The sequence below is a fragment of the Microcaecilia unicolor genome, chromosome 1, assembly GCF_901765095.1.
Source record: "Microcaecilia unicolor chromosome 1, aMicUni1.1, whole genome shotgun sequence".
Lineage (NCBI taxonomy): Eukaryota > Metazoa > Chordata > Amphibia > Gymnophiona > Siphonopidae > Microcaecilia > Microcaecilia unicolor.
This window is the reverse complement of record NC_044031.1, coordinates 314,228,836-314,373,014: the sequence shown is the minus strand read 5'-3', so window position 1 is coordinate 314,373,014 and position 144,179 is coordinate 314,228,836. Positions and strand designations below refer to the sequence as shown.

The 144,179-nt window shown below is 44.6% G+C and overlaps 1 protein-coding gene and 1 non-coding gene across 3 annotated transcripts; one reads left to right on the top strand and one right to left on the bottom strand.

Annotated features, from left to right (window-relative positions):
- Window positions 1-2,145: 2,145 nt before the first annotated feature.
- Window positions 2,146-2,336, bottom strand: LOC115460785. Its single transcript, XR_003940576.1, has one exon. It is a non-coding gene; the product is annotated as a U2 spliceosomal RNA (small nuclear RNA).
- A 57,442-nt stretch (window positions 2,337-59,778) lies between these two features.
- SYNGR1 (synaptogyrin 1) lies at window positions 59,779-142,438 on the top strand. Of its 2 annotated transcripts, none has more exons than XM_030208477.1 (4): window positions 59,779-60,371; window positions 110,965-111,202; window positions 126,697-126,836; window positions 137,210-142,438. In XM_030208477.1, exons 1-4 carry the CDS (start codon window positions 60,273-60,275, stop codon window positions 137,423-137,425), a joined length of 693 nt encoding a protein of 230 aa, XP_030064337.1. In that variant the 5' UTR covers window positions 59,779-60,272; the 3' UTR covers window positions 137,426-142,438. The 2 variants fall into 2 exon arrangements, with proteins under 2 accessions (XP_030064337.1, XP_030064345.1); XM_030208485.1 differs by lacking the exon at window positions 137,210-142,438 and adding an exon at window positions 135,343-136,231 and having other exon boundaries at window positions 59,781-60,371.
- The last annotated feature ends 1,741 nt before the right edge of the window (window positions 142,439-144,179 follow it).

Here is a 144,179-nt window from a genome sequence, read left to right as displayed (position 1 = left end):
ATGCAGTGGTGGATGGGGGGGGGGGGGGGCGCCGAGGTGGACCGGGGAGAGAGCCTGTTGTTAAAAATTTACCAGCACACCACTGCCCCTCTTATTGTCCGAGCCAGTTCTCTGTCTGTCGACTGAGATCTATCTAGCCTAGGGTCTGCCACATCATTTAAATCGCCCCCCAATATAATCGGTATCTCTCCAAAATCTAGAATCTTACGAATTACCCTCTCATAAAATCCACGATCAAATACACTGGGGGCATAGTTGTTGCATAATAATAGCGACTGATGTTCTAGGATCAAGGAGGCCAACACAAATCTACCATCCGGGTCTGCCTCCACCTTCTTAACTTCAAGCTGTATCCCCTTCTTGAGCAAGATCAGCACACCTCCTCTCCTGCCCACCGCTGGGGCCTCGAGATAGTCACCCACCCACCACGTTTTTAGTTTGGCATGTTCTTCTGCCGGCAGATGGGTCTCCTGTAAGAAAGCAACAGAGGTCTCCCTGTCCCTGAGCATCTTTAATATTTTATGTTGTTTAATTGGAGAATGGACATCCATTATCCTTGTTAAGTGCATATTTCTTTCAATTATTGCTCACTTACTTCCCTTGCTTTCCTGCTCACTTACTCGAGGGATGGTTCCCTCTACCTGGAAGCATGCATCCGTTTGTCCTGTGCTCAAAAAGTCCAACGTGGACCTGTCCAGTCCCTCAAACTTTCGTCCCATCTCTAGCCTACCCTTTTTCTTGAAGGTCCTCGAAAGATTGTTTCATACACAACTGATTCAGCACATCAAATCTGGTAATATAGTGCACCCATTTCAGGCAGGTTTCTGACCCAACCACAGCACAGAAACCCTATTGCTCTCCCTCTACGATCTCAATGGATCAACGTTTCTCAGTGATCCTGGTATCTTTTTAGATTATCCTTTCTTTCAACCTTGTCAACCACGCTTTTCTGCTTATATGCCTTCATTCTATTGGTAAATCTGGTACTGTCTTCTCTTGGTTATCTATCTCTCTGACTGTTCTTACCATCTCTCACAATCTATGTGAGGTTTGAAGGTAAAGAAGGAATCAAATGTGACCCCTAGGATCTTTACAGAATCCTTGAATGATAGAACCCATCTAGAATAGGGGCAGGGAGGACATTTGACATGAGGAGGAAAAAAAAAAAAGATTGCTTCACAGTTGGAGGTTTTGAGAAACAGGAGTTTGGACATAAGCCAGGCGGAAACCTTGGAGAGACAGTTATTAAGGGTAGTGACTGAGGATTAATCTGAGACACTGAAGTAGATCTGAATGTCATCAGCATAGGAAAAGAAGCACAGGTGTGATTCTGGATGACAGTAAGGAGTGGGGCTAGAAAAGTATTAAACAATGCAGCTGCAAGTATGGAACACTGAGGAACTTCTGAATAAAGGAAAGAGAGTGAGATGATTGAATGAGAGATGGTAAGAACGGTTAGTGTCTCCTGGATGAAGCCAGGTTTCGGTGGCAAATAGAAAATCTAATGAGTACAGAGAAATGATTAGAAACTGAAGGCGATTTGTGGCAAAGTAAGCAAACATTAAGTAAACCTACCTTCAGAGAACTAAGTGAAGGCAAAGCACAGAAGGTGGTGACATGGGAGTGAATAAGGCGAAGGTGCGGGTGTACATTAGGGAGAAGTTGAACTGGAATTGGAAGAGGGGGGAGGAGAGCGCAGAGGAGGCACTGGATAAAAGAAAGAGGTACGTGTGGGAAAGAGCCAGCAAGCACCCTAGTGGCGCCCAAGGATCACGACCTCTGCTCAGCTTTGATAAGAGACTGCTGAGGGGAGACATGATAGAGGTATATAAAATGAGTGGAGTGGAACAGGTGGATGTGAAGCGTCTGTTCACGCTCTCCAAAAATACTAGAACTAGGGTTTAAAACAAACTGGAGATTTCTTCACCCAAAAACTCTGGAATTCGTTGTGGGAAGCTCTGCAGGTGCCCCTTGGGCTGGATTGGTGCTGTCCTGGACAAAACGCTGGGCTTGATAGAACTCCAGTATGATATTACTTATGTACTTTCTGAAGCACATATACACCAAAGAACGAAAGCAATGCTCGAAAAAACACATACTACTAACATAGCTCTATTTTTAAATACCCATAATGTTCTCCCCAAAGGGGAGTGCACCATTCCTGGAGATACTGCAATACCAGGTTGATGCGTGGAGTGGATGAAGCAAGCTCCTATTCCATCTCCCTGTTCCAAAAATCAATTTAATATATGGTCCCTAGATAAGGGACGTATCAGATATTAAACTGATAAGAACAGATACTACACTTGATCTTAGCCAAAAGGCCGAGAAGCGATACTGCAAAGCGTTCGGTGACGAGCAGCCCTCTGTTCCTCTTCTCTTTCTTACTCAGGGTGAGACAGTTCTTACTCTTTAATCCTAATCCCATAATGCCACAGGTTTTCTGGTCAATAAGCACAGTATTGGTTTTCAAAACAATTCCTAAGTAAACTGGCTTATTTTCTTTCCAGAGAGATTTTTTTCTCATTCCTTTCCTTTCTCCGGGTGTCAGGTGACTCGTTGATATTTGCATTGGCCTGCCCACTTCTCTGACGCTTTCACCTCTCTCGCTTCCCTTCCGTTGCTGCTGTAGCAGCAGCAGCAGCGAGCGAGCGATCGTACTTGGCTTCTATCTGGACAATGTGATCCTTTCGGGGAGCTGAATTTGAAGACAATTCCGCGAAGCTGGTAAACAGCATTTGAAAAACGAAATCTAATGTGAACGGAATGAAAGTGCCCGTTCCTGCTCTGCAGTGGCACCACCTGCAGGCCACACTTTGTAAACACATCACTTCGGTCTCTGATCTGTTAGATGGTAATGTATCGCCGAGTTCACTCATATCCTGTACACAAATCAAAGTTCAGTTGTTGTTAACTTGGGGAGCAACACCCAGTACCGCAGCCTGATGTCTTGGATACAGAGCTCTCAAACCTGTCGGTATTCCTTCAGATTTTTGCTTTAATTTATGGAACACACAAAACGTATCTGAGTACTGGTAAAATCAGTACAAAAAATTATAGGTGTATATTGGATCAACACTGCAAAAACACCTCTTCTCCTAGTACTCTCACCATCTTGTGCCTTTCCTGAGGACTCCAAAGTCGCACAAAGTATATGGTTGGATAAGAGAAGTTAGCAAACACAGATCGTGTTGTACCCTGAAACCATTACCGAGCTGGAAAACATACACCTAGGAATAAAAGCACTAGCTGTGAGATAGTTCACTTTAGTACTCAGACACGGCTGGGTTTAATAATACGACAACTACAGAGACACAGCCGCTTACCTGGAGACTCTCTGAGCTTTTCACTATATTGCTGGCACCTGTAATGTACCCAAGTGGCTCAGATGAACCGAATGTTCTCTTAGCTCAGCAGCAACCAGAGCCTTCTCTGACACGCTGTTCCCTGAGATTCCTGCTCTCCCAGCTAGAGGGCTCACTTCTCCCTGGGACACACCTCCCCAAAGAATTAAACTTTGCTGTGTAGCACGCATGCTTTTACTAAAAACACATGGCTGAATCAGTTCTGATGCTACTCATCTCTGTCGGAGAGCCTGCATCTGGAAGTGAGGAGGTCGGCCAACGCAAGGAAGACAGGAAGATAAGTTTTGGGCATTTTTATTTGCGTGCACACATTTTTTTTTCTACGTTTTCCCTAATTTTCCTTGGACATTAATAATTTGGGCATAGTACTCAGGCCTGGGGAAAAGGAGGTTTTAAAGGTGAAAGACATACTTACCTGATGCTGTAGTGATGAATCACCTTATCCTTTCAGAATAGTGCTGTCTTCTTCTGTAGTAGCTACAGAGACAAAAAGGGGAGAGAATATTTAAACAAAGGAACACATTCTTGGGGTAAAATTATGCAAAATATTGAAAAAGAATATTTAAGTGCACTTATCTATGTGATGAGTTAGTAGTGACAAAGTTCAAGTGGTTAACTCCAGGATCTGTCTCAGGAGCTGACAAGGGAAAAAGAAAGTGATTAAGAATCTGATGTCTTAGTAGTTTTTAAATGATTTTAATTGTTCACTGATTTTAACTACATTTGTATATTTTAATTGATTTTAAACATTTTAATATTGAAGCACTTTACACACAGCTGAGCTGTAAGTTAGCTTTAATAATTCTAATTTATTACTTGTCTGTGCAATAAGAAGATAACTTTGCTTGATTTAGCTTTTGAGAGAGTCTCTTCCTTTTCAGTGGCTGCTGTGGGAAACACACACCTAGAATATTAAAACGGTTCATTTGTTCAGACGGAAGTGTACTCAGTCTTAGGGGAGACTATCTTACCCTTCACCACTGTGACCAACAGCCATACCAGCTGCTGTAATAGAGACTGAGTAGCACTGAAGCTAAGGTTGGGTTACATACTCATACCTATTGAACCGGATCTACCCACAGCTCTGAGTAATCTGACTTCCTGCCTAACCGCAAATCAGGAATGGGCGAACAACAACAAACTCTGCCTGAACCCAAATAAAATAGCTTCTTTGGATATCAAACACAAGTGGACAAATACCCGACTTCAAAATACCTTTTGGGAAGTATGAACTCCCCCTAAAATCATAGGTCAGGAATCTTGGGATACCGCTGGACTCATCACTTACTCTGATCCCACAAATTCAAACAACCTTCAAAAATTGTCTCCGTCACCTATGGCAGCTATGAAATCTCTCTCCATATATTGAAAAGACGAGTCTGACCATAGTGGTCCATGCCATGATAACATTATGACTACACTACTGTAATGCCCTGTACACTGTCCAAACCAAAAAACGAGTTTATATCAGCTTCAACTAATTCAGAATGCTGCAGCACGACTGATAGAAGGCTGCAAGTGGTGTGAACACATTACATCCTTCTTGCAAAAGCTACACTGGCTACCAGTACCTTACAGGGCTAAATTTAAAATTGTCCTCAGACAAAATGGGCCAGAGTACTTAAAGAATAAGTTAGCCCTGTACACATCTTTGAGACCTCTAAGGTCCTGTCAAGGATCATCACTATCTGTATCCTCATCAAAAGAAATTGTATGATGTGATACCCACCAGTGAGCCTTCTCAGGAGTAGCCCCCATGCTCTGGAATTTACTCCCAGAGGGGCTACGTGTAACTCGAGAGTCAGACTACCTCTACTTCAGGAAGCGGGTGAAAGCCTGGCTCTTCTCTCAAGCCTTTAATACATAAGATAACTGACTATACATGCATTCTACACCTGGACCAGCTTGTTACACACACTGTAACTTAGATCAGTTCCTTATCTCTTTCTTAACTATACAAAGAACTTGCCTTGAGTTTAGGTAACCATCAAATTATCCCAGCTGACTCTGTACAATGAATCTTGTTCCCATCATATATCTACTCTTGCTCCCTCAGCTATATGGTAAGATGTATTGTAGAAAATCTTTAGCATTATATCTTTGTTAGTTGAATGTTCTAATGCATTAGGTGTATCTCCGATATTTTAATTTCAGTGCTGTTAAATGTGCATATTTTTTTATATTGTTTCACGGTAGTTCTATTATTAGGTTTCAGTTTACTGTTTTCAAGTTTACCTCATTTATTGTATTTATGTTTATTCTTGGTTATTTTACTATTGTTATGCTGTCTGTACCTGCTGTACATTGCCTTGGGTGAATCTCTTCATAAAGGCGGTTAATAAATCCCAATAAATAAGTAAATAAATTCCAACACTTTGAATAGCCTATGTCAATGGAGTGGACACCGATGCATGACCTGGGCAGGCACCCACGACCTTGTCAACCACAATAAGGACCAGGACAGCATCATAGCACATCCAGAGAGGACAGATTTGAGGAACAGAGCAAGGACTCCAGCAGAGGAATCTAAGACTCACAGACTGGAAGCTACACCAAGCTGACTTTTGGCCATATCTCCTTACCAGGACAGAACCGTATCCACCGTTACTCCACGAGCACACCAAGAGCAGCGAAATTTAGCTGAATAATATCCCACAGAAGAACATAAAAAAATGACCAGAATCCAGCTTTTCCAAACACATTGATTTGTTGTAAAAACTTTTTGTGCAGTTGCAAATACAGATCCCTCCTGCACCCAAACACATACACATAATCACCATAGTATACCCAAGACAACAAAACTAGTAAAGACATCCTCTAAGCACACCTGATTCAGGAAAACAAAACTCACAGTCCCCACTCACATCCACCCCCCTCAAAAAAAAACTCCTTTATGCCCGTAGAATCTGAAAACAAGCTTCAAAGCAACCCTCTACCCCCCACAACCTGATACTAGCAAAATGAACACCACAAGACTCCTAGTAGGCATTTTTATCCTAACCCTATTACCCAACACAGGAGCCTTTACACCAGGAGTCAATAACATAAGTACATAAGTAATGCCACACTGGGAAAAGACCAAGGGTCCATCGAGCCCAGCATCCTGTCCATGACGGCGGCCAATCCAGGCCAAGGGCACCTGGCAAGCTTCCCAAACGTACAAACATTCTATACATGTTATTCCTGGAATTGTGGATTTTTCCCAAGTCCATTTAGTAGCGGTTTATGGACTTGTCCTTTAGGAAACCGTCTAACCCCTTTTTAAACTCTGCCAAGCTAACTGCTTTCACTACGTTCTCCGGCAACGAATACCAGAGTTTAATAACGCGTTGGGTGAAGAAAGATTTTCTCCGATTTGTTTTAAATTTACTACACTGTAGTTTCATCACATTCCCCTTAGTCCTAGTATTTTTGGAAAGCGTGAACAGACGTTTCACATCCACCTGTACTCTGCATTTCAACTCACACAACAAAAAGCATCACTCCTCACCAAAATAGAACACCTACAAACAGACAGAACAGCTTAAACACAAACATAGCTGAAGAGACACACCAATAACAATCCAAACACAATGAGCAGCAAAGAAGAGAACCAACCAAGCCAGAAATCTAATCAAGCATCACCTCATGAAAATTACTAAAACCACAACAGCAGAAAATTCCTATCTTCCAATACCGGTGGGATACATCAATGCCAGATCAGTGGTCAACAAGATCGAATTGATCAAAGATTGGATATCAGATGAAGACCTCGGACTGGTATTTCTGAATGAAACATGGATTCATGACAAAGAAGACCCTGTAATCCTAGACCTCTGCCCCCCAGGTTACAAAATCCTACACCTGACCAGAAATGAGAAAAAAGGAGGGGGCATTTCATTAATTTACAAATCCTTTTTCACAGTGGAACCCACCGAAGAATCCATAACACTGCAGCTGGAAATAGCTTCAATCAGAATAAGAGACAATACCTTGCTCAACCACCTGTGCTGCATACTATTATACAGGCCACCAGGAAATTGGAAAGCTGCCCAATCCAACTACATGGACTTCTCAAACACCTGCTTAGTTAATCCTAACACACTAATAATAGGAGACATCAATCTACACCTAGAAGACCAAAGTAAGATAAACACTAAAGATTGCACTGACTTCCTTAAACTTTGGGACTTCGAGAAACCATCAGTGTCCTCAACACATGCTAAGAGCCATGCACTTGACCTACTAGCATATAGATTTTCACCAAAACAAGAATTCACAATACACAATCTGAGATGCACAGAAATTTCCTGGTCTGATCACTTCAGATTAGATGTCTTCCTCTGACACAAACCCCAGACAAATCACGAGGGAAAGTTGATGCAACTAAATTCTGGTCCACGATGTATGAAAATCAATGGTCCCCACATACGGACTCCACAGATTTCCTAAAAGAGTGGGTCAACAGATGCACTATCGTACTAGATGACATAGCACCTTATCAACCAAATTAAGACAAAAAGAAAAGCAATACCATGGTACAAAGAGGAACTGAAAGAACTCAATGTCCACTGCAGAAGTCAAGAAAGAGCATGGAACAAAAACAAAAATGAACACACCAGAAACACAAAGGCGGAAGTGCAGAATAAATATAAGAACAAAATAAGACAGGTAAAAAAAGAACTTTTACAAAGAACACATAAGGTTAGACTATAAGGACACGAAGAAACTCTACAAGCTTATAGACAATCTCCTAACCACTAAACCTTTGATAATAGCGAACGATGAGCCCCAACAACAAATTATACTCCTTAACATATGGAATAGTTTACTACAGGAAGACATCAACTTAGAAACCTTAGTAAACGAACTAGATAATCCCCAAGATGAACTATCAGTAGACAGGATGTGGACAGCATTCATGCAAATCACCAACGCAACAGTAGCACAAGTGATAAGAAAATCTTCCACTGCATACTGCAAGCTGGACACATACCCCAACTACATCATGAGAACACCCTATACTTGCTTCATCGACCAACTCACCACACACCTAAACTTCATGTTCCGAGAAGGTAGATTCCCAACAGAAAAGGGCAATATATTGCTCACGCCAATCCCAAAGGACATCAGGAAAAACATTAAGAACATAAGAGTAGCCATACTGGGTCAGACCAGTGTTCCATCTAGCCCAGTATCCTGTTTTCCAAACAGTGGCCAAGACAGGTCACAAGTATCTGGCAGAAATCCAAATTGTGGCAACACTCCATACTACAAATCCCAGGGCAAGCAGTTGCTTCCCATGTCTGCCTCAGTAGTCAGACATGGGAAGCTACAGACCAATAGCATCCATACTGCTAATGACCAAAATAATGGAAAGCATTGTAGCCAATCAATTAACAGACAACATAAACAAATTTTCACACTACATGAATCACAATCAAGATTTAGATCCCATCACAGCATGGAAATGGTACTGACTACACTCTTAGCTAAATTCAAACAGCAAATCTTGACTAGTAAGAACATCCTCTTACTACAGTGCATTCAACATGGTTGATCACATCATTCTACAAAGAATAATGGACAAAACAAACATCAGCGGAAAGGTGCTAGAATGGTTCAGGGGATCTCTGACCTCCAGATCCTATTAAGTAAAGACAAATTCAATGATCTTTCCCCCATGGATATCAGAATGTGGGATCCCCCAAGGCTCCTCAGTCTCAACAATACTCTTCAACCTACTGAAGGTCTCACTAACACGGTCACTATCGACAGGATTTCAACCCCTTCATCTACACCGATGATGCAACAATATTTATTTTCTTCAAAAACAATCCATCCAAAATCACTGCCAAAATTGTGGACAACTTACATCTCAGCGACATATCATCATTGGAGGACTGAAAAGAAACTCTGCCTGCCACACTTCAACTGTCCAGGGCTTTCCCAGTGATCACTGCTCAGCCCAGGTTTCCTTTTAAGAGGCCTCTCTTCCCAGAGCTCAGTCCTACCACCCCTAGCTGTGCACTAAATAAGACCCCCACTAGCCCAGCTGGCTTAATGGCACAAGAACCTTTCTCTTAAGGGGATTGCCAATTAGACTCAGAAACATCTTTCATCACATTCAGAAACCTTTCACCAAAGTGTCTTCTCTTAGGCTATTTCTTTATTCAAGCCCTGGCTTTATTATAGGCCTGCACTTAAACCTGTCCCACCATTTTTATATTTACCCCTATCCTAAACCAAAGTTATCCCTTTGTTCAACCCCTGGCTTTATTACAAGCCAGCATTCTTAAGCCTGTTTTAAAATAAAATATTTTTTCTCAATTTCTTAGGATTTGTAACCCACTTAATCAGGGCTATCCCTTAACCTGGGCCCACGCAACCCAAAATGTACTAGCAGAATCCACATATTAAAATTTCCTCATCCACCCTTTCTCAGAACCTTTTTAAAGGAACTCTTTATGCCTTTTTGGTGCATGGGCGTAGTTTGGTCATTTGATGGGGGGAGGGTATAGCGTAGCTTATTAGCATATTAATTTGCATGCATACATATTCATTATGGTTCTTCAACCCCCCCCCCCCCCCCCCAAGACTACAACACTGAATATGAAGCCAGTATTTTTTTTGTTACATTTGTACCCCGCGCTTTCCCACACATGGCAGGCTCAATGCGGCTTACATGGGGCAATGGAGGGTTAAGTGACTTGCCCAGAGTCACAAGGAAGCCAGTATATAAAAGCAATTAAGTTTTTTGTTTGTTTATTTTTTTAAATGAAATTAGCCAGCACCAAGGGAAATTTCTCTCATTATGCCCCTCACATTCATACAAATTAGCAAGGAGAGAGTGCACTTTACCTAGGCCCAACACAGCACCATCTCTGTTTGCTTTCTCCAAATCCCAGCTTTCTCCTTCCTTATTAGCAACTCTCCATACCATGCCGCGTAGATAGAAAAAATACCCCCCCCCCATACACCAATATACCTGCTGCTGGGAAACTGGAACAATCTGGACTGTTACACATTCCTATACAGACATTACATGGTAGCAGAATCCTTCACCTAATGCAGAACATGGACAGACCCCTCACATGATACAAAATAGGGAAAAGAGGGAAAGTAGTGGAAGTATCTTCCAACATAGGATATTATCATTGCAGGTAATTGCCAATAAAACCTCTTGAACAAAGGCAGTGTGCTTACGTTGCTAATGCTGCTGGTGGCCCGGAAGATGGAAAGGCTGCTGCAGGAGCACAGCGGAGAGGAGGAGGATTGACCACAGCCTCCAGGAAGGAGCTGGAAGGAGAGAGAGATGCCACTATGCAAGCCGTTTGGGGGGGGGCAATGCCCCCCCCTCGCCCCACCCAAACTACGCCCATGTTTTGGTGCCTGCTCTCATAACAGCATCCTACCTGCTCCAAAGCCAACTCCTAAATGAACTCAGCCTTCCCCAAGCCATAGCTATGGTAACGTGGAACTGGGTGCGTGGGATAAACATAAAGGAATCCTGTTCAGAAGGAATGGATCCTCAGAAGCTTAGCGGAGATTGGGTGGTAGAGCTGGTGGTAGGGGGCGGGACTAGTGGTTAGGAGGCGGGGCTAGTGCTGGGCAGACTTCTATGGTCTGTGCCCTGAAAATGGCAGATACAAATCAAGGTCAGGTATACACAAAAAGTAGCACATATGAGTTTATCTTGTTGGGCAGACTGGATGGACCGTGCAGGTCTTTCTCTGCCGTCATCTACTATGTTACTATCAGGCTTATTTTCGAAAGTGATCGCCAGCGATCTTCTGACATAAATCAGGAGATGGCCGGCGATCTCAGAAAAGCGGAGAAATCGGTATAATCGAAAGCTGCTTTTTTTACACCATCGCTGCTTTCCTGTCACTGCGCCGGCGAAAGTTCAAGGGGGCATGTTGGCGGCGAAGTGAAGGCAGGACATGGGCGGGCATGGGCATGGCTACCAGATGGCCGGCTTTTGCGCATAATGGAAAAAAAAGTGGCGTTAATCAGTATTTCACCAGGTTTACTTGGTCCTTTAATTTTCACGACCAAGCCTCAAAAAGGTGCCCCAATTGACCAGATGACCACCGGAGGGAATGGGGGATGACCTCCCCATACTCCCCCAGTGGTCACCAACCCCCTTCCACACTAAAAAAAATAAAAATAAAAACCTTTTTTGTCAGCCTCTATGCCAGCCTCAAATGTCATACCCAGCTCCCTGACAGCGGTATGCAAGTCCCTGGAGCAGTTTTTAATGGGTGCAGTGCACTTCAGGCAGGCAGACCGAGGTCCATCCCCCCTCCCCTCCCACCTGTTACACTTGTGGTGCTAAGTGTTGAGCCCTCCAAACCCCCCCAAAACCCACTGTACCCAAATGTAGGTGCCCCTTCACCCATAAGGACTATGGTAGTGGTGTAGAGTTGTGGGGAGTGGGTTTGGTGGGGATTTGGGGGGCTCAGCACCCAAGGTAAGGGAGCTATGCACCTGGAAGCTATTTGTATATTTTTCAAACATTTTTAGAAGTGCTCCCTAGGGTGCCCGGTTGGTGTCCTGGCATGTCAGGGGGACCAGTACAGTACAAATGCTGGCTCCTCCCATGACCAAATGCCTTGGATTTCACCGGGTTTGAGATTGCCGGCATTTTTTTTCCATTATTGCTGAAAAACCAGCCATCTCAAACCCGGCAAACTCTGGCATTTGGCCGGGCTACACCGTATGATCGAAAAAAAAGATGGCCGGCCATCTTTTTTGATAATACGGTTCCGGCCAGCTGTAGCACCGCTGCCAAAATAGATTGCTGGCGACCTATTTCGCTGGCGACGTTTGATTATGCCCCTCCACGTTACCTGACCCCTGCTAGCCAATCAGTGCCCAGTATCTGAACTTTGCAGTTTCCACCAGAATATGGAATCCTTACTTTTTGGAACCATTTTTTCCCATAGAATATAATGGGCAAAATACAGTTTTGTCAATATTTCAGTAACACAAAGTGAAAAATACTTCCCCATCGCTGCCCAGGTCATGCACATCTGTGGTAACATCCCTATGTTTTTATATTTTAAAACTACGCATTTTTCATGCTTCCACACATTTTCCTCAATAAAACATCTGAAACAATTCACAAAATTTCCCCATTAATACATGAAATTTTTATTAAAATTTCCTTTTATCAAGTATAGCCATTAAAATTCCCTGCCACGCAACCCAAAGTGCACTAGCCCCCTAAAAATCGAATTCTTACCCCATGGGCACCAATTAATTTTTCTCAAGTCATGACCCCCATAACTCATCCTAGGGATACCCCTAAAGTCTCCCACCATAAAAAAATAATTTTCTAAAAATTTTCCCTGGAGCCCTAGCAAATGCGGACTGAAAATCACATTTTAAAATTTAAATAAAAGTATTTTGGGCCCAAGGGACCCTTTACCTGGCTCCCCTCACATGCAGAAGGCCACTCCACCTTCTGATTTGGTCCAGTTGCCCCATTGCAGCTCTGTTTGGAATTCGTGAAAAACTGCGATTTTATATGGAGCTCCAGCTGGGCAGGCCAAAAATTGAGGTCCCAGCTTCACTTTGGACCTATCTGAAGCTCCAGAGACAAACTGAGCATGCGCAAAAGTTTGTAGATGCTCAGTTGTGCTCCATCCAGCAAGCTAGGCCCAAAGCCGGCCATTTTCCTGCAGAGCTAGTGCCTTCCTCTTCTCATTTGCAGCCAGTGAACCTTCACATTTGGTCACGATTTTTGCCGGCTTCTGCCCCATACCCCTCCGGAGCACAACGCTGGCCACTGATGACCAATGCTGAGTCAGACTGGGCCAGAAATGACCCAAAAGGGAATCGGGTCACCCAGCCAGCCTCTGGATCTCCTTGGACCCTGGAAATGGGTTCAAGGAAAAAAAAACCTGGGTTGCCACTGTACCCCATAGAGCCCAGCTGCAGCCCAATGGAGCCACAAAAAGTCCCCCCAGAAAGGTACAAAAAAACATTTTCCATATCATCAAGCTGATCAATCCATAGACTGGTGGGTTGTGTCCATCTACCAGCAGGTGGAGATAGAGAGCAAACTTTTGCCTCCCTATATGTGGTCATGTGCTGCCGGAAACTCCTCAGTATGTTCTCTATCTCAGCAGGTGGTGGTCACACACAGCAGCAGCTCTGGCTAGGCCTCCAAGCCTAATTTTTAGGTTTTGTTGAGTGCCTGGGGTTGAGGGCTCTTTTGAGCAAGTGCAAACCTGGTGGTGCCAGGTCCCTCCTTTTCTCCCCCCTCCCGCTGGCTCCGTTAAAAAAAAAAAAAAAAAAATTTAAACGTCCTTAAAGGCGTTTATTTCGACGTTTATTTAAACGTTCATTGCCCAGGGCGTGCCTGACTATGGTGCAGCGGGCTTCCCCCTCGGATCATTCCTTGAGGGCTGATTGGCCGGCCCTGGAATCGGGCTTAGCCTATTTGGCAGACTTGCTGTATGATGTCTTGAGGGCCTCAGCGAAAGGCATGGCTCAGACAATCTCTGCGCGGCGGTGGCTTTGGCTGAAACATTGGTCTGCTGACCACGCCTCTAAATCCCGCCTGGCTAGGTTGCCTTTTAAAGGCAAGCTGCTCTTTGGGGTCGAGCTGGACAAAATCGTGACCGATCTCGGCACGTCTAAGGGCAAGAAATTACCAGAGGTCAGGGCTCGGGCTAGTACTCGTCCCGGTACCTCCAGAGGACGGTTGCAGGAAGCCCGTCGGTACCGCCCGGGCAAGTCGGGTTCCTCTGCCCCCTCTTCCTTCAAGAGGAATTTCTCCCCCAAGCAGCATTCCTTTCGCAGAGACCGCCGTCCCGGAGGTGCTCCCTCCGGTCCTCCCCCAGGGTCTCGTACCCAATGACGGGGTCTTGGTCCACGCCCCAGTGCAGATTGGAGGACGGCTGTCCTCGTTTCTGGGCGAGTGGACCACAATAACTTCAGACGCGTGGGTGCTGGAAGTCATCAGAGACGGCTACAAACTAGAGTTCTGCCGACCCTTAAAAGACGGGTTTGTACTCTCTCCCTGCAAGTCTCCGGTCAAAGCTGTGGCAGTGCAGCAGACCTTGGACAATCTGATCCGCCTGGGCGCGGTCGTTCCGGTGCCAGAAAGTCAGCTTGGCAAGGGACGTTACTCCATTTACTTTGTGGTACCAAAGAAAGGAGGTTCTGTCCGGCCTATCCTCGACCTCAAAGGGGTCAATCGGGCCTTGAAAGTGCGGCACTTTCGCATGGAGACTCTCCACTCTGTTATAGCGGCAGTGAAGGCAGGAGAGTTCCTGGCATCCTTGGACATCAAGGAAGCGTACCTGCATATTCCCATCTGGCCTCCTCATCAACGCTTTCTGCGTTTTGCAGTCCTGGGACGACACTTCCAGTTCAGAGCCCTCCCTTTCGGGTTGGCTACTGCTCCGCGGACCTTTTCCAAAGTAATGGTGGTCATCGCGGCCTTCCTACGAAAGGAAGGGGTACAAGTCCATCCTTATCTGGACGACTGGTTGATCCGAGCCCCCTCTTATGCAGAGTGCGGCAAAGCTGTGGACCGGGTAGTTGCTCTTTTGAGCTCCCTGGGATGGATCATCAACTGGGAGAAGAGCCAGCTGCGCCCGACTCAGTCCCTGGAGTACCTGGGAGTTCGATTCGACACCCAAGTGGGCAGAGTGTTCCTGCCAGACAATCGGATTGTCAAACTTCAGGCTCAGGTGGACCAGTTCCTAGTAGCCTCTCCCCTTCGGGCTTGGGACTATGTGCAGCTGTTGGGCTCTATGACGGCCACGATGGAAGTTGTGCCCTGGGCCAGGGCTCATATGAGACCACTTCAACACTCTTTGCTGCAGCGCTGGACTCCGATGTCGGAGGATTATGCTGTGCGCCTTCCCTTGGACCCAGCAGTGCGCAAGGCGCTGAGCTGGTGGATGCAGACAGACAAGTTGTCTGCGGGAATGCCTCTGGTGACCCCAGAGTGGATTGTCGTCACGACGGACGCCTCGTTGTCGGGCTGGGGAGCCCACTGCTTGGGAAGGACAGCGCAGGGGCTCTGGTCTCCTGCAGAGGCAAAGTGGTCTATCAACCTCCTGGAACTCAGAGCCATTCGGTTGGCGCTTTTGGAGTTCATCCCGGTACTGGTGTTGAAGCCTGTACGGGTCCTGTCGGACAATGCCACGGCTGTGGCCTATGTCAACCGCCAGGGAGGTACCAAGAGCGCCCCTCTAGCCAAGGAGGCTATGAATCTTTGCCAGTGGGCGGAAGCGAACCTGGAGCAGCTTTCAGCGGCCCACATTGCCGGAGTCATGAATGTCAAGGCGGACTTTCTCAGTCGCCATACCTTGGAGCCCGGAGAGTGGCAGCTATCTGCTCAGGCGTTCTTGGACATCACGAAGCGCTGGGGCCAGCCGAGCCTAGATCTGATGGCGTCATCGGCCAATTGCCAAGTGCCGCGCTTTTCAGCAGAGGACGGGACCCTCGATCCCTGGAGTAGATGCTCTTCTCCAACAGTGGCCGACACAAGAGCTTCTCTATGTGTTCCCGCCCTGGCCCATGTTGGGCAGGGTGCTAGACCGGGTGGCAAAGCATCCCGGCAGGGTAATCCTGGTGAGTCCGGATTGGCCCAGGCGTCCCTGGTATGCGGACTTGATCAGGCTCTCAGTCGACGATCCTCTGCGGCTGCCAGTGGAGCAGGGCCTGTTACATCAGGGTCCCGTGGTGATGGAGGATCCCTCCCCCTTTGGTCTTACGGCCTGGCTATTGAGCGGCAGCGTCTGAGGAAGAAGGGCTTCTCAGACAAGGTCATCGCCACTATGCTGAGAGCGAGGAAGCGCTCTACTTCTACTGCTTACGCCAGGGTTTGGCGTATCTTTGCAGCGTGGTGTGAAGCAGGCTCACTTTCTCCCTTCACTGCTCCAATTTCTTCAGTGTTGGCGTTCCTGCAAGAAGGTCTGGAGAAAGGCCTGTCGCTCAGTTCCCTTAAAGTCCAGTTAGCGGCTCTGGCTTGCTTCAGGGGCCGCCTGAAGGGTGCTTCCCTGGCTTCGCAGCCAGATGTGGTGCGCTTTCTCAAGGGAGTTAATCACCTGCGCCCTCCTCTGCACTCAGTGGTGCCTGCGTGGAATCTCAACCTGGTACTAAGAGCATTGCAGAAGCCGCCTTTTGAACCCTTGTCGAGGGCATCTCTGAAAGACCTGACGTTGAAAGCAGTCTTTTGGTGGCTATCACTTCAGCCAGAAGAGTTTCCGAGCTCCAGGCGCTCTCATGTCGAGAGCCTTTGCTGCAGTTCACTGAGGCAGGAGTGACTATTCGCACAGTGCCTTCCTTCCTGCCCAAGATTGTTTCTCGCTTCCATGTGAATCAGCAGCTCTGTCTCCCTTCCTTTCGTAGGGAGGACTACCCAGAGGAGTACTCTGCTCTTAAATATCTGGATGTGAGACGAGTCATCATCAGATACTTGGAAGTGACCAATGATTTCCGGAAATCGGATCATCTGTTTGTCCTGTTTGCAGGTCCTCGTAAGGGTCTGCAGGCTGCTAAGCCTACAGTGGCAAGATGGGTCAAGGAAGCCATTGCAGCGGCTTATGTGGCCGCGGGGAAGGTGCCGCCTATCCAGCTGAAGGCTCACTCCACGAGAGCTCAGGCGGCCTCGATGGCAGAGGCCGGATCCGTCTCCTTGGAAGAGATATGCAAGGCGGCAACTTGGGCTTCGGCTCATACATTCTCCAAGCATTACTGTTTGACTGTGGCTGCACGGGCGGAGGCCCGGTTTGGAGCTTCAGTGTTGAGGTCAGGGATTTCAATGTCCCGCCCTGGGTGAGTACTGCTTCGGTACATCCCACCAGTCTATGGATTGATCAGCTTGATGATATGGAAGGTAAAATTATGTATAATCATACCTGATAATTTTCTTTCCATTAATCATAGCTGATCAATCCATAGCCCCTCCCAGATATCTGTACTGTTTTTATTCTGGTTGCATTTCAGGTTCAAGTTTAGTCTTCAGTTACTTCAGAAAGACTTCGTGTTCAAGTTTTTTCACTTGGATTCTTCAAGAGTTAAGAACGACTTTGTGTTACAGTGAGCTGCTGCATTCCTCTCCCTCCATTTTACGGGGCTGGATTGAGACTTAAATTCTGCCGGCACTCCCTCCCGCTTCGTGCGGCTGTAGGGCAGCTTTGTACCCCTCCCGCTTCGGCGGTGTTAGGGTCAGTCAGCTCCTCCCGCGGTTGCGGTTGCAGGATAAGCCAGATCCCCCCGCATCGGCGGGTGTGGTGTCCCTCCCCGCTCCGCGGGGATGAGCTGACGGATTCCCCTCCCCCACTTGTGTGGGGATGAGCTGGGTTAATTCCCCTCCCCCGTTTCGGCGGTGGTGAGCTGGGCAGAGTGTCCCTTCTGGGTGTAATTCTCTAAGTGCTGAGTCCTGCGGATGGAGCCTTGATATCGACATACTGAGGAGTTTCCGGCAGCACATGACCACATATAGGGAGGCAAAAGTTTGCTCTCTATCTCCACCTGCTGGTAGATGGACACAACCCACCAGTCTATGGATTGATCAGCTATGATTAATGGAAAGAAAATTATCAGGTATGATTATACATAATTTTACCTTATTCATTTAAAAAATTTTTTAATCCTTTACAACAGGGGCATAGCCAGACTCTGGCGGGAGGGGGGTCCAGAGCCCGAGGTAATGGGACACATTTTAGCCCCCCACCACCGCCGCCCCCCCCGCCATTGCCGCCCCCCCCCCCCGCCGCCGTCACCACCACCACCACCACAAACTTTGACCCCCCCCTCCCGCCGCCGACCCTCTTGACCCCCTCCCGCTGCCAACCCTCCCCCGCCGCCGCCTACCTTTGCTGGTGGGGGACCCCAACTCCTGCTAGCTGAGGTCCTCTTCTTCCGGCACAAGACAGGATGTCAGACTCACAGAAACAGAATGAAACCTTGCGCCGGAAGAAGAGGACCTCGGCTGGCAGGGGTTGGGGGTCCCCCGCCAGCAAAGGTAGGCGACGGCGGGGGAGGGTTGGTGGCGGGAGGGGGGTCGAGAAGGTTGTCGGCAGGGGGGTCCAGGGCCAAATCTATGGGGGCCCAAGCCCCCGTGGCCCCACGTAGCTACGCCACTGCTTTACAAGCAGTTGCACATCATCACCATAGATGTAGAATTTTGTGTCCATTCACCAAAGCAGCTCAGCCAAAGACTTGATGTAGATATTAAATAAAATGGGAGACATTATGGAACCCTATAGCACTCTACAGTTCTGTGCCCAAGATAATGATGTGCTGTTGCTGAACAGAACTGATTGTTGTCTATCTGACAAACAGGATTTGAACCAAGTAAATACTTTGCCACTGATACCTGTTTCTGCCAGTCTTGTAAGCATGATATTATTTATTTATTTATTTATTGTGCTTGTAGCCCACATTTTCCCACCTCTTTGCAGGCTCAATGTGGCTTACAGTACATCATGAATAGTGGAAATACATTAGAAATAGACATTTAGTGTTACAGAAGGATCTTGGGCAACATGATAATGATAAAACATGATAGTAGTATAACAAGCAGATATAGTAGGGCAGTTCTGAGTATATGTGGAGGAGTTGTGTATATTAACATTGGTTGATCTTTGTGGTATGCCTTGTTAAAGAGATGGGTCTTCAGTAGTTTGCGAAAGTTCGTTCATAAATCGTTTTTAAGTTGTGCGGCAATGCGTTCCATAACTGTGTGCTCAAGTAGGTAAAGTTTGATGCGTGCATTAGTTTCTATTTCAGACGTTTGCAGTTAGGGAAGTGCAGTTTAAGGAATGTGCGGGATGATCTTTTGGCATTCCTGGGTGGTAGGTCTATCAGGTCTGACATGTAGGCTGGTGCATCTCCGTGTCGAAGGCCTGCCAAGGAACACTAGTATTAAGACAGATCCCCTGTCACGGTTTCTGTGCAGATCATCATGAAGGAATACAAGAATTGTCTCTGTTCTGCACTCAGGTCTGAAAATTGCTTTCAATTAGCCAGTCATTGAGTTGAATGCAGAATGTCCATTCTATAAGTTTTGCCAGGAAAGGAATGTTAGAGACTAGTTGGTAGTTTTCAAGCTTGTCTTGGTCCAGTGAGCTCTGTTTCAGTAGGGGACACACCACGACTCTTTTTAGTGTTGTTGGCAGCTGCTTTTCCATAAGAGAGGAGTTAACAATTTTAGTGGCCCCTTCAATGAGGCCTGTGCTTGCTCGTTGTACAATCCTTGTTGGACAGGGATCAAGAGGGCAGGTTGTAGGACATAGACCTTTCAGGATATTTTTAAGAGCGTCCTCTGTGACCTGCTTGAAAGAGTCCCAGATAGCTGTGCATGGTAGGGAAGAAGGAGTGTTCTCTTCATTTACTGGTAGGGGCTTTGATGGGACTGTCTGTAGGTCCTGATGGGGACCTTTAATTTTGTTGGCAAAGTAAGTGGCAAAATCATTGCTAGTTAGTTGTGACTGGGAAGGCTGGTTCTGTTGTGGGGTTTGCAGTGAGCTGTTTACTATTTTAAATAGCTGCTTGGTTGAATTGCAGCTTGTTCTATGTGTTGAGAAAAATATTGTTTTTTGGCTGTAGTTATAGCCTGGCGGTACATTGCCGTGTGTTTCTTACAGTTGAGCCTGTCTTCATCTAGGTGAGATTTTTTTCTATTTTCTTTCAAGTTAATGCCCTTGACGCTTATGAATCTGTAGTTCTGGTGAGAACCATGGGGAACGTTTGTTTGTGGAGAATAGGACCTTCTTTAGAGGGGTCATTTTTTTCTAATGCCATTGCTAAGCATGCTTTCCAGATATCAACCTGTTCTGACACTGTTATCACCTTTTCATCCACATGGGGGTAGGACAAGGCCTCTAGGAAGTTTTCAGCAGTCAGATTTCTCATGTCTCAGATTTCCTTCCATACTTTGATTGAGCCCATCTGTTTTATGTAGTCCTTAATAGAAATTTTGATCAGGAAATAATCAGTCCGTGATAGGGGTGTTATCTCTATGCCACCAGCCTTATGTTCCACGATGTCAACCCCTTTGCACAACACTAAGTCTAGCATATGGCCCTTTTCGTGGGTTGGATATTTGGTCACCTGGATAAATCCTAGAGCTACCATCGTATCAAGGAAGGCAGCAGTACTGGTGTCTGTAGTTTCAAGGCGTAGGTTTGTCTCCCGTGATCAGTAACCTAGGGTAGCTCAGGGTTACCTCAACCACCAGATTCAGCAGTTCTTACACAGATGATGTGGTGTTGCGAGGTGCTCTGTAGATCACAAGCAGCCACACTGGTTCCTTGTCTCCCAGCTGGATTAGCAGGCATTCTGACAGGTGGGGAATGGAGACTCTGCACAGTATGATTGTCTCTCAGATCAAGACTGCTACCCCTCCACCCTGCTGTGGTTGGTGCAGGATAGTGAATCCTGTGAGGCATAGTTCAGGTACTCCTCCGCTTTCATCCATCCATGCAGGTCAAAGTTATTCCCAAGATGTCTAAGTGGTATTCATTTATGACATCATGGATCATAGGAAATATTTTGCTGGCTGATCTGGCATTTACTAGGCCCAAGTTTTGAAGTACTGGTCTGCTTGTGGTTGTAGTTTTAGGGGTTACTTGATGGTGTTAGGTAGGTATTCATGTGGGTTTAGCTGGATAAGAGTTTTGCCTCTTGAGTTTGCGTCATCCAGGAGGATGGGGGAATCTATTGTTTCTTCATCCCCAGATTACTGGGATGTCCGAAGATTTTTGGTTTACTAGACCAAAGCACATTCTTGTTTAAAGTAAGTAAGATTACACAGCTCTCTAGCTATTCAGTATAAAAGAAGGACAGTTTGTCTTTGGCAGCAGTTAACAGTAGAGTGTTAATTACACAGATGCTTGATGAGGGTCTGAGTTCCTTTGAAGTATCAGCTGCCAAGCAAGAGGAGCTCTATTGTTTGCTTCAATAAAGACTTCTTGTTTAACATGAGATATGCAGTCAGTCAGCAAATTCTACCTATATGTTGTGCTTTTAAATCTTGAAACAAGGTAAAATTGTTTTTAAAGTCCAGTATCTAATATTTAACAGGTACTTCTGTTCACTAGAGACATAGTGTGTGTGTGTGGGTGGGGGGGGGGGGGGGGGGTAAATTAGCAGTCGAGAGAAATTAAAGGGTGATTGTCTATCACAGAGTATGGGACACATATATAACTTGGAGAAATTTATAATAATCTAAGACAGTATTTCCCAAAACTGATCCTGGAGGCACCCCAGTCAGTCAGGTTTTTGGAATATCCACAATGAATATTCATCACCTACTATCTCAGGATCACCACCTGCTAACAATTAGGTAGTTATATACTTTACCCTAACAATCATTGTACAATTGTAATATTAACATTACTTTTTATTATCTTTGCTAGAAAAACACATATAACAAATACATTTAAAATAAAAATAATTAATTTGAGTCACAGTTAAGGTACTCTTCCCCATATAACACAATTGCCTTACCTAACAAAATTTCACAATATAATAGTCTAGACTTCCTAATGATGCCCAAAAACTCTCAAAGTTGTCATGATCACTTTGAGGCCTATTGGATATCTTATTGGCCCTTCTCTCCAGAACTCTTTGGACTTACTACAAATACCAGTTCCTTTTTTTTTAATTGTTTATTTATAAATTTAACATTTACATTTATGCAATAACACAAATATATGGAATTCAGGAAAATTCAATATTTAAAATAAAAATTAAAAAAGATCAATTAAATCTTTGACCACAATAAATGATCCAAGTACTAGGAAATATAATTAACAATAATATCCAACTCACGTAATAATCAAAGAGTAGAAGGAGTTCAGGAATACACAGCCAAGTAGCGTAATGCAATCTGGTACATCCCCAAATTATTCTGTAGTATTTATAAATTCCAATAATTTCCAACATAATTAATGGAATTCACTGAGACAATATATCTACAAGGAAATTTAAGGAGGAAAATTCCTCCTAAGTTAAGAATTCTTGGTTTTAATGCCAAGAACTCTTTTTTTTTTTTTTTTTTTTTTAGTGTCCCTGGACAAATCCGGAAAAATCTGTATTTTCGAACCTAGGAAAAGAGCATTTACATGACGGAAATATAATCTAAGAGTATTGTTCCGGTCAGATTCTAAAGCAAATGATACCAGCATTGTAGTTCTTTCAGAAAAAACTTCCATAGAGTTTTCCAGAAAATCGTAAGATTTAAATCTAGTTGTGGAGATTCAATCAATTTCTTAGTTCCTGTAATATATTGAGCCTTTATAACTAGAGGAAAAGCTTCAGATGGAATGCCCAAAATTTCCTTAAAATATTTTTTTCAACACTTCTAAAGCTGAGATAATAGGGGACTTAGGAAAATTCAATAAATGCAAATTGTTTCTCCTGGCTTGATTTTCTAAATATTGAATCTTGCGAATTTGGTAGTTATTGTCTTTTATTATTGCCACAATCGAGTCTTTAGAAGATTTTACCTCATGTTCTAGAGCTTCAACCCTGGTAGCCTGCTCTTCTATCTTCCCGGATAGTTGATCTTGAGTTTGTTTGATTCCTGTCATCTCTTCCCTAAGGGAGTTAGAAATTTGTTGTAGAGTTATATTTATTCCCTGGATTGCGTTCCATAATACTTCTAGGGTAATTACAGCTGTGTAATTTTTCCACCATTCCCTCCGGTAGGACTATTCTGTGATATTGCTGGTAAACAGGGTAAACACACCTGTTTTCCAGCACAAGCTGTTTCCACAGTGGTCGAGATGGCTGCAGGTCCTCCACGCTCAGCTGCTGAACTTTTCCCACTTTCAGGCGACTCAGCTTGCTGTAACACCATTCCCACCAGTTCTGTTCCCGGTCTCAGAGGTGCTGTAAACGAGGGAGGAGAAAGCGTCACTCCCTCCATGCTATGGTCCTGGTCTTCCGTTGGTCCCCTCGTGTTGTTTCCCTGGGCTCCCGGCATCTGCATTCCCAGCTCCTCAAGCGTCGTCTGGCGCATGGGGGGGGGGGGGGAATCGCCCAACTTGTGGAGGTGAGCATACTCACCTTCCCCTTCCTATTCCCCATTTCTGGTCAGAGGAACTACCCAGTTGCCAGAAGTTCCGCTGGGAGTCTGAAGCTAGCAAAGATGCGCTTGTACTCCAGGCGCCATCTTGGATCCGATGTCCAAATACCAGTTCCACTTCCAAAAAAATGTTGAGATTCACAATGCCATTAAAGTTCACAATGGCATCACTGCAGGCAAAAAGTCCTCACTACTGGATACCAATCAGCATTTTTTATATTCCAGAGTGGACTGCTTAAGTCTATACACAACAGCGTGTTTCGCAATATGCGTCATCAGGAGACTAAATTTAAAATAAATAATAATCAGTAGCTTGTCATCTTCAATATTATTACATCTGGCAAGTTACATTTAAATACTTTATCGGTAACACTCACCACTGCTGTTGAAACTGCTTTCACTGCCATCTCCATTAGGCAATTCAACCAGTACGTCTGCCCTAGACCGAAACTCACCACCAGAAGCTAGATTGTCATAGAGCGAGCATCTCCCCTTTTAAAGAACAGTTAATTAAGTACCTGATCATACTATTGTCCAATCGACCGCCTTATTGAGGCCATAGGGTTCTACTGTGTTCCACTCATATATCAAACACTGCTCTCTTCTCACCAAAATAGTAGAAACATCACCGCCTTTAGCTAACAATATCAGATGCAACACTACAAATCAAGTAGCTAAAGAAAAGAGTCAACCAACTGCCATCACATTAAGGGGCTCATTTTCAAAACAGAAAAACATCCAAAAAGTGGCACAAGGACCTTTTTTTTTTTTTTTTGCCAAAATGTCCAAATCACTATTTTCAAAACCAGTTTTTAAGATGTTTCTCTATACAGTTTGTTTGCAGTTTGGCCAAATCATAAGGGGGCATGTTGGGGGCATGCTGAGGTAGGATTTGGGCATTCCCAAAACTTGGGCATTTTTCTGCCATAATAGAACAATGCAAAAACGTCCAGAGACAAAAGTTAGACATTTTGGTCTAGACCTGTTTCAATCACAACTAAGTCTCAAAAAGGTCCCCTAAATGGCTACTGGAGGGATTGAGGCATGACCCCATCCCCCAAAGATATGAAAGAAACAGTACATACCAGCAGTGGCTTTCCTAGGGGGGCTGACACCTGGGGCGGATCGCCGATGCGCCCTGCCCCCCGGGTGCAGCCCCCCCCCCCGATGCAGCGCGGACCCCCCCCCCCAGTGAAAGGACACCCCCCCCGTGAAGGACCTCCCCCCTGGGTTCATGCCGCTGGGGGGGGGTGCCGCGCGCCTGTCCTCCGTTGTTCCATGCAGAGAAGAAGCATGGAACAACGGAGGACAGGCGCGCGGCACCCCCCAGCGGCGTGCACCCGGGGCGGACCACACCCACTGCCCCCCCTAGGAACGCCACTGCATACCAGCCTCGCCTCTGTGACAGCTTCAGATGTTATGGCCAGTCCTATTTGAGTAGCAATCATGGTCCCTGGAGTAGCTTAGTGGTCAGTGCAATGAACTGTAGAGAAGGGAACCCAGGACCATATCCCACACTTGTGGTGGAAAGTGTGAGCCCACCAAAAACCTACTGTACCCACATACAGGTGACACTTGCAGCCATAAGGGCTATTGTAGTGGTGTAGTTGGTTTTTGATGGGTTTTGGAGGGCTCATCATACAATATAAGGGGGTAACAGTGAGATGTGTACCTGATACCTTTTATATGAATCCCACTGCAGTGCCCCCAAGGGTTCCCCACCACTCTACTGAGATTAGGGTTACCATATGTCCGGTTTTACCTTGACATGTTCTCTTTTTTAGGACACTACTGGGCATCCAGGCAGGTTTTGCCAGCTTGCCTGTTTGTCCGGGTTTGTGGATGGACTGTCAGGCTGTCGGGGGGGGGGGGGGGCCTCAGGGTGTCCTATCATCCCCTCCCCTCCTTTATACATTTAGGATTCTTCAGGCTATTGACCCTTCTACTCTGTCCTCCAGTGTTTCAAATCTCTTCTCTACCACTATGTTATCCAAGGGATAAACATAAAGGAATCCTGTTCAGAAGGAATGGATCCTAAGGAGCTTAGCCGAAATTGGGTGGCAGAGCCGGTGGCGGGAGGCGGGGATACTGCTGGGCAGACTTATACGGTCTGTGCCAGAGCCGGTGGTGGGAGGCGGGGCTGGTGGTTGGGAGGCGGGGATAGTGCTGGGCAGACTTATACGGTCTGTGCCCTGAAAAGGACAGGTACAAATCAAGGTAAGGTATACACAAAAAGTAGAACATATGAGTTTATCATGTTGGGCAGACTGGATGGACCGTGGAGGTCTTTTTCTGCCGTCATCTACTATGTTATGATTGTGCCCTGGTGGTCTAGTGGCCTCTTTGCAAGGTCATTGCTTGAACTCTTGGCAGCCATTTTGAAGTGGTGCTGGGAGCAAGAGGTCTGCTGCAGCACCAGGCAGGAAAGAAGGGGCTCTTTCCTGCCCCAAAGAGGCCACTAGACCACCAGGGCACTATGATAAGGTAAAGAGGGGAGGGGATATGAATGGAGTCATGCGGGTAGAGGGAGGCTGGAAAAAAAATTGGGGAGGGGATATACATGGGGAAGAGAAAGGGAATCTGACTTTCTTGGGGGGGGGGGGTCAAGGTGACACTGCAGCGCAGGGGTGTGACGGGGGCATTAACCATCCTAAAAAACCCTGACCCAACCCCATTTCTCAACACTTGCCACAGATAGGACCATTCAATGCTATCAAACGCTTTTTCAGCATGTGTGCTGAGAAAGGCCACTGGGTTCTGTTGCGCCGCCCACAAAACATTCAATGTGCAGCGGATATTATCAGCCACTTGCCTATGAGCCACAAAGCTTGACTGATCCATATGTATCAGCTTGGGAAGAATCCATCCCAAGCGGTCAGCCAAAACCTTAGCCAAAATCTTGATGTCTAAATTCAATTAGGAAACCAGGCAGTAAGACCTGCAGAGCGTAGGGTCGCACCTTGGCTTTAACAGCACCAATCCCCGCTTCATACATACTACCTGGTAAGGAGTGACCCTGAAAGCAAGCATTCCTCACCTGTAACAGCAGAGGGCCCACCTCTCCATCAAAGATCTTAAAAAAATTTTACAGAAAAAAAACATTAATCCTGGGGCCTTTCCACCCTTAAGTCCCTTTATACCCATTAAAATTTCATCTATTCTATAGGAGGCCTCCAACTGATCACGGTCTGCACTAGACAGCCCAGGTAAGCAGAGCCCATCCAAGCATTCCTGGATCTCAGCATCTGCAGATCCCTCATGATAATGGAGAAAATGTCCTGGACCCTTAATTTTTTCTTATTGTGTGGAGGCTCTTGCAGAGTGCTTTGCTCCTCTGCTGCTGCGACCTTGTTTGCCCTGAAACCTCGTTCTTGTTCTCCGAGCCTAGCTTAGGGCTCCTTGTCTACTGAGCATTGATTCGGACTCCTTTTGACCCTTTCCAGAAGGCTTTGCTTAGGAGCTTACTCACAAGTGGTGTTCTTGGTAGCCAATTCTTCGGCACGCAGAGTGTCTGAATTTTTAGCGCTGCCGTGCCGAGCTACTTTTCTGCAATTTGCTGACTCTGGAGTGACCTTGCATACGATTCCTCCTCTTCTTACTGGCTATAGTTTGGCCTTTCTTCTTTATCAGCCTCTCTTTTTTCCCTCCTTTTGGGAGGGGGGTTTTCACATGGAGCTTGGTCTTCTGGATGTTCAGAGGGTTATCCTCCGGCATTCGCAGATGTTGCACATTTTCAGCGTTCTAATCTTCTCTTTGTCCTTCTCGCTGGTTCTTGCTGTGGCATAACAGCCTCTGATCCGGCTGTTTCTTGTTGGATTGCAGATACTTTCGGGCTTATTTTCGAAAGAGAAGGACGTCCATCTTTTGACATAAATCGGCAGATGGACGTCCTTCTCCCAGAGACGTCCAAATCGTTATAATCAAAACCCGATTTTGGACATCTCCAACTGCAGTCTGTTGTGAGGACGTCCAAATTTCAAGGGGGCATGTCGGAGGCATAGCGAAGGCGGGTCTTGGGCATGCCTAACACTTGGACGTCTTTGACCCATAATCGAAAAAAGCAAGGACGTCCCTGACGAACACTTGGACGTTTTCACCCGGACGTGTTTTTTTTACAAATAAGGCACAAAAAGGTGCCCAAAATGACCAGATGACCACCGGAGAGAATCGGGGATGACCTCCCGTTACTCCCCCAATGGTCACTAACCCCCTCCCACCCTAAAAAAAATCTTTAAAAATATTTTGTGCCAGCCTCAGATGTCAAACTCAGGCCCATGACAACGCATGAAGGTCCCAGGAGCAGTTTTAGTGGGTACTGCAGTGTACTACAGACAGGTGGACCCAGGCCCATACCCCCCCTACCTATTATATTTGTGGAGGAAACAGCGAGCTCTCTAAACCCCACCACAAACCCACTGTACCCATATATAGGTGCCCCCTTCACCCGTAAGGACTATGGTAGTGGTGTACAGTTGTGGTTAGTGGGTTCTCCGAGGACAAGCAGGCTGCTTGTTCTCACGACTGGGTTGACGTCCACGGCAGCCTCCACCAACCGGAACAAAACTTTGCGGGCAGTCCCGCACGCAGGGCACACCCACTGTGCATGCGCGGCCGTCTTCCCGCCCGTGCGCGACTGTTCCCGCTCATTTTGTTTTGATTCCGCGCTGGAGAGAGACATGTTATCGTCTCTCTCTCTGTCAGTCCCTTGCCGGGGGGATAATATTTTCCGCGAGAAGGTTGAGCAGTTGGTGGACCAACTACACCAGCGGGAAACCGCCCTCGACAAGCTCTCCCACCGGGCGCCTTCAGCATCCACCTCTGCAGGTGGACGTTTTTCCCGGGCCAGGCAGGCTGCGCCCTACGCCTACAACAAGCGTAGGTACACCCAGCCGGCCCAAAGGCCTCCTCAGGCACAGGGACAGTCCCAGCGCGCTCATTCCCGTCAACAATGTGCGCCTAAGCAGCCCCCGGCGCCTCCACAGCAAAAGCCGGGGCCAGGCTTTTGACTGGATCCACGGAAACATAGCCACCACCAAAGTGTCCGTACCGGACAACCTGCCGGTCGGGGGGAGGTTGAAAGTTTTTCACCAAAGGTGGCCTCTGATAACCTCTGACCAGTGGGTTCTCCAAATAGTGTGGTGCGGATACGCCCTGAATTTGGCCTCCACTCCACCAAATTGCCCACCGGGAGCCCAATCCTTCAGCTCCCATCACAAGCAGGTACTTGCAGAGGAACTCTCCGCCCTTCTCAGCGCCAATGCGGTCAAGCCCGTACCACCCGGGCAGGAAGGGCAGGGATTCTATTCCAGGTACTTCCTTGTGGAAAAGAAAACAGGGGGGATGCGTCCCATCCTAGACCTAAGAGGCCTGAACAAATACCTGGTCAAAGAAAAGTTCAGGATGCTTTCCTTGGGCACCCTTCTACCAATGATTCAGAAAGATGATTGGCTATGTTCCCTGGATTTAAAGGACGCTTATACTCACATCCCGATACTGCCAGCCCACAGACAGTATCTCAGATTCCGCCTGGGGAAACGGCACTTTCAGTATTGTGTGCTGCCCTTTGGGCTCGCCTCTGCCCCACGGGTGTTCACGAAGTGCCTTGTGGTGGTCGCGGCGTATATACGCAAGCTGGGAGTGCACCTGTTCCCGTATCTCGACGATTGGCTGGTCAAGAACACCTCAGAGGCAGGGGCTCACCGGTCCATACAGTGCACTATTCATCTCCTGGAGCTGCTGGGGTTTGTGATAAATTACCCAAAGTCCCATCTCCAGTCAGTCCAATCTCTGGAATTCATAGGAGCTCTGCTGAATTCACAGACGGCTCAGGCCTTTCTTCCCGAAGCGAGGGCCCACAACTTCCTGTCCCTCGCTTCCCAGACCAGAGCGTCTCAGCAGGTCACAGCTCGGCAGATGTTGAGACTCCTGGGTCATATGGCCTCTACAGTTCATGTGACTCCCATGGCTCGTCTTCACATGAGATCTGCTCAATGGACCCTAGCTTCCCAGTGGTGCCAAGCCACCGGGAATCTAGAAGATGTCATCCGCCTGTCCCTCAGTTGCCGCAATTCGCTGCACTGGTGGACACTTCGGACCAATTTGACCCTGGGACGTCCATTCCAAATTCCGCAGCCCACGAAGGTGCTGACGACGGATCTCGCCTGGGGTGGGGAGCTCATGTCGATGGGCTTCACACCCAGGAACTGTGGTCCCTCCAGGAACAAGATCTTCAGATCAACCTCCTGGAGCTTCGAGCGGTCTGGAACGCACTGAAGGCCTTCAGAGATCGGCTGTCCTACCAAATTATCCAAATTCGGACAGACAATCAGGTTGCAATGTATTACATCAACAAGCAGGGGGGCACCGGATCTCGCCCCCTGTGTCAGGAAGCCGTCGGGATGTGGCGTTGGGCCTGCCAGTTCGGCATGCTTCTCCAAGCCACATACCTGGCAGGCGTAAACAACAGTCTGGCCAACAGACTGAGCAGAGTCATGCAACTGCACGAGTGGTCGCTCCATTCCAGAGTGGTACACAAGATCTTCCGAGAGTGGGGCACCCCTTCGGTGGACCTTTTCGCCTCTCAGACCAACCACAAGCTGCCTCTGTTCTGTTCCAGACTACAGGCACACGGCAGGCTAGCGTCAGATGCCTTTCTCCTCCATTGGGGGACCGGCCTCCTGTATGCTTATCCTCTCATACCTTTGGTGGGGAAGACCTTACTGAAGCTCAAGCAAGACCACGGCACCATGATTCTGATAGCGCCTTTTTGGCCCCGTCAGATCTGGTTCCCTCTACTTCTGGAGTTGTCCTCCGAAGAACCGTGGAGATTGGAGTGTTTTCCGACTCTCATTTCGCAGAACGACGGAGCGCTTCTGCACCCCAACCTTCAGTCTCTGGCTCTCACGGCCTGGATGTTGAGGGCGTAGATTTTGCTTCGTTGGGTTTGTCTGAGGGTGTCTCCCGGGTCTTGCTTGCCTCTAGAAGGGATTCCACTAAAAAGAGTTACTTTTTCAAGTGGAGGAGGTTTGTCGTCTGGTGTGAGAGCAAGGCCCTGCACAGAACCTGCTTGAATACCTTCTGCACTTATCAGAGTCTGGTCTCAAGACCAACTCAGTAAGGAATCACCTTAGTGCGATTAGTGCTTACCATCATCGTGTAGAGGGTAAAGCCATCTCTGGAGAGCCTTTAGTAGTTCGATTCATGAGAGGCTTGCTTTTGTCAAGGACCCCTGTCAAGCCTCCTGCAGTGTCATGGGATCTCAACGTCGTCCTCACCCAGCTGATGAAACCTCCTTTTGAGCCAATGAATTCATGCCATCTGAAGTACTTGACCTGGAAGGTCATTTTCTTGGTGGCAGTTACTTCAGCTCGTAGAGTCAGTGAGCTGCAGGCCCTGGTAGCTCATGCTCCGTATACCAAGTTTCATCATAACAGAGTAGTCCTCTGCACTCACCCTAAGTTTCTGCCAAAGGTGGTGTCGGAGTTCCATCTTAACCAGTCAATTGTCTTGCCAACATTCTTTCCCAGACCACATACCCGCCCTGCTGAACGTCAGCTGCACACATTGGACTGCAAGCGAGCGTTGGCCTTCTATCTGGAGCGGACACAGCCCCACAGACAGTCCGCCCAATTGTTTGTTTCTTTCGACCCCAGTAGGAAAGGGGTCGCTGTCGGGAAACGCACCATCTCCAATTGGCTAGCAGATTGCATTTCCTTCACTTACGCCCAGGCTGGGCTTGCTCTTGAGGGTCATGTCACGGCTCATAGTGTCATGGCAGCGTCAGTTGCCCACTTGAAGTCAGCCACTATTGAAGAGATTTGCAAGGCTGCGACGTGGTCATCTGTCCACACATTCACATCACATTACTGCCTCCAGCAGGATACCCGACGCGACAGTCGGTTCGGGCAGTCGATGCTGCAGAATCTGTTTGGGGTTTGAATCTAACTCCACCCTCCAGGACCCAATTTATTCTGTTCAGGCTGCACTCTCAGTTAGTTGTTCTTCGTAGGTCAATTTCTGTAATGCCCTCGCCGTTGCGAGGTTCAATTGACCTGGGTTCTTGTTTTGAGTGAGCCTGAGAGCTAGGGATACCCCAGTTGTGAGAACAAGCAGCCTGCTTGTCCTCGGAGAAAGCGAATGATACATACCTGTAGCAGGTGTTCTCCGAGGACAGCAGGCTGATTGTTCTCACCTACCCTCCCTCCTCCCCTTTGGAGTTGCGTTTTACTCATGTTTTTGCTTGTCATTCAACTGAGCAGGAACGGTCGCGCACGGGCGGGAAGACGGCCGCACATGCACGGTGGGACCGCCCGCGAAGTTTTGTTCCGGTTGGTGGGGGCTGCCGTGGACGTCAACTCAGTCGTGAGAACAATCAGCCTGCTGTCCTCGGAGAACACCTGCTACAGGTATGTATCATTTGCTTTTTGGGGGGCTCAGCACACAAGGTAAGGGAGCTATGTTCCTGGGAGCATTTTATGAAGTCCACTGCAGTGCCCCCTTGGGTGCCGGTTGGTGTACTGGCATGTCAGGGGGACCAGTGCACTACAAATGCTGGCTTTTCCCATGTCCAAATGGTTTGCATTTGGACGTTTTTGACATGGATGTCTTTGGTTTCGAAAATCGCTGAAAGTCAGAAACGTCCAAATTTAAGGATTTGGACGTTTCTGACGGTATTTTTGAAATGAAAGATGGAACGTCCATCTTTTTTCGAAAATACGTTTTCCCCCGCCCCTGGATTTGGACATTTTGCAAAGACATCCAAATCGTAACTTGGACGTTTCTTTTTTGAAAATGCGCCTCTTTGTTTCCTTGGATTTTTTTTATGGAAGGTCGTGTCCCGCTGGTGGTGTTCAAGCTCGTTCCACGAGGTTGCTATCTACCTCTTGGGTGGAACAGGTTTGCTTTCGCTATTCGGATGCTTGCTTTGCAGCGGCTGTTCTGTCTCGAAGAGCGGCAACTTCCCACCCTCATTAGGGATCGCTTTGGTACATCCCACCAGTTCCTGGATTCATCTGCTGCATATGCTAAGGAAGGTAAAATTATGCCTTACCTGCTGATAATTTTCTTTCCTTTAGTAGTTGCAGATGAATCCAGGATCCCGCCCTCTGTCAGCAGTGATTGTTTTGCCTGTCTGTTGTTGTCCTGGTCTTCAGTTTCAAAAAACAAACAAACAAAAAAACCCCAAAGGGGGAATACAAAAGAGAGAGAGAGAGAGAGAGAGAGAGAGAGAGAGAGAACAGAAGCCACTGAAGAGGAGTCCATCGTGGTCATGGTTTCTCTAAGTCAGACTGACGAGTTTCTGTTGTCTTTGGTTGGTGAGGAAGGCTTCCTGGTTCTTGTCTGATTCTGCTTTGTGATGAGACATATACTGAGGTGAAGGAGGAGCTGACCATCTGGTATTTATTTATTTATTTGTTACATTTGTATCCCCACATTTTCCCACCTATTTGTAGGCTCAATGTGGCTTACATAGTACCGGAGAGGCGGTTGCAGACTCCGGTGAGAACAAATACAAAGTGATGTTATGGTAAGATAAAATTCATGGGGCATGGCCACATTGGGGAAACGTGCATCGGAAGAGTTGAGTTTTGTCCATCACGTACTTTAGTTTTGTTGTGTTGCAGGGATCAGGCATTTACGTTGGATCGGTGGGGTATGCCTTTTTTAACAGGTTAGTTTTTACTGATTTCCGGAAGTTTTAGGTGGTTGTATGTCGTTTTCAAGGCTTTTGGTAGTGTGTTCCACAATTGTGTGCTTATGTAGGAAAAGCTGGGTGCATAAGTTGATTTGTATTTAAGTCCTTTGCAGCTTGGGTAGTGCAGATTTAGATATGATCATGTTGATTCTGATGTGTTTCTAGTTGGTAAGTTGATCAAGTCTGGCATGTATCCCGGTGCTTCACTGTAGATAATTTTGTGGACCAGGGTGCAGATTTTGAAGGCAATATGTTCTTTGATTGGGAGCCAGTGTAGTTTTTCGGAGGGGTTTTTGCTTTCAAATTGCGTTTTTCCGAATATAAGCCTAGCTGCCGTGTTTTGAGGGGTCTAGAGTTTCTTTAATGTTTGTTCTTTGCATCCTGCATAAATTCCATTACAGTAGTCTACGTGGCTTAACACCATTGATTGTATCAGGCTGCGGAATGTATGCCTTCAGCTTTGTAATCTCTATCTCCACCTGCTGGTAGCTGGATATAACAAAGGTTTTGAGCCAGCATTCTACCAGATTTAGTTCCAAATTCAAAAAGGTTTTGCTGTACCAGCCGTCTCAAAAACACCACATGCTCTACCTGCAATTATTTAATTCCATTTGTCATTGCCCTAACTACTGGAAGACATCCCCGGTGCCCCCTACCTGATGAAGGCCCTCTAAATGCTCCAACTCCAATTCCCTACACTCTCTATCTCTTTTCTTTCTTGCCCCCATTTCAATAAATGTCCACGCATTACAGCCTTAAGGGCATCCCATAGAGTTCCATCCGAAACAACCCCACTATCATTGTGGAGAACATAGTTATGAATGACCTCATGAATCTCATTGCATGCCTTTACATCACCCAGAATATTTTCATTCAATTTCCAAAAAGTTTGATGTCTCTCTTCCTCCAGGTCCTGCAGAACCACCCACACAGGTGCATGGTCAGACATAGATATGTTTTCTATGTTAGAATCACAAACCTGCCCCATTACTTGCGGCTGCACCATATCATATCTATTTGGGTATATGTTGATGCGCATAAGAATAAAAGGAGAAGGACCTTTGTCCTGGTTGCTGTAGTCTCCAAACATCAAGTAAATCCAAGCTACTTGTCAACTGCTGTGAGTGGTCCAAATCTGAAAGGGAGAGGTTAAAATCACCCCCTAGCACTATAACCCCCTGTGTAAACTGTATTAATGCATCCTGTATGGTGTCAAAGAAGTCTTCCTGTCCAGTTTTGGGCACATAAAGATTTATGAAAGTAACCTGCTGCCCAGAGAGGTGCCCCCTAACAGCCAAACATCTGCCTATATCATTCCTATATATTGCTTCTTTTATAAAAGAGACCCCCTTATGGATATAATATAAATGACTAATTCCACCCACCTTACCCCCTCAGAGATCAGAGTGAACATAGCAATCACTGTAAGCTCTATGGTGAAGTGGGGAGGCATCCTGTTTGCGAATATGTGTCTCCTGGAGCAAAAGAATATTCCCCCTTAAGTTGTTGCAACTCTTGATGAACAATACTACGCTTTTCTGAAGAATTTAACCTGTTAACATTCCATGATCCCACCTGAACCCCAACCTGAACCAACCCTCCCCTAATCCCCCTCCCCCTACCCTCCTCATCCCTCGTGCTGGCTGACCATCACCCCCACTTGCCAGTGAAATCCCTGAGGAACAGCTTCACCGCCAGAGCAGACACCCAAAACAAAAGTACCATGACCCCCTCTCCACCCCTTTCATACTCCGCATATTATCCTCCCCACCATGCATAAAAACCAACTTGTTAAAAAGGCATACCCTAATGATCCAACTTAAACGCCCTGAACCCTGCAACACAACAAAATTAATACTTGAACTGGACATAACTTAACTCTTCCTCCTGGATTCCCTAATATGTTTGTCACTTTTGAACTTTTACCATAATATCACTCTGTATTTGTTATACCGGAATTGGCGATCGCTATCACGGTACTATGTAAGGCACATTGAGCCTGCAAATAGATGGGAAAATGTGGGATACAAATGCAACAAATAAATAAATAATCCAATTTTCCCATTCAAATGTATAACCATACCCTCATGCATGCTCATACACACTGCAGCCACACATGCATTCAATTTGTATGTCTATCAAAGGCCACTTTTCAAAGTCCCGTCAGAAAATACCATGACAATTATAGCAATCTGCAGACCCAAAACAGTCAAAATCTCAGGTGGTTGCATCCGACATAGTGGAATGCAGCTGCGCTGAGAGTCCCCAACTAGGGCAGGCTTTCTGTCATGTGGATTTCTGTCTTTGTTTCTCCGGAGCTGATGTCCCTGGTGACACACATGCTGGGAGGTCCTTGCATCCCAAATCTGATAGAGTTTTCCAGGCTTCCACAATAGTCTGTACCCTCCGTGATTGACCCGCCACAGTCAGTAAAAGCCCAAATGGGTAGAGCCAGCGATAACGTCCAGACTGTTGTAAATATTTGGTAATGTCCCGGAGTTCCCTGCATCGCTGGAGAGTGACCTTGGCCAAATCCTAGAACACAGTGATCTTACAATTATCCCACTGTATCTTCCCAAGGGACCTCGCCCTCTTCCACACTGCTTCCTTCACCGAAAATCATGAAAGCAGGCAATTACATCCCTTGGGAGACCTTCACATTGGGGTCCCAAGCTTCTATGAGATCTACCCAGTTTAATAGTGGCCACAGTCTCAGCCCCCACTTCCCCATTTACTAGGGTCAAAATAAAACTACATATCTCCTGGACCATGTGGACGTAGTTTTTATATTGGTTCAACTCTGGGATTCCTTTAAAACGCAAATTACAGCGCCGAGACCAGTTTTCTAGGTCCTCCAGTGCGACTTGCAAAGTCGCCCGTTCTTATTTCTCTTTTTGGAGCTCAGCATGCAGCTTTTGCAACTCTCCCTCCGCGCCTTCGAGTTTCTCCTCAGCCTGTTCCACTCAATTCCCAGTCTTACATACCTCTCCCTGTAGGTCCGACACTGCTGCTTGAATGGTCTTCCTGACCTCGGACATTTCCACTTTCAGCACCTTGAACCATCTGGCCACATCATTCTTTGTAAGTTCCCCATCGCTTTCTGCAAACCCCACATTGTCCTCCGTATCGGACCCCAAATCCTCCGGCACCATTTTGGCGTGAACCTTAGCTGGCTTCTGCACAGACCCTGATGTGTGATCTCAGGAATCCGCCGCAAACTTGTATTTCTCAAGTTGTTTTCGAGCTGCCATCGTGGCGCACAAGCCGAGGTGCAATGGAGGAGAATTAAAACCTATGGGGGATCGGGATTAAATGCAAGTTACAGTCAGCTCTGACAGAGCAAGGTATTCATACGTCCATCTTCCAGCGCTGAAATCACTTCCTCATGTTATGTCTTGATCTTACCCAATGGAGGGACATTTTTGATATGATGTCTTAGTCTGACTTTAGATGAGTTGCAAAAAAAAAACCAAACTCTGAATAGCAAAGAAGGTAATTTTCAAAAAAGAAAAACATCTATCTTTTGTTTTCAAAAATAGAAGGTTTTCAAAAAAAGAACGTCCAAGTGCAAAATGCACAAAATCAAGCCATTGGGATGTAGGAAGACCCAGCATTTTTAGTACACTGGTCCCCCTGACATCCCAGGAAAGCAATAAGGCACCCTAGGGGGCACTGCAGTGGACTTCATAAAATGCTCCCAGGTACACATTTGACCACTGCTCCCTTACCTTGTCTGCTGAGCCCCCCAAACCCACCCAAAACCCACTACCCCCAACTGTACACCACTACAGCCCTTACGGGTGAAGGGGGCACCTATATGTGGGTACAGTGGGTTTCTGGTGAGTTTTGGAGGGTTCACAGTTTCCTCCACAAGTATAACAGGTAGGGGGAAGTAGAAGCCTGGGTCCACCTGTTTGCAGTGCACTGTACCCACCACTAGACTACTCCAGGGACCTGCATGCTGTTCTAATGGATCTGAGTATAACATCTGAGGCTGGCACAGAGGCTGGCAAGTAATTTTTGGGGGGTGAGAGGAGGTTAGTGACCACTGGGGGAATAAGGAGAAGTCATCCCTGATTCACTCCAGTGGTCATCTGGTTATTTGGGGCACCTTTTTGTGCCTTAGTTGTTATAAAAACAGGTGTAGCTCAAATGTTTTAGTTTTAGTCTGGATGGTTTTGTTTTCTTCCATTATGGCTGAAAAACGTCTAAGTCTCAGGAACGCCCAAGTCCCGCCCTGAACATGCTCCTGATACGCCCCCTTGAGAGTTGGACACACTTCTGACGGAGTTCAAAGAAAAACGTCTAAAAATAGGTTTTGAAAATACTGATTTGGACATTTTTGTGAGAAAAATTTCAAATGCTGCTTTATGCACTTTTTAGATGTTTTTCTGTTTTGAAAATGAGCCCAATAGTAACATAGTAAGTGAAGGCAGATAAAGGACCTGAAGGTTCCATCCAGTCTGCCAACAGTCCTATTCATTATCAATTCAAGATTAAATCTCAATAATGAATGAAACTTCCGGTTGGGCTATGGAGGAGTGAGGACGCGTGGCCCACGCTGCTCCGAAGCGCCCGTTAGAGCCAATTGCTCAGAACCTGCTGAAATACCCCCGGAAAGGGAAATAATATTCATTGTAGTGTGCAGTAGCGAACAAGAGCTGCGAAAAAAAACACCGAAGAATCGAAAGGCATGACGTCTAAAGCTGTAAAAAAAGACAGCCGCCGAGAAGGGGCGAGGAGCGGAGGACCAACGATGGCGGACAAGAGCAGCCGCCGTCTCCGACTCCGAGCTCGCCATGGGCGGGCAGAGATTATACGGAAGTATCGGATGCTGTTGAACAAACGGTGGACGGTAAATTTCAACAAATCCTGGACAAATTAGACGGCATGGAGGAGAGGTATGCGGCTATGGCGACAGATTTAAAAGAGGGTGCAGCAAAGAATAAGCAGTGTGGAAGACGAGGTACAAAAAATTTCAGGAGAGGCCCCAGCGCTGCAAAGGCGAGTAACAGAACTGGAGGAGAAGTTGGAGGATATTGAGAAACGCTCGCGGCGGAATAATATCCGGCTGGTGGGCCTCCCCGAATCCCTGGGAGAGAGAGAGACCTAAGGGGCTTCTTAGAAAAATGGCTGCCGGAGGCCGCAGAGTTATCAGAATTGGAGGGAGAGCTCCGCGTGGAGCGTGCACACAGACTGGGGCCGCGAAGGGTGGAGGAATCGCGCCCCAGGGTGACAATTCTAAAGATACTCAACGATGCCCACAAGCAACAGCTCCTGCAGGCGCTCCGAGGGCGGCAAAGCATCTGCGCTACCAAAACAACAAAATCCTCTGCTTTTCAGGACTACTCTACTAAGGTAGCAGCAGCGCGGAGGGCGTTTGTACCGATATGCTCCAAACTTTTTGCTCAGAAGATTCGATTTAGCCTTCTGTATCCAGCAAAATTGAAAATAACAGCTAATGGCAAGACGCACATGTTGAGCAGGTGGAGGACGCTAAGGCATTCTTGGATGAGTTGGCAAAACAGGAGAGCAGCGGATGAGGTAGGCGAGGCTGCTTAGGGACGAATGTCTACATGGCTGGTAATATTGTTATAATAAATGGATGGACTTGTCAATTAAAACTATAAGGCTCACAGAGGCTACGTGCTGTAACTCGGGCACAAATAAGATTAGTTAAAGCAAGTTGACATCGTTGAATATTTTGCTGGCCTTAAAGGAGGGCGCCTTTGCCTCGTTGGGAATATGGCGACCTCCTATGTTTGATTAAGTGGGAGACATGGACTGCAGATGCCACAAGTCACAAAGCTGGAATACTTGCAGCATGCTACTGGAGGCAGGTGAATCTACCCGGGGGACGCCAAGACCCTGAGAGGGAGCGAGATGCATAAGCTGCGGCCCATAAGAAATACTGAACCTTGGAAATGGTGATATGGCACAGAGTTCGGTGTGGTTGGACATTCGTTGGAGGAAAGTTATGCAGCTGCGGCTGTTGGAAGCGTACAGTTGAAGTATGCCTGTGGTAGGAGATGTGTCAGACCTATAAGAGAAGGAAAACCTTAGGGTGTGGACAGCTACGGCTGAGTAGGATAGTTACCTCCTTCTCAATAAAATGGAAGAACTAGATCTTGATAAACTTAATGTAAGTTTGGTAAGAAGGATTGGAGCAAGGGTAGGCGGCTACCGAATATGGTCCTGCAAAGACTGGAACAACATAAGAGGAAGACATCTGATAGGATATATGTGGGTTTGTGGGGCAATGAGTGGGGGGTAACAAGTATATTATCTGTGTTGTTTATAGACGACTTCTGTATGGGACGGGGTATAAGGGGGATTGAAGCTATTTACATATACCGGGTATTAGGGGGCTTCAAGCCTAGAATGGAAGGGAGCCGGATATATTCCGGACAAGTTTTGGGATTTCGGGGTAGGGAAGGGAGAGGGAGGGGGGGTGGGAGGGGGGTTTTGGGGGTTTATTTTAGTTATGTTATCCTTACTATGCTGGAAGCTATTGGACTGCTGGCTGTGCGCGTTGGAGGGGGGCTGTGGGAGATACAGCGTGTACGAGGGGAGGTACCTAAGGGCTGGGGGGTACACTCTCCACAGAATAGAACTCTGCTCAAGCTGCGATATGCAATAAATTGGAAGACTGGGGCAGGTTAAGGTGTTGTCCTGGAATGTGGGGGGGGGGGGGTTCATCGCCTATAAAGCGGAAAAAACTTCTACAAGCTTTGCAGCGCCATGCAGTAGACGTAGCGTTCCTCCAGGAAACGCATTTGACCTCTTCAGAACATGAAAAATTCAAGGGGGGATGGGTGGAGGCAGTGATGGGTTCCCCTGCTCAAAAAAAGAAGGCGGGGGTATTGATTCTATTTAGAAAGGGGCTGCAGTTGACTGTAACATCGATTAAAAGAAGCACAGAGGGTAGATACGTATTGGTAGAGGTGGAGTTGGGGGGGATTCCATACATATTCTGCAATATATATGCACCTAACATATATAATAAGAAATTCCATAAAGAACTTGTGACACTGTTAACTCCATATCAGAGGAGCAATGTAATATTAGGGGGGGATTTTAACATGGTTTACGACCCGCAGATAGATAAGACTAGCCAAGGGGGTCTGGGGGCCAGACACTATTTGAGGGGGCTACCGTTCCTATGTGATACTTTAGAATTGCTTGATGTGTGGAGGGTATTACATCCGGGATGTAGGGATTATACGCACCTCTCCCGGGCCCATTCTTCTTTGTCCCGGATCGATTACATATTTATCTCAAAGCCTCTGTTTTCCAAAACGATCGGGGCGGAGATTGGGCCTGGTGAGATTTCAGACCACTCCCCAATTTGGGTGACGCTAGAGGTGGTGGGCGGCAAAAGAGGGTCAGGGGGATGGACATTTCCGTTTGAATTGTACCGAGATGCAAAATTCCAGGAACTCTTGCAGGCAAAATGGAGAGATTATGAGCATTATAATAGCGGCCATAAAGAACAATATGGGTTGTTTTGGGAGACAGCAAAGGCGGTCATGAGAGGAGAAATAATCGCATATAGGGCATGGAAGAGGAAACGGAGGGATAACGAGATATTACGGCTGGAAAGAGAAACTAGAACTCACAGGTTGAAATATGGGGCTGCCCAGACAGAAGAGCAGAAGTTTGCCCTTTTGCAGTCTCAGAGGGAACTAAATGAACTTTTACAGGAGAGGGCAAATAAATCTATCTTATACTATAAACATCAGTTATTTATGTATGGGAATAAGGCGGGGGCCTTGCTGGGCCGTTTAGTTAAGGGGAAGAAAGGGATAACTCAAATCCTACAAGTGAGAAACCACTCTGGAAAACTAGTCAGACTGGAAAAGGATATAGTAGAAAGTTTTAGGCATTATTATGCAAGACTCTATAGGGAGGACACGGGAATAATATCTGATAGCGCACTGTTCCTAGACAACATTAAGTTTCCGGTGTTGTCGGAGTCACAGAAAACACAACTTAACGCCCCTATAGGGGAAGGGGAATTAATTCTAGCATTGCAACAGAGTGATATTCACAAGGCACCAGGGCCAGACGGTTATAGTATGGCCTTTTACAAATTGTTGCAGGAACAGGTGACCCCACCTTTATTGAACCTATACAACTCTATGGCGACCTCAGGCTCAGCCCCAGAGACTTTCAGGATGGCTAAAATGATAGTGCTGTTAAAACCAGGCAAAGACCCGGAAGATATAAGCTCCTATAGACCAATATCATTGTTAAACTGCGATGCTAAATTATATGCAAAAATACTGGCAAATAGGCTGGCCCGGGTGCTGCCGGACTTGGTGGCATCACCAAGGTGGGGTTTGTAAGGGCAGATCAGTGGTAAGCAATATGAGGGCCCTTATAGCCTCGTTGGAGAGAGTGGAAGAAAAAGGACAACCTTCTCTGCTAGTAAGTTTCGACGCAGAGAAGGCCTTTGATCGGGTGGCATGGAACTTCATGTTTGCTGTACTGGAAAGAGTAGGTATTGAGGGCCTCTTTCAAAGGGCGGTCGGAGCTCTGTATTGTAGCCCCCAAGCTTTTCTATGGGTCAATGGGGCACGGTCATCGAGTTTAGAAATACGGAGAGGCGTGAGACAGGGATGCCCTCTCTCCCCGCTGCTGTTCGCTCTGACGTTGGACCCCCTAGTCCGAGAGATAGTGACACACCCAGAAATCACTGGAGTAGACATGGGTAAACTGGGTTTTAAGATATACGCATTTGCGGACGATATATTGGTGCATCTTACTAACCCTGGGAAGTCGCTTGAGGCTTTACTTGAATTATTCAGGGAGTATGGGGATTTTGCGGGCTTCCAAATTAATTTTTCAAAATCTTTAGCATTAACAGCCACAGATGCAGTGAGAAGGGAATGGGGGGAGGAATTTCCATTGAAATGGGCAAAGGACAGTCTCACTTACTTAGGGGTACAGGTGGCCATGAAAACGACGGCCTTTTACAGCCTTAACTATACAAAATTGCTGGACAATATGAAACACAGGTTGCAAAAATGGGCCATACTACCGTTGACGTTGCATGGGAGGGTGCAGCTCTTCAGAATGACAGAGTTCCCCAGGTGGTTATACACCTTACAAGTTCTACCGCTGTACTTGAGCAATAAAGACGTAAGCTATTCCATAAATATTTGAGACGCTTTGTCTGGGGAGGGAAAAAGTCTAAAATGCCATTGGACTTGTTGGCAGGCTCATGGAAAGAGGGGGGTATAGGGCTCCCTGATATAAAGAAATATAACCAAGCGTGCTTGTTAAGACACTTGGGAGACTGGCTACTAGACAAGCAGGACTTTACCCCGCAAAAGTTAGAACAGGCTTTCTTTGCACCTTTTCACTTGCATTATCTACTTCATGGACCGCGGACCTTGGTGCCAAACCAATTTAAGAGCAGTTTACTTTTAGGCCCAATGCGGGCAGTCTGGAAAGATTTAACTAGAATATGGGGCGTGACAGCAGACATATCGGATATTATGCCGCTGCAAGGTAATCCTATGTTCTCGCCGGGCTCAGAAAATAGGGTGTTCCAAAGATGGCATGTTCAGGCATTACAAGATTGGAACATGTTATGGGGTTGAGAGGAGGCCTGTTGAACCTGGGTGCACTGGGAGTAGGCATTAACGCAAGCCATGAGTTTGCTTACCAGCAATTGGCACATTATGTTCGGTCGCTTGACATGGCACATCTGAATGAGGGGCATGGGAGGAAAATGAGAGAATTTTTTTAAGGCAATACCTGGGGAAAGACTCTCCATATCGAGTCTATATAAGTTACTCTGGGCTAGATGTCCGCAAAAAGACACAACAGCAATTACTAAACGCTGGGCACGGGACATGCAGAAACCTGATTTGGTGTTAGATTATACAAAGTTGGTATCCCGTATACCTGGATGTCTGTAATGCAAGTTTGCGGGAATGTCAATTTCGCATTTTACACAGAGCCTATATGGCTAAACCACAGGTGTTTAAGATGGGAGGGGCGCCAGATCCCCTGTGTTCCAAATGTCAACGGAGTGAAGGCACACTCTACCATTGTCTATGGGAATGCCCCTTCATAAATCGGTATTGGGACAAGATTATGAAGTATTTGGAGGGCTTATTACAAGCCCGCATTAGCTGCACTCCCTTGGGGGTTATATTTGATAAGTACGAACTTTTTGCCTATCAAAGGGGGGGGGCCCGCGACAGTTGATCCGCAAGGCCTGCCTGATGGGGAAAAAAGTGATCATGAATGGGTGGGTAGGAACAGACCCACCAGATTTTTGGCACTGGAGGAATAGGTTCCATGATCTATTACTGCATGAGCGAAGGGCGGTGGGACCCTCCCCAAGAAAAGAACCCGCTTCCTGGAAGTCTGGGGCCCTTATATTCAGTCGCTGTCTCCAAGAGCGCGCAGTTCAGTGTTAAATGGCTTATAGGATTTTTTTTTTTTTTTTTTGGAGGGGGGAGTAGGGGAATAGAGAATGGATAGGCTGATGGAGGGGGAGGGAGTCGGAGAGTGGGAACAACACACAAGTTCCAATTATCGAGTTGATGGTAGGTATTTAGTAAAGGTGTACTGACCTCGTGCTTGCTCCTACCTCTTCTATAGGCACAATATACAATGTTAGCCTGTGCTATCCTGTTCATTAAACATTGAAAGAGTACAAAGAGGGGGAGCTGGGAAGGAACTTACGAAAGGTCGAGACTAGAGGGCTATAAATGACTCAAGGAGCACTCGCTTATCTTGGTATGTATATGTAAGTGAGCTATTGATGTCATTTCTCGGTATAGTCACTTATGAACATTGATATTAGCAAAGGATAGGGGGAAGGTCTGAGGGGAGGGCACGGGAATACTTATCATGTAAGCCACAACAAAAGGGGGGGCTGGGTAGTGGGAGGAGGGTGGGGAGGGGGGGAGGGTGGGGAAAAACCATATAAAAAACTTACGCCTTCTGTTAAAAGGCAGTTGTGTGGTGTAAACCAGTCTTTTGGTCATGCTTGTACTTAATACATGTTATATGTGGTTTGCACTGTTAACTTCAATAAAAAACGTTGAAACATAAATCAATAATGAATGTGATATTATATGCAGTGAAACCTCGGTTTTCGTCGATAATCCATCCGAAAGCAATCGGCCTAATCCGAAACCGACGAAAACCAAGGCAAATATTTCCATATGAGTCAATGTAAATCCAATTAACTTGTTCTAGACACTACAAAATACATACCAAAACACATTTTATAGAGAATAAATATAGTGTTTAATATTAACAACATTTAACATGGCATTTACGGTATCAACGCACTATCTGGGGTCACGTCCCTTCTTGGTCTTTTGGCACTAGGACCAGCTTCAGAGTCAGTGGACCCATGTCGCCCAAGAAAGCTGTCCAAAGAGGTCTGTTTCTGCCGCCTCTTTAAGATTTGCCTAAAATGGGGCAGGACATTATCATTAAACAAGTTGCAGACACAGCCTACAACAGATTTGTCTGGGTGATTTTTCTCCACAAACCCCTGTACCTTACTCCACATGGAGAAGATGTCCTTAATCTCTGAAGAAGGCACATTCTCGCCTGTCTCTTCCTCCTCATCTGAAGCAACTTCTTCATCTGCCATCTGTTGCACTTCTAGGTGAAGATCTTGCAGCTCTTCAGTGGTGAGCTCTTCACTGTGGTCATCTACCAACTCTTCCACATCCTCACCACTCACCTCCAGACCCATGGACTTCCCCAAATCAACAATTGACTGCACCACATGTGTAGGGTCATCAGAGGAAGGCTCAAACCCTTCACAATCTCTCTCATGCACACATCCTGGCCATACTTTCTTCCAGCCAGAGTTCATCATCCTGGATGTCACTCCCTGCCAAGCCTTGTCTATGAGGCTAATGCAGTTGAGAATGTTGAAATGTGTTTTCCAGAACTCTTTTAAGGACAATTCTGTATCTGAAGTCATCTCAAAGCACCTTTGAAACATTACTTTTGTGTACAGTTTCTTGAAATTTGAAATGACATTCTGGTCTGTGGGCTGGATGAGTGGTGTGGTATTACGGGGCAAGAACTTCACTGTGATAAAACTGAACTCCTCCAACAATGTGTCTTCCAAACCTGGAGGATGTTCAGGAGCATTGTCCATTAGCAGGGGCAACTGATTATCCTGGAGGTATTTTTTCACACTCGGGCAAACACTTCGTTCATCCACTCAATGAAAATTGGCCTTGTGACCCATGCTTTCTTGTTTGCCCTCCACATCACACACAATTTACTTTTAATCACATTGTTTCTGCTAAACACTCTAGGAGTTTCTGAATGGTACATCAGTAAGGGCTTCACTTTACAGTCACCGCTAGCATTACCACACAACAAAAGAGTTAGCCTATAGGCTTATGTCCCAGCAGTGCCTTTTCCTCCTGTGTAATGAACGTCCTCTTTGGCATTTTCTTCCAAAAGAGGCCAGTTTCATCACAGTTGAAGACTTGTTGGGGGATGAATTCTTCAGCCTCTACATAATCTTTGAATTCGGACACAAATTTTTCGGCCCCAGACTTGTCCGAGCTTGCACCTTCGCCATGCCTAGTAACACTGTGTATGCCAGTGCGCCTCTTGAATTTTTCAAACCACCCTCTGCTGGCCTTAAAATCACTAAGTACACTAGCACTCATCCCATGCATTTTCTTGATGAGATCGGCATACAACAGTCTGGCCTTGTCACATACAGGGCCTGTATGATGGCCTCCGAAACAGAATCGCCATCTGTTTTTGATTGATCCAAATTAATAATAACTGTTCGACATCTTCAATTGTTTGCGATCTGTTTCGTTAGCACATTCATGCCTTTCGCTACATTAGCCTCCTTTATTGCTTCCTTTTTCACCACAATGGAACTTATCGTGGATGGCAACTTTCCGTACATGCGGCCGATTTCAGCAATCTTAATGCCGCTCTCGAATTTTTCAGTGATTTCCTTCGTCAACTCGATCATTTTCCTGGCCTTCTTCTTTGAAGGGCTGCTGGCTCTGGAAACTTTCTTGGGTCCCATGGTGGAGCTAATAGGAAACAACGTCACACTGAACAGGAGAACGCATGGGTTGCAGACACCTGGGCACGAAATCCGAGGCAACCAACAAAAACTGAGACAAAGTTTTTTGCAGAAACAATCGTTGAAAACCGAAACAGACAATAACCGAAGTCAACGAAAACCGAGGTTTCACTGTACTTGATCATGGTCTTTGTTTGATGTTTCTGGGACATAGATCATAGAGGTCCGCCTGGCTCTGTCTTTAAGTTCCAACCCTAGAAGAAATCCCACAGCCTGTCCAGTACCAAGCAGCCCTCCATTCCTCCTCTCTTTCACCTCAGGGAGAAACAGTCTTTAATATAAGGCACTAGCACAATGCAACCACTCAAAAAATACCACAAGCTTTACAGTCTGGTGTGACAGGATCTAAGACCTTGCCCTCACACCAGACAGCAAACCTCCTCCTCCACTTAAATAAGTAACACCTCTTAGTGGAGTCTTTCCTGGAAGCCAGCAAAATGTGGGAGACACCCTCCAGCAAATCTGAGGATTCAGATTCTACACTCTCAACATCCAAGCCATGAGGGCTAGGGATTCGAGGCTGGGATACAGAAGAGATCCCTTGCTCTGTGTGATGAGGGTCGGAAAATATTCCGATCTCCATGGATCCTCTGAAGACAACTACAGAAGAAGAGGAAACGGAGGAAGTGACGTCATCGAGGAACATGGCTGCTTAAACGCCATGCTCCCAACAGCCCAGAGCTACAATTGGCGATCTTAACTGATGTGGCTTCTGAAATAGCGGGTGGCAGCCAGATACTGAAATATTAAAAAGACGTGAAGCCGCGAAGGCTATGCAAAAGTGCTCAGATCAAGTGGATCTTTCTCAATTTGCGTTCACTCCAGACTCACTCCAGCGAAACAACATGGCGGACCGGACGTCGGAGGAGATGGCGGGCCCGGCAACAGAGGAAATACAGGCTTCGGGGGATCTCTTTACCTCACAGGGTCAAGGCGGCTCAGAATCAGCCGGGCTCCCGGAACTCTGTGCATGGATACAGGAGATACGCTCCGATTTAAAAGCAATGCAGTCCAAACTGGCTACTTTGGGAGCGGACTTGCAAGGTGAGATAACCGAACTGGGGCATAGAGTGGAAGCAGCGGAGTGCACGATAGACGATCATGCGGAGGCGCTGGGATCCCTAGAGAGACAGATAGCAGATGAGAGGTTGGGGCAGCAAATTATCAATGAGAAACTGGAAGACCTGGAGAACAGGAGCAGGTGCCATAATCTCCGCTTTTGAGGCCTACCTGAGACCCCAACGTACCAAAACTGCGAGGAGGTGGTGCAGAAAATAGTTAGTTCTCTCTTGGCAGACTCGGAAGACCCAGTGCCACCGGAAAAAAATAGTCTTGGAACGGGCGCATCATGCCCTGGGTGCGAACAGGCGGAATATCCCCAAAGACATCATTGCCTGCTTTAGAGACTCACAAATAAATTGAGAGATCTGGGGATCCGCTACCGCTGGAAATACCCATTTGCTCTGGCATTCTACAAACGATGGCAAGTTACACCAGGTCAAATCGCTAGCAGAGGCTCAGGAGATCCTTCAAGAGGGCCACAGGGTAGACCCGCCATCCACACCTGGCACTTCCAAGCTAAGCCAAGCATCGCAAGTGCACCCGAAATGGCAGCGCGTGGGACATAAACGTTTGCAACGCCAGAAATCGGCAGGGAGCCTCACTTGATGAACCAACTAGTCAGTAAACAGATTTTGGTTATCTGACAGCACGGGAGGCGCCCGTGCAAGTGCCCAGTTTCAGAGGCTTACGAAAGTTGTTGCAAGGCCTCGACAGACTACATGGCTGCTGCTTTTTTTTGAACAGTTAAGTTGGGTCACGTTTGTTGAGACCAAGTTATTAAGAGAAGTTAATAGTTGTGACTTTGCTGTGAAAAAGGATTTGTTGCAAATAGGGGCTGCAGGTTCACATACCTCTTCTCTGGATCCGTCCACATGATGGCGCGGATACTATGTCAAGGGGTAAGGGTTACGGGGAGGAGGGGGCGGGGAGTAGAGAAACAGAAGAGGGTTGGGGAGTGGGGAAGTAGGGGTGGGTGGAATAGTGAATGACGAAGATGGAAAATCCCACTATTTGTTATAACTAGAATATGGATAGCTTTTATGTCTCTGCTAGATAATGATTAACTGTGCAACTGTTAATGTACGGGGATTAAATACCCCGCAAAAACGAAAACAGATGTTTAGGGAGATGCTGCGCCTAAAGGCTGACGTGGTGTTTCTCCAAGAGACACATCTCTAGAGAAAGCATGAATGTTTAGTAAGACACAAGTACTACCACAAATATTTTATGCGTTCTAGTATGGAGGATAAAAAAAAAAAGAGGGGTTATGATAGCGTTTTCAAAGGCGCACCCATGGGTGATACACACTACTATTAGAGACAAAGCAGGTAAATATCTTTTGTTGATTGTATCTTATTATACAGTGTACTATACTATGTTGTGTATATATGCACCAAACGAGGGCCAGGGGAAATTCCTTGGAGAATTGGAACAGCTCCTCCGGAGGCATCTTAAAGGCCATTTGCTTGTGGGGGGTGACTTTAATCTGACCCTTGACCCACAACTTGATAATTTGGGGGGCACGGTGGGATATGCGGTAGCGGAACGTAAGGCTTTTAAGACCTGGTTGGCGAGATGGGGGCCGATTGATTTATGGCAGGATATCCATGGGAAAGAAAAAGATTACACCCACTACGCTCCCAAGCATAACTCTTACTCGAGAATAGACTATTGGCTGGGCGATGTGACTGTGAGAACCAAAACAGATAGGGTGCAAATTGAAGCCTGTACTTGGTCGGACCACTCGGTGGTGACCATGTCGCTGCACACCGGTATTAAAACACATGGGAAAAAATTTTGGAGATTAAATGAAGCTTTATTACTAGATCCACAGAAGAGCTCAGTAATAGAAAAATATATCATTGAATACATCACATTTAATGATACGGGAGAAGTGCAACCAGCAAGTGTTTGGGAGGGCTTGAAAGCGGTCCTGCGAGGTCAATTGATAGCTTTACAATCCCACACAAATAAAAGCCGAATAGAACAGGAGACTAAGCTCAGACGACAGATAGAGATTAGGGAGGGGGAGCACAAAATAAACCCGAAAGATAAGAAGATATTACAGGACCTACAACAATCTAGGGCCCAGCTTAATGAACTCCAAATGTCAGAAATAGCTAAACAACTGCAACACGCACAGCAAGCCCATTTTGAATTCGGGAACAGAGCTAGTAGGCTTTTGGCGCAAAAATTAAAAAAGCAGGCCCAGAGAAATTTTATTTCGGGGATACAGGACTCCTCAGGGAAATTATGCAACCAAGTAGATGAAATACAGACAGTATTCAGGGAATTTTATGCCCAGTTATATAAATCAGAACAGACCATAGTGCAGGAAGAAATAGAGCAATATTTACAAGAGGTCCCGCTCCCAAAACTGTCACAGGAGGCAGCGGATGAGTTGTCTGATCCTGTGACTCTGGAGGAAATTGAAACAGTGATAAAAGCTGTACCACTAAATAAATCCCCGGGCCCTGACGGCTTTCCAGCACGTTTCTATAAAATGTATGCAAAATGGCTAGCCCCACTGTTGTTGAAAGAACTGCCATATTCATGGAGGCTGGCGGAGGTGGTGTTAATTCAGAAGCCAGATAAAGACCCCTTGAGTTTTGGGTCATACAGGCCCATATCCCTATTAAATATTGACTATAAGATTTTCACAAAGGTTATGGCCAATAGATTCCAGAGGGTATTGCCATATATTATACATCAGGACCAGGCGGGGCTTCATTGAAGGCAGACAGACATTCGATAATATTCGAAGCCTGATACATATAATACAACAGGCCTCGGATGAGGCTAACCCGGTCATCCTTCTCTCAATTGATGCAGAGAAGGCCTTTGACCGGGTAGAGTGGCCTTTTCTGTTTGCCGTTCTAGAGCAGATAGGCTTGAGAGGGAGATTTGTGAAGTGGCTACAATTGTTATATACGAGCCCAATGGCAGCATTGAAAATAAATGGAACTCACACGGAAATGCTACATTTAGAACGAGGGACGAGACAGGGGTGTGCAGTTTCCCCCCTGCTGTTTGCCTTAACGATTGAGCCCTTCGCAAAGAGGATCAGAGAACATGGGAGGGTGCGGGGAGTAGTCAGGGGCTCCAGGGAACACAAGATCATGCTCTTTGCTGATGATGTGCTACTGACACTAACTCCCCCCGAACAATCGCTCCAGCAGGTCATGGAGGAACTGTCCCGTTATGGTAGGCTTTCGGGGTTTAAAGTTAATGTAAATAAATCGGAGATCCTCAACCTCACCATGCCTGTGGGAGATGCATTGAAGCTAAAAGAAAGTTACCCATTTCATTGGGCGCCCACAGCAATTAGATATTTAGGTGTGAGGATTACCCCCAAAATAGAACACTTATATCAGGAAAATTTTCCAAAGAAGTTAAATGAGTTGTTTGATGAACTAGACAGATGGGAAGGCCTCACTATAACTTGGCTGGGCAGAATTCACGCCATCAAGATGATGCTTCTACCAAAATTGCTCTATCTATTCATGGCACTCCCGCTGCCGATCCCTCGGCCCTTTTTTCAAAAGCTAAACAGGAAAATGTTTACGTATATCTGGCGTAAAAGGCCCCCTCGAGTGCGAAGAAGCATGATGTTTCAAACTCTAGCTAGGGGAGGTGTGGGAGTCCCAAACTTCTATGTATATTACCAAGCGGCACAATTGTGAATTCTAGCGGAGTGGGACCCAAGAAATACCAAGAAGTGGTTACACTGGGAAAGAGCCTGGTTGGGCACCCGAGACTTGAGCTCCATTCTTTGGAGCGTGGGAAAAGACATCTTAGCTGCACGAAGAGTGCCGCTGGGCCTTAACCACTTGTTACATACATGGCTTCAAATTAGAAAGAGGGTCTTCCCTGATAGAAAATACTTCTTGCAGATGGCAATACGAGGAGCTCCGGGTTTCCCACTTGGGATAGAAGAGAACACATATAAGACATGGGCCAAGAAAGGGTTTAGTACCCTGGGACAGATGTGGTGTAATGGAGAACTAAAACCCTTTGAGGATCTGAAAGAGGAGTTTGGCTTGGAGGAGCGGGACATGGTGTATTATATCTGTCTAAGAAATTATGTAATGAGGCGGGCAAGAGAAGAGCTGGAGTTGGCAGAAACAGGGTTAGAAAAGGCTATGAGAGGGGGGGAGCAAAGGTAGTATAACTCGATTATATAGGGCATTGCTTCTCCTTTCCTCGCCTCAAGGCATCTACACAAAATGTTGGGAGGAGGATCTCCAGCTCCAGGGGACAGAGGAATGGTGGGCGGGATGTTATAGATACCTGCTGAAACCATCCATCGCCCAGCCATTGGTAGAAAATGGATTTAAAATTTTGTATAGATGGTATTATACTCCGGTGCGGCTCCATAGATTCTATCCAAGCCTCTCGACAGATTGTTGGAGAGAATGTGGGGGGACGGGTACATTCTGGCACATCTGGTGGGAGTGTCCCAAGGTACAGGGGTTTTGGCTTGAAATTTTAGGATGGATACAGGATATGTTAAAGCTAGTTTACCCGGGGAATGCTATGTATTGTTTACTGAATATACGACCGGAAAAGAGCCCGACACACTGTCATAAACTGGTTATCCAGCTCCTGGGTGCAGCAAAGCTGGCTCTAGCCAAAGCGTAGAGGCAGAAGGAAGTTCCCAAACTACAGGTGGTAGAAGATAGATAACACCACGTCTATCAAATGTCGAAACTGACAGCTATCCGAAAAGGACATCTACAAAAATTTCAAAAAATTTGGAATCCATATGAACAATGGAAAGGGATTTAATGATGTTTAATGATGTTATGGCCTAGGGGGATGGGAGGGGAGAGATGGGGGGGGGGGGAATTCAAATTGAGAAATGAGATCAATGTACTACAGCTGTGGTTTTGCTTTTTGCAAGAAGGAAGCATTTATTTGTAATTGTTTATAACGAATAAAAAGAAATAAAAAAAAAAAAGAAGAGGAAACCAGATTGGCCTCGGCCAGTAAGGCGTGATTAGGATCATAGTGCCCTAGTCTTGCTTGAGTTCAGCAAAGTCTTCTCTATGAGAGGTATCGGCAGTGCTTTTTTTGTAGAAAAAAAGGTGCCGGTACTCATTATGGGCAGGGTCACCACATATGGCTCCACCCCTATGATAGCCACACCCACATTAACCACACCCCCTACACCAGCCATGGCGCATATAAACAGACATCATTGAAAATATTATAGTACTATAGGAGAAAAAAATAACGTGATTTTTTTTCATGATAAATAATCTCTGTAAGCTCTTACAGCTCCAGTATACCCAGTGCAAAATAAGACAGCCAATGTAAATTCTCAAATTGGACATATTACAAACACTAAAATGAAAATAAAATGATTTTTTTCTACCTTTGTTGTCTGGTGACTGTTTTTCTTTCCATATTGGTCCCAGTCTGTGATTCTGCTTTCCTTTGTTTTCGCTTAACTCTTCTGTGCCATTTGTCATTTTTGTCTCCTTTTTCTTTGCTTTCTTCAATATTTTTCAGGCTCTCTCTCTCTCCAGATTTAATTCATTCTTTAATTTCCTTCATCTACCTGTGGCTTTTCATCTTTTCCTCACCCTTGTTCTCCCCATGCCCCTTCCTCTTATTCTCCAGTCTTTCTCTATTCCCCTTTTCCATCCAGCAGCTCTGCTTTCTCTCCCCATCCTTCCAGTGTCTCCCCTATTTCTTTCTGCATTCTTCCATCCAGTGTCTTCCCTCTTTCTCTCCCCATCCTTCCGTTTTCCCTCTCTCTCTCCCCATCCTTCCATCTGTTTTTCCCCCTCTCCCCATCCTTCCATCTGTTTTTCCCCCTCTCTCTCCCATCCTTCCATCTGTTTTCCCTCTCTCTCCCCATCCTTCCATCTGTTTTTCCCTCTCTCCCCAATCCTTCCATCTGTGTTTTCCCTCTCTCTCCCCATTCTTCCATCTGTTTTCCCCCTCTCTCCCCATCCTTCCATCTGTTTTCCCCTCTCCCCAATCCTTCCATCTGTTTTTCCCCTCTCTCCCCAATCCTTCCATCTGTTTTTCCCTCTCTCTCCCCATCCTTCCCTCTGTTGGTTTCCCTCTCTCTCCCCAATCCTTCCCTCTGTTGGTTTCCCTCTCTCCCCAATCCTTCCCTCTGTTGGTTTCCCTCTCTCCCCAATCCTTCCCTCTGTTGGTTTCCCTCTTTCCCTCTCTCCCCAATCCTTCCCTCTGTTGGTTTCCCTCTTTCTCTCTCTCCCCAATCCTTCACTCTGTTGGTTTCCCTCTTTCTGTCTCTCCCCAATCCTTCCCTCTGTTGGTTTCCCTCTTTCTCTCCCCAATCCTTCCCCCCCCCCCCGCGACACTCCGGGCGAGTCCTGCACTTAGTTTTTTTTTTAAGACTCAGAACGCGCGAACGATGCAGCCGGCAGCGATTGAAAGAGGCTGTCTGGGCTGGCGTCTGCATCGGAGCTTCCCTCACCCTCTGCGAGTCCCGCCTTCGTTGTTACAACTTCCTGTTTGCTGGACTCGCAGAGGGTGAGGGAAGCTCCGACGCAGACGCCAGCCCAGACAGCCTCTTTCAATCGCTGCCGGCTGCATCGTTCGCGCGTTCTGAGTCTTAAAAAAAAAAACTAAGTGCAGGACTCGCCCGGAGTGTCGCAGGGGGCGGGGCGAGCAAAAAAAGGTGCCGGTACGCCGTACCGTTGCGTACCGGCACAAAAAAAGCACTGGGTATCGGAGGATATGCATACAGAAGTCCCTTCCCCCAATGTCGAAGAAAGACTTCTGATGCTAGTCTTCTGTGTGATCCAGTGGCGTACCGAGGGCGGGGCGGTGGGGGGCAGTCCGCCCCGGGTGCACGCTGCTGAGGCTGTCAGCTCCGCTGGTTCCCTGATCCCTCTGCCCCGGAACAGGTTACTTCCTGTTCCGGGGCAGAGGGAGCAGGGAACCAGCGGAACTGACAGTCATGCGGCTGCTCCCAGCAGGTAAGAATTAGCTGGGGGGGGGGGGGCTTGGGTGATACGCCGGGGGGTGTCGTGCTGCACCCGGGGGGGGGGGGGGCTTGGGTGATACGCCGGGGGGTGTCGTGCTGCACCCGGTGGGAGGGGTGCACAGCGGCGATCTGCCCCGGGTGGCAGCCAACCAAGGATCACCACTGGTGTGATCTGAGCCTGTAACAGAATTGGGGGACTTTACTGTTGAGATGAGTAGCAAAAATATCCACTGAGGGGGTGCCCCACGCTTGGAAGATCTTGCGGGCTATGCCCATGTTGAGAGACATTCATGCTGTTGCAAAACCCTGCTTAGTCTGTCCACTAGGCAGTTGTCCTTTCCTGGTAGATATGTGAGTCAAAGTAGAATTCCGTGAAGGAGGGCCCACTGCCACAGTCCCACTGCTTCCTGATACAAGGAGTAGGAACTCATACCCCCCTGCTCGTTCACATAAAACAATGTACACTGGTTGTCCCTTTGAATGAGAATAATTTGGTTCTGAAGCTGATCTCTGAAAGCTGTTAGAGCAAGCCAAATGACCTTCAGCTTGAGGACGTTGATATATGAAGATCTGTTTCCAGAGCAGACCATATTCCCTGGATGTGAAGCTCACCTACATGAGCTCCCCATCCTAGGCTGGATGCATCCATTGTTAACACTTTCTGAGGATGCGGAATTGGAATGGTAGTCCTACAATCAAATTTGATCGAATTGTCTGCCAGAAAAGGGCATGAGTTAAATCTGGCAGAATCTGGAGTGCATCCGCTAGATTCCCAGTCAGCTGAGACCACTGGGAAACTAGGATCCACTGAGCCACTCTCAAATGGAGCTGTGCTATGGGAGTGACATGCACTGTTGAGGCCATGTAGCCCATCAATCTCAACATTTGCTGAGCTATGATCTGCTTGCTCCTTCTGACCTGCGAGGCTAGTGTTGTCAAGGCGTCTGCACTCGTGGGAGAAAAGCCTGAGCCTGCAATGTATCAAGCAGGGCTTTTATGTACTCTAATCGCTGGACCGGAAGAAAGTGGGACTTGGGGTAGTTTATGACATAGTAACATAGTAGATGACGACAGATAAAGACTTCTACAGTCTATCCAGTCTGCCCAACAAGATAAACTCATAGTATAAGGTATGATGTGATATTTCATATGTATACCTGATCTTGATTTGTCCTTGCCATTTTCAGGGCATAGACCGTAGAAGTCTGCCTGGCACTGTCCTTGTTCTAAAACTTCTGAAATTGTCATTGAAGTCCCTGAAAAGCCCCAATTCAGCCCATCAAAATCTGTCCAGCCAAGATCAGGGCATAAACCATAGAAGTCTGACCAGCACTGGTTTTGCTTCCAAATTACTGGTGTTGCCATCTAATCACCACTAAGCTTCTTTGGATCCATTCCTTCTAAACAGAATTCCTTTGTGTTTATACCACGCATTTTTGAATTGTTACCATTTTCATCTCCATTACCCCCCATGGGAGCACATTCTGATATTATTCCTGAGTTGGCCCCCCCTTGATCCTCAATTCATGTCCTTTAGTTCTACTACCTTCCTGTCTCTGGAAAAGGTTTGTTTGTAGATTAATACCTTTCAAATATTTGAACATCTGTGTCATATCACCCCTGTTTCTCCTCTCCACCAGGGTATACATGTTCAGGTCATCTTTTCATATGTCTTGTGACGTAAACCCCATACCATTTTTGTTGCTTTTCTTGGAACCGCTTCAAGTCTTTACATCCTTAGCAAGATACAGCCTCCAAAACTGAACACAGTACTCCAAGTGGGGCCTCACCAACGACTTGTACAGGGGCATCAACATTTCTTTTCTTCTGCTGGTTATACCCCTCTATATACAGCCTAGCATTCTTCTGGACATGGCCACAACCTTGTCGAATTGTTTTGTCACCTTGAGTTCCTCAGACACCATCACCCCAACGTTCTTCATCTTTAAGTGCAGAGTCTTCTATGCCTGGTGAGTGAAGCTCCATCTATGACCGTTGAGCTTTCTTAGCCGTAGCAGCACACTGAGCAGAAGGTTTCAACGTATCATCAACGACGACACCTAGGTCACTTTCTTGGTTTGTGACTCCTAATGTGGAACCTTGCATGACGTAGCTATAATTTGGGTTCCTTTTCCCCACATGCATCACTTTGCACTTACTCACATTAAACGTCATCTGCCATTTAGACACCCAGTCTTCCTTTTGTATATTTAAGAGCTGCTACTTTTAGACTATTTTACAGCCACATCTATTTGAAAACTCTTTATTTCCATCTTTTTCTCTTATTTACTATGGGAACAAAATACTAAAAGACTGCTACTTTTTGATTATATGTTATTCATCCAACTGTTACTATATATCCTCTTTACAATATTTTGCTTTACATTTTTTATATACATGTCATACTCATAGTTATTCCATAAGAATGGTACAAAACCCTCATTCATTTGCTAATGTTTCCCCCTCTTTTCAGATATTGAATACCACCTGTATCACATTAAGATTAATTTAACATCAACTTACATCCAAATTAAGGTATTGACTTGGACCTTTATGCAGTGGTGTGCTGGAGCAGGCTCTCACAGGCTTTCGAGAGCCGTTTGTTAAGTTTTTAAGCATTTTGGGAGCCGGTTCTCCATGGCTACTTTAACAAATGGATCCCAAAATGTGGGCTTGGGCCCCTCCTGAATTCTCTTTTACTTTGCTGGCGAGAGAGAGCCCCCTGTTAACAATTTACCAGCACACCCCTGCCTTTATGTTAAGTTTATATTTTTATATTCCTGCGCTTGTTTATATGGTTTAAGTACTACATTTGTATCTGTTTATATATTGGAAAGTTGTTTTCTTAGTTTTTATCTTGTTTCATTTGCAATATGTTTTAAAATCAAGACATATATACATGTCATTTAACATTTTATCGAATATTTATGTATTTTTCCTGTGTCAAACTCTCTTATATATATTTTTATTTACATTATTTATTTGTATTCATATTAATTTTAATTGTTATGTATGCATTTATAGACTCCTGAAGAAGGCCCTTACGGGCCGAAACACGATTTGTGTCAAGTCCTGGATGGTTAAAATAAAGGTGTTTGTTTTGGACATTGTCTGCTGCCCTTTTTTTTGGTCACCCTTGTTGTGTCTGCTTTGCCTTGGGATCCCCACCAGGCAAGGTATTTACATTTGCGGCGGTGGGCGGGGCAGCAACAGTGACAATCCTGGTGGGTGGCGGCGGCAGAGGTGGTAGCAGCGGCGATGATCCTGGGGGGGGGGGGGGGGACGGCTTTGCCCTGGGCCTGGCTCAGTCTCTTGGCAGTCCTGATATTGCATAGGAGGAGGGAGAGACGGGGCAATGCTGCATGGGGGGGGGGGGAGAAATGTGATCAATGCGAATAGTGCAGGGCGAGAAGAGGGAGGGAGGGAGGGAGAGAGAAAGAGAGAGAGAGAGAGAGAGAAGGGCAATGTTACATGCCAGAGAGAGAGAGAGAAAGACAGGGCTAACACAATTAGAAAAAATTAAAGGCTTCTTTTTATCAAACCATATGTGTAGTCTTGTCCCTTGCCCCTGGGGAGGGGGAAACACTTCAGCCCTAGTGGCTGGAATAAGAGAGACAATCAGACTTAGATTTGGCACAACCAGTAAAACTCTTGGTATTTCACTAAGCCAATACAAAATAATTGTTCTCTCTGGAGCAGGTTGTCACACAGAAAAGCCAGACGCAAAGACTGAATAGCAAAATCTGCTCTGCACAACTTTCTCAGTTTTCATATATATACTGTTGTAAGTTTCATTTCTTCTAAATCATGTGATTTCTCCTAATCTAACTTGTGTTCATATAAGGATTTTCCTGTTTCCTTCCATTACACATATAGTAATATTCTGTTATTTTTAATATGTATACAAAAATGGCAATTTCCTCTATTCTATCATCCTCTCCTGCTTGTGTTCACATGCACACTTAGTGGCCATTGGCTAATCCCTTATCAGTAAAGAGTGATCCCAGCGTGTAAAAACCATGTAGCAAACTAGTATGAAACACATGGTGTCCTTCTTCTCTGAACACATATTGCTGTTGGAAAATCTTAGACTTTGCAGGGTCCTCAGTCTCTCTTCACCATCAAGGTTATATCCATGTGTATCTGCCATATATGGGCCGCATAGCCTCATTTCCCCCTGTGTTTCACCTTGACATGGAACAAGTTCTGATCAAGCACTCTGCTTACATGCAGCTGCAGGAAGAAAGTAAAAGTATTCAGATGACAGCAAAACTAGGAAATCTGAGGGCTAGCAGGGCCATCTTACAGCCTAGTATAGGAAGGAATATACGCACGCTAGCGGTCCCCAGTACGGTAATGCTGATAAAGCCCATTTACTTGAATGGGCTTTGTCGGCATTGCTACGTGGGAACCACTAACGCAGCTTGATCAAAGAAGCCCTAAATGGCCAGACAGCAAAGGTAGAAAAATTTATTTTATTTAAATTTAGGATGAAGTAATGTAGTAGCTGTGTTAATCCACTTTAAAAGTTAATAAATATAAATAAAAGAAAAAAAAATGAAAAATAAGGTGACACCTTATTAACATTTGTATAGTGCTACCAGACGCAAGCAGCGCTGAACACCTGACACAGAGAGACATTGGACTTAATACATTTTTGACTAGCTTTCGGAGACCAAAACCACCTTCTTCAGGTCTGGATAGTATAGTGTTGTTATAGTAAACTTGTCCTGACTTAATTAAGGAGGTTTTGGCCTCTGAAAACTAGTTAAAAATGTAATAACTTAGTCAAATAAAAAGGCATCACCTTATTTTCCATTTTCATTTTATTTGTTAATTTATAATGTAGCAATTGGAATATGTCAGTTTTTGAAATTGATATCTGCTCTCTATCCATTTACTAAGATGTGTCAGCTGTGTTGGCATTGCTGTGCGGCTTAGTAACTGGGGTGGGGTATATTTGTACAGTACAGAGGAACACGCATCACTTTCTGTTTTTATTATGTTGTACTGTATACAGTGTGGCTTCTTGGAAGTTTAGGAAGATGCTGGACTAATGCTGTGTGATTCTGACCTCCGAATGTTACAAAACATAAAATATGGCCCTGATAGGAAAAGGTTGGACAAGCTCCATAGGTCATAGGCACATAAAAGAAAAAGAGGATGTTTTCCTAAAAATGTAAAAAAAAACCTGGACGACATATCTGAAGAAGTCCAAAAGCAGGCATGTCCTTTCAAAAGAGGACCTAGGTAACGCTATTAATGCACCTCATCCACGACTCACTTTTTTCCATTGATGGCTCAAGGGGTATCTAGTCCACTATGAGCTCAATTATATATGTATGTGTCACAGACTGCTGCTTTGTTATTGGAAAGTTGCGCGGACGGTACTGCGGCTTTTCTAAGTAGAATTTTTTTGGGGGGCCTGGATGTTATTTCTCCAATTTTTTTTTCCTAATCCCAGCTCTGTAATCCGCAGGCTCGCGAGCTCCCGCCCATTTCTTGTCACCAGGGCGACGATCGTGCGCGCTTCCGTCTTTTCTACCCCTCTTCTCGGCGTTCGATGTCACGCGGCCCGCTCGTGCAGCTGCTTGACCGCGCGTGCTCTTTGCTTTTTACCTCGGCTCGCTCGTTCTGGACGACAAGGAGGCGGCTTGCAGAACTGCGGGTGACGGAGGCACAGTCCTTGCGGCTTTTCCCTCGTACTGCAATGCAATAGGGAGCTGTTAGACTGTCACTCCCTTTTCCTCACTCCCACCTGGCCCTTTCCCTCCCGTAAGCAAGCTACACCTGCGGAATTTCAACCCACTCCCCATCCCCCAATCTCGAGGTTAATAGAACCGAGAAGGTTGGACGAAAAGCTCCTTGCGTTGAACGGCTGTCACCGGTCATTGGTGCCCTTGCCGGGCTGTCTGCACAGAATTGACTTGAGAAAGCTGAAAGAACAAGCAAAGGGCTGTCTCAATCGTCTCGCTTCTTTTGGAGGACCTACCTATATATCTCTACGTACAGCTGGAAAAGGTGGCAAAATGGAAGGGGGTGCTTATGGAGCTGGCAAAGCTGGAGGGGCGTTTGACCCCCAAACCTTCATCAGGCAGCCTCATACTATCCTCAGAATGATTTCTTGGGTAAGATATGCGTTTTGGGGGTTTTTTTTTCAGTTGGGTGTTGGTTGCTAACATTTGATGGTGTGTAGTCTGTCCCTGAAGTAAAATAGGGGCAAAAATGTATGCACCATATGGCTGCAGAAAAGATTATGTATTCCTGTGTTGTAAAGGCAAATGCATATGCAAGCTTTTGCATGGTTTAAAGACATTCATATATTAATTTTAAAAAATGAATGTATGTAGGATGTGCTAAAAGGATGAGCAGACAGTATCTCCCCCCCCCCCTCTTTTTACAAAGCCGCACGGTAATGCCGACACAGCCCATTCACCGTGTCGGCATTACCACACCGGCGGCAGCTGCTAGCGCGGTTTGTAAAAGGGAGGGGAGGGGGTATGTGTGTGAGTATTTTTAGATGTTACTTGATCTGTGTTGAATAGAGAGCTTTATTTCTTCTATGACTTACAATAACCAGCAGGCAGGGTTTTTTTTGTTCCTTTTACCGTGGTCTTGGGAATTAACTGGGAATTAGAAATGGAGAGCTGTTCTGCAAAGTCACCTCTAAAATGGGGGGAGGGGAGGAAGGCAAATTATTTTTTTTTCAGGAAGCAAATGGAGAAACCTCAATTTGCCAGTCTCTTGTACTGACGCTGAAAGCCAGAAAAATTAATCTTGTAGGAATAGTTTGCAAAATAATAATAATGGTAATTGAATGGTGAGGCTAAAAAGGTAAAATCAGAGTATTCACCTCTGAAAGAACAGGGAAGATAGGAGGAAATGGAGCAAAATAGGTTGATGTAAGGGAGGACAATGCTTTGTGCAATGCAGAGAAAATTTAAAAACCAGGGTATCTTTTCCGGAACTGGTAATCACCATTGCGGAACTATGTAAGCCACATTGAACCTGCAAATAGGTGGGAAATGTGGGATACAAATGTTATAAATAAATAAATGCAGTGCATATTCCACTAAGGAGATGGAATAATTCAGAGCAGATGTGTATTGAAATAATACAGCTTTTGGTGAGGGGAAATTAAAAACAAGCTGGGATAGAAATTATTTTTTTTATTTTCTTTTTATTAAAACAATTGTGATCAAAACAGTTTGTGGGAAATAATTTCCTTCTTATTAGATTGCAGCGGAGAAAACATGAGTGGATCTGCTACTTGAAGTGGTGGAGATGGGTTGATTGTCTTTTGATTCTTTTGGATTAGATCTGCTGCTGCAGTTCTGAAGTATGGAAAGGTAGAGGAGGGAGGTACAGCAAATATTCAGGAATGTGCTTGTTGTAGTTGGCCAGAAGACGATTGTATTGGGGCTGGGACTGAGAAGGTTTTTCAGAGGAAACACTGTGACAGGCCTGTGTAAGAGGAAGGTTTTCTGGAAAGGGAGTTTTACCCGGACCCGGTTGTGAACAGAAGATTGCAACCCTGAGCCCAGAAAGGAGGTGTGGCACAATTAGGACCTTATGCACAGCAGAACCCAGTGAGTTCCAATGATGTAATCAGGATGGACTTGCTGCATGGACCGAGGGACAGACATAACAGAATGTTTTTCTTTCACTATTACACCACAGCTGCGATTTGCACGTTTGCACTTTTCCTGTCAAGGCTTACTATACTGGTAGGTGAATGCAGTATTGCAGCAAAGGCTACTTGTGCTTGGATTGTGCAGACAAAAAGGTGCTGAAAGAATAAAAAATAATCAAATAAAACATTAGGAAGGCAGGGTTTGTTCAAGCAGTAGTAGATAGTCCAATTGGCTCTCTTGTTGCTGTGGGTAACTGATATGTTAGCAGCCAAGAGCAGATTGCAGTCAAATTGGTGGTGTGCAGTATAGTTGGCAAATCACTTCCTTAATGCAAAATGCTAGGCTGGATGGGGGATGGGGGGGGGGGAGGGTGAAAGTAAGGTGGCCGGCCTGGCAGAAACATGCACAGATACAGCATCCAAATACCCTATTCCCAAGACTAGGTGTAGCTTATGGATAGCTGTAGCAAGAGTTTCCCCATTTTTCTGATACACAGTAAGTGGGAATGTACAGGCCCCCAGAATGTATTGAAGGAGAGACATCCACACTGAAAGAATTTGAGGTATCTTTATCCAATTATTTAGAGGAAGGAGTATCAATGTCTTTTAGGTTAATTTTTAATGTATTTCTTTTTTGTTGCTGCTGCTGTAAAGGAAAAAGTTAGGGCCTTGTTTACTAAGCTGCATTGTAGGTGTGCACACTTTCTAGCATGTGCTAATGATAGACATTTTATTCCTGTGCGCTAAAATGTTTGTGTGCTTACAGCACGGCTTAATAAACAGGGCCCTTATTATTTTTTTTCCTAGGACAATACAACTATCAGAACTCTGTCCTACACACAATATCCTTTCATATTGTACTCTCATGCTGAGAGACGAGTATATGCAACAGCAGAGGCATCCCTGTGCCCACTGAGAAGCATACATGCAGAGATAGAGAGGGATGAGATCATGTGGAGAGTGAGAATGGAGAGGAGTGTGAAGAGAGATACTAAAAAGAAGACACTGATCTAGGGGATGGAGAAAAGGGTGAGGAAAAGAAAGGGAGTGATAGTCTGACTGGTACTGTTCAAGCAGAGAGGTGCAATCCCCCTGAGGTTCTAGATCAGCAGTTGCCTTTGGTCATGTTTTCCCCCAGTGGCTGTTTGACCTTAAATGCTCATTCCAAATATCTTTTTTCTCTCTCTCTCTCTCTCCCTCTTCAAACTTGAATATTATACTGTTGTATCCAAATTTGACCTGGCTTTAGGCTCTCTCTCTCTCTCTGGTTGAAATGTAGGGAACTGGTGATTTGTGTCATGCAGATGCACAGACTGATACTGGTCATGTATAAAAACTAAGTTGGTTTTATATTGTTTATCCAGAACGTTTGAAACAAGAAATTCTGACTTTTTTTTTGCTTCAGATTAAAGATATGGGGTGGGGGAGGGAAGGTGGAATCTAGACCAAAGTGTGCTGTACATTTGAGAGAGTTTTGTGTGGGAGGGAGGGGATGTCATTACTGGGATCGGACTGAGGTGTATTGGGAAGGCTGTGTGCGGGCCTCAGTATTCAGGGAGTGCCACAGAGCAGGATGGAGGTGCTCTGACAGAGCTGTGTGTATGGGGTGTCCCTGTATATTGGAATAGCAGGGGGCCCTGCATCTCAAGATTGAGGTGAGATGGCTCACTGTTGTAGTTCCAGTTGTTGTTGCAATTCTATCTAGCACTGTCTGGGCTCTGTATTGTGACATCACAGGAATTCAATAAGGTGTCCAATTAGAAGTCCAGTGTCTTATTTCACTGTTATGGACTACGACTTCTAAAAGTACCCTGTACATATTTCCCCATCCCCAACACTTTCCTAATAGTACCCATAAGTCCTCCCCACTTTGCAAACGGTGGTACTGGTGTGCAAAGGGAAGTCTAGTGGCATGCAAGCGTAGAATGAAACATCACAGGAGTCATTTGTTTGCTGGGTGGCCTCCCCTCCTTAGTGCAGACTGAGATACTGTTCATGTAGAAGATTGCATGAGCTCAAGGATCATTTGGTGTAATTACTGCTGACAACCTAAATTAGTCACTTGATTTGAAAACCAAGCTACCATCTGAAACACAAAACCCAGTCAAGGTTACCATTCAGTGGAAACCAATACATTAAGAGCATTGGCTGTGGAGAGTTGAAGTATAATTTAATTTGTTGATTAGCAAAATCAGATTGTATAGTACTTTTTGTTGAAGTGGATTTGAAAGGCACAGAGAAATAGTGATGTGCTAAGTTCACACCAGCCATTAGTGAGTATCGAATTTGTGCCCCTGGATTTCTCCTAAATCATATCTCACATGCTAACACGATTGTGTGATATTCCATGCTCAGCTCTGAGACCATGCTGTTCCGATTCCTTTACCTGAGCAGTTTCCTCCCCAGCAGGTGTCTGGATGCTGTGCTCATTGTTGCCCTGGTGCTTTTGATGTAAACCAACAGTGCTAAAGTCTAAAGAGAATCCACACGTTTGGAGAACTCAATAGATCCCACGGAGCATAAAATGAAAATAGAGACCCTCTCTGTCCCGCCCCCGCGTCGATACGTGATGACGGGGGCGTGACAGAGAGGGAACCGCTGTCGCCACCCCTCCCTCCCCAGGGTTGCTGCTACTGCTCCCCCCACCCACCCGGCGTCGCCGCCGCCACCCACCCTCCACCTGGCCCGGGTACCTGGCTTCACTATTCAAACTGCCGGAACGCAGCACACAGCTCATCTGAGCTGCCGTTGGCCTTCCTTACCTGCCTGTGTCCCGCCCTCGCCGACGTGACTAGCCCGTTTTTACGGGCTCAACGGCTAGTATCACATAAACAATGACTCGACACAACGTTGTGTTTCGGCCAACTGGCCTACATCAGGAGTCTTATGACTGAGATCACCTATGAAGTGAAATCATGGGTTGACGTTACGACTTCAATCGTTTCTCCGCAGAGTGTAAGACGGAGTGGTTCTGCAAAGGTCTTTTTTAAGACCTTTCTTGAGCTGTTGTGCACAGGATTTGTATTTTGTGATCTGAGATTTTTTTCATAACGTCAACCCATGATTTCACTTCATAGGTGATCTCAGTCATAAGACTCCAGATGTAGGCCGGTTGGCCGAAACACAACGTTGTGTCGAGTCATTGTTTGTGATATTGTTTTTATAATTTATTTGGAAATTATTAAATACATTTTATTTCAAAACTTCGGTTTGGTTCCAGTTTTTGGATAGCCTGGCTCATATTCCCACCTTTTTTATTTTCAACCAACAGTGCTAATCAGAGGTGCCAAGTCTCGCTCATGTGAATGAAGGCTTTCAGGTTCTTTGAGCCCCTTCTCATAAGCACATAAGCACCGTCATACTGTCACACCGTCACACTGTCTCCGACAGTGGCCAATCCAGGCTTCAAGAACCCGGCAACCCCCCCCCCCTCCAAAAACAAAATATATATTTAATAATGTTCAATGGACTTTTCCTTCAGGAATCTGTCCAAACCCCCCTTAAACTCCGTAAGGCCAGCTGCTGTCACTACATTCTCCGGCAATGAGTTCCAGAGTCCAACTACACGCTGAGTAAAGAAAAACTTTCTCCTATTTGTTTTAAACCTACCATATTCTAGCTTCATCTTGTGTCCCCTGGTTCTATTATTGTTTGAAAGTGTAAACAAACGCTTCACATCTGTCCGTTCTACTCCGCTCATTATCTTGTAGACTTCTATCATATCACCCTTCAGCCGCCTTTTCTCCAAGCTGAAGAGCCCTAACCGTCTTAGCCTTTCCTCATAGGGAAGTTGTTCCATCCCTTTTATCATTTTCGTTGTCCTTCACTGCACCTTCTCCAATTCTTTTATATCTTTTTTGAGATGCGGCGACCAGAATTGGACACAATAGTCGAGGTGCGGTCGCACCATGGAGCGATACAACGGCATTATAACATCCTCGTGTTTGTTTTCCATCCCTTTCCTAATAATACTCAACATTCTGTGCGCTTTCTTAGCAGCCGCAGCACACTCTCACTCCTCAAAGCCTCACTGCCGTGCATTGATCCTGATTACTGTCACAAGAGGCAAGCCTAAAAGGAGAAAAGCTAAGTAGATTTAACCAGTTGGAACAGGAGTGGGGAACCTCAGTCCTCGAGGACCCCAGTCAGGTTTTCAGGATTTCCCCAATGAATACGTATGCACTGCCTCCACTATATGCAAATAGATCTCATACATATTCATTGGGGAAATCCTGAAAACCTGACTGGGGTCCTCGAGGACTTAGGTTGCCCATTCCAGAGTTGGAGGGAGCCTGAGCTAACCTTCCTGCGTACTTTACCTCCCCCTTTCCCATCTATTTTCCTTGTACAGTAGAGTATTGATCATCCGATCCTCGCTAATCTGACCATCTGGCATATCTGACCAATCCCCGGTGACATCGCGTTGCTGTTTAAGAAGTGTGCAACTTCTCTTTCTGTCAATTGCCAGTCAAAAGAGAAAAAAGTTATTCTATCTATAGAGCAGAAACTTGACACTTTAAAAAGAATTGACAAGGGTGAATCCATCCAAAAAACTGCAACAGAACTAGGAGTGGGGAGAGTAACAGTTCTTGATTGAAAAAGGCAAGCATTGAGATGGAGAAATGGGCCTCAAATTGGACTCTAGAAAAACTATGAAAAACTACGAATATGAGAAGGTGAGCGAAGCCTTATGCAGCGAAGAGATAAGGGCATACTTATATCAGGGCCTATATTGCAAGAGAAAGCCCTGTTTTTTTAAAAGGAATTCATTGAAGGTAACCCTAATTTCGCTGCTAGTATCAGGTGACTTGATTGTTGGAAAAAAAGATGTAGAAATAAGGCAACTCGACATTGCTGGGGAAAAGCTGTCTGCGAACTCTGAGGAATTTGTCACATTCAAAGCTAAATTTCAGCGTCTCCTTAAAAAGGAAGGCATATCAAGGGATCAAATATACAACTGTGATGAAACCAGGTTAAATTTAAAAATGATGCCGTCAAGAACTCTTGCATCACGGCTCAAGGCATGAGCTCCAGGTTATAAACGGAGTAAAGAAAGAGTGACAGTTCTGGCCTGTAGCAATGCAACTGGTAAACATAAATTACCACTGACTTTCACTGGAAAGTCAAAATATCCTAAGGCCTTTAAAAACATGGCTCCCACTGGTTGTCGGTGTCCTATAGGAAACAGAGGAATGCCTGGATGGACAAAGACATTTTTTTGTAGCTTGTTTTTCAAGGAACTTGTTCCTTCAGTAGAAAACTTATTGAAAATGATAACTTGCCTAGGAAAGCAATCCTGATGACAAACTGAGAAGTGCTGACGAGTGTTTTTTCTGCTTCCCAGTGTCACATCGTGTCGGCCAGTGGACCAGGGTGTGCTGGAAACCTTAAAGAGATATCGCTGAAAGCTTCTTACAGTGCTTGTTTGTGCACTGGATGAAGGGAAAGGAATGATTGAAGTTTTAAAGAAAGAGAACATCAAGATTTTATCTACTGGATCGCTTAGTCATGGAATGAAATTGAGCCTCCAACCCCTAGGAAAATCATGGAGAATGAAAAAGGACGTGATCTCTCCTTCCTTTGTTATAAGAAATACCGGGCTGTGAGAATGACATGCAAAAATGGATGCAGGCAGACCAGCAAAAAGAGCTAACTGACAATGTGATTGAGATGGTTGTCACGTCTGTGGCTGTGACCACCCTCAGACTTACCTTATTTCTGGGGGTCAGCATCTGTGCTGGCTTCTGTCTGTTTCTGTGTTAGTTTTGTCTCTGTCTCTGTGTGCTGATTGCTTCACTAGACCTCACCTGTGTGGGCTATGCCTCTCTGAGGAGCCAGCATCTAAGATGGCTCCCGCTTATTTTGTGCCAGCTTCCAAGATGGCTCCTGCCTGTTCTTCCTATGTGTTCCAAGCCTTTCCTTGGTGTGAGTGTGTTCCCTGCTCCTGTCCTGCAGTAGGTGACATCATCAGTGAGAGCCTTTGCAGTATTATGCCAAAAGGTCATCAGGTTAGTCAGTGTGCTGTTGCGCTGCTACATAGCCTTTCTCTGGGGCTCTTGCCCATCTGCTTATTGTGTCTGTGGACTGCTAGTCCTTCTGTGTGGGCTCTTGCCCTTCTGCTTGTGTGTCTGTGGACTGTTAGTCTTTCTGGTGCTCCACTCTGTGTTTGGAGCCACTGAAGCTTCAGCCTTTGGGGGTTCCCTGTCTGTGGTGGGAGCTGCTGAAGCTTCAGCCTTTGTTTGTTCTCTGTAGGTGGTGGTTAGCTACTGAAGCTTCAGCCATTGCCCTGACCTCTGCTAGTGCCTGGTTTATTCTCTGCTTGCTGCCTGTCTCTGACTATTAGCTGAACCCGGATATTCTCTGCTTGCTGCCTGTCTCTGACTATTAGCTGAACCCGGATATTCTCTGCTTGCTGCCTGTCTCTGACTATTGTCAGAACCTGGATATTCTCTGCCTGCTGCCTGCCTCTGACTATAGTCTGAACCCTGATACTCTCTGTGTGCTTCTGCTCAGCTTATGTGTATACCCTGTATCCTGCCTCTGCCTAAGTGTATATCCTGAGTCCTGACTCTGCCAAGCTAGTGTATATCCTGAGTGTTTATCCTGAATCCTGTTTCTTACTAGCTAGGGTATATTCTGAACCCCGTTTCTGCCAAGCTTGTATGTGTTTCCTGACCCCTGCCTCTGCCAGGCCTGTATGTGCCTCCTAGCCTCTGCTTTGCCAAGCTTGTATGTATATCCTAGCCCCTGCTCCTGTCAAGTCTTTGTGCACATCCTGTCTACTCAGTCTGTCTTGTGTTTCTTGCTTAGTGGCTGCGTAGCAGCTTTCAGTCCTAGTCTAGTATCTAGCCTAGCTTCCCTCGTGTATCCCAGACTCAGGGTGGGTCCTCTGGATCTTCAGTTCCTGCTTTGCCTGCAAGTCCTGCCAGCCATCCGCACTTGGGAGCTCAACTCCTGAGGAGCGGTGATCAAGCGCAGGTGAAGCTGTTCCTGTTCTGCCTGTTCTAGTTGCCTGCCTCAGTTACTACTCCAGTCCTAGTCCGGCTGTTCCTTATATCCAGTTCCAGAGTGGTCTTGCCTGCCTCTGCCACTCCTCGGCAGAGGGCTCACGAATTCCGGTTCTGCCTTGAGAACCTGACAATGGTGATGAAGACACCTCAAGTGAGGTTGAACCTAGAATTGTAAAAATCAGTCATATTAAAGGCATCAAGGCAATTGAGGTTGCACTAGCGTATGTGGAACAACACAGCTACTGATGTAATGTTATTGAGATACTGGCATGACCTTGCAGTGAGGAAGAGAAGTAAAATGGGAAAACAAACATTAATCACAACATTTTACAAAACAGTTTTATAATTTGTGTACCAGTTGGCATTGCTGCTAGGATTTTCAGAAAGCTTTTGACAAAGTTCCTCATGAGAGACTCCTGAAGAAAATGTAAAAGTAATGGGATAGGAGGCAAAGTCCTTCTGTGGATTAGGAATTGGTTATTGGACAGAAAACAGAGGCTAGGGTTAAATGGCCACTTTTCTCAACGGAGGAGGGTGATTAGTGGAGTGCCACAGGGATCTGTACTGGGACTGGTGCTATTTGACATATTTATAAATGGCCTGGAAAATGGAACGACGAGTGAGGTAATTACATTTGTAGATGACACGAAACTATTCAGATTTGTCAAAATGCATGCGGATTGTGAAAAATTGCAGGAAGACTGGACATCCAAATGGCAGATGAAATTTAATGTGGACAAATGCATAGTGATGCACATTGGGAAGAATAATCCAAATCATAGTTAACTGATGCTAGGGTCCAACTTAGGAGTCAGCACTCAAGAAAAAGATCTAGGTGTAATTGTAGACAATATACTGAAATCTTCTGCTCAGTGTGCGGTGGCGACAGACAAAAAAGCAAACAGGATGTTAGGAATTATTAGGAAAGGGATAGTGAATAAGACCAAGAATATTATAATGCCCATAGGCGGTCGGTGGCCCAACTGTTTGGGGAGGCTAATGGGGGTGGGGTTAGGGGTGGGGCCAGGGGTAGAGCTTACATCCATAATTGTCTGACAACACACAGAAAAAAAAGTAAAAATAAAATAGTCACAATTAATACCTTTTATTAAATTTTGATATTAGATATGTATCATATGTCAAAGAATAAAGTGGTTGCTCAAAGTATATCCTAACCACAATCGCTCAACTGCAAAACACTATGCACAAACTTGTGCAAAAACACACTCAGAACCTTACTCTACCATAAATATTATACTGGGCAGACCCTAATACACCAATATACCACCCATACGGACAACATCACAGACCTTCGACAATGTGAAATAAGGAATCCTATCACAATTCTCATGTACAGCCACAAAACAATAATTTTAGGGTGGATGGTATTCACAACGAGCTCCTTTTGTTAACGACCAGATAGAGATAAGAGTTCTCAATTTTCTATTTTGGCACAGTATAAGTCATCAAAAACACATAGAACACAGATACATCCCCACCAAGTATAGAATAAGTAACCACAAACTAAAATAGAAATATATAGACAAAAATTAAACTGAACCCCCAAGAGGCCAGATTCCACATTCAATGCAACACCTCAGAAACAGTGATGCATATCCCTAGTACTGTGCAAAATATAAAGATAGCAGACGTAAATTTGAAAAAACTGACAAATACCAATCACCACTTTACAAATTAAAAAAAGAAATAAAACAAAACAGAGAAAATAAGTTAATACCATTTTATTGGACTAATACTTTTTCAATTAGCATTCAGAGGCCAAAACCTCCTTCCTCAGGTCAGTACTGCTGTTACGGTCCTCTCCTGACCTAAGGATGGAGGTTTTGGTTTCTGAAAGTTGGTCAAAACTGTATTAAAATTAGTCCAACAAAAAGATCACCTTATTTTCATTTCTATTTATCACCACAGCTACAATACTACTTTATTCTAAAGCAAATAAATCTTTTTTTTCTACCTTTGTTGTCTCTGGTTTCTGCTTTCCTCGTCTTCTCTTCACTCTCCCTTCCATCCAGCATTTGCTCTCTTTCTCTCTCCCTTTCATCCAGCGTCTGTCTGCTTTCTCTGCCCCTTCCATCCACTGCCTGCCTTTTCTTTCCCTTCTGCCTGTGTCTTCCTCTTTTCTTTTTACATATGCATTCCAGTATCTCCCCCCCCCCCTCCATCTTTATTTCTCCTCTCTCTGTTCCCCATCCATATCCATCGTCTGCTTACCTCCTATTTGACTTTTTTCTCTCCATGTCCACTGTCATTCCCTCTGACTCACTATCTCTCCTATCCATAACCTCCCCTGTCCCCTCTGTGTCCCTGTCCCTATTCCACCCATATTCAGGTATTTGCTCTCTGTGTTCTCATCCCTGTTACCCTACCCCCATGTTCAGTATTTGCTCTCTGTTCCCATCCCAAGTTCAGCATCTGCCCTGTGTCCCCTTCCCATGATGTTCCTCACCCTTCTTTCTCTCTCTCCTACACTACCACCCCTCTTCTCTCCACCCCCTTTCCCTTTGGTCTGGCTAGAATCGCTCTCCCTCCGTCCTCCCCCCCCCCCCCCCCACGATTGGTGCGGTATTGCACTCCCCCTCCTCACTGCACGCCCGCTCCGCTCCTGCATGCCTCCAAGTTCGCCAGCAGCATCTCTGGATAAGGGAAACAAGGGGACTGAGAAAGATAAATGAACAGAGCCCTGAGGCACACCACAGTGAACAGGGACATGATTCGATGTGGGTGCTGGAAGTGTAACCCAGAAAAACCTATCGGAAAGGAAAGAAGAAAACCAGTGGAGAACCATGCTGCCCAAACTCCAAGCTATGCACCTTGAGAGAAGAAGAGTGATTAATTAGATGAAATGCTGCAGAAAGGTCCAAAGATACTAGAAGTAATTTAGTACCTCGATCAATAGCAGAGTACCAATCGCTCTTTTGGTAGAACGACCTGTTTGAAAGGGGTGAAGCATATGAGAGGCTTCCACAAGTTGAGACAGCTGATATTTGCCCAGGAAGGGGAGATTAGAAAGTGAGTGATTGTTTGAAACAAGAGTAGGATTCAGAGATTTTTTTAAAAATAGTTCAAACCAAAGCCAGCTTTTAAGGTGGAGGGACTTCCCTTGAGGTCAGGCTATGGACCGTCATAGAGTGGGCAAGAGAGCTAAGCCTGTGACCATTAAGTAATAGCCAATGTGAAGGTAGTGAGTCTAAAGGACATGTCATCTTCCTAACTGATTTGAGGGTCTTATCAAAGACGGTGATGGAATAGTGAAATGAGACCAGCGTGGGCTAAAGGGTGAAGTGGCAAGCGGGGAGCAGGTGCAAGGTGATGGAGTAGAAGAGACTACGGGCTCAGAGGAACCAGGAGAGGGTGGCAGGGAAACTGCTAGTGGTGGTGGAACAGAGGGGGCAGAAGTATGGGGGAGGGGAATAAGAAGAATAACATAACAATCTCAGAAGTAAAGAAGGTTGCAAAGTCTTCGGCAGAGTAGAAGGTAGAACAGAGGCAGGAGACAGTGAGGAAAGCTCAGAGGCCAAGGAGAAAAGCTGCTTAGGGAGATTGGGTGCCCTATTAATAAGATCATTATAATACTGGTGATGTGCCTTCTGAGTTCAGTTTCGTAACAATTCAAGAGTATGAAAAAATGGAGATCGATGGAACCCTACATCTCCTCCAAAGATGCTTAGCTCTACGGAGCTGCCTCTTTGTGAGATGAAAATTGCCCTTAAACCATGGTTTCCTATGCAGGTGAAAAGCTGCTGAATGGGAGGAACATACTGAGAGACTATTGCCTGTAAAGTACTGTCCCAAATAGTGGCCTGGGAAGCAAGTGGGATAGAAAATCAGATGGAAAATTTGTAAATAGTAGGTAGCTAGATCAAAGGAGCTAAAAACAGGAGCATGGGCCTGATAGGGTGGGATGGGGAAGAGTATAGGAGAAGGGACAGATAGCAAAAATGAAATTAAATGGTAGTCTGTCCAGGGCAAGGAGGTGAAAAGTTAGAAAGGGAAAAAGGGTCAGTCTGCTGGAAAAAGGACCAAGTCAAGAATATGTCCTGTAGCATGAGTAGGGGCAACAATAAGTTGGACAAGTTTAAGATAAGAAAAGAGTGAGCGAAGACATTTAGCAAAGGAACGCAGAGGATGGTCAAAGTGGACATTGAAGTCTCCAAGGTTAAGTAGACTAGGGTAATGAATGGACATACCGGATACGAAGGAAACAAATGTCTCCTGGTCTGCGAGCGATGGGGCCGGAGGAAGATAAATTAAGAGAAAATATATGGGGGGGGGGGGGGGTTGAACCAAGTCTCAATAATAGAGCCTCAGGAGCCCAAAATGAATTGAGGGACACAGGAAAAATAGGCAACGCTGCAGGGACCAGGAGTGCTATGCTGCTACCATTTTTACGCATAGGTCTCGGGGCAGAGAAGACTGATTAATTTGAGGGAAGGCATTGAGTCAAGAACTCATCCACGCTTCACGGAGCCAAGTCTCTGTGAGGAAGAAGAGGAAGTGGGGATGAGTATAAAGAATATCACTGAGAGGGGATGTGTTTAGTGTGGTTAGATCTACAATTCAAGAGGAGCAGGGAAAGAGAAATGAGGCAGGCAGGGAAGCAGGAGGAGTGCATGGTGCAAAAGAATTGGGCACTTCTTCCATCGATGGGAGGAAAGGGATGTTAAGACACGGGGATGGGGAAGGGGGTGGGGGAAAAAGAAGCAGGGCGATGGCCCCAAATACAGGGATACTGGACATATAGTTAGAAAGAGAGCACATACCTATTAGAAGCACGAGAAAAGTCGAGGCAAAACTAAAGAGTACAGGACAAGGATTAACCTGTCGTCACCGTAAGGAGTGACTTGCTTCTTGGGCTCATTCCTTTGGCACATGGTAGTTGCTAGCATGGTTTTTTTTTACAATCCCTTCAGACTATGTAAGCTGCTACTTTATGGCACTGAACTGAAACTTCCTAGATAATATTTGAATGTTATCACCCTTTTTCTTTTTGTGCTAGCAAAGTACGTTTTGAGCTACTTCAATCTCTGTATGCAGCCCATGTGTCAGGGAGGGGGGGGGGGGGTTCCTCTGCTAAACTGTCTTTACATTATTATCCTTTTTTAGACATGGTCTCAATAAACACAATATTCAAGATGGTCTCAATACAATATTTTTTTCAAATTAAATTGTCTCTACAAAAAGCCAGAGATTGTTTTAAAAGTGTTTAATGTTGGAGATATTAGAAAAGCATATGTAAAAATAAAGTTATTGTCCAAGGACTGGACTTAAGGCATAAGCAAACAGGCACATACCTAGGGCCAAAATATTAGAGGGACCTGTCTCACATTTGCTTTGATCAACTACCTATGTCCTGATCTAGCCTTGGGGGAAAACCGGAGCGAACGCTGGCCAGAACAGACAACAGGGGAAACTCTTTGATTCCTAAAAATCACCCTCTTTCTCTGCTTAGCTTCCTCTTTGCATCATGTAATGTTGAGTATCTGGTAGCACTAGGAGACAGGCAGAGAGGGAAGAAGCTTTCAGGCTACTGCATCAGCTCAGCTCGGATTTTAATTTGCTTGTCTTTTTTTTTTTTTCCCCAAACTGAAGCTCAAGTTGACTTGCATAATCAGGTACATGAATTATTTCCCTACCTAAACTGTCTTCTAATTGGTAGTGGCTAGAAATCTTAGCCAATCAGTTGCAAAAGTCAAGGAAACACTTTCTCCTGCACCTGCATGAATCACAGGTGAAAAGGAGAGGAGAGCAAGAATAAGTGAGGAGTCAATGCAGAAAAGCGTTAGGGCTGCTGAATGCACAACTTCTAACCTGAGCTTCCTGAAAAGAATTACTGCCTAGGTGTAGTAATCAATGAGCATGCAAATTATTCCATCTTAAAAAGAGTGCTCCGTCAGACAAAAACAGTGCACACTGCAGCAGTAATCTGCAGCTCATTGCTAAAATGTCCCCCTTCCAATCATTGTGTTGAGTCAGTTTGCCAAAAAAGGAAACTTTTCTCTTATTGGTAGTTTCTGCCCAGACTACCAAATATGGGGAAAATTCCATATTTTAAAGAGTTTTATAGAAGTTTTGTTCTTAGATTGATATCCTGGAACACTACTTTTCGACCCTTTTCCACTTTTCCTTGGTTACTGTGGAAGCTCGGCATTCCCTCTGTTTGCTACTCTGTGGTGCATCCCAGGTTGCACCGCATGGGGTCAGGCACTGCCATTTTTGAAGATGGCAGTGCAGAGGCAGGAGCAAGTAAGCATTGTTCATGTCTCTTCTTCAAGGTATGCAGGGAAGAGGGGGTGCTAGTAGACCAGGGCTATTTTTTCTATTTTATTTTTTTTTGGAGGGATTGGGGTATCAGCCGGGGGGAAGCTATTAGCTTTTGTGCCCCAGTGTAACTGCTGCAGAAGGTTGAGCTTATTCTTCTATGCTTTCTGGGGGGAAAGATGCTGTGTAGCTGGGATCAAAATATGGAAAAATATTTATTGTACGACCCTCAAACAAAAGTACTGTTTCTAAAGAAAAGCTTAAATGTCTGTTCTCTGTTTAAAATTGGGAGAAATTTTGGAGTCTTCATTAATCTATTGGAAGTAGCAAGGATATCTATCCCTCCCTTCCCTAAGTGTGTCTGATGTGTAAGAACCAAGAATATAATAAGACAAATACTAGGCACAGGTTCTGGGGTAAAATATGACCATCTAAAAGATTTTCCTTGTGCATCTCAAGAGATGAGGTTTCGCTTATTCTAAGGAAAGTTCAGAAATCACAGGTTCTTATGATGAATGGCATTCTCTGAACCTTAAGAACATAAGAAAAGTCATGCTGAGTCAGAGCAAGGTCCATTGAGCCTAGCATCCCATGTTTAATAATGGCCAGTTTAGGTCACAAGTATGTAACAGATCCCAAAGAGTAGATGTTTCTTATTTTCAGGGATAAGCATTGGCTCTCTCAAGTCTACCTGGTTAATATTTCTATGAACTTTTCCTCTAGGAACTTCTCCAAACTTCTTTTGAACCCAGATATTGGTCACCTTGACCTCATCCTCTGGCAGCAGATTCCACAGTGTAATTATACACTGTGAAATCTTTCTATAATATTTTAATCTGTTGGAAATTAGTTTCATGAAGTCCCTTCTTAACATTTGAAAGTATATTTGACTTTCCTCCATTCAATTATTCTATGATTTGTATAAATTTCTATAATATCCCTTGTCACTTATCTTTTCTCCAAGCTGAAAAACCCTAACTCTTAGTCTTTTTTTTTTTTTTAATTAAGGAGGTGTACCACCCCTTTTTATAATTTGTTTCCCTTCTCTGAACCTTTTCTAGCTTGGCTGTATTCTTTTTGAGATGGGTCAACTAGAGTGGCACAGAGTACTCAAAAGTGTGGTCGCATCTCAGGGACCTTCTCAATTTTGTTCTCCATTCTTTTCTGAATAATCTTTTGTTATCATCCTGCTAGACCAGTCCAGATAGACGGGTTATGTCTCCCTATCAGCAGGTGGAGCAAGATTTGATTACATCTTGAGATCAAGCAAAAAAAAAAAGGAGAAAATCCAAACCTCATAAATGGGCACAGCAACAAGAAAAAAGGAGCGAGGTGGTTGAAAAAAATGAAACCAAGCTTGTAAATGCAGCAAGTCTTTATTGCTTATGAGTTCTGAAAGCCTATTTCGGGAAGACTCTCAAGGCTGTGTTTTGGCTAGTGTACCTTCATCAGGAGCCTTTTGTCCCTTAGAAACTGGCAATACAGGAGAAACTAAGCAATAATCAAATTGCAAGTGATGTGCATCAACTGCCGATTTAACCAAGCATCTGAGAAGCGTTCTGCATGCAAATATCATCTTGAGTACAACAGGTGGTGCAGTAAGGAATATTCCGTTTCCTTGTTATCAGTAGCATACAAATCCGGAGACTTGTGGGTTATGACCATCTACCAGCAGATGAAGATAGGGTACTAAATTGAATTTTGCTAAATAGGACGGTATGCTCCTTGGTCAGTCAGTATTCTTTATCTCCAGCAGGTAGTGGATGGTCTCTCACACAAACTTCTGGTTTCTCCTTCTGTGGCTCCTGTTCGGGTTCCCTGGTTCAGTTGAGCTTGGTCCATTCATGCTTCGCTGGTCCCAGTCTCAGTTTGGTTATGTCTTGGGATGCTGTTTCCAGTTGGAGCCGCTCCATATTTGAATGGGGAAAAAACCCTTCTTTTTTTCTGTGTGGCATGCAGCCCTAGTACTGACTGAACACAACTGTCTGTGTCTGGTAGTCGCAGCAAATTTGTGCGGAACAGTTCCATTTCTGATGACTGGCCGCGGCCCCATCACTGAATGGAGGCCATAGTTCCATTTGGGATAATCAGCAAGGCTCCATCTATGAATATGGGTCATAGCGCTATCTTGGGGTGTGGAGCCTGGCTTCATTTCTGCTTCCATATCACTCCAGTCTCTGTCTATGGGACACAGCTTCATCCTGGGTTTTGGGGCACAACTCCTTCTCTGCATGTATGTTCAACTCCACCTCTGAGCACAAGGCGAGGTTTCAGTGCAGAAAGTGGATCACCTTCTTCATCCTTCGGGTGTTGTTTACTAAAGCTTAGCTCGAGTTATCTGCAGCAGGGCCCATTTTATTCCTATGGGCCCTGCTGCAGATAACTCGAGCTAAGCTTTAGTAAACAACCCCCTTGGAGTTGTCCAAAGCGCTCTCTGGATGCATAGTTTAGGTCCATCTCTGATTATGGAGCCCTGCTCCTTGTCTGCCTCAGGGGTGCAGCTCGGTCTCTGGATCTAGGTGCAGCTGCATCACTGGATGGAGGAGCACTGCGCCATTCATGGAGGTGGAAGTGCACCCATCTCTGAACATGCACAACAGCTTAGACGCAGTTCCATATCTGACTCTTGGACTGGTCTCGTCCTTGTCATCTGTGACTTTCCCACTTTGTTGAGGAATCTGTTCTAGCTGGAGAGTGCCCCTCTGGTGTTCTGTAGTGCACAGTTCAGCCCTTTATGTTTGGAATGTGGCATCGTATTTCAGCTCATCCTATATCTATAGGGTTATTCTGTGCTCTGAGCCTGGGGTACAGTCCACCCTAGTTGGGGCATCAACCCTGTTGTGCAACAGGATCCTCCCTGTCTTACATCAGAGTTCTCCTATGTACCTTCGTGCTTGAAGGCTCCATCTCTACATGACATGACTCCAGCTCAGCATTTTTTTTTTTTTGCTTGGTTCCTTCGTTAATTTGAAATCCTGACGGTGTTCTTTGCAGATCCCTTATTTGTGTCTAAATCAAGGGTGACTCTCAGCATGGTCCTGCCATTGTTGCCTGTGATGGTATCCACATTTCTATTTCCTTTAATCAGCTGTTCCTTAGCATCCTTCTGCACTGGCCCAGAATGTGGCTAATGGGTTGTGCACGCCTTACAGCAAGTGGAGACTGAGGGATGCTGACTCTAGGGAGAGCAAATATCTCTCTTTTATATCTATATCTCTCACTTTTCACTATCATTGTAGGGTTTGGGCAGAGAGAGTTTCAGTGTTTTGCCTTTTTCTGAGGTGTGTTTTCTCTCTCTTTCTGTGCATCCAGGTGATTTGCCTGTGGTTGGAGGCTGAGGCCCGTGGGGGTCTCTAGCAGCCTCGGGGGTGCCATGCTCGGATGGCTATGTCCCTCCCCCCCCATGCCCTCCCTAGTATCAACACGATTTGTTGGTGATCTCTATATTTGTCTCAGTCTCTTCGAGGGAAGAGCTGTTTAGGCAGGGAGAGGCAGCCACATTAAAAAAAAAAAAAAGCCGTGCGGGTTCCCTTTTATCATTATGGCTGAGAAGCTCCACCACTGTGCTGTATGTCAGTGGCGGGGTCTGGGATCGAGCGGTTGCTGCAAGTATTCCGCTGTGGAAATTTTACCAGAGACAGGTGTCTCCTTTTATTTCATCGGCACCGGCATTGGGAGCTCAGATTTGGGTGTTTCTCGGGACAAGCAGCCGGTGCCGGTTTTGGTGGGAAGAGCCACCATTTTGTCTCCCCAGCTTGCTGTTGTGCCGGTTCTCCCAGCGTTACAGCTTTCAGAAAGTCTGCCCATTTTGCCTGCAGATTCAGAAGGGGGGTTTGCTCCTGAATTCGTTCTGCAAAAGTACAAGGCTTTTCTTCTGCTGAAATCACCCCCCTCCCCCGCCAGGAAACCCCTTTAAGAAGGCATGGAGAAGGTCAGTTAGTGGTTACCAAGCGCATCCTAGGCAGTCCTGGACTTGGGCTCTGATCCAGACCAGGAGATGCTCTCTTGAGGAATCAAGAGTTTTTCAGTGAAGGGCAGGTGATTGATGTTCTTGATCAGATGGATTCAGGTGCTGAGGTCCTTCTTCCGGGGAAGACCCCTTCAGTGGTGAGAATATTTCATAAGGATGATTTATGGGAACTGATTTCTTTGGTTTCAGCTACTTTGCGTTTTGAGTAACAGGAGTCCCCAGCTGTGAATGGAAGGAAGATTGACCTTCTTGTGAAGGGCATTCAAAGGTCTGGTAAGACCTTTCCTATGCACCAAGATATTAGGGACATTATTCAAGCACAGTGGGATGTGCTAGATTCTTCTTTTCGTCCCTCTAAGTCTATGATTCATGTCTATCCGGTACAGGACTCTGATAAGGATCTTCTGAAGCCTCTGGTTGTATACTCTGTCATTTTGGCTGTTACCAAATGGAAAACAGTTCCTGTAGATGACGGTACAGCCCTCAAGGATGTACAGGATTGCCATATAGAGTCTTTGTTAAAAGAGTAGTTTTGATTTTTCTGCCTTGGCAGTTCAGGCAGCTATTTGCAGCTCTTTGGTGGCTAGAGCTTGTTTTTGCTGGTCTGAGAAGGTCCTGGATAGATCTTCGGATGATATGTCTGCTATAGATACTGAGGTGGCCAAGATAGAGATGGGGGCGACCTTTTTCGCAGACGCTTTGTATGACTTGCTATGGGCCTGCTACGTCTATGGCTTTGAGCGTAACTGCTCGGCGGTCGCTTTGGTTGCGGGGTTGATCAGCTGATGCGGCTTCTCTAAGTCTAAGCTCAGTAGATTTCCCTTTAGGGGTTCCATTTGTTTGGGCCGTTCCGGAGAAACTAAAGGAAAGCAAATTAGCAGGTAAGGCCTAATTTCTCCATTCTATGGAGGAAAATCATCCTGGGAGTTTTCCCAGAAATAAGCAGTGGATTTCCACAAATCAATTTAATAATGGTCTATGGACTTTTCCTGTAGGAAACAGGCCAGATCTTTTTTAAACCCCGCTAAGCTAACCGCCTTTACCACATTCTCTGGCAATGAATTCCAGAGTTTAATTATAAGTTGAGTAAAGAAAGATCTTCTCCGATTCGTTTAAAATTTACTTCTTTGTAGCTTCATTGCATGCCTCCTAGTACTAGTATTTTGGAAAGAGTAAACAAATGATTCACATCTACCCATTCCACTCTACTCATTATTTTATAGACCTTTATCATATTTCCCCTCAGATGTCTCTTCTCCAAGCTGAAGAGCCCTAGCCCCTTCAGCCTTTCCTCATAGGGAAGTTGTCCCATCCCCTTTATCATTTTCGTCGCCCTTCTCTGTACTTGTTCTAATTCCACTATATCTTTTTTGAGATGTGGTGACCAGAATTGAACACAATATTCGAGGTGCGGTCGCACCATGGACCAATACAAGGCATTATAACGTCCTCACTTTTGTTTTATTCCTTTCCTAATACCTAACATTCTATTTGCTTTCTTAGCCGCCACAGCACACTGAGCAGAGGGTTTAAACTTATCATCAATAACAAAAAAGGAGTGGAGGAGTGGCCTTAGTGGTTAGAGCACTGCTTTTGCAATCCAGAGGTGGCCAGTTCAAATCCCACTGCTGCTCCTTGTGACCTTTGGCAAGTCACAACCCTCCATTGCCTCAGATACAAACTTAGATTGTGAGCCCTCCTGGGACAGAGAAATATCTAGTGTACCTGAATGTAACTCACCTTGAGCTACTACTGAAAAAGGTGTGAGCAAAATCTAAATAAATAAACAACACCGAGATCCCTTTCTTGGTCAGTGACTTCTAATATGGAACCTTGCATTACGTAGCTATAATTTGGGTTCCTCTTTACCACATTCATCGCTTTGCACTTGCTCACATTAAATGTCATCTGCCATATAGATGCCCAGTCTCGTAAGGTTGTCTTGTAATTTTTCACAATCCTGTCGCAATTTAACAACTTTGAATAACTTTGTGTCGTCAGCAAATATAATTACTTCACTAGTTACTCCCATCTGTAAATCATTTATAAATATGTTAAAAAGCAGCGATCCCAGCACAGGCGCCTGGGGAACCCCACTATCTACCCTTCTTCATTGAGAATACTGACCATTTAACCCTACTCTCTGTGACTTGGGCCTTCTCCCTCACACCACGAGATGATCTGGTGGACGTACCTTAATAAAAGCGCCTCAAAATTAATCGTGGGAGAGCAAGGAGATAAAACTGTCATTAGCGAGAGAGATCCCACCTCAGCACATAATATCCAAGCTTATCTTAGCAGATACAGGAAGGGGCACCCCGGAGCTGGTTGTGAGGATGTCTGCTCAGCATGAGCATCATGTGACCCCCACAACACAGGTTTTAATGCCCTTAACTCCTCAGAACCTTTACCTCAGAAGGCAAGGAGTTTGGTTGATCCAAGCAGTTAGTGACCTCTCAAGTGGCCCAGCTACTCAAGTGTCTGGACTGGGTAGTGAACATTGCCACTAGTCAGCTCGTATGCTCTGAGGTTAGAGTACTTTGGAGTTCTTTTCATCACCAAGTATGGTATGGTGTTCCCTATCCAGGAACACATGCTTAAGTTCTGGGTACAGAAAAGGTCATTCTGTGTGCAGCAGGCACCCCAGGTTTGGGACTGTATGCAGCTCATGTGCTCCAAGTAGTGCCCTGGGTGAGAACCCATTTGAGACACCTTCAGTGGGCACTGTCATGCTTGTCTCCCAAATCCCAGCAACTGGAGGTTCAGCTCCTGGCCAGTTTACCATGGATGCAGGTCTAGGAGGAGGTATCCATTTTCCAGGTTATGTGGCACTGGGGCATTGATCTCCACGGGAGACCTCCAGAGAGACCAGGGCTATTAGTTTAGCACTGTAGCTCTTCCAGCTGCTTCTGCAAGGAAAGGTGGTGAGGGTGCTGTGGCATACCTCAACAAGCAAGGTAAGTCCAGTAGTACAGCGGTGGCTCTGGAGATAGGTTGGACTTCTTGTTCCTGGATAGAATACTATCTGATGGTGATCTTGTCTATTTCCACTATGTGAACTGCCAATATCCAAGCAGATGTTATCAGAGGTACTCTGGATTAGGGGAGTGGGAGTTGGGGCCAATCTCTAAGCTACTGTCAGGGTCTCCAGTTCTATTTCCAAGGGAACCTGGACTCCTGCAGTGGGGGCTGGTCCTCATTGGATCTGGATCTCTTCTGGCTTGTGACATAGGCGCTGACTCTGTGGGTGCTGTGGGTGCTCGAGCACCCCCAATATTTTACGGACTGGAAGTTCCCTTCCAGCCCAGCCAGAATTTTAAAACTACTCTACTACCCTCCGAGTTCCAAGGCCACCCCTCCCTCCGAGTCCGAGTTCCAAGGCCCCCCTCCATCCAAGTTCCAAGGCCCCCTCCCTCCGTCCATCCGAATTTTAAAAGCCCTCTTCTTACCTCGCGTCAGTGAAAAGCGTGCACTGCAGATTCGTCGGTGCTTCAGCCTTCCCTTCTGTCTCTCGGCTCTGGCTCCGCCCTTGCGGAAACAGGGAATGAGGGCGGGACCAGACCAGAGCCGAAAGACAGAAGGGAAGGCTGAAGCGCCGATGAGCCTGCAGTGCACGCTTTTCACTGACGCGAGGTAAGAAGAGGGCTTTTAAAATTCGGATGGAACTTTGAATTGTCATCAATAAAAAATGTTGAAACATAAAATTTGGATGGAAGGGGGGCCTTGGAACTCGGAGGGAGGGAGGGAGGCTTTGGAACGCGGAGGGAGGGAGGGGGGCCTTGGAACTCGGAGGGAGGGAAGAGGGGGGGAGGGAAAGGAGAGAGAGGGAGGGCGGGCCCCTGGAACTGGGAGGGCGGGCGGGAGGGAGAGGGGGGGCTGGAACACGGAGGGAGGGGATAGAGGGGGGCGGGGAATGCACCACCTGTAAAAAAAAAAAAAAAAAGTTTAGCACCCCCAATCATTTTGAAAAGTTGGCTCCTACGGCTTGTGACTTGGTCCTTGTGAGATAGTGCCCAAAGAGCTGAGGCTGTATTCCTCTGTTGTGGCATCCTTGCTGTGAGCTGCTTAGTCTTCCATGTTTCTGGCATATGTCTGTTCTGGCAGGCCTTTGAAGTTTTGTGTACGGAGCAGAAGATCTCTCTGAGGCATGTGGATCTGTCATCAGTTTTGGCCTTCTTGTAGTGTGCCCTTGACCAGTGCCTAGCCCTGAATTCTTTAAAGGTTCAGGTGGCAGATCTCTTGATTGAGAAGTAGGATTGATGGTCTCTTACTGGCTACATGGCTGGATGTGGGCAATTTTGCAGCCAGCTAAACAAATTTGGCCCCCATTGTGAGAAATGGTATCTCCTTAAGGGAGAAATGTCTGGGATAAAACTGTTCATGTTTCCAATGTTTGTATTGTGATGTTACCTAATAAAATATTTAAACAGTAAAAAAAAAAAATGGTATCTCCTTGGGGCATCAGTTATTTGGTCCTGAGAGCACTTTTCAAACTGCCCTTTGAGTCCTTGAAGCATTCTTCACTGAAAGGTTATCATTGAAAACCAGACTTTTATTTTAAATTTAATTTTTATGCATATACATTTATTTCAAGAAGTTACACTTGATTGGAAAGTGTTAATTTAGGAAATATTAATACAATAGAAGAAGAAAAAATATATATACAAAGTATTTCAAAACACTCAAGTCCACATTATACTGGAGAGATATCCATTAAACAAGAGGATTTAGAAGAAATATACTCTTTTTAAGGATATTTAACATCTAGGAGATATTTAGCAAAGTTAATATTTCATTCCTTCAACTTTCTTAGAAGCCACAAATGTTGTTAAGTGGGATGGATCCATGAAAACATATTTACAATATTTATGTTTCAACGGTTTTTATTGACGAACAGCAGAGCAAACAAAACTGGCATTTCTCATAATAACATTGGCATTGGTTTCATATCGTGCCCATCAGTAAGCTTTTTCCGCTGCATCATCAAACATTTATATTTTCTCCCTCCCACCCCCCCTTCCCTTAACATTCCATCAAGCATTGACCATTTTTATTTTCCAGGCATTGTTACAATGTTATATCGCTTTAATATACATAGAGAACCATTTTGCCCCACGGAGTGACGATACACCACAATAAGCCCAACCTGTGTATGTGCCATCCTATACTCCAATCAAACTTCAACTTTACAATGTAAGGCGACTAACAGATAGCTGGGTATGCATTTATATTACAACAATTTCAATATCCCACTCTGTCGTAAATTGCTGTCTCTCCGTGGAGGCTTTCTTCCCACTTAGTTAATCAAATACCCTTTCCATCCAAGCCTCCCAGCCCCACTATACCTTTAAGACCTGTACATTGTATTGCTGTGTTTAACCAGTGGGATTGTGGTGCCCACATAACTTTACCATATGGCCTCCTATTCGAGGTAAGTCATTCCTACAATCCTGGATCTTCCAATTTCTAGCCTCTGGTCTATATATCTAATCCCTTGCTAAATGAATAGCCTACCACCCATCCCTCCCTCTTCCCCCCCCCCCCCCCCACCCGCCATTCCCAAATGCTCCAGGAGTCTATTAGAGCTTAACTCCGTTTTGCTTCACCTGTCTTTAATTCTCTAATTTCTTCACAGCAGTCAACTCCCTAGACAATGTCGATGTCTGAACTCTAAATACTTAGAAATTCAATAGGAGGCTTCTCCCTCTGGGGGTTAAGGTGTCCCACAAGGGCTCCCATTGGGCCTGAAACTTCCGGCCCGGTATGCTATCTAGGTCTCTAATTCCATACCTGTCCACTTGCATCTGCTTTATAAGCTGCGATCTCCATATCTGATGTGATGGTTCTTCCCTGTCTCCAGTACTATAAGATGGACGTGAGTCCAAAATAGACTGCTATTCTAGTGAAGGCCTTGAATCCTTCCGGAGGGGCTCTTGAGTATGTGAATACATTGAATAGTATCAGTGGCTCTCGGTTGACAGTGCAGCTCCACATTTTCTCTATGCCGCCTAGTATCTTGTACCAAAAGCGTTCCACATATCTGCAATGCCAAAACATGTGTCCTAAGGTGGCTGATTTTCCTAGACATTTTGGACAATCGCCACTCTCTGCGAACCCCGCCCGATATGCTCTATGTGGAGATATATATGTCCGTAGTAACCACCTGTATAACCTCTCTCTCTGCGGTATAGAAAGACTCCACTTATATAGTGATTTTAGAAACGTTTCACAGGTATCCACAGAGATATCACACCTAAGATCTCTGGACCACTCTAAAGCTAAATTAGCTGTATCTAGTTCCACCGTCATGTCTTTTAATTGCTGATGGTGGAATCTCAGTGGCACCGGCAACTGAGCCCCCAAAGTATAGTCTTCTGAAATAACCTCCACGACATCCTCTGTTTAATCTGTCCACTCTAGTGAGGCTATATAATGTTTTAACTGATAGTATGCAAACCAATGATTGGATGGAATCTTATATTTCTTTTGCAATTCTGGGTAGGAGTATATTTTGCCTTCTTCATTCGTTACGTGCGTTACACTATTCCCTTCTCTGCCCATTGATCAAATACACTTTTCCCCTGGCCTTCCGGAAAGCTCGGGTATTACGGATGGATAGCCAAGGGGACACTCTGGCCGAAAAGAAATGGCGCCTGCATAGCCATCTCTATGTTTCCCTTAATGCTCGCAGTACTGGATGTATTTTGTATGCGTCTTTAGGTAGAGCCCCTCCTGTGTGCAATAAATGACTAAAATGTATTCCTGGAAATCTAGAGGTCTCTAATTCTGTCAGGGAAAACTCTGAGGACCCCCTGTACCAGTCATTGATGTGCCTCATGGAGCATGCAATCATCATAAATTTGATGTTCAACAAGCCCATGCCTCCTCCCTCCCGGGGCGATGCAATCAACCGATACGGGATTCTTGGCTTCCTCCCTCGCCATAGATATGTTTGTATCAACCGGCGTAGTCTCTCCTCATCTTTGCGTTTCAGGAACAAAGGCAATTGTTGAAACACACATAGCTACCGTGGCGCAATCACCATGTTAAATAGTGCTATTTCCCCCCACAGTGTGAGGGGTAATTCTCTCCATATGGCCAATTTACCTCTGGTCATATCCAGCAGTGGGTCAATATTATCCCGGTACAGGGAGCCCCCAGTTCTGGAGAGGTATATCCCCAAATATTTCATTTTGGAATCTACCCACTTTATGGGAAACCCCCCCCCCCCCCAATGCGTCTGTGTATCTTCATCAACTGGTAATGCCCCTGATTTATCGTAATTGAGGGTAAATCCCGATAATCGGCCATATTCTTCTATGATCTTCAGGGCCGCCGGAAGGGACTCTTGGGGCTGTGTGAGGAGCAGAAGAATATCGTCTGCATAGGCTAGGGCTCGTATCTCGCACTCTTCCATCCGTACCCCCTTGATCTCTGCTGCCGAATTCAGTAATCTCAGCAAAGGCTCTAGCGCCAAATCAAACAACAGAGGAGAAAGGGGGCAACCCTGTCTTGTTCCCCGCTCTATCTGAAAGCTCTGCGATATTCCGGTATTGGCTGTTACGTACATGGACATGTTTGTATATAAGGCTTTGATGGCCCGCTGCGCCGCACTGGGGAAGCCCACCCACTCTATTGTTTCAAAAAGGAAGCTCCATCCCACTCTATCAAAGGCCTTAGCGGCATCTAGACTCACCACTAGACCAGGAGTATGCTGATAGCGGCTGTGCGCCATTGCCAACAAAGCTCTTCGCACGTGTAGCACAGAGTGCCTCCCAGGGATAAACCCCACCTGTGCCGGGTCAATCATTTTTGGCAGGCACCTCGCTAAACGTTTTGCCAATATTTTCGCTAGCAATTTGATATCTACATTGATTAAAGATATAGGTCTATATGACTCTGGCTCATCTGCTGCCTTTCCAGGTTTCAACAGCAGTGAGATACTTGCAGTGTTTTCATACTGAGGAACTTGTCCCTTTTGAATGATAGCCTGGTGGTAAGCGAAGAGTGGGCCTATCAAGGTTGCCTGCATTAGCTTGTAAAATTCCCCTGTGTACCCATCCACACCCGGTGCCGAGAATGGTTTTAAGCTTTTTATTGCTTCTTGTAGCTCCCGGGGTTGGATGGGCGCCTCCAGAAGGGAGACCTCCTCCGGTCCTAATCGTGGCATATCTGCCCGCTGCAGGAATTAATTGGTTTGCCAGCAGGTCCAATCTCGGGTTTAAGGCTGCGCATACGGCCATCGTGATTTGCGCTAACTGTTTTTCGCTGAATTCCCCGGATTCTTCCTGCTTTCCTTCCGGCATCTTTGCGCCTGGTTTAGGGGGAGAGATTTTTCCTTTGTCAAATTTTGTTCCTTTGCGGGTTGTTCCTGTTGGCATGGGCCGCAAGAAAGGCTCCATAGGTTGCACAAGCCTTGCCCTTAATCTGTCCCCGCACCCAGCCCACTGGCGCCGAGAATATGTTCCACTTTGATTCCTTCGTTTGAGCAATTTATATTTTTCTGCGGCCTTCCCGCGCCGTTAAGCGCTCACTATTTTGGCTCTTCTACCTCAGGACCGTCTCGACTGCTTACAGGAGGGATTTGCTGCGCTGCAGAGTAACGACTTTCAGCCCAAACTTGCTTTACTTAGGGTACCTTATTGTTATGCCGTGCTGCCCATTCGACGTTAGCTGTATCTGGGGCTCCCCTCATCTAGGCCCTCTGGGCGGCCATCTATTTGACTTCGTGCCTTCTCCTGTCTAAGGTATGATCCTCTATGGCCGTCCGCTAATCTTCGGGTGCGTCCCTATATAGGACCCCTGCCCGCGGGTCACAACACACAGGGAGCGGCGCGGGAAAGTATATGGCTCATCTGTCCCTCAGGCTAACTCCCGTCCGGGTGCCCCCTTCAATCGCTCGTCACTCACGGTGCTATTGGCTCTCGGGATTTCGCCACCGCTCAATGCTCCTGCGCCATCTTGGGATCCGGCATTTATGTTGCGGGTCTTTTTGCCATCGGCTTTCGGGCTGCTGGTGTTTATCGACTGCCTTTCCCGCGGGATCTGGAGACTGGGCACCGCTGTCTTTTTAGTTTTATTGTAGGTTTTCGGCCATTTCAGCAGGGCTGTGGCTCTGGCTTGACGGAGCTCACTGAGCAGCGGCCATCTTGCTGCCCAGCTCCACCGGAAGTCTGATTTACATTATTTATAAGAGACTATACATTTGCAAGGAAACCGAAGAGAAAATGTTCCGCCTAGTCGCAATACTTCAGGTTTCAAAATCAAAAATTGTTTGTGTTTCTTTTGAACAACCATTTCTCATCTGGCAATAAAGCCACTGTGGCTACTAATGTTGCGGTGGTGGCTTGTTCAATATGTGATGTCTCCAAGAGATTTGTAATGTCCAAAGATGTTTGATGTTGCAATACTGGTTCTTGTACTTTTTAGGGTACATAATAAACCTGAGATAAAGGTGGTAAATTTACTTCAGGAATCTCCAAGATTTCTTTGAAATATCTTTTTAACATCTCCAACGGACTTATCAATTTGACTCTAGGAAAGTTTATAAGTCTCAAGTTATATCTTCTCATATAATTGTCATAAATTTCCATTTTGTTCCTCAAATTAGAAATATCCTTCATAACTGTTTGAACATTTCCAATATTCAGAGCTTTTTCTTCTATCGTGTCAATCTTTTCGGAGCAAAGTTTTATTTCAGTTTCATTTTTATCAAGAGTTTTTTCAATCTTACTAACTTTTTGAGATAATAAATTAGTTTGCTGTATTTGATATTGAACCATCTGAGCTACTAGGTCCCTCAAAGAATCCAGACTTACCTCTGGTGGTTTCTGCAATATAAAGGAAATATTCAATTGTTCTATTTTCATTTCTTTACCTGTGGCTTCTTGACCCACACCTTCTATCAATGAGCTGCTTTCTTCTGGGGATAGAAAACTTCCCCTTAACTCCCTCTCGGTCTGTTCTCCCTGGGCTTCTCTCAAGCTCACTCTAGATACGCCTCCCGGCGCCTGAGCACTCGCCCGCATGGGCTGTGGGGGAGGAACTCTTACGTCGGGGCTCAATGTTGTATCCATTCCTGGAGATGCCGAGATGTCCTCCACTGTATCGGCGTCTCCTAAGGATCCGCTCCCGACCACTCCACCCTGCCCTGGGGTCCTCGCAAATCGGTCCATAGGGCCTACAGGTAAGGAGGCAGGCGTTGGGAGAGCCCGAACCGCTGCCTTGCTTCTTCTTTTCAGCATTTTGCTCCAAGGTAGTGAGGATCCGCAGCACTCCTAGCTGCGTGCAGCCATCTTGGATTCTCTCGAAAACCAGACTTTTTACTGGCCATTTGTTAGCTATGAGAGTATCCAAATTGGAATATTTCTTGTAGAGATCCTTGTCCATTTTGGCCGACTCTTATTTCCATTTAAAATGGTACCATCCTTTCTTCTGAATGTGGTTTCTCCCTTTTAATCTAAATCAGGTAATTGTGCTTGCAGCTTTCTCAGTCAGTCAAGTTGGATTCCCAAACCCTTTATAAGCTGGGTGTGTGCAGAGCCTTCTTGCTTTAATTGAAGGTCATGAAATCTTTTTGTAAGTTGGATAGGTTTATTTGTATTGTTTCATGGACACAAAGTTCAGGCGACCTTAACATTTTGCCATTGCCCCTTTGGATTAATGAGACTTTAGCAGCTTACCTTTAATTGGAAAGAGGTTCCAACAGATCTCGGCGCTCACTTGACTAGAACTCAGGTGAATTCTTGAGTGGAAGCTTGAGTGGTCATCCCTGAGGATATCTTCAGGGTAGTCATTTGGTCCTTGCTGAATTCTTTTGTGAAACATTACAGGATTGATGTTCAGGCCAAAGCAGATACTTCCTTTGGCAGATGTGTTGTAGGGTGCCTTGTCTTCTGCCAGGTTGGATAAAGCTTTGGTTCATCCTGTCAGTCTGGACTGATCTAGCAGGATGATAAGGAAGGAGAAATCTACCGTACCTGATAATTTCCTTTCCTTCAGTCCTGCTAAACCTGTCCAGGACCTACCTGGGAGGATGGAGGAGCCCTGATAATCCTGGGCTTCAGGGTTCCCTTTTTTGTTATACATAGATTTCTTCAGAGAGGTCATGTGATTGCAGTGAGTGTGGCAGGGCATGTTTTTCTCTGGGCTCCCTGATCCCATCCAGTGGCATCTCATGAACTGAATCTCTTTATCTTACTATTGGATGGACAAATTTCTCACCAAAACCAGCAATGCCATAGGCTCGAAGGCTCTGAAAAAGATGAGAGAAGACAAGATGGTGGAGGGCCTCAAGGGAAGAGGGAGGCCTCACCACTCTCACCTGAGCATATTTCAGCCTTGACTTTGGCAGTAGTTTGGGCTTTGGAACTGCGACTGATACAACTTTCAGGCCAGATGACCTATCTGGAGGCACTGCTGGCTGAGACGTCCTGCCGAACTGGAGAATTGGAAAATCCATGTCGCTGCTGTTGAAGATGCATCATCTGCTGCAATGGTGGAGGTAACGGCTCTGTGGGAGCAATTATGTCTCTATACAAGCAGAGAAGTTGAAGATCTTGAGAACTGCTTCCGCAGAGACAACCTCTGTTTTCTTGAGATCCTGGAAACTGTTCCCGAGGCTCGTCTAATTCTTATTTTGCAACAATGGCTGGCAACAGAGTTGCTCTTGCTGGAAGGTTTAGGCCCATTGCGCCTGGAGCATGCACACTGGGGCGTAGATCGGATGAACAGTGGTGGCCCTGCATGGTAATTGCTTAAGTTCATAATTATCTCCACAAAACTGAACTTTTGTGCTGTTATAAATCCAAACGGGAGTCTTTGAGTTATAAGGAGGCTCCATTATGAATTTTTCAAGATTATTCATCTGCTAGAGGTTTTACATCAATCTGAATAAAGCTTTTTTGAAAAGAAAATTCAGCTTATGCTGATCTACCCTGCAATTATGAAAGTTTTTTTTCAGGATGCCGCTGGTCTACGCTGGGTATTGTCTGTTGCCCAAGACTTTCTGAATACTTTGGAAAATGTTGGAACTACACAAACTACTACAACTTAAAGCAAGGAGCTTCTTTTTTTTCCTCTTGCACAAACTCTGCTCATTGTAGACTAGTTCCATGCACGTACCGCATATATGCACTTGGTTATAGGTTACATTACTCATTTTTTGTTTATGGCAGTGTGACGAAACGGGGGATTTATGTCTGGGACTTATTAAGAATGTACATTTCCCCTGTTTGGCCAGCAGATAGTGACTTTTTTTTTTTTTTGTAAAGCTGTTACAGAAGTGACAGTTTTTTCTCACCTAAGAGGGGTGAACAATATCAGGCTTTCAACATGGCCTGTGAGACTCTCACATGGGATCTAAATGTGGTTTTGCGGGCCCTGCAGAGCCATCCTTGGAACATATCAATCAAGGATCTCACAAAGAAATAACATGTAAACCAACCATTTTGGTGTCTTATCTGTTTGGTTAGGAGATTATTGGAGCTGCAGACCATATCTGCAAATGAACCACACTGACATCCAGAGATGGAGTAGTGCTGCATACAGAACCCTCATTCTTTCTGAACGTGTAGCTCACTTTCACCCTAACCAGGCAATAGAGCTATTTACTTTGAGGAGGTAAGGCAGGGCTAGGAGTTAAAAGTATGGACCTCTTAAGATGCGAGAAGAGTTATTATAAGCCCTTTCAAGAAAAGTATTGCCTATTTTGATTTGTTTGCATGACCTATGAAGGGGGAAGCAGCAGTTGAGGCATCAATAGCAAGGTGTATAGGACAAGCAGATGTGCAGTATCCCTAGGATCAAGGGCACATTGTACTAGAGTCTAGGCAGCATCCTCGGCAGAGTTGAAATTTAATTTCTCCAAAGGATATTTATAGGGCAGCTATGTAGACAACCCTGCACTTTTTTTTTTAATTATTATTGATTAGATATTAAGGCCAGATGGTGAACAGCAGATGACTTGGCATCACTGAGGGGTGCCATGGACACCTCCCATTTTGAGGAGGGGTAAACCTTTAAACTTTTGGTACATCCTGCTGGTCTGGAAGGATGAAAGAAGAAGGTTGATATGCTCATCTGATAACTTTTTCCTTGAGTTCTTTCAAACCAGTCCAGTACCCCAACCCAGAGGTCCAGGTGCAGCATACTTTGATGTAGTGAAGTTGTGCAAGGGCACAATTGCTAGTTAAGTGGACAGTAGTGGGGGGGTCTGTGGGGGAGGGGATAGAGAGTAGCAAGAAGAAAGGGGCTTCCCTGCTATTCTAGCGTATATAGGGAAAGAGCAGTTTTGCTCTGGCTCCACCTGCTGGGAAGAGGGATAAACTTCACTTGTATGGACCACTGTGGCAAAACTCCAGGAAGAAAAATGATTAGATAAGCATAATTTAACCTTTACCAACTATCAGAAACTGAACCATTAAACCAGTGATTTACAGAAAATTGGTTGCTGTCTCTCCCTGAGGGGGTTTAGTACTTTAATGCTGTTTAAGAAATGGGAAAGTGAGATATGTTAGTCATGTTGTAGCTAAGCTGACTTGTTGAGGTTGAATTTACTGCATTACTGACATGTACCTGGCAGCCACAGCACCACTGCAGAGCACAAAAAGAAAAATAGAAGAGTCTTATATATCTGCTGTGTTTTTCCTAACTGCAGTAACTGCTCATTTCCCATATGGTAGGATTAGCAGCCAGGATGAGGTATGAAATAGGTTTTTTTTTTTTTTTGGTTCTTTGCCTCAGGACAGATTGATCAGTCCTGTTTTACCACGATTCATGCATGGCATCATTGTTCTTTTCGAGGGAAATTTAGCAAGGATATCAGAACTAAAAGTCTGTGCCCTGCAGCAGGTATAAAACCAGGATTGGGTCAGCCTGCTCTGAAAAAAATTGAAGCTGGACAGCAACACTACTTTAAAACTAGAATACTGTATGTTGAAAAGAGGATTCACCTGCACCCAGAGGTAAACTATTGTCATTGAACTTCTCTTGGCAAGAATAGAGAGAGATTTCCTTTTCTGTTTGTATTTAGGCCTCCGCATGAATATTTTATCACCTGCTGAAAACAATTGGATTTGTTATTGAATCCAGTGTTTAAAGTAGTGCTGGGAAACAATATGACTTGCCACTGGTGTATAGTCTGGTCCTAACTTCAGCTACTGAGCCAATGTGTGTTTTCCTTTGTACCTGCGTTGCAGTTCAGGTTGCTTTTTCCAATATTTTTTTAGAAGTAGGTCACAAATCATTTTCATGAGTTTTGAGCTTAAGTGCTCTATGCCTAGATTGCATTCTCTTGCTACAGTTGGTCCAGATATTTCCTGAGGGGCCTGATGCAGTAATCTTGTGGGCATCCACTAACCTGTGAAAAAATATTTTGAGGTTGCTTTTCATTGTACCTCCCTGTAGCTCTCTATCATGTCCTCCAGTTCTAGAGCTTCCCCTTAGTTGGAAAAAAAAGCTTCTCCCTGGCACCCCCTCCCCAAATCAAAGAAATACTTGAGGTGGCGGGGATCAGCACGCCCTGCAAGCTGAAGACCACCTCACTGAATGGACTCTTAAAACTTGGGCTGACGGCAGTATTGTCCCTGCGCTGCTGCTGCTGTCAGCCTCCACACATGCTCAGTTTTGCGCATGTACGAAAACTGAGCCTTCACGGGGGTGGGGGGTGGGGGTGGGGTGGCAGCATGAGGATACTACTGCTGACAGCTCAAGTTTTAACATTCAGTAAGAAGGAGGTCTTCAGCTGGTGGGGCGTATGGATCCTTGTCAGCCACACTATAAGGAAGCACAAATTTTGGTTGGGCCTGAGCCTAGAGTGGGTGGACCCAGGCCCACCTGTGACTACACTACTGCTTTTCACATAATGTTTTGCCTCAGTATTGCAGCCTGCTCACTTAATTACCACAGACTGCTCAAAGAATGAAATAATGCAGATTCTTTTGGATTCGTATTGGGTAATTGAAACTCTCTATTCAAATGGAGAGTGTATAAATCATTATTGCTTCAGTCTTTATTCAATGATTAAGAAATATACACGCTGACTAGATCAAATTAGGAGATATGCACACTAATTAAACCATCTAGCTGAAAGAAAGCTATAATATATATATATATATATATATATAATGGTTAGCACATATACAAGATTAGCTGTATAAACAATTATTACGTCACTGGTCTCTACTTAGACCAGGAAAAGAAGCAAACACAATGATTAACTGTGTGAACAATCATTACATCACTGGTCTCTACATCCAAGCCATGCAAATAATTCTTTAGACCAGGAAAGGAAGCAATACAGTATACATACATACAATCATCACTGGTCTCCATCATCCAGACTCTAATCATCAGCTGGGGGGGGGCCCAGTTTACACAGCGAGAGCTAGGAGCTTTTTGGACCAGGAACAACAAATCCTCTGCGTAGTCCGTACCTTACTCACAGATGAACCCCCTTACTGTGACAAGCCCTCCCTTTTATAGGCTCTAAGCTCATGTCCAGAGCTAAGGAAAGTTACAGACAGTCTCTATGGAAAACTACAAGAATGTACATGAGGATGCAGTCACATGCTTCCGGCCCAAGTAAACAAACCACTGGCCAGGTGGTTCATTTCCTGAACTCCGAGCATATCCTAAACAACCAGAAGGAGGAGGAGGGGGCGGTGCCAATGATGAGAGTGAATGCCCCCAGAAGATGTAGGCTAAGCCACAAGCAGATTGCTTAAAAAAAGGGGTGCACTGTTGAGGCTTCTTTAGCCTCCAAAATACCCCCCCTGGTTGTGTTTATGTATGTTAAAAGAGTGATAGAAAAGTGTTAAAAGATTGTTGTTAACTGTGACAAACCACTACAAGTAAGAGGAGGATTATCAGATTTATAGTATAGTTTGTTGAAGTATCCTCTTCAGCTCAGAGTATTGATTAATAGAAGCGTATAAACAGGCATCATTGAAAATATTATACCAGTATAGGAGAAAAATTATTTGTGATTTTATTTTTTCATTATAAATAATTTCCATAAGCTGTTAAAGCTCCAGTATACCCAGTGCAAAATAAGACAGATGTAAATTCTCAAATTGGACATATTCCAAACACTAAAATGAAAATAAAATGATTTTTTCTACCTTTGTTGTCTGGTGACTGTTTTTCCGATCATATTAGTCCCAGTCTCTGATTCTGCTGCGCTCTCTGTTCTCTTAACTCCGTTTCCAGAGCTTCCTTTCCAATTATTTTTTTACTTTCCTCCTGTCTTCTTCATTTCTTGCCCTACATCCATAAGTAAAAGCTGGGTCCTCCGTGGAATTGACTGGAGGAGGTATAACATAGATCCAGCTTTTGCCTATTTTCTCCATCTATGTGTGTTTTTTCTCCTCTCTTCCATTTTCTCTCTCCTCCCCTCCATCCATGTCCAGCATTTCTCCTCTTTCTTCCCTCCCCTGTATCCATATCCATCATTAATCTTCTCTCCCCTCTCCTCCATCCGTCCAGCATTTCTCCTCTCTCCCCTGTCCACCCCTCCATCCATCCATGTAAAGCAGTTCTCCTCTCTCTCCTGCTCTCCATCCTTGTCCAGCGATTCTCTTCTCTGCCCTCCCATCCATGCCCAGCGATTCTGTCTTCTGTGCGCTCTCCTCCCATACGTGTCCAGCGATTCTCCTTCTCCCATCCTCCCCTGCCATCCATGTCCATAGATTCTTCCCCCCCCCCACCCATCCTCCTTCTCCCGCTTCCTGCCTTCGAGTCCGGACCCCAGAATCAAGCAGTGCAACGATTAAGAGACTGCCAGCATTGGGGCCTTCCTTCTGTGAGTCCCGCCTACTTTGTTTCAACTTCCTGTTTCCACATAGGCGGGACTCGCAGAGGGAAGGCCTCGATGCTGGCAGCCTCTCTTAATCGCTGCCGAGTCGCTAAAGAAAAGGAGGGTTGCGGGGAAGAGGGGAACGAGAGGAAGGATGCAGGCCAGCTGCAAGGAAAAAAAAGGTGCCGGTACGCTGTACCAGTGCGTACTGGCACAAAAAAAGTCCTGCACATCAGTCTCCTAGAGTTATGGGCGATTTGGAACTCCCTAAAGGTTTCAAAGATCGGCTGTTGAACCAAATTGTTTTTGTTCAAACAGACAATCAGGTTTCTATGTAGTATGTCATCAATCAAGGTAGTATGGGTTCCTGCCCCATGTCTAGAAACTATCAGGATATGGCAGTGGGCCTCTCGCCAAGGGATGGTACTTGACCACATACCTGGCTGGCATTGACAACAATCTAGCAAATAGACTGAGCAGAGTGATGCAACCGTATAAGTGGTCTCTCAGTATGAGCATTGCCCACCAGATCTTCCAAGAGTAGGGTACCCTCAGTGGATCTCTTTGACACTCTTCTCAATAACAAAGTTCCTCAGTATTGCCAGTCAGGTTTTCAGGATATCCACAATGAATATATGAAAAGATTTGCATTCAATGGAGGCAGTGTATGCAAATCAATTGCATGTATATTCATTGTGGATATCCTGAAAACCTGACTGGCAAGGGGGTAATGCAGGACTGACTTGGGAAACACTGCTGTAGACCCAGGTCACATAGCAGGCTAACATCGGATGCGTTCCTCCTTGAGTGGGGGTAGAGCCTTTTGTATGTGTATCCTCCAGTCCCTCTAATAGTAAAGACTCTACTGAAACTGAAGTAGGACTGGGGAACCATGATCCTCATGGCACCTTTATTGGCTGAGGCAGGTCTGATTCCCTTTTCTTCTGAAGTTGTCCTCCAAAGGAGTTTGGAATGTTTTCCAATCCTTATCACACAGAGCAAGGGGTTTCTTCTGCATCCCAACCTTCAGTTCCTAGCCTTCATGGTTTAGATGTTGCATCCCTTCAACTGCCTGAGGGTGTCTCCAGAATCCTGCTGGCTTCCAGGAAAGATTCCACGAAGAGGGGCTATACTTTTAGGTGGAAGAAGTTTGCTGTTTGGTGTGAAGACAGGGCCCTAGATCCTCTCTTGTCCTACACAAGAATTGCTTGAGTACTTTCTACACTTCTCTGAGTTTGATTTAAAAACCAATTCTGTAAGGATTCACCTCGGTGTAATTAGTACTTACCATCACTTTGTAGAAGGTAAGCCTACCTCTGTACGGCCTGATTTGTTCACTTCATGAGAGGTATGCTGTTGGCAAAACCCTCCGTCAAGACTTCTGACTGTGCCAATGGACCTCAATATCATCCTCACCCAGCTGATGAAAGCTCCTTTTGAGCCACTTGCTTCATGCCATCTGAAGTTCCTGACCTGGAAGGTCTTGTTTTTCGTGCCGGTCCTGCCTAAGCTGTTGTTGGCGTTCCATCTTAATTAGTTAGTTGTCCTTCCAACATTTTCCCCCAAACCTGTCCTTGCAAAAGTGCACTGCACTCCTTGGACTGCAAGAGAGCCTTGGCCTTCTAATTGAAGTGGACTAAAGCCCCCAGACAGTCTTCCCAGCTTTTTGTTTGTTTTGACCCAAATAGAATTGGGCAGTCAGTGGTAAATGCACTTTGTCCATCTAACAGACTGCATCTACTTTACTTACTCCCAGGATGAGCTGACTCTCAAAATGTCAGAGACATGGCTACGTCAGTTGTCCACGTGAGGTCAGCCTCCATTAAGGAGATTTGCAGAGCTGCAGCGTGGTCTTCAGTCTATGCATTCACATATCACTACTGTCTTGAGCATACCCAAAGTAATAGCTGATTTAGTCAGACAGTTCTGCAGAATTTGTTTGGAGTCTAGAATCCAACTCCACCCTCCTAGGGCCTTTTTTTTTTTATATATATACATTTAATCCATGCTGCATCTTCACAACAGGACTGTTTTTGTTGTTAGTGTTGTTGGTTCTATTGACCATAGTTTGTTGTTTTTGGTGAGCCTGGTAATTAGGGATTCCCACATGTGAGAAGGTAATGTCCTGCTTGTCCTTAGAGAAAGTGAAATTACTCACCTATAGCAGGTGTTCTCGGAGGACTGCGGGACATACATTCCCCCATACCCTTCCACCTAGGAGTTGCATTCTTCGTGCTTTTGTATCCAACTGTGGGTCCTGCGTGAGTCAAGCAGGTGAGAAGACATTTGTGCATGCACAGTGAGGACCTCCCAAAGGCTTCTAGAAACAATAGAACGCTGGACAGTTTTCGGACCCACGTGTGAGAATGTCCTCAGAGAACACTTGCTACGGGGGAGTAACTTTGCTTTGTTGTTGGGCTACATTGGAAAAGATCTGTATTAAGTGGGCTGATGTGAGGGGGAGGATGTGAGGGGGGAGAAAGTACAGATATGTGCATATATTTGCATATTGAATAATGTTGACTTTTACTTTTCTAAAATAGTTTTTATCTGATATTGCATAAGTATTCCATTAATTTATTTGATCCTTTTGGGGGTTAAACAGATCTTAGTGATTGGAGAAGGATAAAAAGTTGGGGAAGTGAAAAGGCTCTGGAAGATGGTAAGGGGGGAGAGAGGATCTTGGAGGAAAAAGAGGGAGAGGAGATCACAAGCAGGGAAAAAAGTGATAGGAGATCAAAGTGCAGAGGCAGGAGGGAAATTTGGTGGTGGGGAAGTGATCAGATCCTGGATCAGGAGAGAAGACAATCTTCTCATACTCAACAGCATCTCTTATCCCCTTGCACACTTTCTCCCAACATGTCTATATCCTAGATCACATCATCCACTCTAAACCCTTTTCAGTCCCCTTCGTCTCTCCCTGGAAGCCCCTTGTTTACACCTTTGATTCTTTAAATCATCCTTTCTCTCCCTCTTCTCCCCTATACAACTCCCAGGCCTTCTGATTCCCTCAATCATTTTCTCATGTCTTCCACCCTCTGATTCCTTTATTCACACTTGCCCACCCCACACATCCATCAGTCAGTCTTGCTCCCACATCCCATCACTCCTCTTTTGGCACTCTTCTAAATTTGCTCATCCTCAATGCATTACCATTGCGCATAGTCCTGTGATCATGCCACTTAGGAGAAGGATAGCAACTGTACTAGGAGGAGTGAAAATAACTAAAAAAAAAAAAAAAAAAAAGTTATTCATCACATCTCTCCAATCATTTTCATCGCTATTCACCCAACGTTACCACCACTACAACCTACAGCACCAAAACTGAAAACACCGTCCCTTTTGGCTACTACAGCATTGTGTCCATGTGTGAATGGGAATTGGGATGAGATTGGGTGCCAGGATCAGCCCTGCCACCTGCAGTACCTGTTGAAAGAGCTCATCATTTACTAGCACCACTGGACAAAAGAAGAAGCCACACAACAACTGTAAAAACTGCAATACAGTAGATCTTCGATGACATTGCTGCTGAGCTATGTGTAGGACAGACAGGAAATAGTCTTCTTTAAGTTGGCCTACTGGGAGTTATAGTTTCCTTTCTGCAGATGAGGCACATGCGTACCACATATGCTGTAGTGGAACACGTTTCAAAACATGACACTGATGTGAGAAAAATGAAGAAGAGGATATAGTTGGAAGCTCTTAGTGTCTCCATCCTAACTAAAAGGATTAGGAGGGGGAGGGGTTAATAGAAAACAGAAGGAAGATCATCAGGCTTTATACATTTGTGCCCAAGAACAAGAGAAGCTTGTTGAAGCCCAAGGTGTAGTACTATCACTAACTGAAGGGATAGGCGCAGAATGTATATATGTATATATGTATATATATATATATATATATATATATATATATATATATATATATATATATATATATATATATATGCAGAGCAAGAAAATCCTAGATGCAAGAGGTTAATTTGTAATTGCCATGGCACCTGAGATTTGTCAAGTCTTGCCATATGGTAATCCTGGATCCTCATATGCATTGGGGATAGGTTGACTAACCCCTACAACAACATTAGCAAGACAATAATATGCATGTTCCAACAGTTATTTCACCCTGAAACAGCCTCAAATAATTCTAAAAAAAACATAAGTGTTGCCATACTGGGACAGACCGAAGGTCCATCAAGTCCAGCATCCTGTTTCCAGCAGTGGCCAATCCAGGTTGCAATGCTTTATTAATGTTTGTTGTTATTTGCTGTTTTGTTTTTCTTAAAATTATAAAAAAAAAATACCAGAACTAAAAAAAAATGTAACTTAATGGTAAAAACAGCAAACACGCATGTTCACATTCAGACCCCACTGTAACTTGTCTAAGCATTCACCTGCGCAATTGGCCATTCTTAACCCCTTCTCGAGTGCGCCTGCAACTCTTGTTTTGGTTTCCACAGCCCTCCAGCCTTTGCAGAGGCACCTGCTTACATGCCTCCCTCACCCTCTTCTGTGAGCGCACCTAGCAGTATGTGCTACTGTATGAGTCCTGCCCCTCCCTTCTTCTCAATCCAAGCTCACTCTTCCCCATTAAGCTGTGTTTATTCATATGACAATTTTTGTTCTTAAAAATAGCTTCCTCCATCTTAGCTTGACTGACATCGGGCTCATTGATCTTTAGTTAATTGGGTTACCCCAGAGGCCTTTTCGACAGTTTTTATATTGTTTATTCTCCAGTGCTTAAGTTACAAAGAAATGTTTGATAGGTTACGGATTACTAGTAGCAGGTATGCAGTATCACATTTGAGTTCCATCAGAGTTCTGGGGAGAGTACAGACAGGTTCTGGTTGATCTAGAGGATCAATTGCCACCAGCACCGAGTTGGACAGGCAGTAACTCAAAAGAAGGCATGGCAGTATCTAATCCCCTGAGGAAGCCAAGCAGTGAAACGGGTCCCTGTTAGGATGATGATTCTACTGCCCTACACTGCGTCTTATGAATTTGTCACAATATTTTTCACAGTTGAAAATGTTTTGCACCAATATTACTTTCCATAAAAAATTTGCCTTTTGGTTTGGTTGGGGTTTTTTTTATGACCAATGGTAGAAGTTGGGAACTGTGATTTTTGTTGCTGGAATTTGATATTACAACAGCGTTTTGAGGATATCACAGTCATCTGGGGTCTTTTCCCCCACCATTCCTTTATGGTGCTAGTCTACAGAGAATTCATTTCTCACTCTAGCCTTTGAACCGATCTAGAGGAGAACAAGATAGTGGCAGCTTTGGGGCCACACTGAGATAGTGTTCTTTCTTCCTCGTATATTTTCTTCTTCTGGGGAAGCATAAGGTGCAGAACCATTTTTCCCTGACACTGTGGATAGTTTTGTTGCCCTCAAGTTGAGCTGCTACTGTTGGATATCTCCAGCATTTGAAGCGGTGAGGGAAGGGGAGTTGTCATTTCTAGTGGCGAGCAAGGTTTCACTTAGTCTTGAGATGCATTCCCTGCTGGTGGATCCTGCACAGAAAGCTGAGGTGCTCCTGTATACCTGGATGTTGGTAATGCCAGAGCTGTTGCAAGAATAGGTATGGAGTTGTCTGTGATGAAGTGAGATAGTTCTCGCCCAAATAATGGATGAAGCGTTGATGGAGGGGTTGGGCCGTTGGCCATCAAAAAGGTGCTCTCTTCTGGAATTGTGGGGTGTAATGTTGGTAGACATCAGTGGTACGTTCTCCTTTGAAGAAACCTGTGCTGATGTCCCTAGCTACTCCTTTTAGAAATAATTGCAAGGCTAGACTCTTCTTTATTATTACAGTTAAAATTAATTCTGGCTCAGTTGCAGAGCTTTTTGGAATGTTTTTAAGACCCTGAAAATACTGTACAGTGAGTGGATGTGGTAGAAGCAGTTTTGAAAAAGCAAGTGGAAGCAGAGCTTGCATTGGTTAAAGAAAATATGAACTTTCACAATAAAACTGAAAATTTGGAGAATGTGATTAGATATAGTAATGTTCAGATGTTTCCCTGATGTTGCCCAAGCTATACAAAAGTGAAGATATCAATTTTTGCTCTCACATTCCAGGGGTGGTTCAACTGGGGGACCTGTCAAATTAAATTTATTAAATGCAAAATGGGTTATTAAACTGCAGACTCAAAAGTATATTTTGTATGAGACAAACATCTTGTCAGGTTCTCAGGTTCAGAGCCCGCGGGGCTGGCCTCTGGAGCAAACGTGAGCCCTTGGGCTGCTGACGAGGAACGACAGCAGCAGGCAAAACCCACCAACCAACGCTGGGCAAGCACACCGACACCGGCAGGGACTGCAGGCACCGCCCAGCGAGCCGGAACACACGGACTGGAGGACACAGGACTGGAACCCCCGAGACTGGAATCCCCTGGACTGGAGCACACCAGACTGGAGCACACCGGACTGGTCCACACAGCTTCACCTGCACTTAGCTACTAAGCCCCCCAGGAGTTGAGCTCCTGGGTTCGAATAGCTGGCAGGACTTACTGGATACCGGATGACACAGGGACCAGGACTGGAAACAGAAGTGCTCCTAAACCTAAACTGATCTACATGCTCCCAAGCCCTAAACCAGCAGGAGTGTTCCTAACAGTAAACTGACAAGGACTTCCTAAGCCCTATACTAAACAGGAGCTCCTAAGCCCTGCTCAAGAAAGGGACTTCCTAAGCCCTAAACTAACAGCAGGGAACTAAACACCAAGCTACAAGCAGAGCTCTACACTAACAAGCTAAACACAAAACTAACAAGCTACCTAAGCACTGCTCTAGCAAGCTAGAAACAAAACTAACACGGTGCTTCCTAAGCACTACTCTGGCAAGCAACCAGAAGAGCTCCTAGCACTAAAAGGGAAGACAGGGGAGCCACAAGGAAAAAGCAGGGAAGCTAACACATAAGCCAAAAGTGATTCTAAATCACCAAACACCAACAGCAAAGACTGCAATGCTCCCAATAGCACAAACACCAGAAGTACTTCTAACAGCAAACTCTGCAGTGTTCCTAACAACACCAAACCCTGAAGTACTTCTATCAGCAACAGAGCTTCCAAAGCCCTACACACAGCAATGCTTCCAAAACCAAGAGGGAAAAGCAGGGGAACCAAAGGGAAAAGCAGGAAAGCTAAACACACAGACACCAGTGCACACTGCACTAACACTAACCTGGCCCTTAGCAAAAGCAAGCAGGGAAACTAGACACAAAGTCAGACGTGCACACTGCACCACCCTACCTAAAGCAAACACCACTGTTGCAAAGGCCCTGAAGAAAACAACACCACTTCCTTATCAAGGCCCTCCCTGATGATGTCACACTCCCTAGACCTAGGCAAAAGCACACTGACCCAGAGAGGCCCAACCCACACCAAAGCAACACCGTGAAGCACTTGAAGCCAGTACACCCAAAGAGAGGTAGAGTTAACTCAGTCCACCCACACAGCTGTAGTAAAGTAAAACAATTAACCCCATGCTGCTGGAAGCTGCCAGCACAGAGAGACAGAGCCAGCTCAGAAAGGACAGAGAAAAGAAACAGAAGCCAGCTAAGAAGCTGACCCCCAGGAAAGAGGTAAGTTTGAGAGGGGTTCTGACCCCAATCATAACACATCTGCTAGCTTTGACTGTTAAATTATCTCCCCCTGGCCCTAACAACATTACTGTATCTCAGTAGGAATGTGTAATTATACAGGAGCCAGTTTAATTGGTCCTGGGTTGCTTGCCTTTTGAAAGTTGCAGGATGACTAGTTTGCCCAGTTTCTGGTTCTTACTCTCTCTCTCAAATTGTGGACTTATAATCAATGATTAGTACTTTGATTTAAAGAGTGTATTTCTGTAACAAGAGGTATAGTGGATGTTAAATTGAAATAATATTATTTCATTGGTCTGTTTGCTGTATCACCTCTTTCAGATTCATACAGCTTTTTTTTTTCCCTCTGAATCATCACCTACAAAGAATGTTTCTGGCATGGATATCGTCCCTCACATCTTCCTATTAAAGATGAAAGCAAAGAATTCATTTAGATTGTTCTGCTCTGGCAGGTGTAAATGTTTAGGTGATCCTGGGCAATTGTGGCCTTTGATAAATCCCTAAGTGAAAAGAAGCTGACAAATCCTCTACAGGGTAGAGTTAAAATAGAACATCTTTTTGCAGTTTGCCAGGTTGGGGGCTATTTGGATGTTGGTAGAGTAGAGGACAGGGAGGCAGTTTAAAAGCAGGAAGTTGATTGGCTTTGTTTCAGTAGAATGGAAACTTATGGTAAAACTGGAACTCCTCTGCCCATAGAAATGCAACGGGATTTTTTTTTTGTATGGCTTATTTCTCTAGAACACCCTGCCTGTTTGGTCCATTTTTGAACTTGATGTGCCTTTACTGGTTTTTGAGAGCTATTTTACACCAGACAGATGTACACGCATTCTCGATTCCCCCCTTTGTATACTTTTTTCCCCACTTTTCGTTGAATTGGAAAGAATAGCAAAAGAAATCATCTTAATTATCAGCAGCAAAGTGGAACCAGACCAGAAATGAAGCTATAGAGAATCTAAACAAGCTGTCAAAAAATTGCTGAAAAGATATATGAGCAAGAAAGTTGCAGATCTGTGAGTCATAATTGTGGAAGCAGATTTGGACATTTTGGCTATTACAGAGGCGGGAAAGGGAGGATTTTGGGCTTAGCTCACGGCTTTTCAGTAATAGCTCAAGGTGAATTATATTCAGGTACAGTAGGTAAGTTTGTACTTGAGGCAATGGAGGGTTCAGCGATTTGCCTAAGATCACAAGGAGCATCAGTGGGATTTAAAACCTGGCTTCCTTGGTTCTCAGCCCTCTGTTCTTACCATTATGCCATTGCATAAATGAGATATGACCATACTAGGCTATATCTAGCCTGTTTAGTAAGGGATAGAGATGGCAGAAAAGGGGGAGGAGTATCTTCTTATGTCAGATTTTAAAATGACTAAAATGCAAGGTGCATGGGGAAAGGAGGAAATGTCTACTTTCTGTCTTGCCTCCGAGACAGAAGTAAACTTCTGGAGGTCTCCTGGGGGGGGAGTGGACCCTCAAGTAAATCTTTACTCCCCCAGGCAGAATTCCAGGCAAGAAAAACTCTGTCTACTAAATATTAGACATAATAAATATTTATTCAAATTGTCAAAGAAGCCAATCAGTAATTATTGAAATAGTAACAAATAAACTCCCAATACAGTATAATTTGTAGCAAATAAAAACATTTTTCCCTGGGAGCTGTCAATATGTCCACCTGCTAGTGGACACATTGAGACTCGCCATCCTCAGTTTTGTTTCCTCTTAAATACTTTTTCTTCCTTTCTTCATTATCATAATTATAATTACCCTTCCTACCTAATGAATATGCATCTTTCCAGAATATTTTGTTTCCTGTTATGATGAATCATGTTCCAACACATTCCATCAAATTCTATCATTTATTCCCTTAAATTGACAGGGCCTGTCATGCAAATAAGCATAAGTTTTCATTAGATAATGGGTATGTTGCTGCCCCCACCCTCTTGCTAAGGTTACTGTTTTACCCACACCCACTTACTTCTCCTTCTGATTGTTTATCTGGATACAGCAGATGTCCTTAGTTATAGGAGTCTCTGTCTTAATTGCTGACCAGCAACTTATCGCAAGTTAGCATAGGCCAAATGTCAAACCAGAACCTTAGATGGGTAGTTTTCAGAAAAAGCACATTATTGCTCTCTTGCAACTCTTAAGTCTGCTCCCATTTCAAGAAAAGCAAAATAGCTATATTAAAATAAAAACTAGAAATATGTATGGTTTACACCTTTTCATGGCCTCTGTGATATAGAGAAGCACTGTAGACTCTCTTAGAAAGAGGCAGTGGCACTTTGATCTACCCCAGTGTGTTCTACACACCTCAGACGTGGAGGAACTGGACAGAGTTCTAATAGAGATATCAGAAAGGTTGGAATTGAAGGAATCAGTGTTTCTACTGGGAGACTTTAATTGGCCAGTATGGTTGCAGAATTCTATTTGCTTAATCTGAAAGAAGTAGAGAAATTGTGGATGCTTTTCAAGGAGCTGTGATTAGACAAATGGTGATGGAACCCACAAGGGAAAGGACGACACTGGATCTAGTACTCACAAATGGAGACTGTCTAATGTCCAGGTGGATGTCCTCTTAAGTAACCATAGTAACATAGTAGATGACGGCAGAAAAAGACCTGCATGGTCCATCCAGTCTGCCCAACAAGATAAACTCATATGTGCTACTTTTTGTTATACCTTACCTTGATTTGTATCTGTCATTTTCAGGGCACAGACCGTATAAGTCTGCCCAGCACTATCCCCGCCTCCCACCACTGGCTCTGCCACCCAATCTCAGCTAAGCTTCTGAGGATCCATTCCCTCGGAACAGGATTTCTTTGTTTATCCCACGCATGTTTGAATTCCGTTACCGTTTTCCTCTCCACCACCTCCCGTGGGAGAGCATTCCAAGCATCCACCACTCTCTCCGTGAAAAAATACTTCCTGACATTTTTCTTGAGTCTGCCCCCCTTCAATCTCATATCATGCCCTCTAGTTCTACCACCTTCCCATCTCCGGAAAAGGTTTGTTTGCGGATTAATACCTTTCAGATATTTGAATGTCTGTATCATATCACCCCTGTTTCTCCTTTCCTCCAGGGTATACATGTTCAGGTCCGCAAGTCTCTTCTCATAAGTCTTTAAATGCAAATCCCATACCATTCTCGTAGCTTTTCTTTGCACCGCTTCAATTCTTTTTAAATCCTTAGCAAGATACTGCCTCCAGAACTGAACACAATACTCCAGGTGGGGCCTCACCGACGACTTATACAGGGGCATCAACACCTCCTTTCTTCTGCTGGTCACACCTGTCTCTATACAGCCTAGCAACCTTCTACTTACGGCCACCGCCTTGTTACACTGTTTTGTCGCCTTCAGATCCTCAGATACTATCACCCCAAGATCCATCTCCCCGTCGGTAAATATCAGACTCTCACCGCCTAACACATACGTCTCCCGTGGATTTCTACCCCCTAAGTGCATCACTTTGCATTTCTTCGCATTGAATTTTAATTGCCAAACCTTAGACCATTCTTCTAGCTTCTCCAGATCCTTTTTCATGTTTTCCACTCCCTCCCGGGTGTCCACTCTGTTACAAATCTTTGTATCATCCGCAAAAAAGGCAAACTTTACCTTCTAACCCTTCACCAATGTCACTCACAAATATATTGAACAGAATCGGTCCCAGCACCGATCCCTGAGGCACTCCACTACTCACCTTTCCCTCCTCCGAGCGAATTCCATTTACCACCACCCTCTGGCGTCTGTCTGTCAACCAGTTCCTAATCCAGTTCACCACTTGGGGTCCTATCTTCAGCCTGTCCAGTTTGTTCAAGAGCCTCCTGTGGGGGACCGTGTCAAAAGCTTTGCTGAAATCTAGGTAGATTACGTCTATAGCACATCCCTGATTTAATTCTCCAGTCACCCAGTCAAAGAATTCAATGAGTTTCGTTTGGCACGATTTACCTTTGGTAAAACCATGTTGTCTCAGATCTTGCAACTTATTGGCTTCCAGGAAATTCACTATCCTTTCCTTCAGCATCGCTTCCATTACTTTTCGAATAATTGAAGTGAGGCTTACCGGCCTGTAGTTTCCAGCTTCTTCCCTATCACCACTTTTGTGAAGAGGGACCACATCCGCCTTTCTCCAATCCCACGGAACCTCTCCCGTTTCCAACGATTTATTAAACAAATCTTTAAGAGGACCCGCCAGAACCTCTCTGAGCTCCTTTAATATCCTGGGGTGGATCCCGTCTGGTCCCACGGCTTTGTCCACCTTTAGCTTTTCAAGTTGTTTATACACACTCTCTTCCGTGAACGGTGCTATATCTACTCCATTTACATTTGTACTTTTGCCAGTCCATCCCGGTCCTTCTCCAGGATTTTCTTCTGTGAAAACAGAACAAAAGTATCTATTTAGCAAATTTGCTTTTTCTTCATCATTGTCTACTTAGCGGTTCGCAGCGTCTTTCAGTCTCACAATTCCCTTATTTGTCTTCCTCCTTTCAGTAATATACCTGAAGAAATTTTTGTCACCCCTCCTTACATTTCTAGCCATTTTTCTTCTGCTTGTGCTTTCGCCAGACGTATCTCTCTCTTGGCTTCTTTCAGTTTCTTCCGGTATTCCTCTCTGTGTTCGGCTTCTTGATCCATACGGATCACCATATGGTATAGTTTGATATAGAAAATAAGATGGAGACCAGAAACGCACAGCTCAAGTTCTGATTTCAAAAATGCTGATTTTTGACAAAATGACAAATTACCTGTTGAATTAGCCGGCGGAGTGGAAGGAGATAGGGTAAAGTGTCATGGATTTTGGTGTGCCACCTTTCTGTTCTACAAGAACAATGGCAGCATATTTAAGTAAGGAGAGCAATTAAAAGTAAAAGGCAAGGGATGTAGCCAAAAATAGACAGAAAAGTAGCCTTTTTTTTTTTTTTTTTTTGTAAAATACAAGGGATCTCATAAAAAGGAACATAAATAAAGAACTGTGGGCAAAGTTGAAAGAGACAGAAGAAGAAATCAGAAGGGGCAAAAGCAAGGGCAAATGATGTAAGGCAAGGTCATAATAATTTTTTCAGGTATGTCAGGGAGCAGAGGAAGACCAGTGGTAGACTTGAAAGGTGCTGAGGACCAGTGTTTTGAGAGTGAAGCTTAGATAGAGTTGCTGAACAAATATGTCTGTTCAGTATTCACAAAAGAAAATTTTGAAGAGGGAATGCAGATGACCAGTAAAAGTGAGTGTTTAAGCTTTCACAGTATGGGTGTTTTTCTGTGCTGCAGAAGCTGGAACTGCCTCTCCCATAAAAGTGCGGTGAGCCAATTTTTTTTTTTTTTTTTTGGGGGGGGGAGGAGCTTTTCTCTGGACCCCCCCCCCCCTCCGTCTGATTAGGTCCCTTTTTTTAATATGATCCGGCTTTCACTTTTTTTCCCCCTGTTCTGTTGAATTTTGGGAATGTTATTTTGTTCCCCAGACAGACATTCCCAGCACCTTATAATTTCTTTCCAACATCTGTTGGGTTGGAAAGAATAAGGGGTTACTTTGGCCCTTTAAATTGTATTTCTAACTGATTTGTCTTGACACTGTTATGAAGAGACTGCCTTGAACTAGAATGATGTGTAAATCAGCAGATTGTGAAATAGGTTAAAAACGTCAATGAAATAAACATTGACAGCCAAAGATAAGCAAAAGAACTGTTACTATCTCTTGAAACATTTTGCAGCAGATTTTCTTTGTTCTTTTCTCTATTTTCTTTTGGTTTGGCCTTATGCTGATTGATCAGAGTATCATGCTGGGAGACCTAGAAGCTGGCTATACAGACACCAGTTTCAACTGCATGATGGTGTAGCTCCAGGTTCTGAAAAGCATTCTCTGCCATTAGAACGCTGTTCTATCGTGCTCAGTGATGTGACAAGGAAGTCTCTATACTTTTTTAACAGGACTGTGGAGTTGGTACGCCAAACCTTTTGACTGATTCCTTCATTTTTCTACTGTCTGACCCCAATTCCAACTCCTACTATGTACAGTAAATCTAAGAGAAATTTGATTTATTACAGACACATTGGATATTTCTTTATGTACAAAATTAGGACTAATGGACCACAAAATATATTTATTTGAAGTTGGAACGAAGTATTTGAACAAAAAAATTTAATGATAAATTTATCAAGCATTATAATGTAAGTTTTTATCTTGAAGCTGGAGTCACAGTACAATTTTACAGACTCCAACTCCACAGCTCTGCTTTCTAACAGCTTTTCTTATAGATATTGACAAATCTTAATCATAAGTGAATAACATTTATTTCCTTATCGTCTTCTCCAGACCATTCCCTACGAGTGGGTAATATGCACTCCTACCAGCAGAGGGAGACTGAGAATTATTGAACAGCTCTCCTGTATAAGGGACTGTGCAGCCCTGACCTGATCAGTATTTCTCAGGCTCCCAGCAGAGGTAGGTGCTGTACAAACCTGCTTCCTGTTTTTGGTGGGTTTTGGCCTCTTGGTTTTAGTTAGGTTTACAGGTTCGCTTTAGGGATCTTGCTTAGTAGTTTAGTAAAAAAAAAAAAAAAAAAGAAGGAACAAAAATAAACCTCCTTGGGAGAGAAACAGCTGCATTGGTCTCGGGCTCTTGGCCCCTGCCTCTCTTTTGGGAGGTGTATACTCCAGGCTCCAGGTCCCTCCCCCCTCTGCCCTTAGCAGTGTGCCTCGGCCTTTTCCCCCCTTCTCTGGGAGAAGTTCCTTCAGGCAAGGCCCTTGGTGGGAACAGAGCACCGTTTTTAAAAATAATAATAATAATATAGATATAGATAGATATGCTTGAATGCCCTATGATAGTTCAAAAACTATTTATATAAGAATTTAGTAAAACTGTGTAGTTTGAATGGTATTGTTCATAAGGAACATTTTAAGACTCCCATTGTACAGCTCTTTCAATTATTGCAACCTTTACTATGGCTTCATTGTAGCTCCCATCTTTGATTAGGTAAGAACCCCCTTCAGTTTTACAGATTTGAAATTTCAAGTGTGCCTGATATTTTTTTAATCCCACTGCAAAAACTGAGGCCAACCACACTACTCAGCCATAACACTGTGGTTGAGGAAACTGATTTGACTTTGTTTGGGCTTGAGCGTGTCCAGAGTTTATGAAAGAGGGATAGAGTAAGGTGCAGATGCTGCTACTGTGGCAGCCCACCAGAGCAAGTTGCAGGGTAAAGATTCTCTGAGCAGATACCCTTTTTCACTCCTCAGCCTGCAGAAGGAACCTGAATGATCTTACTACTCTGAGGAGGGAGGTTTCAAGTAGGAGAAAATAGGGGGCACAAGAAGGAAAACAAATGCTAGAATGATTAAGATTTCAATGCAGAGTCTTAAAATATCCCTGGCTTACATTGTTACTGTGTGTTGTTGCACTCCCTTCAAAAACACAGTTTTTTTGTTTGCAATCTCCCCCTTGCATAGCTGTTCTCCATTGTCGTCTTTGGCTGCATCGTGAACGAGGGCTACGTGAATCCCGAAGATGAGTCAAAAGAATTCTGCATCTTCAACCGCAACCAAAATGCCTGCAACTATGGCGTCACAGTGGGTGTCCTGGCGTTCCTCAGCTCCCTTCTTTACCTGGCCTTGGACGTCTACTTCCCCCAGATCAGCAGTGTGAAGGATCGCAAGAAGGCTGTACTCTCTGACGTCGCTGTATCCGGTGAGGGGTGCCTTGAGGGAGAATGGGGAAACAAGCCTTTAGAGTCAGAATGTCAGTTTGCTTCATCTTTTTTTTTTTTTTTAAATCAGTATCAAAGGGATACAGAGTTCATAGTAACTGAACCCTCCTCCTGAGGCTTGCTGCATTTGGTAAATTTATAGCAGGGTTTAAAATCTGAAACTATAAAGCAATAGCTCATCTCCCCACAGAATGTAAAATTCCCCCTAGCTTGCAAGGAGGTACCTCTTCTGCTTCCCTCCACTTACTTGGCACCACTCCAGCCCTCATAATTTGTTCTGTTTTACAAGCCTGTGGGACCCCACATAATTCAAATTGTGAGGCAGCTGAAGTGACACCAGGTAGGTAGAGGCAGTTAGAGGGGAGGTGTTCGGCACAAATTAATAGGAATTTACCCACAATTTCAGCTACCTATAAACCATTTTTTTTCTAGTGCAGAGTTCTGGTAGTTAGTTTAGTTCTGGGAAAAATAGTCTTTGGGTGCTAATAAATTGCACTGAGTCAAGCTAAGGATTATCCAGCAATTAATGTAAGTAAACTTAGGAGTAATTATGGGTCCCTTTAATCGCATCTGAAGAGGAAAACGAAATTGTTTGGAATGATCACACTGGGGAGTGGCTTAGTGGTTAGAGAAGCAGATTGAGAACAAAGTAAACCAGATTTCAATTCCTGCTTCTCCCATGCTGTTTGTGATGTTGGGCAGATTGCTTAACCCTCCATTCTATCATCCATGTCAGATAAGTTGTCACGCTGCCTACCCATGGGTGTAGGCTGAGTTTCCTCTCACACTTTACCACCCAGCCAACAGCGTGGGCCGAGTCTCCAGTTGTGCACCGAATGTCCGAGGGTCCTTCTGTATAACTTGGGGCATAGGTGCCGACTCCGTGGGTGCTGTGGGTGCTCGAGCACCCCCAATATTTCACCCGCCGGAAAATTGGAACTGGAAGTTCCCTTCTCAACCAGCCCGACCTGCCCGGTGCCCGCCCTCTTCTCCCTCAACAGTCCTCCACTGGTCCACCCTCGCCTTCCTGCGTGCCACCCAGAATTTTAAAACTCATCTTACCTCAGGGTCCCGGCAACAGCAGTGAAAGGCGAGCAGGCTCGGCGCTTCAGCCTTCCCTTCTCTCTTAGCTGTAGTCCCGCCCTTGCGGAAACAGGAAATGAGGGCAGGACCAGAGCTGAGAGAGAAGGGAAGGCTGAAGTGCCGAGCCTGCTCGCCTTCCACTGCTGCCGCCGGGACCCCAAGGTAAGATGAGTTTAAAAATTCTGGGCGGCATGCAGGAAGGCAAGGGCGGACCGGCGGAGGACTGTTGTGGGAGAAGAGGTCGGGCTGGGGTTGGGACTGGCACTCGGAGGGAGGGAGGGGGCCTGGAACTCGGAGGGGAGGGAGGGAGGAGGAGGAGGAGGGAATGCACCACCTGTTAAAAAAAAAATTCGGCACCCCCAATCATTTTGAAAAGTTGGCTCCTATGACTTGGCGTAAACTCTATCTAGGTCCTTGTGGATCCCAAAGCACTCCAAATCAAACCTCCTCGCCCATCAGCATAAATCCAAACAGTTAGTTAGTGGTTTGAATGTAAACAACAGAAAGGAAAATGTTCATAGTAATGCTCAAACAAATAACCCAAACAGAAAGGTCTCGGGTTAGGGCTAGGCCTGGCTTTGGCCTGCCACCACCCATTTAGCTCCACTTGCAGCTATAACTTGGCAGGAAAAAAAAATTGGGGTTTTCTAAAACACTCTCAAAAACAAGGCACTTTGTAGGTAACCAAAGTCCAACAGAAATAAATCTTCACAGGTAAACAAACTAAAAGAGTCCTGTACCTTCTATCAGCATAGAAGGCTTCTGACTGGGCTCTGGCATCCTCCTCCTTGGCCATCTGACAGGGAGACTGAGCTCTGCTCTCACTTCTCTTTTATGTGGCAGTAGACTCCTCCCTTATGCACCACCACCCCCAGCTTGATTGGAGGCCCTGCTGATCTTGGATTCTATTGGAAGGGCCAGAGGACCTCCCTCTGTCATGTGATCTCTCTGTTTTAGGTGTTTCTCTGGGAATTGATCTAGTGGTCACATGGCTGTTGAGAGCTCTTCCCTTGCAGAACTGAAGCTAGTTCTTTGGTTTAGGTCCCAAGCTTCACCTTCCTTCCAGGTTGGAGGTTTTTTGTGGGACAGGACACAGACCCTTTCACACCAGTCCAGACAAGTGGATTATGTCCTCTTGCCAGCAGATGGAGCCAGAGAAGAAAAAGTTCAGAGCTGACCTCATGACTCCGGGGGTGGGGGGCTGGTGTTCATTTCAAATCCAGCAGATTCTACAGATGTGTGTAGCTTAATGCCGAAACTGAGTAGGCTACTCCTGGTAAGGATATAGGCCCAGATTCCTAATGAAGCATACAGAGCTGTCAAAAGTGGGCTGTCTGTGAGCAAGATTTACCATCTTAATGAGGTGAGATTTTTCTAGCAGTGTTTCAGGGGTATTAATCTACATTGCGCCTTCCCCCTCCCCTGAAAAGCCGTCAGCAGGACATCGATAAATTCTAACCCCTCCAACATATCTGCCCTCTCTGGCCCTCTTCACCACCTCGCTCCCCATCCATAGCAAACCTCTTCCTCCCCCACCCTCAATTATGGCTTAATTCCCACCAAACAAACCTGCCCTCTCTGACTTCAATCATTGCCCCACCACCAAACAAAACTCCCCCTCCCCTCAAACCTCATTCATCAACCCCTCTACATCTCATTATTCTTACCCAGTTTTTTCTGCACCATTTTAGGCTAGCTCTTCGTTTGTTGGGGAGCTCAGCTGATGTCTCCAGGCTACTTCAGATTGCCACAGGGCCTGAGCAATTCCACTGACTGTTCAGCACTACAGTTCCAGATTGCTGTCTCCTCCTTTAGCCATGAGATCTAGAGAACTCCACAGCCATTCTGGACTGCTGCCTCTTTGGCTTCAAAATCTGGTGAACCACTCTAGTTCTGGATTATCACCTCCTAAATTTTTTTTGGAATACATGAGAGGGGCTCTGTGCATGAGAACCCCTGTAATTGTGCTTGACTTGGCATCTCTGAGCATATGCCAAATCCAAGGGACACTGTGAGCAATGGCCTTTTGGGCTGATTCCTTTTCCCCATGGGTACTCGGTTGAGATATGAATTCCCATACCAGTGGGTCTAGCACCTGTGGTCCCTGGTGGCTTTGCACCCTTAATGGGTCTGACAGCAGGAACTACTGACAGCTCTCTCTCTCTCTCTCTCTCTCTTTCTCCCTCTATCTCTGTTCTTGGTGATCAAAAGGAAAGAAGTGGTTTACCAGGAAAAAAAAAAATCAGCACAGTTGCTTCCAATCTGCCTAATGGTCTCCTGTGATGCTGTGTTACATTTGGATTCAGTCAGGAGGTCTGAAGTGATAACACTTCCTTTCTCTCCCCTTCATTTGCTTTTAGTGTATCTGTAAGAAAGGAAAGTAATGCGCTGCAGGTAAGTAATGACAGTTCAATATGTGTAACACTAGGGGGGCGCTGTGCTTATGACAACACAAAAGCCACCAGACACAATATGCGGTATATCGCTTTTATTGATGATACATATGTGAACACATACACCAAGATACTTGCAGCACCCGCAATTCAGTCAGCATCTGGGAAGACCACCAGGGAAGCACTGGCTCTTCCTCAGAGATTGCAGGGACATACTCTTCACTGAACAAGGCGTCCCTACGTCCAGGCAAGCTTCTAAAGCAAGTCCCGTGCTCTCCCCTCTTTTATAGTGTGAAACAAAGGTGCCTTTCCCAGACTTGCACAAGCTGGCATCCCTTAAACAACCAGCCTGTTTCCCATAACAGAGAATAACTCTCTCAGACCTGCACAGGTTGAAGGTGCCTTTCCCAGAGGTGCTGGCATCCCTTAAACAACTAGCCTGTTTCCCATAACAGAGAATATCAACACATAATTACAGCCAAAACATTCCACTCATTCCATCCCCAGCTGACCTTCAATCCCATGTATTGCAATATGTCAGCAGGAACATTTAGCCTGGCTTGGGAGCAGACAGGCTACAGGCGCCAGGTAAGTGTTTATATATTTTTCAAAGGTTTAGCATCCAGCTAAAAGCAAAGCTTAAGGGTTTTGTGGTGTGCATGGAATAAGTCCTGGTCAGCTCTCCTATATTTGTAGGATCATCAGCCATTTTACTTCCACTTCATGCCAAAATACATATATGAATCATGCTGGCCCTTTTCTTTCCCTCTGACAGACAAATGGGAAAGTTAAAACAAATGTTCTCCGGAGCATTGGATGTGGAGAGAGGGGGACTTTCTTTCACATGTGGTGGTCTTGCTCAGTGGTGCAGATCCAGTGGGCCTTGATATTGGATACCTTGCAAGACATACTGGGAAAGACATATCCACTGCCGGCAGAGCACTGTCTTCTGCACCACAAACCGACTGCAGTTACTGTCTCCCAACATAGATTTGCTACAATGTTGTTCACAGCTACTAGACTGGTTATCGCACAAGCATGGAAACAAGCTGTTCTACCTCCTCTGTCACGTGTTATGCAGAAACTGGATGTTATCTTTCAGTTATCGAAACTTACAGCTTTGCAACAGGGTCGATTGGCTAATTTTTATGACACTTGGTGGATCTATGAACAATGGAAGATGAGAGATCAGGATCCCTCAGGGTGATGGACTACACCCCGGATGACCTACTTTAGCCTTGAATCAGGATACAGATATACCACTGTATTAGAAGGGATGGTGGGGGGGGGGGGGGAGAACCTTTAGGGTATTTGTTTGGATGTTCTTTTTGTATACAGTTTACTGATTTGCAATATATCAATAAAAAACAAAATTGGAAAAAAAAAGTCAGATGGGAAAGTTCATGGAGACTACATATCTACCCTCAGGCATGGTAGAGCTTGCAAAGCTCCAGTTCTTTACTGAGTTAGTGTCAGCAATATCCTCAAATGCGTGACAGAGCTCTTTCCTCACTCCCAGCTAGGGGAGCAATAATGGGAATAGCCTGCAGAACTGTCTTCCCTTCTACACAAGTGAAGTTTTCCAGGATGCCTTTAAGAACAGATTAGGTGTGCCATGCATAAGAAATTGCTATAGCTGGAGAAAATTGTGGATGCTCCTGCGTTGGCAATACCTTCAGTTTCCTCTTTCAGCCCTTGCTAGCCCTAATCTATGTCCATGCATGGAAGGAAACCACAGGTTGACCTTAGCGATGTTTGGGGTGACAGAGCATGCCACGGACTGCCTCCCCACCCCTTCACGTGCTTTCTTCTACACCTCGTATCTGGAGATGAGATCTCTTCAGGCCGAGACACTTGATCCTAGCCCAGTGGCAGCCAAGAGTCTGACATCTGTGGAATGGAAACGTTTATAAAACAGAGGATAATGTGCTTTCTGGAATTCAGTGGCATGCAGGATCTGAGGCAGCATGGTTTTGCTAGAGGTAGGTCTTGACAGACAAAGCTGATTAATTTCTTTGACTGTGTGACCAGAGGGCTAGATTTCAGCAAAGCCTTTACCAGATATATTCCATGTATTAAAAAAGGAGGCAGGAAGGCTAAACGATAGCCAGGATGGTTAAAAAGTGAGGTGAAGGAAGCTATTACAGCTAAAAGAAAATCCTTCAGAAAACAGAAGTAGAATCTGACTGAAAATAATAGGAACTAGCATAAGGAATGGTGAGTCAAATGCAAAGTGCTTATAAAGAAGGCATGGGATAAGAGGTAATGTCCTTTTGTGGATTAAAAACTGGTTAAAAGTGAAAAAACAGTAGGGTTAAGTGGTCAGTATTCTCAATGGAGAAGGGTAGATGGTGGGGTTCCCCAGGGGTTTGTGCTAGGACTGCTGCTTTTTAACATATTTATAAATGATCTAGAGATGGGAATATAACTAATGAGGTAATAAAATTTGTGATGACACAGTTATTCAAAGTTGTTAAATTGCAAGAAGATTGTGAAAAATTGAAAGAGGACCTTGGGAGACTGGGCATCCAAATGGAAAATGGCGTTTAATGTGAACAAGTGCAAAGTGATGCATGTGGGAAAGAGGAACCCAAACTATAACTATGTGATGCAAGGTTCTACACTAGGAGTCACTGCCTAGGAAAAGGATCCAGTTGTCATCGTTGAACGTTGAAACCCTCTGCTCAGTGTGCAGTGGTGGCTAAGAAAGCAAATAGAATGTTAGGTATTATTAGGAAAGGAATGGAAAGCAAAAATGAGAATGCTATAATGCCTTTGTATTGCTCCACAGTACGACCACACCTTGAATACTGTGTGCTGTTCTGGTCACCGCATCTCAAAAAAGATATTGTGGAATTAGAAAAGGTGCAGGGAAGGTTGACAAAAATGATAAAGGGGTTGGGACGACTTCCTTATGAGGAAAGGCTAAAGCTTCTAGGGCTCTTCAGCTTGGAGAAGAGACAGCTGAGGAGGAGGTATAATAATAGTCTGTAAAATACTGAGGGGCTGATGCACAGCGGCACCCATTAAATATGGGTGCTACAGTAAAAATTACCGAGTCACAAACAGTGACCAGTGCACAAAGGGGATTGCATGCAAATGAGATGCATGGATCTCCTTTTGTGCATCGGTCGATGTTTGCAACTCAAAGCTGTCAAATGCATTTGACTGCTTGTACAAAGGGCCCGATACACAGCGGCAAAATCCCTGGTGGACCTCCTCCTGTCCCCCTCCCCCAGAACAAAAATTCCCTGGTGGTCTAGTGATCCCCCATCCCTGTACCTTAAAATGTTGGAGGCAGGATGGCAGGAGCAAAGTCTCTTCCCTCCTGCCTCTGGGCCTGCCCGGAACAAAATGGCAGCGCAGTGGGTTGAGATCCTGGGGAAGTAGGTTCAGTTCCTTCTGCAACTCCGTATGACCCTGGGCAAGTCACTCAGCCCTCTGTTGCTCCAGGTACAACAGTAGTACAATGTACTATCTAGACTGTGAGCCCAATAGAGACAGTACCTGTAAAGTGAAGCAGTAAACTGCTTAGGTCTAAGCGGTATATAAATACTTGAATGAATGCATTAATGCTCACAGTAATACTGATGAGCTTGTATTACGTTTGCACAGGGTTATCAGTGGCCGCTAACGGCACATCTTAGAGTCACGGAAAACCCCTTTGTGCATTACTTGCTAAATAACATTTGCTTTAGACTGGCTACAACCAGTCTGAAGCAAGCACTCCCAGCATGGTAAGCATTGTGCATCGGGCCCTGAGTGGAGTAGAATGGATAGACATGAATTGCTTGATTATCCTTTCCAAAAATGTTAGGACTAGGGGGCACGCATTGAACCTACTAAGCATTTAAAACAAATCTGAGAAAATATTTCTTCACTCAATGAGTAATTAAACTCTGGAATTCGTTGCCAGAGAATGTAGTATCTTGGAGTCAAGCTGGCGCTGGTGAGAGATTGAGGGGATGGCCCTTGAAAGAGCCATGGGGGGGGGGGGACACGATCATTTCGGACGAGTGTCCCCTCATCTGACACATACTCTGCCGAAGATAAGTATGTGTTTTAAGATTTAAAATATTTGAGTCTGTTTGGAGAAAGTTTATATGAAGAATTGAATATTTTTGGGAAGTGAAAGTATTTATGTAAATTTTGTTCATACCTATAAGAATTGAATAAATGAACCTCCTGAGAACTGATGACATTTAAAATAATCTATATGTAAGGAACACCGCTTAGGTTTTTTGGCTCTGTTTCATTTTTGAGTGGGAGGGGACTTAGATTCATAAAAAAATTCTGTGTCATGCCTTTGGGCTGCAAAAATCCAAGAGAGTGGTATAGTATAGAGGGTGAAGTGCTTTGTACATGAAAAAAAGAGTGGGACTTGTGGGGGTGATTTGTTTCAGATGATCTTAAGTTAGCCACACATGTAGAAAATGTGATGGCATAAGCCAGAAGGATGCATCAGATGTCTCAGCCTGAAGAATCCCCTAAGGAGAGGAATGCATAGAAGAAAAAGGAAATGATAGTGCCTGTGTATGTCTCTGGTGAGACCTCATTTGAGTACTGTGTACAAATTTGGAGACTGCACCTTCAAAAAGATATAAAACAGGATGGAGTCAGTCCAGAAAGCAGCTACTAAAATGGTCAGATGGTCAGTAGTGTTCATCGTAAAGTGTAAAGGGTTGGGCTTAAAAATCTCAATATATTTACTGTGGAAGAATGGCAGGAGAGGGGAGGTTCTCAGAATAAAGACATTTAAATATCTCTGTGGTATAATTGTATAGGTGGCATGAGAGAGCATAGGATGAAATGAAAGGGGATAGACTGAGGAGTAATCTAAGAAAATACTTATTTTCAGAAAGGGTGATGAATGCTTGGAATGGCCTCCCGGTGGAGATGGTGGAGACAAAGACTGCATCTGAATTCAATAATGCATTGGGACAAGCACAAGAGGGAGAGGAAGAGATAGTAGAGATTAGTAGATGGCATGGATGGGTGGACTGGATAGGGCATATGGTCCTTGCCATCATTTTACATGTTTGTGTTTAAGACCAAGGGTTCTATATTCCCTTCCCGGTGAAGAGGATAAGGTGTTGGGCTTATCTTTTAAGGACATGTAAGGAAGCACAAATTTCAGGGACTTCCGTGGTAGAAAGATTTAAGTCTTTGTTTAAACAATCTTTCTATCGTCTGTAGTCTCTCTTTTCAGGCAGCTACAGTGGGGGAAATAAGTATTTGATCCCTTGCTGATTTTGTAAGTTTGCCCACTGACAAAGACATGAGCAGCCCATAATTGAAGGGTAGGTTATTGGTAACAGTGAGAGATAGCACATCACAAATTAAATCTGGAAAATCACATTGTGGAAAGTATATGAATTTATTTGCATTCTGCAGAGGGAAATAAGTATTTAATCCCTCTGGCAAACAAGACCTAATACTTGGTGGCAAAACCCTTGTTGGCAAGCACAGCGGTCAGACGTCTTCTGTAGTTGATGATGAGGTTTGCACACATGTCAGGAGGAATTTTGGTCCACTCCTCTTTGCAGATCATCTCTAAATCATTAAGAGTTCTGGGCTGTCGCTTGGCAACTCGCAGCTTCAGCTCCCTCCATAAGTTTTCAATGGGATTAAGGTCTGGTGACTGGCTAGGCCACTCCATGACCCTAATGTGCTTCTTCCTGAGCCACTCCTTTGTTGCCTTGGCTGTATGTTTTGGGTCATTGTCGTGCTGGAAGACCCAGCCACGACCCATTTTTAAGGCCCTGGCGGAGGGAAGGAGGTTGTCACTCAGAATTGTACGGTACATGGCCCCATCCATTCTCCCATTGATGCGGTGAAGTAGTCCTGTGCCTTTAGCAGAGAAACACCCCCAAAACATAACATTTCCACTTCCATGCTTGACAGTGGGGACGGTGTTCTTTGGGTCATAGGCAGCATTTCTCTTCCTCCAAACACGGCGAGTTGAGTTCATGCCAAAGAGCTCAATTTTTGTCTCATCTGACCACAGCACCTTCTCCCAATCACTCTCGGCATCATCCAGGTGTTCACTGGCAAACTTCAGACGGGCCGTCACATGTGCCTTCCGGAGCAGGGGGACCTTGCGGGCACTGCAGGATTGCAATCCGTTATGTCGTAATGTGTTACCAATGGTTTTCGTGGTGACAGTGGTCCCAGCTGCCTTGAGATCATTGACAAGTTCCCCCCTTGTAGTTGTAGGCTGATTTCTAACCTTCCTCATGATCAAGGATACCCCACGAGGTGAGATTTTGCGTGGAGCCCCAGATCTTTGTCGATTGACAGTCATTTTGTACTTCTTCCATTTTCTTACTATGGCACCAACAGTTGTCTCCTTCTCGCCCAGCGTCTTACTGATGGTTTTGTAGCCCATTCCAGCCTTGTGCAGGTGTATGATCTTGTCCCTGACATCCTTAGACAGCTCCTTGCTCTTGGCCATTTTGTAGAGGTTAGAGTCTGACTGATTCACTGAGTCTGTGGACAGGTGTCTTTCATACAGGTGACCATTGCCGACAGCTGTCTGTCATGCAGGTAACGAGTTGATTTGGAGCATCTACCTGGTCTGTAGGGGCCAGATCTCTTACTGGTTGGTGGGGGATCAAATACTTATTTCCCTCTGCAGAATGCAAATAAATTCATATACTTTCCACAATGTGATTTTCCGGATTTAATTTGTGATGTGCTATCTCTCACTGTTACCAATAACCTACCCTTCAATTATGGGCTGCTCATGTCTTTGTCAGTGGGCAAACTTACAAAATCAGCAAGGGATCAAATACTTATTTCCCCCACTGTATATGCAGTGCCCTCATGACTTAGCACAAATTTCAGGGACTTCCATGGTAGAAAGATTTAAGTCTTTGTTTAAACAATCTTTCTATCGTCTGTAGTCTCTCTTTTCAGGCAGCTATATGCAGTGCCCTCATGACTTGAGCCTTCCTATATTTGGGCCTAGAATCCCCTGGATGGGGCCATGGTGACCTTTCTGCGGGTAACAACATGCAGATGAGGAAAGTCTTGAAATGTTGCACAGGACCTAAAACCTCCCAAATGGATTAATGACTATTAAGTCTTTTATAATGGAGATAGGTGATGCCAGGAGCCTCCTGTGTGGATCTTCCATGTTGTCTGGCTGGGGCTAGTTCAAGACAGAGCCAGGGTATTTATAGGCAGCTTCTTGGGAGCTCCTGTATAGAGCGACAGACATGGAAATTACAAACTCATCTAGTTTCACCCTTTCCATGAGGGTAACAGTCTTTTGGAGAAGTTCTGCAACATTAGGGACCAAAATTCAGAGATGGGCTGGAAGTACTTACAGGAAGACCTTACTCATCTTGGGTCTGTCCCTCACAATACTGGTCCTGGTTGGTCCCAGGTTCAGAGGTCATGAACAATACTGCTTGGGCAGCTCTCTCCCTTCCTTAGGAAGGTAGTCATGGATAGTTTGTTTGACTGGGGACCCTCCCTGATCAAGCTGCTGTGTTCTGGTTGTGCTCCTCACAGAAACACTTCTCATTGGATGATGGGATACTACTATGGAGAACTTCCCTTCCCCTTCAGCATAGATTTTGGGAGCAATGTTAGGTTGGTACAGTAAGCCACAGTGCTTTGGGCTCAAGGGGACTGTGCTTGGGGTCCCCTTGCAGAATGGAAGACCTCAGGTAATTCCTCACATGAATTCACAGGGATTACAATACTACTACTACTACTACTTAACATTACTAGAGCGCTACTAGGGTTACGCAGCGCTGTACAAATTAACAAAGAAGGACGGTCCCTGCTCAAAGGAGCTTACAATCTAAAGGACGAAATGTCAAGTTGGGGCGGTCTAGATTTCCTGAGTAGAAGTGTAGTGGTTAGGTGCCGAAGGCGACATTGAGGAGGTGGGCTTTGAGCAATGATTTGAAGATGGGCAGGGAGGGGGCCTGGCGTATGGGCTCAGGGAGTTTGTTCCAAGCATGGGGTGAGGCGAGGCAGAAAGGGCGGAGCCTGGAGTTGGCGGTGGTGGAGAAGGGTATTGAAAGGAGGGATTTGTCTTGAGAGCGGAGGTTACGGGTAGGAACGTAAGGGGAGATGAGGGTAGAGAGGTAAGGAGGGGCTGCAGATCGAGTGCATTTGTAGGTGAGTAGGAGAAGCTTGAACTGTATGCGGTATCTGATCGGAAGCCAGTGAAGTGACTTGAGGAGAGGGGTGATATGAGTATATCAGTCAAGGTGGAAGATAAGACGTGCAGCAGAGTTCTGAACATTTCTGACACTCAGTATTGTGGATACTGCCCCTTCAGTCAAGAGATAGTATAAAATTCAAATGTCTCACTATGTTTAGGGCCAAATCAGCACATGAGACTTCAGCTGTAGCCAGGGTCCTGCAAGTATGGAACCCCTATACTAATGGTTATCCTGAAAAAAATTGCCTTTGGCTACATTTAGATTTGACATAGGATACAGAGAAGCTAAAGGCAGCACCATCCCCCTATAAGGATAGTGAAGTCGGCTCTTGACTGTTTTTTTTTTCTAGCTCCATCTTCTAGCAGGGGGATGTAACCCAATCAACTAGGTTGGTCTGGCAAGACTCAAAGAAAGGAAGTTAATAAGGAAGTCCAGATTTCACCTTGCCTTAGATGCATACTCAGACTGTGAACCCACGAACAGGAATATAACTCGCTTCTGAATGTAACTCGGCTGGAGTTCAAATTTTGAAAAAAGGCAAGTAATAGAAAAAAGATACCAGATCCAGCAAGTTATCACAGCTAGCTAAGAATCAACATTAATTTTGCAACCTATCTTCTTTAACATTTGCTATAAATAAGTTTGTTGGGGGTTACATGAAGGCCACATTGTGAAACATTTAACATTGATGGTGTTTGGTAGCCTAAAGAAATAAGTTGCAGGGTTCCCCAAGTGAATTCCACTGATCTAGCAGGCACCATAAGTACATAAGTAATGCCACACTGGGAAAAGACCAAGAGTCTGTCGAGCCCAGCATCTTGTCCACGACAGCGGCCAATCCAGGCCAAGGGCACCTGGCGAGCTTCCCAAACGTACAAACATTCTATACATGTTATTCCTGGAATTGTGGATTTTTCCCAAGTCCATTTAGTAGTGGTTTATGGACTTGTCCTTTAGGAAACTGCCTAACCCCTTTTTAAACTCTGCTAAGCTAACCGGCTTCACCACTTTCTACGGCAACAAATTTGAGTTTAATTATGCGTTGGGTGAAGAAACATTTTCTCTGATTTGTTTTAAATTTATTACACTGTAGTTTCATCGCATGCCCCCTAGTCTTAGTATTTTTGCAAAGCGTGAACAGACGCTTCATATCCACCTGTTCCACTCCACTCATTATTTTATATACCTCTATCATGTCTCCCCTCAGCCATCTCTTCTCCAAGCTGAAAAGCCCTAGCCTCCTTAGTCTTTCTTCATAGGGAAGTCTTCCCATTCCCGCTATTATTTTAGTCGCCCTTCGCTGCACCTTTTCCAATTCTAGTATATCTTTCTTGAGATGCGGCGATCAGAATTGAACACAATACGCAAGGTGCGGTCGCACCATGGAGCGATACAACGGCATTATAACATCCTCACACCTGTTTTCCATACCTTTCCTAATAATACCCAACATTCTATTCGCTTTCCTAGCCGCAGCAGTACACTGAGCAGAAGGTTTCAGTGTATTATCGACGACGACACCCAGATCCCTTTCTTGGTCCGTACTCCTAACATGGAACCTTGCATGACGTAGCTATAATTCAGGTTTCTTTTTTCCCCCACATGCATCACCTTGCAGTTGCTCACATTAAACGTCATCTGCCATTTAGCAGCCCAGTCTCGTAAGGTCCTTCTGTAATTTTTCACAATCCTGTCACGAGTTAACAATTTTGAATAACTTTGTGTCATCAGCAAATTTAATTACCTCGCTAGTTACTCCCATCTCTAAATCTAAAAGCAGCGGTCCTAGCACAGACAGCATCCACCCAGATATTCAATGCCGATCACCGGAAATGGCTCGGCATTGAATATCCGAGCTCAGCACCCATCATGGAAGGCAGCGCAGCTACCTCCCATGGTCTGACTATCGATCCCATAGTTTTCTCTAAGTTAGGCATTTAAATAAGGAGTCTTGACCATTCTCCATCCAGACTGTGCCTATGTGTACATCTGCCTGCTTTTTTCATGCGGTACCTGGGGGTATTGTGTATTGGTACCTTTTCCATTGCTTGCTAAAATTTACATATGGGTCCCCAAGTATTAATGAAAGAGCCTAGGCTCTGCACACCAATGCTGCCTTTTCATAAGATCTGTGGCTGGTTGCAGTGTGCCTGGCTATTGTGGAGCAGGTTCCTTGGTGATCACCCCATCCTTGGCAGATCGCCTGGCATTGGAGTACCAGAAGGATAAGCGTGTATTTAGAGGACAGCGCAGAAGTGAAAGTTTGGCATTTACACATGTATGTGCCATTATTCTAATCATTTGTGCGTATAAACGTTGGCTCCCACTTTGTTGAATTACCTTCCATGGTGCCAGGATCATAGGATCCAAATGAATAGGAAGAAAGACTACCAGGGCAAAAACAAACTTGAGTGAATGATAGCCCCAGGTACTGAAGGTTTTCCAGTTGCAGTGCCTCTCCCTCACAGTGCCCTACCTACAAGTCTTAGGCATGTTCTGTAGTGTGGACCACTGTGTGTGTGAAAATAGAGTTCAGACTCAGTGCTCACTCATTTCACATTTTCACTTTTTACCTTTATTTGCTCTACTGCATATAATAAAAGAAAAAGATGGCTAAGCAGTTTACATTTGTTAGAAATTTTAAGTTTGGGAGAGACGGGGTCAGACATATGAGTTGCCTACATTAAATCAGATTTTATAAGAGAAAGGGAAGTAGAGAGGTTAATTAATTAACTATGAGATTAAAATAAAAAGACAGACATAAGTGAGAAGGGCAGTATTGAAGCCATGGCAGGTTGACAGCAAACCATGTTTAAAGCAATTTGGCTGTGGGGCCTAATTGCAGGAAAGTTTGTATGAAGTGTCTTTTTTTTTTTTTTTTCACTTTGTATAGTAAATCTAAAACCTATTTGATTAATTACGGAAACATAGGCTATATTTGTTTATGTATAAAATTAGGACTAATAGACTACGAAATTTGAAGTTTGAACAATGAACCTGAACAAAAGGATGTAATAAGTATAAAACGATAAATTTACTATATATTATAATGTTATAAGTTTTTATTTTGAAGCTGGAGTCGACATCAGTACATTTGTTTCTGACTCAGACTCCATAGTTCCTGGCTATTAATGAGGGAGCACTGAGGCCTGCACACTATTAAGAGGGTACTTCCGCAGCATTTTCAACTTACAAGCAGGGGTGTAGCCAGACCTCGCTGTGGGAGGGGGCCAGATCCTGAGGTGGGGGGGCACATTTTGTTCTGCCACCGCCCTGCCGCTCTCCACCAACTGCCGCAGCAAATACCTTGGCTGGTGGGGGTCCCCAACTCCTGCCAGCTGAAGCCTTGTCCATGCAATTTCACTAAAAGGAGCTTGCCGGATGTGACGGGAAGACAGGGCAGGTAACGCGGCGTCTCTGGAAACTGGCGCCAGACAAGGCTTCAACTGGAGGGGGTTGGGGACCCCCGCCAGCAAAACCAAGGGCCCAGAGGAAATTGGGGGGGGGGGTGGCCAAGGCCCCCGTGGCCCCATGTAGCTACACCACTGCTTACGAGGTGGAAAACTGAGTTGGGAAGGAAACTCTTGGCTCCTGCTCAGCAGTGCAGAGCACTAAGTACTGTGCAGGCTTTCCACATACCTTTCCAATGTTTGGCTTTTCACTTATTACTGAAATTTTCTACATGACATTTTCCCTGTACAGTGTGCCCCCTTGCCTGCCAATCCTTTCTTGTAACTGCCACAATCCATTGAGTATGTATATGACCAAAACAATTTACTGCTGTCTTTCTCTTCTTCTGTTTTTCTGAACTTTTAGCCATTTGGTCATTTCTCTGGTTTGTTGGCTTTTGCTTCTTGGCCAATCAGTGGCAGTTCTCAGAGCCCAATACGTTAAATGAAGGTGCTGATGCGGCTCGTGCAGCAATCACCTTCTCCTTCTTCTCCATCTTCACTTGGGTAAGTAACCTCTCCTGGCTTATTTTTTCATGTATATTTTACGTTCAGGCCAGTGATTTCCAAACTGCAGGTTGGGATCTCATGGGATCACAAAAACAGGGCTAGCCCCCTCCCTCTGGACTTCCACTGTGACCTATTCCCAGTAGTGCGGTCAGCATGGATTCTGTGAACCAGTGAAAATTCACAGCCTCCTTCATAGACTTTCTATTATTGACTGTGTAAATGTAACATCAGTGCATTCTAGAGACTTGAAATTCCTTGACTAAATCAAGGACTGCTTTATGGAGCAGCTGGTAAAGGAGCCGACAAGAGACGGAAAACTTTTAGACCTAGTCCTTAATGGAGCGCATGATCTGGTGTGGGAGGTAATGGTGATGGGGCCGCTTGATAACAGTGATCATAATATGATCAGATTTGGTATTAGCTTTGGAGTAAGTATACACAGGAAATCCAATACATTAGCGTTTAAAACTTTCAAAAAGGAAGCTATGATAAAATGAGAACTACGGTGAAAAAAAGAGGAGTACCTGCGAGGGTCAAAAATTTACATCAGGCGTGGATGCTGTTCAAAAATACCATCCTGGAAGCCCAGGCCAAATATATTCCGTGTATTAAAAAAGGAGGAAGGAAGACCAAACAACAACCAACATGGTTAAAAAGTGAGGTGAAGGAAGCTATTAGAGCTAAAAGAAAATGCTTCAGAAAATGGAAGAAGGAACCGACTGAAAATAATAAGAAACAGCATAAGAAATGTCAAGTCAAATGCAAAGTGCTGATAAGGAGGGCAAAGAGGGACTCTGAAAAAAAGATTGCGTTGGAGGCAAAAACACAAGTAAAAATTTCTTTAGGTTTATTAAAAACAAGAAGCTGGCGAAAGAATCGGTTGGACCGTTAGATGACCGACGAGTGAAAGGGGCTTTCAGGGAAGATAAAGTCATAGTGGAGAGATTAAATGAATTCTTTGCTTCGGTCTTTACCGAGGAAGATTTGGGAGAGATACCGGTGCCAGAAATGGTATTCAAAGCTGATGAGTCGGAGAAACTGAATGAAATCTCTATAAACCTGGAGGATGTAATGCGGCAATTTGATAAATTGAAGAGTAGCAAATCTCATTGACCGGATGGTATTCATCCCAGAGTACTGATGGAATTGAAAAATGAACTTGCGGAACTATTAGTAATATGTAATTTATCTTTAAAATGAAGCGCACTGGAAAATTTGGAGGATAGCCAATGTAATGCTGATTTTTAAAAAAAGGTTCCAGAGGAGATCCAGGAAATTATAGACCGGTGAGCCTGACGTCGGTGCTGGGCAAAACAGTAGAGACTATTATAAAGAACAAAATTACAGAGCATATTCAAAAGCATGGATTAATTAGACAGAGCCAACATGGATTTAGTGAAGGGAAATCTTGCCTCACCAATCTACTACATTTCTTTGAAGGGGTGAACAAACGTGGATAAAGGTGAGCCAGTTGATATTGTGTATCTGGATTTTCAAAAGGTGCTTGACAAATTACCTCATGAAAGACTCCAGAGAAAACTGAAAAGTCATGGGATAGGAGGTAGTGTCCTATTGTGGATTAAAAACTGGTTAAAAGATAGAAAACAGAGAGTAGGGTTAAATGGTCAGTATTCTCAATGGAGAAGGGTAGATAGTGGGGTTCCCCAGGGGTCTGTGCTGGGACTACTGCTTTTTTTTTTTGTATCTTTATTTATAAGTATTAACAATATTACAAGAAATATCTTGACATGCAAAAATGGAATAGATTATAGAACGTTTTCACTCAAAACAAATATAAGGAAATACATCTTTCCTTAGCGTCTCTCTGGACCGGACCAGGATTGGACTGATGGGTTGTGCTCCTAGTCCGGTCCAGAGGGACTAAAGAAAAGCAAATTAGCAGGTAAGATCTAATTTCTCCTTAACTCTTCCATTTCAAGTCCACAATTTAGAAAGGAGACAAGGTACAATTTCATGAAATTTTTTTTGACTAAGTTAACTTAGGTAATAGAAGAGACACGTTATATGCCTAACTTATCCATTACGGAATAGATGTAGATAATGCTGCTAGCTATTGATTCGGGGTAGCAACCATCTTGGAGTCTAGAAAAGTACTCAGTTGGGTTGGATCATAAAAAATATATTTAACTGAATTAATTTTTAACACACATTTGCATGGAAAATTTAACCAAATAATCCTCCCAACTGCAAGACCCTAGAACGGAGCTTTAAAAATGCTTGACGTCTTGTGTTGCTCTAGCAACGTCAGGAAATATTCTAATTTAACTATTCATAAAGAGTTCATCTCTATGACAAAAAAATTGTTTAAGAACCCAATCTCGATCAGGCTCCAAAACAAAAGAGACTATTATTGTAGCTGGTGTTCCCTTCTCATCTTCTTGAATTATTTGTGTTAAGTTCAATGTGTCAAATGAAACTTCTGCGCCTTGTTCAATTTGGTCCAATCTTTCTTTTGGGTTCTCCTTCTTATATGGTGGTGAATAGTAAATTTTTGACATAGGTGGATAGGCTTGTTCAGGAATTTTTAACATTTCTGACAGATATTTCTTAAAGATTATTAATGGAGCCAATGATGAAATTTTAGCAAAATTTGATTAACCTAAGAGTCTTTGCTCTTAATTGATTTTCCAAGTTTTCAGTCTTTAGATGTAATAAAGCATTTTATTTTATCAAGTTGTATTATGTCTGCTGAAACAATTTTATAGTTTCATTGTTTGACAATATATCTTTCTCAATGTTACATATTCTTATTTCTAAGTTTGCAATCTTTTCCATAGGTAACTTTGTAGTTTGGGCCACCAGAGACGACAACTGAGAAAAAGAATTTTCCAGCCCCACTAGGGCCTCCCAAATTGAGTCAAGAGTTATAATTGCTGGTTTTGCAGGCAAAAATGACTTACTAGTCTCTGTTACTTCAGGAATATTCACTTCAGATGGCTGTTCCCCTTCTATTGCAGTTGAGTCTGCCAAAATGCTGGCTCTCTCCATTGTCTTCTCTCCAACAGCAAAACTCGGCGATTTTGGGCAGGTAACGGACCCCTCGGCAGGAAATATTCCTAGGTCACAGACACTGGGTAATTCCTGTCCCTGCTGCCGACCCCATGCCGGCATTGTCGGAGGCCTCCATTCTTCGGGGCTCAGAGTAGTCTCTGCCTCAGGCTGGTGGAGCGAGGAACCTCCTGTCACCCCTGCCAGCAACGAGGAACTTAACTTCGCACTTCCTCCAGGCGTAGTAAAGTGGTCCATCGGACCCGAAGATCTCACAGCTGTGGAGGGGATCACTCGCTGTTTGCCCCTCCATTTTGGCATGAGTCCAGGTAAATTATTTTTAAGTTTAAGAGAAATCAGGTGGAGAATCGCCTAACAGCGTTCTCTTCAGGACACCATCTCGTCCACTGCTGCTTTTTAACATATTTATAAATGATCTAGAGATGGGAGTAACTAGTGAAGTAATTAAATTTGCTGATGACACAAAGTTATTCAAAGTCGTTAAATCGCAAGAGGATTCTGAAAAATTACAAGAGGACCTTACAAGACTGGGGGTCTAAATTGCTGATGTTTAACATGAGCAAGTGCAAAGTGATGTATATGGGAAAGAGGAACCCGAATTATAGCTACATAATATAAGGTTCCACGTTAGGAATCACCGACCAAGAAAGGGATCTATGTGTCGTCGTTGATGATACGTTGAAACCTTCTGTTCAGTGTGCTGCAGCGGCGGCTAAGAAAGCAAATTGAATGTTAGGTATTATTAGGAAATGAATGGAAAACAAAAATGAGGACGTTATAATGCCCTTGTATCGCTCGATGGTTTGACCTCACCTGGAATATTGTGTTCAGCTCTGGTCACCGCATCTCAAAAAAGATATGGTTAAATTAGAAAAGGTACAGAGAAGGGCGACGAAAATGATAAAGGGAATGGGATGACTTCCCTATGAGGAAAGGCTGAAGTGGCTAGGGCTCTTCAGCTTGGAGAAAAGACAGCTGAGGGGAGATATGATAGAGGTCTATAAAATAATGAGTGGAGTGGAACAGGTAGACGTTTATGCTGTCCAAAAATACTAGGACTAGGGGGCATGCATTGAAGCTACAAAGTAGTAAATTTAAAACGAATCGGAGAAAATGTTTCTTCATTCAACGTGTAATTAAACTCTAGAATTCGTTGCCAGAGAATGTGGTAAAGACGGTTAGTGTAGCGGGGTTTTAAAAAGGTTTGGATGGCTTCCTAAAGGAAAAGTCCATAGACCATTATTAAAATGGACTTGGGGAAAATCCACTGCTTATTTCTGGGATAAGCAGCATAAAATGTATTGTACTTTTTTAAAATCTTGCTAGGTAATTGTGACTTGGATTGGCCACTGTTGGAAACAGGATGCTGGGCTTGATGGATGTTTGATCTGTCCCAGTTATGTGCTTAACTGATCTTTATGCAAGGAAAGTAAACAAAAACAAGAGAAACAGGAAGCCTGTATGGTTTTGCAAACAAGTAGCTTAAAAAATAAGAGCAAAAGAGGCTTTGTTCAAGAAATACAAAAGAACGCAATGAGATGATCACAGAAGAGGTTATTGGCTTAAACTCAAAGAAGCAAAGAGAAAAATAAGGCTAATGAAAGCGCAAGTGGAAGAAAAAATGGCTAAAGATGTAAAGAGAGGTGACAAGACCCTTTTCAGATATATTGGAGAAAGGAGAAAAGATAGGAATGGAATTGCAAGACTGAAAGATAATGAGAATGGCTATTTGGAGAGTGAGGCGGATAAAGCGAACGTGCTAAACAATTACGCCTCTTTAGTGTTCACAGAGGAAAATCCTGGTGAAGGACTGCGATTGGATGCCGAGAGAATATTTGGGAATGGAATGGATACTGCGCTATTTATGGAAGAAAGTTTTTATATACAGCTGGAGAATCTGAAGGTGGACAAAGCTATGGGCCGATGGGATACCTCCCAGAATATTGAGGGAGCTCAGAGAGGTCTTGGCGGGACCTCTTAAAGATTTATTTAATAGATGTTTAGAGACTGGAGAGGTTCCGCGAGATTGGAGATGAACTGATGTGGTCCCTTTTCACAAAAGTGGAGACGAAAGAAGTGGAAAACTACAGACCGTTAAGTCTCACATCGGTGGTAGGAAAACTAATGGAATTGCTGCCGAAAGAAAGGATAGTTAACTTTCTAGAAGACAACGGGATAAAGGGCTTGAGGTAACATGGCATTACCAAAGGAAAATCCTGCCAAACAAATCTTATTGACTTCTTTGACTGGGTGACCAAAGAACTGGATAAAGGACATGTGCTAGATGTAATCTACTTGGATTTCAGCAAAGCCTTTGTTACGGTCCCCCACAGAAGACTCCTGAATGAGCTGAGAGGACTGAACTTATGACCAAAAGTGGTGAACTGGATAGGAAACTGGTTGACCCACACGTGGCAGAGGATGGTGGTAAATGGAATCGTCTCAGAGGAAACGAAGGTGAGCAATGGAGTTCCTCAGGGGTCGGTGCTGGGGCCTATTCTGTTTAATATATTTGTGAGAGATATTGCTGAAGGGTTGGAAGGAAAGGGTTGCCTTTTTGCAGATGGCACAAAGATAACCAATAGAGTGGATACAGTGGAGGGAGTAGAAACAATGAAAAGGGATCTTCAAAAGTTAGAAGAATGGTCGAGGGTCTGGCAGTTAAAATTTAATCCACTAAATATTCTGGATTTTAATAAAATTTCGGTTTCCAATCAATAAACTATTACAAAAACCAAATAAATCAATAACAAACCAAAAACCAAACAGGATATCAAATAAATATTAAAACCACAAAAATAAATGTTTATGTTAATAAATTGTGCTCAGGAGCCTAACCATTTCAGTAGCGCCCTACATGGGAGAGGCGAGGGGGTCTGTCCAGTGCTGCGGATTTCAAACATTCTCTCACCTAGAGCGACCCCTCTCCTGCCACTCTGCGGGAATCTGGGTTTCCCGCCGGGGTCACTCTACAGAATATTTCAACGATGTAGAGGACAGGGTATCATTTACTTGCAGCAAATAATATGTTCTGAGGGGAAACTTAAATCTTTCCTGGAACTACACAAAAAGCTTGTCATGGGAATCGTTGGCAGAGGATGTACAAGAAGAGCTGCCCTCGGCCTTTTCTCTGGGCTCACAGCAAAAGGTCCCTCTGAAATATCACCATACACATATCAAAGAGACAGCCCTAGAACTGGACTATGCAAAGTATGCTGCGGAGTGGGGGAGAGACTTATCGGTAGAGGTGGCCCCAAGTTTATTCAAGGACCATGTGCTAAATGCTCACAGAACAAGCCCCTTCTCGGTGTATTGGGAATTACAGTACCGCTTTGCGCTAAGACTTCACATCCCACCATGCCGTGCATTCCGTATGGGGGCTTCCACAGACGGCGCCTGCCCCAAGTGTGGGGGAGATGGGGCGACGCTGGGACATATGTTCTGGGAATGCCCAAGAGTGAGACAATTTTGGACAAGCTTGCTGCAGCAAATTTCCAAAATGTGGGCAGCAAACTGGAGATACTCCCCGCTACTTCTGTTTGGCAAGCCTAACCTGCAGCCCCCATGGCCAAAAGGATATATAGCCTTTGTGAAGCGAGCTTCTATGGTAGCCAAGAAGACGATATTGCTGGACTGGTTCTCCATGAGTGGGCCCTCTATCCAGAAGTGGAGGATACAAATGGTGCACCTCTTACGTATGGAGAGGCTGATGATCCAGGAGAACTGGACCCCAGAATTTCAAAGTTACCAAACCAGATGGGATCCGTTCTTAGAAACACTTCCCCCTAGGGCCCATAGCCAACTGTTGAATCGATAGCATAACTGTTTCCTGATGGTTCTAACTGCATTGAATGTACCAGATGGAAGAAGGGGAGGGGTATGGGTAGGGAATATGGGGGGAAGGGGGGTTGAAGGGGGAGCGGGTGGGGAGAAAAATAAAAAAAATTGGAATTGCTGAAACGCTGTGATAGTACCAGTTGACAATGCTTACAGTTGTGTATGTACTGCGGCAATAATAAAAAAGATTTAAACACAAATTGTGCTCAGTTTTTTTGGTGTATTACATTAGACCCGAAGACTCGAGATGTGTAACATCACCATACCACCATCATCGCACACCCTACCTCCACTCTCTATTAATATTACTTCAATAATTATATCAAGCTCAGTGAAAAAATGAAAAAGCTACTTAGCTTGAGGGGGAGGGGGGGGGGGGGGGAGAGAGGAGAGATGGGATAGTACTCTTCTTCACGTTCTCATAGATGTTCCAGTTCAGAGAATGATGCAAGTTCCAAATCAAGTCAGTGCAATACTTTTAAATCTCAAAATCACCCTTTCTAGCCGTGATTTATAAAACTGTGGTTTCACCACTCAGTGTCCATTGTTCATGGCTCCCTACATGGGCCATGTTTCGCCAGGATATTGGCGTCCTCAGGGGAACTAATAGTTCGGCAGATCTTAGGGAGGAACAACTCCCATCCGGGTTGCTCCCGGTTGGTCTAGGGAGAGGGAGGAATCAAGGTCGAACTGTGCCTGTTCGGGGGGGGGGGGGGGGGGGACTTGGTGAGAATTCTGCTAGTTCGGGGGCTGGCGGGAGTCACGGTGGAGTAGGAGGGACACTACTGGGAGGGAGAGAATGGTAGGAATGCTAGACATTACAGGGGTGGGAGGGAGATAGAGGAATGCCAGACACCATAGAGGTGGGTGGGGAGAAGAAGGGGAATGGTGGACACTGTAGGAGAGAGAAGGAAGGATGGAAGGAAGGGGAAGAATGCTGGACTATAAACTCTTGGTTTAAATTTGAGTTAACATTTTTCTCCTATAAAAGGGGGGTGGGGATGTTATATTCAAGTATATATGCTACTTAGGACATCATTCTATGAGCCTGAGAACCATTTGTGCTACACATTGCTCCTTTATGGTGTCACAACAACCTAAGGACCCTGTTTACTAAGCTGCATTAATGTTTTTAGCACACCTACACTTAGCACGCATGCTAACCATGTAGGCGCCTATAAGGATATTGTAGGCACATACATGGTTAATGTGCGTACATGGTTAACATGAGTTAAAAATGTTAATGTTCCTACAACGCTGCTTAGTAAACAGGGCCCTAAATGTTTACACTGGATAGCACGTGGACAGTGATATATGTTAGCTTTGAGGTCTTTGTTAATGGGTGCAAAGCTTCCAAATTACACAGTTTCATGAAGGATACCCGTGGCCATTCTTGGTTTTGAACTTACATTCCAAACTATTGTGGTTTTGTAGTCTGATTCTACCCATTGAAATCAGTGCTGCAGATCTCATAATGCACCAGGACAGATTTGTCAGGCATCCATAGCAGGTCTAAATTATTCCTCCTGGAACTGGGTGTCTTTGCAGGTAGAAGTTTTGGGGGGGGGGGGGGGGGGCGGCGTCGAGTAGAACAGGTTTTTAAAAAAAATTTTCTCTTTGATTTTTCCCTTGATAGGCAATCTTGGCAGTGCTGGCTCTGCAGAGACTGAAAGAGATTACTTTTCAGGAGGAATACAACCAACTGTTCTCTAGCACCCCTCCCATTCCCCCTCTGCCTTAACACCACTTACCTAAGGGACAGGAGAGGAGGGTTAGTAACGAATCCCCAGAGATGGGAGAAGCAAAATTAGAAATTGGATTGGATTTTTTTAACTTGATGTACCGCTTAACACTTAAGTTTTAAAGCAGTGTACAAAGAAAAAGTTTAAATAACATAAAATCATAATATAAACACAACCCTTAAACATAAAATTTAAATAGCATAAAATCATGATGCAATATGGCTCCTAAATATAAACCATTACAGTGAAACAATATCAAACAAAATAACAAAGATCTCAACAGAAATTAGAATCAGAGATCCAAGTCTTTCTTTTTGGTGACATTTGACTCATGGCAGCAGTCATTTTCGGATAAGAGCATGGTCTCCAATGCAACTGATTGAGCCAGGTTGCAAAGAATGACATAACATCACAGACCCACTGCCTAGCCCATGCCACCCATGTACTTCTGATTTTGTTTTTGATGGGCTACTTCCAGGATAGGTGAGAGGTTTTTTGGGGGAGTTTTTTTTGCCTCTGGATTTTTTCCTCCTTTTTGTCTCCCCAGGATTGCCACATTGACAGGAGCCCTTTTTCCCCCCTTTTACATCTGAGGGCTGGAGCTGCTGCCCCTTCCAGTGCCATTCACATGCATCTTTTAAATATGATCTTTAACCATATGGGCACTGTAAGATAGATTGAGAATGTACCCGGAATATGTAACAGTCTGAAAAAATTTAATAACCTTAATTTGTTACTTTATCCTGGATCTAGTTAAGTATTTCCAATTTTGAGGTCGATGTAATAGTGATTATTTCTTTTACTGAGACATTCTGTCTCAAGTATAGATTGTTTTGTTTAAAAACTTAATTTGTTTCTTTTTATGCTTCTTTGATAAGATGTATAATTGAATTATAAATAAAAAAAAATATATGATCTTTAAGCCAAGGGGATCTTTCTTAAAGACTTTATAGATAGAAACATCTAGAATTAGTACTGGTAGTTTTGGAGAGTGTAAACATTACTATAGGGCACCCTCTTTGTTAGTGTAATATTTTTAATTTTTTGGGGTGAGCAGTAAGCATGATAACTTGTGGGTTGGATAACGGAGGCTGATTTACCAGGTGGTGGGAAGGAGCAGGTTGCAAACCTATAGCACTATTAAAAAAAAATTTTTTAAGTGATTTTTTTATGAATTTCAAGTTCAGTTGTAGAAATAGTGGCAGAACTGGGAATATTCTGGGATTTTAATAGCATTCGGAATTGTTCTCTTTGCCAAAGGGCTCCTGTGTCTAGTACACCTCATGTTAAACTGTCTGAATTTGCTATGTTGGTGACATGTTCACTACCAGACACACCTGAGATTACAGACTAGTGTGCCACACTTTCTATTAGATTTTTATACATTATTTCAATTTATTTTTTTTCAGGAAGAAATAATGGCAGGGAAAGCCTGCAAGAACTAGCTAGCAGGGATTTCTCTTGGGTACTAACAATAATATAGCCTGATTGTGAAATAGAAACTAATGCATGATGTTTATCTGTGATCCCAGTCTCCCACTAGTCATCTTTTTCTTAAACTCTGGACACTTATTTTAACCCTATGCCTTGGACTTGTTTACTAGAAATGTTTAGCTGCTTATCATTTAACAAAAACTAATATGCTTTTTGTGTCTCTTCTCCTGCTCCTCTGGATCTTTCCCTCTTCTCTTTCATCCCCTTCTCTATGTTAATGCAATTATTTCTCTCCCCTTCCCTACACCCCAAACATTCCTTCTGAAGGCAGGGCAGGCGGTCCTGGCCTTTCAGCGATATAAAATCGGTGCAGACTCTGCCCTCTTCTCCCAGGACTACATGGACCCCAGTCAGGATGCTTCTGTGCCTTACACGCCCTATGCTGGTGGTGATAACCTGGAGTCCACAGGAACTTATCAGCAGTCATCCTCCGTGGATGCATTCAGCTCTGAGCCACAGGGCTACCAGACACAGGACTACTGAAAGCCACAAACAAGACACTAGCTCTTTGATGGTCTCTTCTCTGCATACCCTCTGGAGTCTATTTTCTTCCTCTGGGTTTTGTTTTTAAAGAAATACCTTTAAAATTTTTGAATTTTCAGTTCATTCTTGAAAAATCTTTAGCAGTGGCAAAAAAAAAAAAAAATTGTGGAGATAACGTATCCAGGACCAAGAGGAGCATTCTTCTGTTACACATTAAAGACTGGTAAGAGTTTTGCATCCCAGTAGAAACTTTAGTGATTTTGTGACTGATGCAGAGGTAAAGTATATATTGAGCAATATGGAACGATAGGTAGAATCTGTAAGATTGGAGGATTCCAGTTCCCTGGATCTGCGTATGCCCAATGTTTCAGCCATTTCTACAGTTTTAACTGCCAGCCCAGGGCATTTTGGGGGTTTATGAACCTGCAACTTATGAATTTTCAAATCAGTCATCCGAATTTGTCCTCTGTCATTCCAAAAGTTCCTCCCAACCCCCACCCCACCCCCTCTTAATGGCAAGATAATCTGCTACCCTGATATTTGCAAACTTTGGTCCTTGTGTGCATCAAGCAGATCTGGTTATTGTGCTTTTTATTAAAAACATGTTTACATATTTTACAGAACTATATTATTACTGTTTATAAGTTTACCCTAATGGTTTGGATGTTTGGGATCTCTACAATGCAGCTGCTTTAAGATACTTGCATATATTTTTTGAGTAAGAACTAGTTTCATTTGTATATGTTGGTTACCCTTAAAAACCAGAACTGTTCGAGAGTGTTGAAGGCCGGAGTTCAGAAGTAACTGCTCTGTCCTTAATCTCACATTGTGCTGTTGGAATTCAGCTTTGAGTTGTCCCCTCCTGCTCAGCATTGGTCATGTTGTCCTATCATGCTCTCTCCCTCCTTTTCCTGTGGTCTTGAGCAGGTCCCTTTTCTTTCAAAAGCACTATACTGAAGTTATACATTAGAGATGTTGAAGTATTTGCTATTCTAAGGGGTTCTTTCAGATGGGAAGCTAATACTTGAGGACCAGAACACACTGACCATGGTGAGGAGAGAGTGAGTGACAGGCATGCAGGTATAGACAACCCGGAGCTGACCAGCCACTGTGGGGAAGGAATCTAGAAATATTTTGGTCTACAGGCCTTGCCACCCTGTGTTTCAGCCATCCAGACTGCTAATAGGTACTAAGCTGAATGATGTGATTGTAAAGACACCTGTTCTATCAGCTGTGGAACCAGATGTGGTTGGGCAAAACAGGAAAAAATGTGATCACTGAACTGCTGAAATGTAATCATACTATGGATTTCTATTAGCAGCTTTCATCCACATGGACTCTGTGCTTTTCCAATTGATTTTATTCAGAGAACTGCAGAGTCACTTGAGACAAGTTCTGAGGAGCACAGCTGTAGCCCTGAAGGAGAGCCATGCAATGACCGGGGAGATAACAGAGCAGCAACACACTGGCAGCTCAAAAGGTCTATCTGTCATGAACACAGAGCAGGGATGGGGGTGTCCTGTGGTTTCTGTACAGCTCACAGAATGAGAATAGTTCTTGCAGTTAATACTATGCAAGGCCTTGCTGTGATATAATGCTGCCTGAATACTGCTTCATCCAAAGCCATCCTCACAGCTAATATAGAACAAACTGAATACTTTTCTGTAGAAGTTCTGAACTCTGGTTCTCAAGGACCTGGTTTTTAGTTTGTCTACAGTGACCATATGTTAGGTATGTGTGGGGCACTCACCTGGTCCAAAAACTGGGTTAATTGTATATTTTGGTTACTCTGAAAACACTGGGACTGAAGTTTGAGAATCCTTTGCATTACTGTACTTTTGGCATGGGATGCCGCTGTTTGGAAAGAGAACATACTAATTCTTACTGTACTTAAGTGTGAATATATAGATTGTAGTTAGAGGATAAAGTGTTGTCTCCTGCACATGGCAGAGATTGCTACCATGTGTTTAAAGTGCTTGTACAGATGTCTTTGTCCTGTCCCTTGCCCTTCCTATGTAGCTATATAGTGTCAGTGGGCCTCAGTCCCATGTATTTGTGAGTGAAAAATACGTTAATGTGCGAAAGAAAAAAATTGGACAGTTAAATATTTTGAAAAATAAAAAAGTTGTGGGAAAAGGTGGAGGTTTTGGATGAAACTGCCAAATAGTTACATGGGAGCTTGAGTTTCGTTGAAAAAAAAGAAGACTGCCCCCAAAGCACAACACAAGAACAAAGAAAACAATTGGGGGAGACCAATGTAATTCTAACCAGGGAAAACAATTTATTGATAATACTAAAAATTTGTAAGATACAAAGGCTGATGTCCATTCAGTCTTCTTGATATTTTGGACTTACCAGCTTTTGTATTGTACATATTTTTAGCATTATCAATAAATTGTTTCCCCAGCTTGAGTTTCATGGCATGCCAGATTAAGCTGGGGAGTTCTGTATTGTGACCTCTAAAGTTGATGCATTATAGGACAGACATTCTAGAGTCAACTACCAAGTAATGTAATTTCAGCTGGAGGCGGGACATCCCATGGTTGACTTGCAAGCATATGTGTTGGACACTTTGGGTATAGGGAGAAAGGGGAGAAACTGTACACCTGAAAAGGTGGAATAGGAAAGGGAGAGGTTAGATGTGTGGGTAATGGAGAAAGGAAAGCAAAATGCTGAATACCCTTGGGTGGGGGGCAGGGAAGGGGAGAAGTTGAAACATAGATGGGTAGAGAAGGGAAAACACTGTAAACAGGGGTGAAGGGCTTTAAGCCCAAACACATGGCTTGGTTTACCTTGGGTGTTGATATCCTTTAGCAGCCATGTTGGTTTCTTAAATTTGGAAACAGAGAACGTGAGGGCAGATAACCATTAGGCTTGCCTAGGTTGCCCAATGTCATTCTTGTACAATGCTGTAGACCTTAGCTCAGTGGTATTCATGCCCAGTCCTTGAGGACCACCAACAGGGCAAACTTTGAGTATCCCTAATGGATATGTATGAGAGAGATTTATATGGCGTAAGTAATAGACATGCAAATCTCATGCGTATTCATTATTACTTCTTATTGAGTAAATTCATTTCAGTCTAGTTACATTAATACCTCATCATAAAGTAACTACACTTAAGTCTTCCTTATTCAATTTTATTTAATTATAAAACACATCTAAAACATCTTCTAAGTGATAGAATTTATCAGAGATTGATTTTTGAGTGGAAAACAGTGAGTCCGTCTGGTTTGAATAAGGAAGTGGAAGGGCTAGGGATTTGCACTTGACATGTTGAGCAGGTTTAAAAAGTTGTAGGATGCTTTCAGTGTGCATACTCTGGCATTGTTGGGAGCAGGAAGCCATAGTCCCTGGTACCAGTTGGAGATCTGTTCTGGTTATGGAGCAAAAAAATTTTGAAAATATATCAAGGTAAGCAGTTCAATGTATTAATGGTAAAGTTTAAAAAAAAGGGGGGGGGGGGGGACGTAGATACAGTGATAGCATATGGCTTCCTCTGTGTTATTTTGTTTGTGACAGTTAAACCCCTGAAGACACATCGGGTGAAACAGTGACTGTATTGGGTTTGATGCCAGATTCGAAATGCTTAAGACCAAGAACGAAACTTGAAAAGGGAACAGTGATTGAGAAATCATTACAGTAATGGATAAGATTCTATCACTCGACAACTGAAGGAATTGATGGTTATTGAATTATATGGATAAGCAAGTTGATATGTATATCAATCAGTTTTGGAAGCCAGTTGAAAACTCAATGCTGGCTAAGATCTGTTAAGGGAAATGGATTAACCATATCAACAGTAGAAAGAATATAGAAGAAGAACTAGAAGGGTTAAACGGAGTGATTTCTGTATTTTTCTATACACCAATACCTTAGGCTGAGAGAGTGTTTTAATAATGAGAGAGTATAAAATGTGGGTATATAATAGTTTGTATGTTGAGAATGTGAGAGAGAGTAAATATAATGCAAGGAATCACATTTAAATTCTGTCAGAAGATATTTTAGATATGTTTTGTAATTAAATAAAATTGAATAAGGAAGACAAGCGTATTTACTTTATGGATTGGCCACTGTTGGAAACAGGATGTTGGGCTTGATGAACCTTCGGTCTGTCCCAGTATGGCAATACTTGTGTACTTATATCGTAAGAACCTGACCTCTGGGTTGCCCTCAAGGACTAGACGTGAATACCAAGGCCTTAACTGATCCTAGCTTTCTTCTCATTCTTGTCAAAAGGGACCCTCTATGATTATTCCGGGTTTTCTTGAATGCTTTCGTCGTCCACCACCCTTCCCATGAAATAATATCGGATGTTGCTCCTCTGTCTGCCTCCTTAGAGTTTCATACTGAGATCTGTTGTTTTAGAACCTTCTTTTTTTTTTTAAATGTTTTGCTTATTTTTCAAGATTGAACTAAGATTATAGTTGCACCTGTGTGACACACCACTAGTGGAGGAGATGATGGACTGGGGGAAATTTTTATACCTCTCCATATTTACTCCCTGTGCCCCTGTGCAGCTATACCACTTGCATAGTCCTTGGTATAGCACTGCTTGTTTTATATTATTTAGGGTGTTACAGTATTACAATATTCCTCTGACTTGTATCTTCACAAGTATAGTTATTTAGGTCTGTAAGTCTCAGCTCATTACACTGCCCACCTTTTGGTAGCTTCTCTGGCTTGCCATCATCCTGTCTATATCCTTTCAGATCTGTTGCCTACAAAACAGATACAGTATTCTAAGTGAGATCTCAACACCTAGTACAGAGACATTGTCTCTCCTCCTTTGTTGTAGTGAGTTATCCCTCTCCCCATGCACTGCTCATATCACTCTAGTTGTGGCCTCTGCTTTATGAGAACTCAGACAATAGGTTCCCGACTGCCACACCTCTTTTACCTACAGTGAAGGTGGGCAATTTTCAAACTGACCATATGCCCAGGTAAATGACTTTAGGAAATTGCTCTCATTATGTATGTACATATAAAATAAAGTTTAATATTTTAAAAGTATGATGTCCATATATGCATTTTTTTATAGGATCTCTCTGAGAGTAGTGGTGCTGGGATGATCATGATTTAAGTTTAATTATGACAAAATCAGGGTCCCTGAAAGTTTAATGGAAGGGTGGAGGTGCAAGGCTTAAGATTTGTCAGTACCCTTGCACCAGTCCAGCGCCTTATTAGTATGTTTTGCTGAATGGAGGTCATTAGATATTATACCCCAAAGCCTCTTGGTTAGTGCTAGTTTTTTTGGGGGGTTTTCTTTCTAGAATAAAGGTGCCAGTACTCTTATGAAATTTAGCTACATCCCCTTCAACCAGCCACAAAGTATATGAAAGGCAACATTGCAGATATTACACTGGTTGCTAGAATATCAACACACCTGTTACTGGGAAAATAGAACAAGCAGGACTACATCAGCAGAATACCTCACTTGTGTTACATATTCAGAGCATGGATAGAGTTTTATCAAACACAATATAAGTAACAACAAATTAGAAATAGAAATGTGCAGGGAAAACTGCAAAACCAGCAAGCCCTATCTGTCCAGCATCTCTTCCCTTCCCACATCCCTACCCATCAGAATTTCTCCCTCTATTCTTCTTCCCCCCACCCATGTCCAGCATCTTCTCCTTTCTTCCCTTGCCATGCCCAGCATCTTCAGCTCATTTTCCTACTCACTTTTCCCTCTGTTCGCTTCCCCTTTCGTCCATTTTCTCCTCTCACTTCCCTTTCCTGCATTGGACATGCCCTTATAACTCCTGCTGTTATTGCATACACCTCTCAGTTTACACACCTACTTTACTCCCCCAATGCCCTGAACAGAGCTCAAGAGTAACCTCCCCCCCCCCACACACACACCCAAACACTCAGTGCCTGGGGAAGTAGCTCAATCTCTTCACTGACCTCAGGCTAAATTGACAGAAAGCTATATATTTTATTTTTAAATTTATAACATGCACTGAGGACTGCTCAGAGTGGTTGTAAGGCTTCTGCCATCTCGATTCTGTCAGCTGCTGGCTTCTTTCTAGAATAGTCTCCTTGAAACAGGCAGTTCTTGTTTTGCAGTTCTTGTTTTACTGGGGAGAAGGAAGTCTGTCATAGAATTATGTTGTCATAGAATTATTTTAAAAACATTTAAAATTTATGCTTGAGGTCATACTGTGTTCTCCAAAGACAAGCAGCCTGATATTCTCACAAGTGGGTGACGCCACGTCGGCCCCGGAGGATTTTAAAGCAAAATCTCAAAATCTCTTCTACGGCGTTTCGTCGCGCGAGCGAACGCACTGCGCATGTGCGCACACCTCTTCCCGCTCGCCGTGCGGACACGCCCCTCAGTTTTTCTTTTTCCGCGTCTGAGGAGACACGGAGTTCGTTAGGGCTTCGTGTTTTCTTCAGGTCTTCGGAGTTAAATCTCTTTTTTATTTTTTCATTTGTACTTTTCATGGCAGGCTCATTGTGGCTTATATATACAGGTATTTTTTGTACCTGAGGCAAGAAAAAAATTTAAGTAATTGCCAGAGTCACAAGGGGCTGTGCCTGAACAGAGCATATAAGCTTCTCTTTTTCTTTTTTCTTGAAAGTGCTGGTATATTGTTATCTGTGGGCTCTCTCTAGCCAGCAAATAAAACAAGCCCACATTTTTAGGATCCATTTATTAAAACTTTACAAATAGCTCTCCAGAGCTGTGAGAGCCTGCTCCAGCACACCACTGTCTTTAAGCCCCACAAGTGGTAAAGGTGTATGTCAC

Excerpts from the sequence above, each read along its gene's own strand:
- SYNGR1 (XM_030208477.1), top strand. The coding sequence starts at position 60,273 with ATGGAAGGGGGTGCTTATGGAGCTGGCAAAGCTGGAGGGGCGTTTGAC. Across the intron at positions 60,372-110,964 it reads TCCTCAGAATGATTTCTTGG|CTGTTCTCCATTGTCGTCTT; the intron begins GTAAGATATGCG and ends CCCCTTGCATAG. Across the intron at positions 111,203-126,696 it reads CTCTGACGTCGCTGTATCCG|CCATTTGGTCATTTCTCTGG; the intron begins GTGAGGGGTGCC and ends CTGAACTTTTAG.